At 45.4% G+C, this 144,179-nt stretch overlaps 1 protein-coding gene across 1 annotated transcript; it reads left to right on the plus strand.

The window, feature by feature from the left end:
* The first annotated feature begins 35,844 nt into the window (after nt 1–35,844).
* On the plus strand, nt 35,845–96,731 carry GKAP1 (G kinase anchoring protein 1). The gene is made up of 13 exons (XM_069762734.1): nt 35,845–35,988; nt 37,663–37,731; nt 43,523–43,743; nt 51,825–51,965; nt 68,509–68,586; nt 68,735–68,858; nt 82,406–82,428; nt 90,019–90,171; nt 90,653–90,754; nt 90,843–90,906; nt 91,682–91,752; nt 94,356–94,433; nt 96,559–96,731. Exons 3-13 carry the CDS (start codon nt 43,525–43,527, stop codon nt 96,604–96,606), a joined length of 1,101 nt encoding a protein of 366 aa, XP_069618835.1. The 5' UTR covers nt 35,845–35,988; nt 37,663–37,731; nt 43,523–43,524; the 3' UTR covers nt 96,607–96,731.
* Nucleotides 96,732–144,179: the final 47,448 nt, after the last annotated feature.

Here is a 144,179-nt window from a genome sequence, read left to right on the forward strand (position 1 = left end):
CAAGACTAAGGAAATCCTGAAAACATGACATGTTGGTGGGCCTTGAGGACTGGAGTTGGGGACCCCTGAGTTAAACTACTACAATACCAAACTTAATTTTTTTTATTTAAGGGGAAACCATCATGTGATTTATGCTGCCCAAACTGCAGGTGGCATGAATTGGTGCACCAGCGGCATGAATTCGTGCCCGGCTGCAACCACGTATGTTAATTTCTGAAATGCTCTGTATTTCAGAGGAGATAAAGTTAGAATATCTGGGCGGGGATCATAGCTAGAGGTGAGATTAGTGTGACAATGGTCACCATCTGAGTATTTTACCTTTCTTTCCTAGGAAACTCCCTAGCAATTCAGAGAATAACATACCGGGCTGCAATAGAGTAGCCAGGCTCTAAAAGCTGCTGCCTGTGGTTTGGACAGCATGAATAGCGTAACCTTTTATGTGGTGAAAACAAATCAGAAAGAAAAGAAAATAGTTTGTGCAGCAGTTCTCTAAGACCCGTAATGTTTTTTCGGTCGAACGAGTTGGCTGAGGGCTTATTTTTCGCGTACTGAGCTGACATTTTTTACTGATCATATTTTAGTGTATATTGGACATTCTGATAACTTATTATTGCACGCCTCCTGAAGAAGATCGGCGAAACGCGCGTTGAGGCGGCAGGCAGGGGTTCGGTTACCACACTTCTGAATAGGTAATCTATGCAAGCATACTATTTTCATTGAATAGCCTATTGGTATTATAGCGTTATCCCTAGACACAGCACTTGCTGTAACCTATTACATTTTGCACTATGTCACTTTATGTCTATGGATTTACGCTGATCTTACTAGGCTAATTTAGATATCTTTACATCTGTGCTGCTTAATATATGCCTGTTACTACATTACGGTATCTATTGGTAATTTTTTCTGGTACTTATTACCTGGATTCGGCTACTTATTGATCGTATCTATACCATTGTGATATGTGGAAAGCTACTCCCCCTACCCTGCATGATTAGCTTTACCTTGTTATAATTATGTATATTTTATGTTGAAATAAATTTATATCTTTTGTATAAACACTCTTTTTGGGTTTTTTTCATCAATTGAAATTCCCTTGTGTAGTAACTTATTATTGCAGACTGAAAAAACATACATCAGGCATCTTATTTTTTTTTCCATTATGGAGTTTACTAATCAGGTTAGTTAAATGTATGCTTTGAAAGACTGAACTTTATGAAGACCATTATATTAGATATGTTTTTTTTTTTCATTAATAGCCTGTATCAAAGTCAGTGACCCGACATATCAAGCACTATCGCCTTATATATCAGAAAGGGGTTGACATTACATAATTCCACTTTAATAGCCTTGTAATTTGTTCAATATTTTGAATGTAAAGAATCTAATCTCTTCCTTTCTCCTAGGAGATGAGGATATCCAGCTATTTTTGGCAAAGGACATCTGTTTGAGGATTTCGGACAAGGTACCTTTATAATGACAAAATAAAAAATTGGCCCGTCAATGTCTTTAGCAGAATTTATACTTTACATCACATACCTGGTAGAGAGGTATCACAATTACAATCAGTGATTAGCATTATAACAGCTAAAATACAGCCAAATACAGATACTTGTATGTACAAATAATCGAAATAGGTAGATTCATCACAGCTGGGCTATACGGTACAGGAATAGGAATGCATGGAAGCTTGAAGTTCACGGCCCATGGAGGAGCCCAGTGTCCTGTGCCTGTTGTATAAACATATAGTTTAGCATCCACACCGGATTAACAGAGCAGAAGACCCCGGGACATCATTTGAAGTCCTTGACTGATAAGACTATGATGGATGGCCAACAAAAAGAGTGGGTAATGTATAATGCACATATGCATGCACAAAAATGACTCTACACCCCCCTATTAACATAATCTACATACATAAGAACAACCACTGAAAAATATACTGCTCAAAAAAATAAAGGGGACACTTAAACAACAGAATAAAACTCTAAGCAAATCAAAGACAATCAATTTTACATGTTGTTGTGCAAATGGAATAGACAACAGATGGAAATTATTGGCAATTATCAAGACACCCTCAATAAAGGAGTGGTTCTGCAGGTGGGGACCACAGACCACATCTCAGTACCAATGCTTTCTGGCTGATGTTTTGGTCACTTTTGAATGTTGGTTGTGCTTTCACACTCGTGTTAGCATGAGACGGACTCTACAACCCACACAAGTGGCTCAGGTAATGCAGCTCATCCAGGATGGCACATCAATGCGAGCTGAGGCAAGAAGGTTTGCTGTGTCTGTCAGCGTAGTGTCCAGAGGCTGGAGGCGCTACCAGGAGACGGGCCAGTACACCAGGAGACTTGGAGGGGTCCGTAGGAGGGCAACAACCCAGCAGCAGGACCGTTACCTCAGCCTTTGTGCAAGGAGGAACAGGAGGAGCACTGCCAGAGCCCTGCAAAATGACCTCCAGCAGGCCACAAATGTGCATGTGTCTGCACAAATGGTTAGAAACTGACTCCATGTGGATGGTCTGAGTGCCCAACGTCCACAGATGAGGGATGTCCTCATAGCCCAACACCGTGCAAGACGATTGGCATTTGCCACAAAACACCAGGACTGGCAAATTCGCCAGTGGCGCCCTGTGCTCTTCACAGATGAAAGCAGGTTCACACTGAGCACATGTGACAGACGTGACAGAGTCTGGAGATGCTGTGGAGAGCGATCTGCTGCCTGCATCATCTTTCAGCTTGACCGGTTTGGCAGTGGGTCAGTAATGGTGTGGGGTGGCATTTCTTTGCAGGGTCGCACAGTCCTCCATGTGCTCGCCAGAGGAAGCCTGACTGCCATTAGATACCGAGATGAGATCCTCAGACCCCTTGTGAGACAATACAAGATGTGCCTTTTCTAGGGTGGCTGGGGGCAGATGTTTTTAGCCGGGGGGGGGGCAATAACCATGGACCCTCTCCAGGCTATTAATATCTGCCCTCAGTCACTGGCTTTACTACTCTGGCGGAGAAAATTGCGCGGGAGCCCACGCCAATTTTTTCCGCGATTTAACCCTTAAATTGCCTGTAGCTATTAAATTTAAGGGTTAAAGGCAATTTAAGGGTTAAATCACGGAAAAAATTGGCATGGGCTCCCGCGCAATTTTCTCCGCCAGAGTGGTAAAGCCAGTGACTAAGGGCAGATATTAATAGCCTGGAGAGGGTCCACGGTTTTTGCCCCCCCCCCCGGCTAAAAACATCTGCCCCCAGCCTCCCCAGAAAAGGCACATCTGGAAGATGCGCCTATTCTGGCACTTGGCCACTCTCTTCCCACTCCCCTGTAGCTGTGGGATATGGGGTAATGAAGGGTTAATGTCACCTTGCTATTGTAAGGTGACATTAAGCCAGACTAATAATGGAGAGGCGTCAATTCTGACACCTATCCATTATTAATCCAATTGTATGAAAGGGTTAAAAAAACACACACACATTATTAAAAAGTATTTTAATGAAATAAACACACATGTTGTTGTAATATTTTATTTTACTCTCATTTCACCTGAAGACCCTCGCTCTGTAACAAAGGAAAAATAAAAAAACAACAATATACATACCTTCTGATGATCTGCCACGCCCCACGATGTAAATCCATCTGAAGGGGTTAAAATATTTTACAGGCAAGAGCTCTGCTATAATGCAGCTGTGCTCGTGCCTGTAAAACACCAGGGAATGAAGCTAATGTAGGTCAATGACCTATAGTTACCTTCAGTCCCGGTGATGCGCCCTCTGCTGGATGTCCTCAAATTAACTCGAGTGTGGGAACTTTCCTAGAAAGCTCCCAGGCTCGAGTTCATATGAGGACATCCAGCAGAGGGCGCATCACCGCGAATGAAGGTAACTATAGGTCATTGACTTACATTACCTTCATTCCCCGGGGTTTTACAGCCACGAGCATAGCTGCATTAGCAGAGCTCCTGCCTGTAAAATATTTTAACCCCTTCAGATGGATTTACAGCGTGGGACGTTACAGATCAACGGAAGGTATGTATATTGTTGGTTTATTATTTTTAATTTGTAACAGAACGAGGGTTTTCAGGTGGATTGAGAGCAATAAAATATTAAAACAACCTGTGTGTTTAATTCATTAAAATACTTTTTAATAATGTGTGTGTCTTTTTTTTAACCCTTTCATAGAATTGGATTAATAATAGATAGGTGTCAGAATTGGCGCCTCTCCACTATTAATCTGGCTTAATGTCACCTTACAATAGCAAGGTGGCATTAACCCTTCATTACCCCATATCTGTTATGGACCTGGTGGTTAGGAGCACCCGGAACGACCTGATGGTTAAACTCACACAGGACAAGCTCTGGGAAGTGGGAGCTCTGCTGACCGCAACCCCTAATCCTATCACACAACTAGAAATAGCCGTGGAGCGTACCTAACACGACCTAGACGCCTCTTCACAGCCTAAGAGCTAACTAGCCCTAAAGATAGAAAATAAAGCCTACCTTGCCTCAGAGAAATTCCCCAAAGGAAAAGGCAGCCCCCCACATATATTGACTGTGAGTTAAGATGAAAGTCACAAACACAGAAATGAAACAGGTTTCAGCAAAGGGAGGCCAGACTTACTAAACAGACTGAGGATAGGAAAGGTATCTTTGTGGTCAGCACAAAAAACTACAAAAGACCACGCAGAGTGTGCAAAAAGACCTCCGCACCGACTCACGGTGCGGAGGTGCCACTCTGCATCCCAGAGCTTCCAGCTAGCAAGGCAAAATCATGATAGCCAACTGGACAAGGGAACAATGAACAAATAATTAACTAGCAGGGACTTAGCTTCTGCTGGAGTAGACAGGTCACCAGAAAGATCCAAGAGCGAACTGAACCAGTACAAGAACATTGACAGCTGGCATGGAGTAACGATCTGAGTGGAGTTAAATAGAACAGCCAGCCAAAGAATAAACTACGTCACCTGTGGAAGGAACCTCAGAAGCAGCAGCTCCACTCACAGCCACCAGAGGGAGTCCATGGACAGAACTCGCCGAAGTACCATTCATGACCACAGGAGGGAGTTCGAAAACAGAATTCACAACAGTACCCCCCCCCCTTGAGGAGGGGTCACCGAACCCTCACCAGAGCCCCCAGGCCGATCAGGATGAGCCAAATGAAAGGCACGAACTAGATCGGCAGCATGAACATCAGAGGCAAAAACCCAGGAATTATCTTCCTGACCATAACCCTTCCACTTGACCAGGTACTGGAGTTTCCGTCTCGAAATACGAGAATCCAAAATCTTCTCCACCACATACTCCAACTCCCCCTCGACCAACACTGGGGCAGAAGGATCAACGGAGGGAACCATAGGCGCCACATATCTCCGCAATAACGACCTATGGAACACATTATGGATGGCAAAAGAAGCTGGAAGGGCCAAATGAAATGACACAGGATTGAGAACCTCAGAAATCTTATACGGACCAATGAAGCGAGGCTTAAACTTAGGAGAGGAAACCTTCATAGGAACATGACGAGATGACAACCAAACCAAATCCCCAACACGAAGTCGGGGACCAACACAGCGCTGGCGGTTAGCAAAACGTTGAGCCTTCTCCTGGGACAATGTCAAATTGTCCACCACATGAGTCCAAATCTGCTGCAACCTGTCCACCACCGTATCGACACCAGGACAGTCCGAAGGCTCAACCTGCCCTGAAGAGAAACGAGGATGGAAACCAGAATTACAGAAAAAAGGCAAAACCAAAGTAGCCGAGCTGGCCCGATTATTAAGGGTGAACTCAGCCAAAGGCAAGAAGGACACCCAATCATCCTGATCAGCAGAAACAAAGCATCTCAGATATGTCTCCAAAGTCTGATTAGTTCGTTCGGTTTGGCCATTTGTCTGAGGATGGAAAGCCGAAGAAAAAGACAAATCAATGCCCATCTTAGCACAAAAGGACCGCCAAAACCTCGAAACAAACTGGGAACCTCTGTCCGAGACGATGTTCTCCGGAATGCCATGCAAACGAACCACATGCTGGAAAAACAATGGCACCAAATCAGAGGAGGAAGGCAATTTAGACAATGGTACCAAATGAACCATCTTAGAGAAGCGATCACAAACCACCCAAATGACCGACATCCTTTGAGAGACAGGGAGATCTGAAATAAAATCCATGGAAATATGCGTCCAGGGCCTCTTCGGGACCCGCAAGGGTAAAAGCAACCCACTGGCATGAGAACAGCAGGGCTTAGCCCGAGCACAAGTCCCACAGGACTGCACAAAAGAACGCACATCCCGTGACAAAGAAGGCCACCAAAAGGATCTAGCCACCAAATCTCTGGTACCAAAGATTCCAGGATGATCCGCCAACACCGAACAATGAACCTCAGAGATAACTCTACTAGTCCATCTATCAGGGACAAACAGTTTCTCCGCTGGACAACAGTCAGGTCTATCAGCCTGAAACTTCTGCAGCACACGCCGCAAATCAGGGGAGATGGCAGACAAAATTACCCCCTCTTTGAGAATACCCGCCGGCTCAGGAACACCCGGAGAGTCAGGCACAAAACTCCTTGACAGGGCATCAGCCTTCACATTCTTAGAGCCCGGAAGGTACGAAACCACAAAATAAAAACGGGAGAAAAACAGCGACTATCGAGCCTGTCTAGGATTCAACCGTTTGGCAGACTCGAGATAAGTCAAATTCTTGTGATCCGTCAAGACCACCACGCGATGCTTGGCTCCTTCAAGCCAATGTCGCCACTCCTCGAATGCCCACTTCATGGCCAACAACTCTCGATTGCCAACATCATAATTGCGCTCAGCAGGCGAGAATTTTCTAGAAAAGAAGGCACATGGTTTCATCACCGAGCCATCAGAACTTCTTTGCGACAAAACAGCCCCTGCTCCAATCTCAGAAGCATCAACCTCAACCTGAAACGGGAGCGAAACATCTGGCTGGCACAACACAGGGGCAGAAGAAAAACGACGCTTCAACTCCTGAAAAGCCTCTACAGCCGCCGAGGACCAATTGGCCACATCAGCACCTTTCTTGGTCAAATCAGTCAACGGTTTAGCAACACTAGAAAAATTAGCGATGAAGCGACGGTAAAAATTAGCAAAGCCCAGGAACTTCTGCAGGCTCTTCACAGATGTCGGCTGAGTCCAATCATAAATGCCCTGAACTTTAACAGGGTCCATCTCGATAGTAGAAGGGGAAAAAATGAAACCCAAAAATGAAACCTTCTGAACCCCAAAGAGACATTTCGACCCCTTCACAAACAAGGAATTCGCACGAAGGACCTGGAACAGCATTCTGACCTGCTTCACATGAGACTCCCAATCATCCGAAAAGACCAAAATATCATCCAAATATACAATCATGAATCTATCCAGGTACTCTCGGAAGATGTCATGCATAAAGGACTGAAACACAGATGGAGCATTAGAAAGCCCGAATGGCATAACCAGGTACTCAAAATGGCCCTCGGGCGTATTAAATGCTGTTTTCCATTCATCGCCCTGTTTAATTCGCACAAGATTATAAGCCCCTCGAAGATCTATCTTGGTGAACCAACTAGCCCCCTTAATCCGAGCAAACAAATCAGACAGCAGCGGCAAAGGGTACTGAAATTTGACTGTGATCTTATTAAGAAGGCGGTAGTCAATACAAGGTCTCAAAGAGCCATCCTTCTTGGCCACAAAAAAGAACCCTGCTCCCAACGGTGATGACGACGGGCGAATATGACCTTTCTCCAAGGATTCCTTTATATAACTCCGCATAGCGGCGTGCTCTGGCACAGATAAATTAAACAGTCGGCCCTTAGGAAACTTACTACCAGGAATCAAATCAATAGCACAATCGCAATCCCTATTAGGAGGTAAGGCACCGGATTTGGACTCTTCAAATACATCCCGGTAATCTGACAAAAACTCAGGGACTTCAGAAGGAGTGGAAGGCGAAATTGACAGCAATGGAACATCACCATGTACCCCCTGACAACCCCAGCCGGACACAGACATAGATTTCCAATCCAATACTGGATTATGGACCTGTAGCCATGGCAACCCCAAAACGACCACATCATGCAGATTATGCAACACCAAAAAGCGAATATCCTCCTGATGTGCAGGAGCCATGCACATGGTCAATTGAGTCCAGTACTGAGGCTTATTCTTGGCCAAAGGTGTAGCATCAATTCCTCTCAATGGAATAGGATACTGCAAGGGCTCCAAGAAAAAACCACAGCGCCTGGCAAACTCCAAGTCCATCAAATTCAGGGCAGTGCCTGAATCAACAAATGCCATAACAGAATAGGACGACAGAGAGCAAATCAGAGTAACGGACAAAAGAAATTTAGACTGTACCGTACCAATGGTGGCAGACCTAGCGAACCGCTTAGTGCGCTTAGGACAATCGGAGATAACATGAGTGGAATCACCACAGTAAAAACACAGCCCATTCCGACGTCTGTGTTCTTGCCGTTCAGCTCTGGTCAAAGTCCTATCACATTGCATAGGCTCAGGCCTATGCTCAGAGAATACCGCCAAATGGTCCACAGCTTTGCGCTCACGCAAGCGCCGATCGATCTGAATGACCAAGGACATAGACTCATTCAGACCAGCAGGCGTGGGAAATCCCACCATGACATCCTTAAGGGCTTCAGAAAGACCCTTTCTGAAAATTGCCGCCAGGGCACACTCATTCCACTGAGTAAGCACAGACCACGTTCTAAACTTCTGACAGTACACCTCCACTTCATCCTGACCCTGACATAAAGCCAGCAAGATTTTCTCTGCCTGATCCACTGAATTTGGTTCATCATAAAGCAATCCAAGCGCCAGAAAAAACGCATCTACATCAGGCAATGCAGGATCTCCTGGCGCAAGGGAAAATGCCCAGTCTTGAGGGTCACCACGCAACAAAGAAATAATGATTTTTACTTGTTGAACGGGGTCACCAGAGGAGCTGGGTTTCAAAGCTAGAAACAGTTTACAATTATTTTTGAAATTCAGGAATTTAGATCTATCCCCAGAAAACAAATCAGGAATTGGAATTCTAGGCTCTAACATCAGATTCTGAACCACAAAATCTTGAATGTTTTGTACCCTTGCAGTGAGATGATCCACACAAGAGGACAGACCTTGAATGTCCATATCTACACCTGTGTCCTGAACCACCCAGAGGTTAAGGGGAAAAGAAAGACAAAAAACACTGCAGAGAAAAAAAAATGGTCTCAGAACTTCTCTTATCTCTCTATTGAGATGCATTAATACTTTGGGCCTGCTGTACTGTTATGGACCTGGTGGTTAAACTCACACAGGACAAGCTCTGGAAAGTGGGAGCTCTGCTGACCGCAACCCCTAATCCTATCACACAACTAGAAATAGCCGTGGAGCGTACCTAACACGAACTAAACGCCTCTTCACAGCCTAAGAGTTAACTAGCCCTAAAGATAGAAAATAAAGCCTACCTTGCCTCAGAGAAATTCCCCAAAGGAAAAGGCAGCCCCCCACATATATTGACTGTGAGTAAAGATGAAAGTCACAAACGCAGAAATGAAACAGGTTTCAGCAAAGGGAGGCCAGACTTACTAAACAGACTGAGGATAGGAAAGGTATCTTTGCGGTCAGCACAAAAAACTACAAAAGACCACGCAGAGTGTGCAAAAAGACCTCCGCACCGACTCACGGTGCGGAGGTGCCACTCTGCATCCCAGAGCTTCCAGCTAGCAAGGCAAAATCATGATAGCCAACTGGACAAGGGAACAATGAACAAATAATTAACTAGCAGGGACTTAGCTTCTGCTGGAGTAGACAGGTCACCATTAAGATCCAAGAGCGAACTGAACCAGTACAAGAACATTGACAGCTGGCATGGAGTAACGATCTGAGGAGTTAAATAGAACAGCCAGCCAAAGAATAAACTACGTCACCTGTGGAAGGAACCTCAGAAGCAGCAGCTCCACTCACAGCCACCAGAGGGAGTCCATGGACAGAACTCGCCGAAGTACCATTCATGACCACAGGAGGGAGTTTGAAAACAGAATTCACAACAATATCCCACCACTACACGGGAATGGGAAGAGAGTGGCCAAGTGCCAGAATAGGCGCATCTTACAGATGTGCCTTTTCTGGGGTGGCTGGGGGCAGATGTTTTTAGCCAGGGGGGGGGGGCAATAACCATGGACCCTCTCCAGGCTATTAATATCTGCCCTCAGTCACTGGCTTTACTACTCTGGCGGAGAAAATTGCGCGGGAGCCCACGCCAATTTTTTCCGCGATTTAACCCTTAAATTTAATAGCTAGAGCGCCGAAATTTTGCACATACACACTACTAACATTAGTAGTGTGTAATATGCAAAAAAAAGGGGGATATGACATGGTTTACTGTATGTAAACCATGTCTCATATCATGTCGGGTTTAGGCAGGAGAAATGAAAAGCCGGCAATTGAATTACCGGCTTTTCAACATTATCGCGCTGAAGTAAATATATATATATATATATATATATATATGTCTCTATGACATATATATATATACACACATATATATATATATGCCAAACAAGCAAGATTCCGAACTGAGCGGTACCAAGTAACTAGTAATCTTCACAGGCTATAGAACATATGGGACCAGCTTTCCATCAGACTTAAAAACACAACAATTGATGCATCCATGGGCGGTGCTCTACGTATAGCAGAACAATAGAGTTACACACTATCTAAGCATAAAAGATGTGGCACTCACCCCAAGATTGCTGAAAAACAATGTCCTTTAATTCGCTTTATGCGGCATTAGACATCTGTGGAGAGGCGGCAGGTAAAAGTGAGGGGTGCTGGGACAGGAGAACAGACGGCGGCCGTTTCGCACAAATGTGCTTCCACGGGACATTGTTTTTCAGCAATCTTTGGGTGAGTGCCACATCTTTCATGCTTAGATTATATATATATATATATATAAAAATCAGCAAATGAAGGCAGCACTCCAAATCCTTTCAAAGGTGAAAAATGTGACTCTATTGAACCCACATCTCTGTGCGACGTTTCGGCTCACACTGAGCCTTTTTCAAGCAGTGAGTGTCATTAACCATGGTGCTTTTATAGGCATAATCTACATACATTTGCATATTTCATTGATCATTAGGCATAAATATCTGTATACATACATATATCAACAATTGTGTAAAAACATCTCATATGTGCAATCCATATCTCATAAAGTGCATAGTGCCAAAGTGCTAATAAGTTCCAAGATCTTCACTATTATTTTGGTCATTTTATACATATTTCTTTTCAATAGACATCTCTCTCCATCATACATCTTTTATTTGTTTATGTTCCTTACCCTGCCATACATAGGTCGAACCACATGGAGGACGCTAAATCTACCATTCTCGGCGTTCTCTATCCTCTACTGCGCATGTCATGACGTCATTCCTCTGTGTCATAGGCTGCCGGCCAATCCCAGCCCTCCCCTAGTCAGTTTCTCTTGGCGCATGCGCACTCGCCGCTCGTCAGTGCCGGGACGCCATCTTGAATATGGCAAGATGCGTCTCCAAACGCCAGGCGCCCAGTCACTATCAATTTTTCAATCTCTATGCTGCGGTACATCTATTTCAGTTATAAGGTATATCTCCAACTATATATTCTAATGATAGGTAATCTCTAATTGTTACAATATAGCTTTACACTCTGACATAATGGATGACACCCTATTCAGGTTATCTCCATTTGTCAATGTCCCTCCCATTTGACACATAGCCCTTCAAGGCCATATTGTCACCCTATGGGGGTCCATATAAGTGATTCATTTGTAGACTATATTTTAATGGTGAATGATCTCTGGTTGTACGGCATTCCTTTTCACTCTGACATAACGGATAACACCTTCTTCAGGCCCCTCTGTTTGTCAATGTCCCTCCTATTTGACACACAGCCCTTGGAGGCCATATTGTCATCCTAGGGGGGGTCCATATAAGTGATTTTTATTGCCAACCATCCTATTCCCAAAATAAACTTCCATGTACCACAGTCTTATATTATGCATGCTTTATTTATACTACTGAGACAATGCGATCAGCCGACAACCATGACCAATTATGGACAAAAATGAGACAAAAATTGTTTCGACTACTTAATAAAAATAAAAAATTATATTTTTGTTTATTATTCTTTCATCCTCCATGTGGTTATGTTCCACCTGTTGGCAGGCCAAGGACTACTTGCAAGTTGCTGGACGTGAAGATGTCACTAAAATAATATAAAATAGTGTTAAAATTGGAGCTCCATATCAAACTCATATAATTCATTTGTATACAATACTCCAACACTAGGGGTCCCCATACATCCGATTCTTAGGGGTATACTTATAGGGCTAATACATATTTGGGTGAATTTTAAATTCTACATTCAACCCCTTTGGCTTTAGGGTGTCAAGTACATAAATCCATTTTAATTCTTGTTTTTTTAGAAGGCTCACTCTATCTCCCCCTCTCCTTTGTATGGGGACCTTGTCTATGATCCTGAATTTGAGATCTTTCTCGGTATGTCCCAACTCTGTAAAGTGTTTCGACACTGGGAGATCTACTCGTTTCTTCCTAATTGAGTGTCTATGGTTATTGATGCGTACCTTCAATTCACAAGACGTTTCTCCTATGTACCATAATTTGCACGGACACTCCAACAAATAAATCACATGGTCTGAGTTACATGTTAGGAATTGTTTGATAGTATATTCTTTGTTTGTACCTGGATGTTTGAATGTAGATCCCTTTAGCATATATTTACAGTTAACACACGATAAACAAGGGAAGCAGCCCTTCTGACTCCCCCCAGTTAGAGTAGTCTGACTTTTGGTTTTTAGGGGGCCAATATCCGATTTTACCACATAGTCCTTAATGTTTCTACTCCTACGGTACGAGAACAATGGAGGCTCTTTAAATTCTTTTATTCCTGGTAAACAACTTGCTAACATACCCCAGTGTTTTCTGATTATCCCCGCTATATTTCCACTTTCCTCCGTATATGTCATTACACATGGTATTCTAGTCAGTGGTCTCTTTTTATATTGACTGTCTTTTTCCAACAGCTCTTTCCGATCTTTTTTTGAGGCTGCTTCTTTAGCAATATTGATCACTCCTTGTGGATACCCCCTCTTCAAAAATTTTTTTGCTAAAGTATCCATAACACCATCTATTTCCCCTTCCTCTTTCACAATTCTACGTACCCTTAACAGTTGGCTAAGAGGGATTGACCTCACCATATTACGGGGGTGTTGACTGTCATAGACAAGAAGATTACTTCTGTCGGTTTCTTTAACAAATAAAGTAGTTGTCAGTTCTCCATTGCTCAATTTGACCGATACATCCAGAAATTGTATATTTGTCCTAGAAGAGATTACTGTAAATTTAATGGTCTCATCTATTCCATTCAAATATTGATGGAAATCTTCCAATTCTTTTTCCGTGCCCTTCCATAGGAGGAAGACATCGTCTATGTATCTCCACCACACCAGCACATGCCGGAAGTGGTGGGACACATAGACGAGGTCCTCCTCCAGGACACTCATGACCAGGTTTGCGTATGCGGGGCCATATTGGCCCCCATCGCTGTACCGCGTTTTTGTGAGTAAAATGTGTCACCAAACAGGAAGTAGCTCCGCCTTAAAATTGTCTCCAACAGCCTTATCAAAAATGCTTTTCCTACCACTGATATCCCAAGTGAATTTAATTTCTTCTCAATTGCCTTAATTCCAGAGTTATGCTCAATTGATGTATAGAGTGAGATGACATCAAATGATACCAAGATCACCTCACTCTCTAATTTTATAGCCTCCAATTTATTCAGGAAATCAGTGGTATCTTGGATATATGATTTTGACTTCTTTGCTATGGGGTTAAGAATTTTGTCCAAGAAAGTGCCTATCCTGCTAAAAACAGAATCCACCCCCGACACTATTGGTCGCCCAGGAGGGTCGACCAATGATTTATGAATCTTCGGGGTTATATACAGTACCGGAGTTCTAGGGAATTCTATGGTCAAATAATTTTGTAGTTCTTGATCAATGATTTCATTTTCTAGTGCTTCTTTTAGGCAGTCATTAATTTCCCCCATTATACCAAATTTAGGGTCACCGTCCAATCTCTGATATACCATCTCATCTCTTAATTGCCTGTTAATTTCTGCAATATATTTTACCTTGTCCATGATGACGACAGCACCACCCTTATCCGCGGGCTTTATTATGATGTCGTCATCATGGACAAGTTCTTGTAATGCCCTATATTCCTCCCCTGAGATATTAGGGTGTTTAAATTTCTCAGAAACCCCATCTCTAACTTCTTCTATATCTCTCTTCACTGCTGTCTCAAAGGCATTAATGATGGCTGAATTTGTAGGCGGTACAAAATCACTACTTTGTCTCAACCCCAAATTTTTTTAGTCAAATTCACTACCCCCTGTTTTGTTCACTATGTTCTTATCTGTTATGGCTGGCAATCAGGCAACACAGCGTGCAGTAATCAGCGCACATACAGAGATCTGGCAATAACCAAAAACAATAGGACGAGCTCTGAGACGTGGAATCTCTGTAGACTGCAGTACCTGATCTATCCTCACACAACTATAAGCAGCAGTGGATTGCGCCTATCACTACCTATGCAACTCGGCACTGCCTGAGGAGCTGACTAGCCTGAAGATAGAAATACAAGCCTGACTTACCTCAGAGAAATACCCCAAAGGAATAGGCAGCCCCCCACATATAATGACTGTTAGCAAGATGAAAAGACAAACGTAGGAATGAAATAGATTCAGCAAAGTGAGGCCCGATATTCTAGACAGAGCGAGGATAGCAAAGAGAACTATGCAGTCTACAAAAAACCCTAAAACGAAAACCACGCAAAGGGGCAAAAAGACCCACCGTGCCGAACTAACAGCACGGCGGTGCACCCCTTTGCTTCTCAGAGCTTCCAGCAAAAGTTAATAGCAAGCTGGACAGAAAAAACAGAAAACAAACTAGAAGCACTTATCTAGCAGAGCAGCAGGCCCAAGGAAAGATGCAGTAGCTCAGATCCAACACTGGAACATTGACAAGGAGCAAGGAAGACAGACTCAGGTGGAGCTAAATAGCAAGGCAGCCAACGAGCTCACCAAAACACCTGAGGGAGGAAGCCCAGAGACTGCAATACCACTTGTGACCACAGAAGTGAACTCAGCCACAGAATTCACAACAGTACCCCCCCTTGAGGAGGGGTCACCGAACCCTCACCAGAACCCCCAGGCCGACCAGGATGAGCCACATGAAAGGCACGAACAAGATCTGGGGCATGGACATCAGAGGCAAAAACCCAGGAATTATCTTCCTGAGTATAACCCTTCCATTTGACCAGATACTGGAGTTTCCGTCTAGAGATACGAGAATCCAAAATCTTCTCCACAATATACTCCAATTCCCCCTCCACCAAAACAGGGGCAGGAGGCTCCACAGATGGAACCATAGGTGCCACGTATCTCCTCAACAACGACCTATGGAATACATTATGTATGGAAAAGGAGTCTGGGAGGGTCAGACGAAAAGAAACCGGATTGAGAATCTCAGAAATCCTATACGGACCAATAAAACGAGGTTTAAATTTAGGAGAGGAAACCTTCATAGGAATATGACGAGAAGATAACCAAACCAGATCCCCAACACGAAGTCGGGGTCCCACACGGCGTCTGCGATTAGCGAAAAGCTGAGCCTTCTCCTGGGACAAGGTCAAATTGTCCACTACCTGAGTCCAGATCTGCTGCAACCTGTCCACCACAGAATCCACACCAGGACAGTCCGAAGACTCAACCTGTCCTGAAGAGAAACGAGGATGGAACCCAGAATTGCAGAAAAATGGAGAGACCAAGGTGGCCGAGCTGGCCCGATTATTAAGGGCGAACTCAGCCAACGGCAAAAATGACACCCAATCATCCTGGTCAGCGGAAACAAAACATCTCAGATATGTTTCCAAGGTCTGATTGGTTCGTTCGGTCTGGCCATTAGTCTGAGGATGGAAGGCCGAGGAGAAAGATAGGTCAATGCCCATCCTACCACAAAAGGCTCGCCAGAACCTCGAGACAAACTGGGAACCTCTGTCAGAAACAATATTCTCAGGAATGCCATGTAAACGAACCACATGCTGGAAGAACAAAGGCACCAAATCAGAGGAGGAAGGCAATTTAACCAAGGGCACCAGATGGACCATTTTAGAAAAGCGATCACAGACCACCCAAATGACCGACATTTTTTGAGAAACGGGAAGGTCAGAAATTAAATCCATCGAAATATGTGTCCAAGGCCTCTTCGGGACCGGCAAGGGCAAAAGCAACCCACTGGCACGTGAACAGCAGGGCTTAGCCCTAGCACAAATTCCACAGGACTGCACAAAAGCACGCACATCCCGTGACAGAGATGGCCACCAGAAGGATCTAGCAACCAACTCCCTGGTACCAAAGATTCCTGGATGACCGGCCAGCACCGAACAATGAAGTTCAGAGATAACTTTACTAGTCCACCTATCAGGGACGAACAGTTTCTCGGCCGGACAACGATCAGGTTTATTAGCCTGAAATTTCTGCAACACTCTCCGCAAATCAGGGGAGATGGCAGACACAATGACTCCTTCCTTGAGGATACTCGCCGGCTCAGATAACCCCGGAGAGTCGGGCACAAAACTCCTAGACAGAGCATCCGCCTTCACATTTTTAGAGCCCGGAAGGTATGAAATCACAAAATCAAAACGAGCAAAAAATAACGACCAACGGGCCTGTCTAGGATTCAAGCGCTTGGCAGACTCAAGATAAGTAAGGTTCTTATGATCAGTCAAAACCACCACGCGATGCTTAGCACCCTCAAGCCAATGACGCCACTCCTCGAATGCCCACTTCATGGCCAGCAACTCTCGGTTGCCCACATCATAATTACGCTCAGCAGCAGAAAATTTCCTGGAAAAGAAAGCACATGGTTTGAACACTGAGCAACCAGAACCTCTCTGTGACAAAACCGCCCCTGCACCAATCTCAGAAGCATCAACCTCGACCTGGAACGGAAGAGAAACATCAGGTTGACACAACACAGGGGCACAGCAAAAACGACGCTTCAACTCCTGAAAAGCTTCCACGGCAGCAGAAGACCAATTAACCAAATCAGCACCCTTCTTGGTCAAATCTGTCAATGGTCTGGCAATGCTAGAAAAATTACAGATGAAGCGACGATAAAAATTAGCAAAGCCCAGGAATTTCTGCAGACTTTTTAGAGATGTCGGCTGAGTCCAATCCTGGATGGCCTGAACCTTAACCGGATCCATCTCGATAGTAGAAGGGGAAAAGATGAACCCCAAAAATGAAACTTTCTGCACACCGAAGAGACACTTTGATCCCTTCACGAACAAGGAATTAGCACGCAGTACCTGGAAAACCATTCTGACTTGCTTCACATGAGACTCCCAATCATCTGAGAAGATCAAAATGTCATCCAAGTAAACAATCAAGAATTTATCCAGATACTCACGGAAAATGTCATGCATAAAAGACTGAAAAACAGATGGAGCATTGGCAAGTCCGAACGGCATCACCAGATACTCAAAATGACCCTCGGGCGTATTAAATGCCGTTTTCCATTCATCTCCCTGCCTGATTCTCACCAGATTATACGCACCACGAAGATCAATCTTAGTAAACCAACTAGCCCCCTTAATCCGAGCAAACAAGTCAGAAATCAATGGCAAGGGATACTGAAACTTAACAGTGATCTTATTAAGAAGGCGGTAATCAATACACGGTCTTAGCGAACCATCCTTCTTGGCTACAAAAAAGAACCCTGCTCCCAATGGTGACGACGATGGGCGAATATGTCCCTTCTCCAGGGACTCCTTCACATAACTGCGCATAGCGGTGTGTTCAGGTACGGACAAATTAAATAAACGACCCTTAGGGAATTTACTACCAGGAATCAAATCGATAGCACAATCACAATTCCTATGCGGAGGTAGGGCATCAGACTTGGACTCTTCAAATACATCCTGAAAGTCCGACAAGAACTCTGGGATGTCAGAAGGAATGGATGACGAAATAGACAAAAATGGAACATCACCATGTACTCCCTGACAACCCCAGCTGGTTACCGACATAGAGTTCCAATCCAATACTGGATTATGGGTTTGTAGCCATGGCAACCCCAACACGACCACATCATGCAAATTATGCAATACCAGAAAGCGAATAACTTCCTGATGTGCAGGAGCCATGCACATGGTCAGCTGGGCCCAGTACTGAGGCTTATTCTTGGCCAGAGGTGTAGCATCAATTCCTCTCAACGGAATAGGACACCGCAAAGGCTCCAAGAAAAATCCACAACGTTTAGCATAATCCAAATCCATCAGATTCAGGGCAGCGCCTGAATCCACAAACGCCATGACAGAATACGATGACAAAGAGCACATTAAGGTAATGGACAAAAGGAATTTGGACTGTACAGTACCAATAACGGCAGAGCTATCGAACCGCCTAGTGCGTTTAGGACAATTAGAAATAGCATGAGTAGAATCACCACAATAGAAACACAGTCTGTTCAGACGTCTGTGTTCTTGCCGTTCTACTTTAGTCATAGTCCTGTCGCACTGCATAGGCTCAGATTTACTCTCAGACAATACCGCCAGATGGTGCACAGATTTACGCTCGCGCAAGCGACGACCGATCTGAATGGCCAAGGACATAGACTCATTCAAACCAGCAGGCATAGGAAATCCCACCATTACATCCTTAAGAGCTTCAGAGAGACCCTTTCTGAACAAAGCCGCTAGTGCAGATTCATTCCACAGAGTGAGTACTGACCACTTCCTAAATTTCTGACAATATACTTCTACATCATCCTGACCCTGGCATAAAGCCAGCAGATTTTTCTCAGCCTGATCCACTGAATTAGGCTCATCGTAAAGCAATCCCAGCGCCTGGAAAAATGCATCAACATTACTCAATGCAGAATCTCCTGGTGCAAGAGAAAACGCCCAGTCCTGTGGGTCGCCGCGCAAAAAAGAAATAATAATCAAAACCTGTTGAATAGGATTACCAGAAGAATGAGGTTTCAAGGCCAAAAATAGCTTACAATTATTTCTGAAGCTCAGGAACTTAGTTCTGTCACCAAAAAACAAATCAGGAATCGGAATTCTTGGTTCTAGCATCGATTTCTGATCAATAGTATCTTGAATCTTTTGTACATTTACAATGAGATTATCCATTGAGGAGCACAGAGCCTGAATATCCATGTCCACAGCTGTGTCCTGAAGCACTCTAATGTCTAGGGGAAAAAAAAGACTGAAGACAGAGCTAAGAAAAAAAAATGATGTCAGGATTTCTTTTTTCCCTCTATTGGGAATCATTGGTGTGGCTCCTTGTACTGTTATGGCTGGCAATCAGGCAACACAGCGTGCAGTAATCAGCGCACATACAGAGATCTGGCAATAACCAAAAACAATAGGACGAGCTCTGAGACGTGGAATCTCTGTAGACTGCAGTACCTGATCTATCCTCACACAACTATAAGCAGCAGTGGATTGCGCCTATCACTACCTATGCAACTCGGCACTGCCTGAGGAGCTGACTAGCCTGAAGATAGAAATACAAGCCTGACTTACCTCAGAGAAATACCCCAAAGGAATAGGCAGCCCCCCACATATAATGACTGTTAGCAAGATGAAAAGACAAACGTAGGAATGAAATAGATTCAGCAAAGTGAGGCCCGATATTCTAGACAGAGCGAGGATAGCAAAGAGAACTATGCAGTCTACAAAAAACCCTAAAACGAAAACCACGCAAAGGGGCAAAAAGACCCACCGTGCCGAACTAACAGCACGGCGGTGCACCCCTTTGCTTCTCAGAGCTTCCAGCAAAAGTTAATAGCAAGCTGGACAGAAAAAACAGAAAACAAACTAGAAGCACTTATCTAGCAGAGCAGCAGGCCCAAGGAAAGATGCAGTAGCTCAGATCCAACACTGGAACATTGACAAGGAGCAAGGAAGACAGACTCAGGTGGAGCTAAATAGCAAGGCAGCCAACGAGCTCACCAAAACACCTGAGGGAGGAAGCCCAGAGACTGCAATACCACTTGTGACCACAGAAGTGAACTCAGCCACAGAATTCACAACACTTATCATGAAACCATTCTTTAAGTTTTATCGATCTAAAGAACCTCTCCATGTCTACTTGTAGGTCAAACCACTCTGTGTGTGTGCATGGGGCAAATGACAGTCCTCTACTCAAGATTGAAATTTGTGTAGGGGTTAGTACCTTATTAGAGATATTAATTACAAGTTCTGATCCTTTTTCTTGGAGGTTGCTTGTCTTTGTGGCTGTGATCTGTTCTTTTCTGGTTTTCTTTTGGTACCGGTGGTGACGTTTACCTCCTCTCCTCTTGCGCTTGATAGTAGGAAAAGCATTTTTGATAAGGCTGTTGGAGACAATTTTAAGGCGGAGCTACTTCCTGTTTGGTGACACATTTTACTCACAAAAACGCGGTACAGCGATGGGGGCCAATATGGCCCCGGCATACGCAAACCTGGTCATAAGTGTCCTGGAGGAGGACCTCGTCTATGTGTCCCACCACTTCCGGCATGTGCTGGTGTGGTGGAGATACATAGACGATGTCTTGCTCCTATGGAAGGGCACGGAAAAAGAATTGGAAGATTTCCATCAATATTTGAATGGAATAGATGAGACCATTAAATTTACAGTAATCTCTTCTAGGACAAATATACAATTTCTGGATGTATCGGTCAAATTGAGAAATGGAGAACTGACAACTACTTTATTTGTTAAAGAAACCGACAGAAATAATCTTCTTGTCTATGACAGTCAACACCCCCGTAATATGGTGAGGTCAATCCCTCTTAGCCAACTGTTAAGGGTACGTAGAATTGTGAAAGAGGAAGGGGAAATAGATGGTGTTATGGATACTTTAGCAAAAAAATTTTTGAAGAGGGGGTATCCACAAGGAGTGATCAATATTGCTAAAGAAGCAGCCTCAAAAAAAGATCGGAAAGAGCTGTTGAAAAAAGACAGTCAATATAAAAAGAGACCACTGACTAGAATACCATGTGTAATGACATATACGGAGGAAAGTGGAAATATAGCGGGGATAATCAGAAAACACTGGGGTATGTTAGCAAGTTGTTTACCAGGAATAAAAGAATTTAAAGAGCCTCCATTGTTCTCGTACCGTAGGAGTAGAAACATTAAGGACTATGTGGTAAAATCGGATATTGGGCCCCTAAAAACCAAAAGTCAGATTACTCTAACTGGGGGGAGTCAGAAGGGCTGCTTCCCTTGTTTATCGTGTGTTAACTGTAAATACATGCTAAAGGGATCTACATTCAAACATCCAGGTACAAACAAAGAATATACTATCAAACAATTCCTAACATATAACTCAGACCATGTGATTTATTTGTTGGAGTGTCCGTGCAAATTATGGTACATAGGAGAAACGACTTGTGAATTGAAGGTACGCATCAATAACCATAGACACTCAATTAGGAAGAAACGAGTAGATCTCCCAGTCTCGAAACACTTTACAGAGTTGGGACATACCGAGAAAGATCTCAAATTCAGGATCATAGACAAGGTCCCCATACAAAGGAGAGGGGGAGATAGAGTGAGCCTTCTAAAAAAAAACAAGAATTAAAATGGATTTATGTACTTGACACCCTAAAGCCAAAGGGGTTGAATGTAGAATTTAAAATTCACCCAAATATGTATTAGCCCTATAAGTATACCCCTAAGAATCGGATGTATTGGACCTTATAACTGAAATAGATGTACCGCAGCATAGAGATTGAAAAATTGATAGTGACTGGGCGCCTGGCGTTTGGAGACGCACTGCCTCCAGACACGGTGGACTAGCGGTGGATACCGTGTCTGGAGGCAGTGCCCCTCACCCCGAACACCAGCGCTTTCAGCTTGTGGGTGCTACATCCTGATGTGCGGCCATTGCCCCAACATTACAGCACTCTAACTAAGCTCTATTTTACCTCCATTCTCTATAACGCAAGCTGTGGCAGCGCTTTTTGCACATTCTGTGCATCCCTGCTCTTTCTGAACCCAGCCCTACGGGCTTCTAACGGCACGTGACTGATGAAAGTCCTTATGGACTGAAACGTTTCGAGTGCTACAAATAAATCAAATCTTTCGCCGCTTAAGTTGAGTGCTAGACTTCTTTCTATTTGTTGCACCCATCTGTCTGCCTGTGTCCCAGCCGTGTCTGCCAGAGTGCCAGCCGTGCCCGCTTGCCTGCCAGTGTCTGTTGCACCCGTCTGTCTGCCTGTGTCCCAGCCGTGTCTGCCAGAGTGCCAGCCGTGCCCGCTTGCCTGTCTATGTTCCGTTCCCCAGTGGGATCAGCAGCCACAGCCAGACACCACCCTGGAGTGGTACCTGGTAGCTTCCTATTGCACAAGTCTGACCTCCCCATCAGAGGCTCCAGCGAACACCTAGGAAGCTACTTAGTTATGCCCCTTCCAGGGAAGTTTGGTATCTGGTCCAGTGGGGCCACACCCCCGTATGCCCGTGCCAACCAGTCTGGGCGCGAGCGTGACACTTTACTTCCTGGGCCTCACCGAAACATGGCTGACACCCTCTGACACAGGCTTCCCCTACTGTGCTCTGTTAAGGCAGCCTCCACTTCACCCACACTCCTCGCCCTGGCAACAGACATGGTGGAGGAGTGGGCCTTCTCCTTTCTTTCAACTGTACCTTTAACCCAATCCCACCTCTACCCTCCCCTCTTTTGAAGTTTGTCCACATCTACCCTCCCTCCAGCCTCCAAATGGCCATCATATACCGACCTCCTGGCCCGACCACTACCTTTATTGACCAATTCTCCTCCTGGCTTCTTCACTTTCTCTCTGCTGACATTCCCACCATCATCATGGATTACTTCAACAGCCCCATTGACACCCACCAGTCTGCAGCCTCCAAACTCCTGTCCCTTACTTCATCTTTTGGACTTACTCAGTGGTCCTCCTCAGCCACACAGACTGACATACATTAGACCTGGTCTTCACCCGTCTCTGCTTCCTATCTAAATTCACAACCTCCCCTCTCCCTCTATCCGACCACCATCTAATCAATTTCTCATCCCTGTCCTCCTCACCTGTCACCCATGTCCGGCAACATGTGCACCCCCGCAGAAACTTCGCACACCTAGACCCTCACACACTCTGACTCTATTCAGCCACTGTCCTCCATAGCTTTACTCCACGACACAGACACTGCCACTAGTTTATACAATGCCACTCTTGCATCAGCCATCGACTCGGTCACCCCTGTCATGCATAGCAGAGTGCGATGAATCAATAGACAACCCTGGCACAATAACATCACTAAAAAGCTTCGGCAAGTATCCAGAATTGCACAACAGCGTTGGAAGAAAGCGCCTACTTTATATCCCTTGTATCTTCCCTATCCTACAACCCCAAACAGTTATTCAACACCTTTAATTCCCTAATCTGCACACCATGGCCCCCTCCGACTCCCCTGATCTCTGCCGAGGACTTTGCCATACACTTCAAAAATAAGATAGACCAAACAAGGCAAGTCTTTGTTGTCCAACCACCACAACCCCATAACTTCCCTCTCCAAAATCACTGAAGAACAGCTTGCTCATCTTCTCTCCAAATCACACCTCACCACTTGTGCACTTGACCCCATCCCATCCCACCTCCTCCCCAACCTCACCACTACATGCCATCCCTAACCCATTTCTTCAATCTATCACTAACTTCTGTTACCTTCCCCTCTGCTTTCAAACATGCCATAACCACACCTATCCTCAAAGAGCCATCCCTTGACCCAAGCGGTATGTCCAGATACCGCCCCATATCTTTGCTCCCATTTGCTTCCAAACTACTTGAGCAGCACGTCCACACTGAACTTTCCTCTCACCTTGCATCTCTCTCTTCGACAACCTACAATCTGCCTTCCGTCCCCACCATTCCACTGAGATTGCCCTGACCAAACTTACGAACGACTTACTTACAGCCAAAGCTAACAGACAATTGTCTATACTCCTCCTTCTAGACCTGTCCTCTGCCTTCAACACAGTTGACCACTGCCTCCTACTACAGATGCTCTCTTCCTTTGGTGTCAAAGACCTCGCCCTATCCTGGATCACTTCATACCTTACCTACGGCACACTTAGCGTTTCCTACTCCCATTCTCTACCTCTTCATCTCGCCCCCTCTCCGTTGGTGTGCCTCAAGGCTCTGTCCTAGGACCCCTTCTCTTCTCAAGCTATACCCTTGGCCTGGGACAACTCAAAGTCCTATGGCTTCCAGTACTATCTATATGCCGATGACACTCAGACCTACCTCTCTGGCCCAGATGTCACCTCTCTGCTCTCCAGAATCCCAGAGTGTCTATCAGCCATATCCTTCTTCTCCTCTCGCTTCCTCAAACTCAATGTGAACAAATCTGAACTAATTATCTTTCCTCCATCTCGCATATCTTCCCTACCTGATCTATCTATCAAAATAAATGAAATCACACTTTCCCCTGTCCCGGTAATCTGCTGCCTCGGAGTAACCCTTGACTCTGCCCTGTCCTTTAAACCTCACATCCAAGCTCTCACCACCTCCTGTCGCCTTAAGCTCAAAAATATTTCCAGAATCCGTCCTTTCCTCAAACCTCATTCTATCAAAATGCTTCTGCATGCCCTAATCATCTCCCGCCTCGACTACTGCAACATGCTCCTTTGTGTCATTTTATGACAACGCATGCGTCACAAAACGCTGCGTTGTGTATATGCTTTGTGGGTTGCGTCGACGACGCTGCGCCCAACAACGCAAATGTGAACGTAGCATAATACAGGCTTTTTGACGAACCCTCAATCCTGAGACTTTCAAAAATCTTTTCCAGATTCTAACCTAAATATTTGTTGTAGAAGCCTTCCTGCTTTTTAGCAAGGTATTAACAAGTTCCTGAGAAAACCCCCTCACTCTCAGTAACGCCCTTTCAAATTCCACGCCACCAGATGTAAATTGGACACTCGTTGATGGAGAATAGGATCTTAGGAAAGGAGGTCTGGAAGAATCCAGGGTTGAGAAACCGACATCTTTCTCAGCCAGGGGAACCATGGTCTCTTGGGCCAGAATGGTGCTATTAAGATTACTCGAGATTTGTCTTCCCGTATCTTCCTCAGAACTATCGGGACACATGACGTGAGCCCTATGTTTAGCTTTAACGGACCGTTTTTTCCCCGTAGTCTTTGGGGGATCCTTCTCAGCCGGTGATTCATCCCTACGGCTTGAGGACTTGCCAGGCTTAGACTTTTGACTAGTTCTATCTCCTCAAGGACTACTACTGTCACTAGACCACCGCAGGGTAACCGCTGCTTCTCTTGACACTGCTGCTCTGGAGAGTGCTGCAGCGCTTCTTGCTCATGAGACTCCATATTACAAGATGGCCGAGAAGCACATGGCAGCCCAAACAGATTCCTTATGTAGCTGGCTTCCCCACAAGAAGGTACCTCCCCTGGACGGGGTCAGCAGGGCCAATCAGGGTGATCTGCCCAGTACATACTCCACACGCCCCTAGGAGGCCCCTCCCCCATAGGCTCATACACACGGCGATGGATCACCTAAAGCAAGCGCTTCCCCTGAAGGCTGCTTTCTCCTGCTGCTGTCTACCCCCACAGCCCTCTGTGGTGTGGCACCTGCAGCACACGGGGCAGACCGAGGAAGGGTACCTCCGCCTCCTGAACCGGCCTGCCGGGCCTGGGTCAATCTTCAGTCTTCACCTTTCTTCATAAGGTATGTCTGAAGGGATCCCCTGTCCCCAAGGGCGGATCCCCTCTCTCGTTGGTAATGTCATGGTGACTGAATATATATTCAGTTTTATAAATTGCGCGCCACACCTGTATTGAGTCCGGGGGGTACGTTTTTTCCCCCCGGTCTCAAGCGCCTCCCAGCCGTCAATCGCCTCCTCAGTGCACAGGGCACCGCCTCCTCTGTGTTGTATTCACGTCGCCAGCGCCGTGTTCTCATTTTTCAGGCATGTGCCAGATTTCCAGCCCCGCAGTGTGTTCTGATTTATTCACACTCCGGGGCTGGGAATCTGGCACATGCGCAGTTAGTCTCTGTGGCTGTCCCCATCTCATAGTAACATAGTAACATAGTTAGTAAGGCCGAAAAAAGACATTTGTCCATCCAGTTCAGCCTATATTCCATCATAATAAATACCCAGATCTACGTCCTTCTACAGAACCTAATAATTGTATGATACAATATTGTTCTGCTCCAGGAAGACATCCAGGCCTCTCTTGAACCCCTCGACTGAGTTCGCCATCACCACCTCCTCAGGCAAGCAATTCCAGATTCTCACTGCCCTAACAGTAAAGAATCCTCTTCTATGTTGGTGGAAAAACCTTCTCTCCTCCAGACGCAAAGAATGCCCCCTTGTGCCCGTCACCTTCCTTGGTATAAACAGATCCCCAGCGAGATATTTGTATTGTCCCCTTATATACTTATACATGGTTATTAGATCGCCCCTCAGTCGTCTTTTTTCTAGACTAAATAATCCTAATTTCGCTAATCTATCTGGGTATTGTAGTTCTCCCATCCCCTTTATTAATTTTGTTGCCCTCCTTTGTACTCTCTCTAGTTCCATTATATCCTTCCTGAGCACCGGTGCCCAAAACTGGACACAGTACTCCATGTGCGGTCTAACTAGGGATTTGTACAGAGGCAGTATAATGCTCTCATCATGTGTATCCAGACCTCTTTTAATGCACCCCATGATCCTGTTTGCCTAGGCAGCTGCTGCCTGGCACTGGCTGCTCCAGGTAAGTTTATCATTAACTAGGATCCCCAAGTCCTTCTCCCTGTCAGATTTACCCAGTGGTTTCCCGTTCAGTGTGTAATGGTGATATTGATTCCCTCTTCCCATGTGTATAACCTTACATTTATCATTGTTAAACCTCATCTGCCACCTTTCAGCCCAAGTTTCCAACTTATCCAGATCCATCTGTAGCAGAATACTATCTTCTCTTGTATTAACTGCTTTACATAGTTTTGTATCATCTGCAAATATCGATATTTTACTGTGTAAACCTTCTACCAGATCATTAATGAATATGTTGAAGAGAACAGGTCCCAATACTGACCCCTGCGGTACCCCACTGGTCACAGCGACCCAGTTAGAGACTATACCATTTATAACCACCCTCTGCTTTCTATCACTAAGCCAGTTACTAACCCATTTACACACATTTTCCCCCAGACCAAGCATTCTCATTTTGTGTACCAACCTCTTGTGCGGCACGGTATCAAACGCTTTGGAAAAATCGAGATATACCACGTCCAATGACTCACCGTGGTCCAGCCTATAGCTTACCTCTTCATAAAAACTGATTAGATTGGTTTGACAGGAGCGATTTCTCATAAACCCATGCTGATATGGAGTTAAACAGTTATTCTCATTGAGATAATCCAGAATAACATCCCTCAGAAACCCTTCAAATATTTTACCAACAATAGAGGTTAGACTTACTGGCCTATAATTTCCAGGTTCACTTTTAGAGCCCTTTTTGAATATTGGCACCACATTTGCTATGCGCCAGTCCTGCGGAACAGACCCTGTCGCTATAGAGTCACTAAAAATAAGAAATAATGGTTTATCTATTACATTACTTAGTTCTCTTAGTACTCGTGGGTGTATGCCATCCGGACCCGGAGATTTATCTATTTTAATCTTATTTAGCCGGTTTCGCACCTCTTCTTGGGTTAGATTGGTGACCCTTAATATAGGGTTTTCATTGTTTCTTGGGATTTCACCTAGCATTTCATTTTCCACCGTGAATACCGTGGAGAAGAAGGTGTTTAATATGTTAGCTTTTTCCTCGTCATCTACAACCATTCTTTCCTCACTATTTTTTAAGGGGCCTACATTTTCAGTTTTTATTCTTTTACTATTGATATAGTTGAAGAACAGTTTGGGATTAGTTTTACTCTCCTTAGCAATGTGCTTCTCTGTTTCCTTTTTGGCAGCTTTAATTAGTTTTTTAGATAAAGTATTTTTCTCCCTATAGTTTTTTAGAGCTTCAATGGTGCCATCCTGCTTTAGTAGTGCAAATGCTTTCTTTTTACTGTTAATTGCCTGTCTTACTTCTTTGTTTAGCCACATTGGGTTTTTCCTATTTCTAGTCCTTTTATTCCCACAAGGTATAAACCGCTTACACTGCCTATTTAGGATGTTCTTAAACATTTCCCATTTATTATCTGTATTCTTATTTCTGAGGATATTGTCCCAGTCTACCAGATTAAGGGCATCTCTAAGCTGGTCAAACTTTGCCTTCCTAAAGTTCAGTGTTTTTGTGACTCCCTGACAAGTCCCCCTAGTGAAAGACAGGTGAAACTGCACAATATTGTGGTCGCTATTTCCTAAATGCCCGACCACCTGCAGATTTGTTATTCTGTCAGGTCTATTAGATAGTATTAGGTCTAAAAGTGCTGCTCCTCTGGTTGGATTCTGCACCAATTGTGAAAGATAATTTTTCTTGGTTATTAGCAGAAACCTGTTGCCTTTATGGGTTTCACAGGTTTCTGTTTCCCAGTTAATATCCGGGTAGTTAAAGTCCCCCATAACCAGGACCTCATTATGGGTTGCAGCTTCATCTATCTGCTTTAGAAGTAGACTTTCCATGCTTTCTGTTATATTTGGGGGTTTGTAACAGACCCCAATGAGAATTTTGTTACCATTTTTCCCTCCATGAATTTCAACCCATATGGACTCGACATCCTCATTCCCTTCGCTAATATCCTCCCTTAAAGTGGACTTTAGACAAGACTTTACATAGAGACAAACCCCTCCTCCTCTCCGATTTTTACGATCCTTTCTAAACAGACTGTAACCCTGTAAGTTAACTGCCCAGTCATAGCTTTCATCTAACCATGTCTCGGTTATTCCCACTATGTCAAAGTTACCTGTAGATATTTCTGCTTCTAGTTCTTCCATCTTGTTTGTCAGGCTTCTGGCGTTTGCGAGCATGCAGTTTAGAGGATTTTGTTTTGTTCCAATCTCCTCACTGTGGATTGTTTTAGAAATGTTCTTACCTCCCTTCAGAGTATGTTTTCCTGGGTCGTCTTTGTTCGAGTCTAATGTTTTTTTTCCCGTCCCCTCTTCTTCTAGTTTAACGCCCTCCTGATGAGTGTAGCGAGTCTTCTGGCGAATGTGTGTTTCCCAGGTTTGTTGAGGTGTAGTCCGTCTCTGGCGAGGAGTCCATCATACCAGTAATTCACACCGTGGTCCAGGAATCCAAATCCTTGTTGTCTGCACCATCGTCTTAGCCAGTTGTTTGCATCAAGGATCCTGTTCCATCTCCTGGTGCCATGCCCGTCTACTGGAAGGATAGAAGAAAAAACTACCTGTGCATCCAGTTCCTTTACTTTCTTCCCCAACTCTTCAAAGTCCTTGCAGATTGTCGGTAGGTCCTTCCTTGCCGTGTCATTGGTGCCAACATGTATCAGAAGAAATGGGTGGACGTCCTTGGAGCTGAAGAGCTTTGGTATCCTATCGGTCACATCCTTGATCATCGCACCTGGAAGGCAGCATACTTCTCTTGCAGTTATGTCCGGTCTGCAGATGGCTGCTTCTGTGCCTCTCAGTAGTGAGTCTCCCACCACCACCACTCTTCGTTGCTTCTTGGCTGTACTTTTTGCTGTCACTTGTTGCTGTGTGCCCTTTTCTTTTTTGCTTGCTGGTATTGCTTCATTCTTAGGTGTGCCATCTTCATCCTCTACAAAGATTTGATATCGGTTCTTCAGTTGTGTGGTTGGTGATTTCTCCATGGTCTTCTTGCTTCTTTTGGTCACATGCTTCCACTCATCTGCTTTTGGAGGTTCTCTGACACTTTTTTCACCTTCTGTGACCAGTAGAGATGCTTCTGTTCTGTCTAGAAAGTCTTCATTCTCTTTGATGAGTTTCAAAGTTGCTATTCTTTCTTCCAGACCCCGCACCTTTTCTTCTAAAAGGGCCACTAGTCTACACTTCTGACAGGTGAAATTGGATTCTTCTTCTGGTCGATCTGTGAACATGTAGCACATGCTGCAGCTCACCATGTAGGTTGTCACATCTGCCATGTTGCTCCTAGATCCTGCTGACTTGCTGTGTGTTTTCCTTCTTGTGTAATCTACTCAGCCAAGCTCTCTTGCAATAATGTCCTACAGGCAAAAATTCTTACGGCGCGCGGTTTGGTGATGCTTTCGAAGCAGCTGGTCCCGGCTGTACCCAACGATCTTCTAGCTTAGGGAGACTTCGCTTCTCCCAGAAGGCACCTGGAATATGCAAATTAGCCTCCTGAAGCTTGAATCCCTGGTTTGGTGATGCTTTCGAAGCAGCTGGTCCCGGCTGTACCCAACGATCTTCTAGCTTAGGGAGACTTCGCTTCTCCCAGAAGGCACCTGGAATATGCAAATTAGCCTCCTGAAGCTTGAATCCCTGGTTTGGTGATGCTTTCGAAGCAGCTGGTCCCGGCTGTACCCAACGATCTTCTAGCTTAGGGAGACTTCGCTTCTCCCAGAAGGCACCTGGAATATGCAAATTAGCCTCCTGAAGCTTGAATCCCTGAAGCTTGAATCTCCCTCCGCCTCTTTTCTCCAGCGTTATACAACTTGTCTGCACTGCAGCATCAGAGTGATAACAAGCTGAATGCTGGTGTGTGGATCAGCTGATGTGAGTTCCAGGGCAGCGTGCACAGCGCATGCCTGAAAAATGAGAGCATGGCGAAGGTGATGTGAATACAGATGAAGCGGCGCCCGATGCACTGAGGGGATGATTGACGGCTGGGAGGTGGTTGAGTCCAGATAAAAAAAAGGGGACCCCCGGACTCAATACAGGTATGGCGCGCAATTTATAGCGTTAGGCTAGGTTCACATTATGTTATGTGAACCCGTTTAACGCACTACGTTACACCGCGGCATAACGCATTGTAACGTAGTCAGTTAACGCCGCCATTGCTTGTAATGGCGAACGCATCGCTAGCGCACGCCCACATTGGGTGTGCGCTAGCGATGTGCCATCATTTGAGTGACAGACCGCGAACGCTGCTTGCAGCGTTCGCGGTCCGTTCCTCGCTAGCGCAGATCGGGGATCTGAGCTAGCGGGATCGGCAAATGCGATCCCTTTTGGACATTGCGTTAGCGCAATGTGCTAAACGGACTGCCCTAACGCAATGTGAACTTAGCCTTATTAGGGAGCAAAAACATAAAAGCCACCTTCACAGAATGCAGCCTTAGGCTGCCGTCACACTAGCAGTATTTGGTCAGTATTGTACATCAGTATCTGTAAGCCAAAACCAGGAGTGGGTGATTAATACAGAAGTGGTGCATATGTTTCTATTATACTTTTCCTCTATTTGTTCCCCTCCTGGTTTTGGCTTACACATACTGAGGTAAAATACTCACCAAATACTGCTAGTGTGACGGCAGCCTTAGGCATGCAAAACACATGCAAACGTCTGATAACGCAGCGTTTTTATCCGCATCAGCTTACATATGATGGTAAAAAACCTGCAGCGTTTGCATGCGTTTTTACATATGTTTGCGCTTTTTATGCGCATGCGTTTGATATTTCCAGGAGGGTGTGTCTTTAATGGGCATGTCTAATCAGTTCGTGGACATGCGCAGTCCGAAGTATGCAAGCGCTTACTTGTAATTGTTAGCGCTAGGAATGCTGCAAAAAACAAACAAACGCATTACAGTCTATGGGAACGCATGCGTACACGTCTTTGCGTATGCATGCGTTTGATACGCATGCATACGCAAAGACATGTGTACGCATGCGTTCCCATAGACTGTAATGCGTTTGTTTGTTTTTTGCAGCATTCCTAGCGCTAACAATCGCATAAGTTTCTAGGGGGCAAATTGACGCCTCTAAAATTACTACATGTAGCGTTTACCGCGCCAAGCCGCAGACGACAAAATACTGCATGCGTCGTCAAACGCGGCAAAACGCAACCAATCGCAGACACCTGCGTCCCTAATGTTGAAGATGGGAATACACAACGCATGCAGAAAATTGCGGCACAACCGCAAATGTGAAACCAGCCTTAGTGCTACAGAAGGTGGCTCTTTAACTTAAAAATGCCCGGTTTGGGGGCAAGGGGGGTGACAGGTTCCCTTTAACTCTGCTGCCCGACTAATTAATCTCTCTCCTCGCTACACTCCTGCTTCCCCTCTTTGAAAATCCCTTCACTGATTCCCAATTTCCCAGCGTATCCAGTTTAAACTACTAACACTGACCTACAAAGCCATCCATAACCTGTCTCCTCCGTATATTTCCAAACAAATCCCTCAATATTTTCCCTCACATAATCTCCGGTCCTCCCAAGACCTCCTTCTCTCCTCCACGCTTATTCGCTCCTCACCCAACTGCCTCCAAGACTTCTCCCGAATATCCCCCATCCTCTGGAATTCTGTGCCCCAACACGTCCGGTTATCCACCACATTTGGATCCTTCAAAAGAAACCTGAAAACCCATCTCTTCAAAGAAGATTCCAACCTGTAATGACCACATGGCCACCTCAACACCATCAGAGCTACTGCAACCCCCGACCTACTGTCTCCTTCCCCACCATCCTGTACAATGTAAGTCCACAAGGGCAGGGTCCTCTTCCCTCTGTACCAGTCTGTCATTGTTAGTTTGCTTACTGTAAGTGATATCTGTATTTTGATGTAATCCCTTCTGTACAGCACCATGGAATTAATGGTGCTATATAAATACTGTATATACTCAAGTATAAGCCGAGAATTTCAGCCCATTTTTCTAGGCTGAAATTGCCACTCTCAGCTTATACTCAAGTCATTCCCAGGGGTCGGCAGAGGAGGGGGAGCGGCAGCTGTGTAATAATACTCACCTGCTGCTGGCGCGGTCCCTGGTTCTCCGGGCACTGACAGCTTCTTCCTGCATTGAGCGGTCACATGGTTCCCCTCATTACAGTAGTGAATATGGACTCCCATAGGGGTGGAGCCGCATATTCATTACTGTAATGAACGGTACCATGTGACCTGCTCAATACATGAAGAAGCTGTCAGCGCTCGGAGAACCAGGGACCTGTAGGGACAGCGCCAGGAGCAGGTGAGTATAACCGGGGCATATTCACCTGTCCCACATTCCACCGTCGGTGCCACTCCGTTCTCTGCAGTGACGTTCAGGTCGCGATGATGCGATTAGTGCGCGTGCTGCCCTCTGCCTGAACAGTCAGTGCAGAGGACGTGGAAAACACAGCGGCGCTCGGCGGTGGAACGGGAAAGGCGAGTATAGCAAGTGCCGGGGGCCTGAGCGACGAGAGGTGAGAATGTGATTTTAGTTTTTTTGTATGAAAATACGGTCCGTTATTTACGGCCGTAATACGCAGAAAAGTCCCCAAAATAGTAATCCGTATGTCATCCGTAGGCAGGGTGTGTCAGTGCATTTTGCGCATGGCATCCTCCGTATGTAATTCGTATGGCATCCGAAAGCTGGGTCTCCATCAGAGGTCATGGGTCTTCCAGCAGGACAATGACCCAAAACACACTTCAAAAAGCACTAGAAAATGGTTTGAGAGAAAGCACTGGAGACTTCTAAGGTGGCCAGCAATGAGTCCAGACCTGAATCCCATAGAACACCTGTGGAGATATCTAAAAATGGCAGTTTGGAGAAGGCACCCTTCAAATATCAGGGACTTGGACCAGTTTGCCAAAGAAGAATGGTCTAAAATTCCAGCAGAGCATTGTAAGAAACTCATTGATGGTTACCGGAAGTGGGTGGTCGCAGTTATTTTGGCTAAAGGTTGTGCAACTAAGTATTAGGCTGAGGGTGCCAATACTTTTGTCTGGCCCATTTTTGGAGTTTTGTGTGAAATGATCAATGTTTTGCTTTTTGCTTCATTCTCTTTTGTGTTTTTTCATTTAAGACAAATTAAATGAAGATAATAATACCAAAGAATGTGTTTGCAATCATTTTCAGGAAGAAACTGAGTATTATCTGACAGAAGGAATAGAAGAAAGGCGTTCCAGCTCCTTTAAAAATGTCAAAAACTTTATTTATCCATTAAAATGCGAAACAGCAATCCTTGCCTTAGTGCGAAAATGTGAGTGCAGAGTACATGCGACGCGTTTCGATCTAAATGATCTTACTCAATGCATCATCTGACAGAATTGCAGGGGTGTCAATACTTTTGGCCATGACTGTGTGTGTGTGTATATATATATTATCATACGGCATACAGCGCTAGATAGCTTAAGAGCCGGTAATTCAATTGCCGGCTTTTCATTTCTCTCTCACAAACCCGACATGATATGAGACATGGTTTACATACAGTAAACCATCTCATATCCCTTTTTTTTTGCATATTCCACACTACTGTTAGTAGTGTGTATGTGCAAAATTTGGGCGCTCTATTAAATTAACGGGTTAAATCGTGGAAAAAATTGGCGTGAGCTCCCGCGCAATTTTCTCCACCAGAATGGTAAAGCCAGTGATTGAGGGCAGATATTAATAGCCGGCTAAAAACATCTGTCCCCAGCCACCCCAGAAAAGGCACATCTGGAAGATGCGCCTATTCTGGCACTTGGCCACTCTCTTCCCATTCCCGTGTAGCTGCGGGATATGGGGTAATGAAGGGTTAATGTCACCTTGCTATTGTAAGGTGACATTAAGCCAGATTAATAATGGAGAGGGGTCAATTATGACACCTATCCATTATTAATCCAATAGTATGAAATGGTTAATAAAACACACACATTATTACAAAGTATTTTAATGAAATAAATACACAGGTTGTTATAATATTTTATTATACTGGTAATCCACCTGAAGACCTTTGTCACCTGAAGCAAATGTAAAGAAAACAAACAACAATATTCTATACCTTCCGATGATCAGTCTCGTCCCACGCTGTAAATCCATCTGAAGGGGTTAACTAATTTTACAAGCAGAAGCTCTGCTAATGCAGCCGCCCCTGCCTGTAAAAACCAGCCAATGAATGGAATGTAGATGAATGACCTGTAGTTACCTCGAGTCGTGGTGATGCGCCCTCTGCTGGATGTCCTCATATGAACTCGAGCCTGGGAACTTTTCAGAATATTTTCTGAAGGAGATAGGAAAAGCCGGCAATTGAATTACTGCCTTTTAAGCTATCTAGCACTGTATGAAATATTAATATATATATATATATATATATATATATATATATATATAGTGTGTGTCTCACTGCTGACATATATATATATATACCCCTGTACTATGTGTAGACATTTATTTTCTCTATTCTATTGTAACCTGTCAGTGTGATTTTACTGTACACCGCACTGAATTGCCGGCTTTTCTATAGAACACCGCTGTGTATTTCTCACAAGTCACACTGCTGGTCCGTGTGTAATCCGTATTTTTCTCGCCCCCATAGACTTTCATTGGCGTATTTTTTGCGCAATACGGTGACAAACGCAGCATGCTGTGATTTTCTACGGCCGTAGAAGACTGTATATTACGGATCAGTAAAATACGGCAGATAGGAGCTGGGCCATAGAGAATCATTGTACTGTGTGCAATCCGTATTTTCTGCACCTCTCTTATGTCCGTAAAACACGCTAGTGGGACGCCGGCCTAATATCTCCATATAGTATACGAATGATACCTCCTCCACATAGTACATATTACACCTCCACATTGTATACGTATTGTTGTACATGCTAGCATACGTTAGCACACGGAGTCCGTATGTCCAGGCAGTGTCAGCCCGCAGACTCCCCCGTCACCGCACAGCGGGCTCCGCCTCACTCCAGCTCGCAGCGTCTCTGTATAGAGTAGGCGGAGCTCTTCGCACTCCTGCTTTCAGTGCTTTGTGTCCCCTGCAGGCTTCCGTAGTGCGTGTCGCCGCTGAGAGCAGCTGTGGACGGTGGCTTAGTTACCTTGCGGGGAGTTTCTTGATCGCTGAGTGGAGAACCGTCGCCGAGGTGAGAGCGGGCCGTCGGTGCACGGCTGAGGGCTCGGTGTGTACTCGGGCCTGTGCCGCACTACGTGACACTTGCTAATTCCGGAGCCTGGAGAGGCAGCGTCACCAGAATATATGGGCACGGGCTCGGAAAGGGTGACACTTCGTGCTCGGGCCCCTGTGCAGGGCTTGGCTTTCAGCCTGCCTCATCCCTGGCGTGTAACGTGGTGGCCACTGCCCTGCAGACGCCGGGGCATCTTCCCTTGGGCTCAGCACACGTGCACACTGTACCGCAAGATCTGCATATGTCAGCCCATACATCATGGCAGAGGGGCAAATCTGAATCTTCTGCGTAAACTGACCTGACATTCCCCAGCGCCTGTGCGTGTCCCCTGCGGACCCCGCTGTAGTGTGGGGATGAGATCTAGGCCGGGGTCACAGTGTCATCATAGTGTGACAGAATCTCAGCACAGGTGCGGAGAACATGGAGAGTAACATTTCTCCATGGACCCTGTGCGGGTGCCTCAGACTGCACTCCGATGGCATCCAAGTGCAGTCTGATGTTTCACACGCACCTATAGACTTGAATGTGTTCGCTCACGCTGTGAATAACAGTCCGTCCCATTGTCATCCAGGTGAGTGATTCTCCTGTCATCCGTGTGCTGTCCGTACACAACAGCTATTAACCATTTACAGTTCCAGATGCTATAGAATTGTAATGTATCCGTGTGGCATGTAGGATGCTACGATTCCTTTTTTTTTTTTTTTGTCATGCCGAATATAGCTGAGAAAAAATACCCCGATCTGCACGGCCCCACTGAATAACACTGGCCCGAGTGCAATCTGATTTTTTTTTTTTAATTTATCAGATTGCACTCATCTGATTTCTGCGCAAATGTGAATGAGCCCTTAGTAAATTCTCCAGCGCCTGTCTGGTTCCCCTGCAGACTCCTCTGTACTGAGGGATGACATTTAGTACATTTTCCGCTGTAAATTTAGTATGCTGCCCACAAATGCTGGCAGTGCACCTGCCCTGTGTAGTCAAACCCTATGAGTTTTTGGCACCGCTGCAAGAAAAAAAAATCCACGGAATTAAAGGGACACTGTCAGCACAAAATGACTGTTCAAACCAAGTACAGGTGCTCGGTGCTTCACGGCGGTGCCGGTCATTTATATACAGCTTCCCACCTGCTAGTTTTCCATCTATGTCTTCCTTTCTACGACCCTATGAAGCCAGCGCTGTCAGTCATAGAAGAGGGGGGTGGAGACAGAGGGAAAACAAGCCGGTGGGAGGTGTATATAAATGATTGGCCCCGCCGTGAAGCACCGAACGGCAGGACTTGGTTTGAACAGTGATTCTGTGCTGACAGTCCTTTTACTGACCGCAGGGTGCTGAATTTAAAAAAAAGAAATCCCCACTTACCTCCTGGACTGACGCCGTACTTCCACTCTGGGCCCTTCATGCTCCCCTGTTCTGCTGATGTGCAGAATGTCACGTGACCACTGCAGTCAATCAAAAGAAGCCAAATATTCCTTGTTTTCATATAGACTGAGGGCTGGAGGAGCGTGGGGCCATCTATAAAGGGCTGTTTAGTTGCGGACAGCCCCTTTAAGTCACATGCTACTCCTTTTATTAGGAATTCTGCACAGATAAGCTTGGTGCTATATCTCACATAGGTTGTGCTTCTTTCTCTAGATTGGAAACTTGGCTCTGAGCCCTTCAGTCACCACCAGAGCACAGACAAACTACTGTTCACTTCTCTAGGTAAGCAATTGGTTAACTAGCGAGAATACAAAGTTTTTTCTTTTACAGCTCTAGGTGGTTATACAGGTATGAGTTATGTATTAAGTGTGTGTGTATATAATATACATATTGTATGCATGTGCTTCTCACACAATTAGAATATCATCGAAACGTTAATTTATTTCAGTTCAATATAAAAAGTGAAACTGCTATATTATATAGAGTCATTACAAACAGAGTGATCTGTTTCAAGTGTTTATTTCTGTTAATGTTGATTATGGCTTACAGCCAATGAAAACCCAAAAGTCATTATCTCAGTAAATTAGGGTATGTTCCCACGGTCGGTAAATGTTGCGGGTTGGACGCTGTGTACATCCACAGCGTCCATCCCACAGCGGACAGATGTTACAGCATAGTGGATGGGACGTCAAGAAATCCTTGCGGAGACGGACATGCGGCACGTCTTTCCAGACCGCAGCATGTCTCTTTATCTTGCAGAGATGCTCAGTCTCCGCAAGATAAATGTCAACCCGTACAATGCATTGGGCGTGGTGATTCCGCATTGTTCATTGAACACATGCGGAATCGCCTGCGTTCGAAAGCCGGCAGTGCTTTGGACGGAGCGGACATGTGCTGCGTCCAAAGCGCTGCTGACTACTAACCGTGGTGACATACCCTTATAAAGTATTCTAACACCAGCTGGAAAAATTATTTTTAAATCTGAAATGTTGGCCTACTGAAATGTATGTTCAGTAAATGCACTCAATACTTGGTCGGGGCTCCTTTTGCATCAATTACTGCATCAATGCGGCGTGGCATGGAGGCGATCAGCCTCTGGCACTGCTGAGGTGTTATGGAAGCCCAGGTTGCTTTGATAGCAGCCTTCAGCTCATCTGCATTATTGGGTCTGGTGTCTCTCATCTTCTTGACAATACCCCACAGATTCTAAATGGGGTTAAGGTCAGGTGAGTTTGCTGGCCAATCAAGCACAGTGATAATGTTGTTTTTAAACCAGGTATTGGTACTTTTGGCAGTGTGGACAGGTGCCAAATCCTGCTGGAGAATGAAACTTCCATCTCCAAAAAGCTTGTCGGTAGAGGGAAGCATGAAGTGCTTCAAAATGTCCTGGTAGACGGCTGCGCTGACTTTGGTCTTGATAAAACACAGTGGACCTACACCAGCAGATGACATGGCCCCCAAACCATCACTGATTGTGGAAACTTCACACTACTGTAGACCTTGTAAATCAAGGTTCCAGAGTCTGGAGGAAGAGTGGAGGGGCACGCAATCCAAGCTGCTTAAGGTCTAGTGGGATAACTTGCTGATCAGGCCTGTCTTGAAGAAAGTGGTGTTGTATATGCTCAGCCTCCCCACCATTTAGTTGTCATGCTGGATGAAGGATAAGTAAGTGCACAACAACAGGGAGAGGAAAGGGGGTACCCAAACAATAGGGAAGTAGAGACTGCCTAGGCAGATTTATAATTGCCCTCTCTTCCCTAACCGTCCCTATATAGGTTCTGCGCCCATCGCCAAGCAGTAACCTAATCCCTGCCTGACCCTAGCGATAGGCCCTGGTTAGGGAGGGGATGAGGTGGGCACTATTGAGTCCGCACTACAGCTAAAACAGAGAGGGTAGACGAATGAGGGGAAGACAACGGAGATGTGACGCTAGCAATCCTCCAAGAGTCTTCTGAGAAGGAACTAACCGCCTGTTACTTCCAACTGGACAGAGACAAGTAAGAGCTAACACCAGCACCATGCTGCAGCGATTTAATGTATTTAAACCTACCGCACACTCTGCTACCTACAGAGGTGATGATCTCTCTATACGGCGACCTGTGACCACTGCAGTCAATCTTCCTGTAGTGGATCACTGAGAGGGACAGGATCAGGTGTTGTGGGAGTGGCAGGGAATTGGTAAGGGATATATGACTTTCAGTTTGTTTCTGGGGGGTAGGGGGGTTGATCAGTCTGACCATTTGGTTAAAAAAAAAAAAAGAATAATATTCCGTAGACAGCCTCTTTATTGTATCTGGGTTAGGGCCTGTGCACAATATGTGGATTTGTCACAGAGCCTGATGGGTTTTCTTGATGCCAGCCAAGAGAATGAGAATTCTGAAGTCACACTGATTATTTGTGCTTTGCAGATTTGAATCTGCAGCATGTCAGTTCTTTAACATTGTTACTGCAGATTTCGCACATAGGGCTAGCTCCCACTTGTATTAAATTGGACAAATGCAACCTGATTAACCCCTTCATGATCCAGCCTATTTTGACCTTAATGACCTGGCCATTTTTTGCAATTCTGACCAGTATTTTATTATTATTATTCATTTTTATAGCCCCATTTATTCCATGGTGCTTTCCATGTGAACGGGGCAAATATAGACAAGTACAATAAACAGGAGTAAAACAAGGCATACACAAGTACAGGAGGAGAGAGGACCCTGCCCGCGAGGGCTCACAGTCTGCAGGGGATGGGTGAGGATACACTAGGTGAGGGTAGAGCTGGTCATGTGGCGGTTGAGTAGACTGGGGATCACTGCAGGTTGTAGGCTTCAGTATCCATTTATGAGGTAATAACTCAGGAACGCTTCAATGGATCCTAGCGGTTCTGAGATTGTTTTTTCGTGACATATTGGGTTTCATGTTAGTAGTAAATTTAGGTTAATATTTTTTGCGTATATTTGTGAAAAAATCAGAAATTTGGCAAAAATTTCGCAACTTTCAAATTTTGAATTTTTATTCTGTTAAACCAGAGAGTTATGTGACACAAAATAGTTAATAAATAACATTACCCACATGTCTACTTTACATCAGCACAATTTTGAAAACTATTTTTTTTTTATTTGCTAAGAAGTTATAAGGGTTAAAATTTGACCAGCGATTTCTCATTTTTACAACAAAATTTACAAAACCATTTTTTTTAGGGGCCATCTCACATTTGAAGTCAGTTTGAGGGGTCTATATGGCTGAAAATACCCAAAAGTGACACCATTCTAAAAACTGCACCCCTCAACCACATTCAAGAAGTTTATTAACCCTTCAGGTGCTTCACAGCAGCAGAAGCAACATGGAAGGAAAAAATGAACATTTCACTTTTTAGTCACAAAAATGCTTTTAGCAACAATTTTTTTTATTTTCCCAAGCGTACAAGGAGAAACTGGACCCCGAAAGTTATTGTACAATTTGCTCTGAGTACGCCGATACCCCATATGTGTGTGGGGGGGGGGTAGGGAACCACTGTTTGGGCGCACGACATGGCTCGGAAGGGAAGGAGCGCCATTTGACTTTTTTTGGAGAGCCCCTGTGTGCCTAAACACACGGATTTACCGTGGATTTCCAGTGTTTTTTGTGCGGATTCCTATTGAGGAACAGGTGTAAAACGCTGCGGAATCCGCGCAAAGAATTGACATTCTGCGGAAAATACAACGCAGCGTTTCCGCACAGTATTTTCCGCACCATGGGCACAGCGGATTTGGTTTTCCATAGGTTTACATGGTACTGTAAACATGATGGAAAACTGCTACAAATCCGCAGCGGCTAATCTGCTGCGGATCCGCAGCTAAATCCGCACCGTGTGCACGTACACTAATTCAAACCCTAATTCTAACCCTAACCCTAGTTCTAACCCTAACCCTAGTGGAAAAATAAAAGTAAATATATTTTCTTTGTTATTATTGTCCCTACCTATAGGGGTGATAAAGGGGGGGTTATTTATTTATTTTTTTATTTTGATCACTGTGATAGAACCCATCACAGCGATCAAAATGTACCTGGAATGAATCTGCCGGCCAGCAAATTCGGCGGATGCACTGTGCATGCGGGGGTGGGATCGGACCACGGGGGGGAGCGAGATCGGACTGCGGGGGGAGTGGACAGGAGGATGGAGGGGAGCGGAGGACAGCAGAAAACAGGACGGGGGCGGTGGATCGGTGGCCAGGGCAGATCGCGGTCTCCAGCCATAGCCGATGATATTGCAGCATCGGCCATGGCTGGATTGTAATATTTCACCAATTTTCATTGGTGAAATATTACGATTGCTCTGATTTGAAAGTGAAACGTCACATTCAACAGCCAATCAGAGCGCCCGTAGCCACGGGGGGAGGGGGGGCGAAGCCTCCCCCCCTTGGGCTGAAGTACCACTCACCCTGTCCCTGCAGGTCGGGTGAAATTTCAGTTAACCCTTTCACCCGACCTGCAGGGACGTGATCATTCTGTGACACAGCATATGCATCACAGGTCAGATTGACACCGACTTTCATGACGCCTACGCTGTCACAGGTTGGAAAGGGGTTAAAAATCGCATGGCATTCGTATCACTTTAATCCTATGCTTTTGTTCTCAATGGCATTTTTGTTTTTTGCTCCTATCGGATCTCGATATTTAGATTGCACGCACCCATATAAGTCTATGGGTGCATGTGAAACATTGCACCCCTCTCAGATATCACCCGAGTGCAGTGTAGTTCCCACCGGCAGCAGAGGAGAAGTTAATTTCTCCATTTCCTCCAAACCTGTGCTCTGAACCTGACTTTTGAGATAACAGAGCATGCTCGCAGCAAAGCCAAAGCCGAGGGTCATTAGGATATCACATCCGATGTGATACACTAGTGTGACTCTGGCCATACTAATGAGTTGGGAAAATCTGCAACAAAAACACAAGTAAAAGTTGCATCAAAAATGTGCTTATTTTACGCTGCGCTTTTCCTGCCAAGAGATGCAGAAATTTCTGCACAAAATACTTAGCGTGCTAATTCCCTTATTCTGTGTGTGAAGAAGATAATGACAGTGCTGCAGGCTGTGTGCACTGGTATCCAATGCAGGAGCAATGAACAGTCACACAGAGGAAGAATGGATGACTTCTTTTAATACTAGGGAACCTGTCATGGTGTAAATGGTATCTGATCTGCAGGCAAGATGACATAGAGCAGGAGGAGCTGGTAATACTGATGTACATTTTTGTAGGAAGAGTTTCAGTAAAACTTGAATTTTATTAATTGATCTCCATGTTGTTAGTGTGCATATGAGTCCAGTGGGCGTTCCTATTCAGTGATTGACAGTCTTCTCTATATGACTGTACATGCAGAGATAGCTGTCAATCATTAGTAGGACCACCCACTGGACTCATATCCATACACCAGGGATATCAATGAGTAAATTATAAGTTCTAGTGAATTTTAAACCTACATATCGTTCTGCTCAGCTTCTTCTCTATACCATACTGTCCACAGATTGGGCTGAATGTACAATGTGACAGGTTCCTTTAGGCCACATTCACACCATCAATATTTGGTCAGTATTTTACCTCCAGTATGTGTAAACCAAAACCATGAGTAGGACAATCAGAGGAAAAGTATAATAGGGACACGTCACCACTTCTGTTTTATCACCCACTCATAGTTTTAGCTTACAAACACGGAGGTGAAAAACTCATTTATATGTACATGTGTTAAAAATTAAAAAAAATGTTCCTGTGCTGAGATAATCTTATAAATGTGCCCCTGCTGTGTAATGGCTGTGTCTGACCATGCATGAACATGGTCTGATCATACCACAGCTCCTGGGCATGGGGGAAGCCACAGAGAGTATACAGATAATACAGCAGGGAATCACAGCTGATTCTTTCTGTGAGGTAAAACATTTCCCTGCATGTTTTAATGTTTTATCTCACAAAAAGATTCAGCTGTGATCCCCTGCTGTCCTGTCTGTATACTCTTGGGCTTCCTCAACATGTCTTGTATTTTCAGCATTATGCCACAGTAAAGTATAATGATTGCTGTTTTATTTCTTTTTGGTGCTATTCTCTCTAGTAATGGCTTCCGCTGTAGTGAGCTTCGTCCCCACCACTGCCTCCCGCTTTGCCCTGCTGAAGGTAGACAGCAGCAGTGATTCTGACTCTGAGAAGACAAAGAACAGCCGCGGTGCAGGAAAACTGCGAGGACCTGCTGCAGGAGGAAAGAACAATGCAAATGAGAAAAAGAGGGAGAAAAGGAGGAAAAAGAAGGAACAGCAACAGAGTGAGGCTAATGAGGTATGTATGTATGATGGGTGTCAGTAGTGTATGAGAAAGTGGTCCACCTTCTGGATGATGTTAAAACATATGAAATTTATTCAAACATTTTAAAAGGCCCATGACATTCAGTACTAAAGGTGGGGAGCAGGAAACAACAACGTATTTCGAACTCTTAACAGCGTTCTTCCTCAAGGCCTGATGGGAAGTTTCTCATTTACCCAAAATCCACAATGAATGAATCCGATAGGATAAGTAGTCACATGACATTAAAACTAATCAAAAATAAAATCAAATACATTCTAAAACAAGACAAGAAATAGAAAACAATCGATAAGCCAAAAGAATTACCTAGTAACTGCACATAATATCGCGGCGCAGGTACAAACCATCGGGGAATATTGATCTTAGATTAAATATGCAAAAGACTTCTCTAGTGAGGAGAAGCCTTCTCATGTCTCCGCCCTGTCGGAGATCCCTAACCCTTTCTATGCCAAATACCTGGACAGAAGTAAGTTATCTCTCTGACACAATATAAAGTGCTTGGAAACAGATTAGGGTGTAAATATTTCTATTAGAGAAATTGTTAGTGTTGAAAATATCAATTATATATATCATTTGCTGACACATGATCAGCCTTTGTCATCAGGTATGCTGATGGGTAAGCTCCCCAAAATAATACTATAACTTTATTGCGCTACAATTATGTAGTAATCCCTGACGCTAGTGGATATATGTTTCTGGGGAAGGCTTCCCATTAAAACTTTGGGCACTATGCACTTTACGTTCTGACATGTATTTTTTGCCGGTGAACCTGTGACTACCCTAACCCTCTATGTGTTTAATGTTGTTAGATATGTACCTTTTTATCATTAATTAAATAAAGTATTATATACTCCGCACCGTCCCTTTCCCCCCCCACCCCCCCATGGCGGTCACCGGGCTCTAATCCAGTCCGGCGCAGTGCCTCTGCCCCCCGCTCTCCTTCGGGTGGGCTAGCCTTGCAGGGCCTCCACGCCGCGGCTTCCCTTCCCACCGGCCACCGGGGTCTAATTTAGGGCCCGGCTTCTGTCGGGGCCTAGTGTGGCGTTATGGCTCCGTCCCCCATCCTCTTTCCGGCGGGCTTTTCTTCTGCCCGTCTTCCCCTGTTCTCTCTGGTGCTTAGCCCCGCCCACTCCTCCCAGCCTCAGCACAGACTGCAGCCGGCGCCATCTTTGTACCCTCATTCGTGCAGCTTCAGCGCCTCTTGGCTCGTGCTGCGGACTTCAGAGAGCAGGTCTTTCCACCTTTGCGCGCGTTTTTTGCACTGCTTCATCTACAGTCACCATTCCCGGTGTGTGGACCCAGCGGTGATTCCTCCTACAGGACCTGCTTTCCCTGACGACCTCCTCCATCCTCTACAGCCGAAGCTATCCACAGGACATCTGCCATGAGTAGCTCTGCACTGCAGACTGATACTTTTCCTCTGCTTTTGTCAGACACCTTACCCACCGCTCTGCCCCGAGTGAGAGTGAGGCCCCTATCCCAGGGTGGGCTTCCTCTGTCTTAATCTGTGGCGGATCTCACCTGGGTATCCCAGAACCGGTGTCCGTTCTTGATAAGTTGACCTTGCAGACTTCCGCGGTAGCCAGCGGGTCTCAGGAAGCCCCGTCTGAGCCTGCCAAGATAGGCCGTAAAGGGTCCAGACAGGAGCGCCGGTCCGAATCCTCTTCCCGTTCCATCTCGCCTCACGGTCCATCTCAGTGGTCAGTTTCTTCCCAGGCCTCTTCCCCGAGTCAGGCGAGGCGTTCTCGGACGCACCTTCAGAGGGACGTTTTGGAGCTGCATTCTGACCAAATCGCTAACATGAGGGATATGGTTCAGAGCCTCATTGGAGCAATCAACCAGACCTGTGGCATCAAAGATTCCTCGATGGAACGCGCGGGTCAGACGGTTTTGTTTAGATGGTCGAAGCCACCTTCCAAGGTCTTTGCTCCTCACCCTGAATTCGAGGAGATCCTGACCAGAGAAAAAGAGAATCTGACCAGACGCCTTCAGAGAGGAAAGTACCTTCGCGTTTTATATCCTTTTTCTCCGGAGCTCACCGCTAATTGGACTGCTCCTCCCTCGGTGACCAACACAGTCCTTCCGCTTTCTGGCGGAGCATCTCTGAAAGATTCTAACGATAGTCATAGAATCCTTTGTGAAGTCAGCCTTCGAAACAGCTGCGTCTACTTTTGCCCGGCCATTGCTTCCACTTGGGTTTTAAAATCCATTTCCAAATGAGTCAAACAACTCCGTTGGGGCATTCTAGATGGGACCCCACCTGGACAGCTGGCGGAGCTTGCCAACCAGATTTCTCATGCGGGTGAATACTTGGTCTCCGCTTCCCTGGATGCCACGTCTTTTGCAGCTCAGGTGTCCAGCAATGCTGTTGCCATCTGTCGGACCGTTTGGCTCAAGGCCTGGCAGGCGGATTTGTCTTCTAAGAAGTCCCTTACCAGCATGCCTTTTCAGGGTTCACGTCTCTTTGGTTCTAAGCTGGACCAAATCATTAAGGACGCCACCGGGGGCACAAGTCTAAACCTCGTCGCCCTCCTAGACGGCAATGTCGGTCCTTTCGGTCTTTTCGACGCTTCGCGACGTCAAACTCCTTTTCCCAGCAGCAACAGAGCCACAGGCACGTCAAGAGAAGACGTTTTCCTTTACATCCACTCCTTCCTGGCGCTCTCGCTACCCCCAGGGTAGATCTCCAGGTCTAGGACTCGAAGATCCACCTCAGCATGACTCACGGCAAGACCCCAGCCCACTTCCCAGGCTGGGTGGCCGTCTCCTCTTCTTTATGGACGTCTGGATCTCCTCAGTAGAGGAAGCATGGGTCAGGGAAGTTGTATCCTCGGGATACAAAATAGAGTTCGTTTCAAGACCCCGGGATCGTTTCTTCGAATCCCGACCTCCAAGAGATCCCGCTCTAGTTCCGGGTTTCTTTGCAGCCATCGCTTCTCTCCTCAAAGCCTGGAGTAATCGTTCCCGTCCCAGAAAAAGAATGGTTCACAGGTTTCTATTCCACTCTTTTTGTGGTACCGAAAAAAGACGGCAAGGTTCGTCCCATTCTGGATCTCAAATTGCTGAACAGGAGAGTTCGTCTCAGACACTTCAGGATGGAATCCCTTCGTTCAGTAATTGCTTCCATGGAGGCTCAAGAATTTCTGTGTTCCATAGATATTCAGGTCGCCTACCTCCATGTCCTGATTTTCCCGGGACATCACTGATTCCTGCGTTTTCACGAAGACCATGGCGGCGCTGATAGCCATCTTGAGGGTCAGGGGACTGGTACTTTTTCCTCACCTCGCCTTCCAGACAGGCCCGATCTGCTGTCTCAGGGTCCGATCTGCCACCCGAATTCTCGGTCGCTCTGTTTAACGGCGTGGCTGTTGAGACCGCAGTTCTAAGAGCGTCTGACCTTTCGGACCGAGTGATTCACACCATGATCCAGGGAAGGAATCCTTCGTCTTCCAGGATATACTATCGCACCTGGAAGGCTTACTTCCGTTGGTGCAAGTCCAACCGAGTTTCACCTCTGTCCTTTTCCCTGCCTTCCATTTTGGCCTTCCTTCAGGCGGGACTGGATTCAGGCCTTGCTCTTAGTTCACTAAAGGGCCAGGTTTCTGTGCTCTTTATGCTTTTTCAGAAGATGTTATCTTCTCGGCCACAGGTTAAGACCTTCCTTCAAGTAGTAGCGCATGCTGTCACTCGGTAAAGGGCCCCTGTGGATTCATGGGATTTAAATCTTGTGCTGGACGTTCTGAGGGGTTCCCCTTTGAGCCTCCCATGGAGGTTTCCTTGTCAGTTCTATCTTGGAAGGTGGCCTTTCTTGTGGCCATCACTGCTACCTGCCGCATTTCCGAGTTGGCGGCACTTTCTTGCCAACCTCCTTTCTTGGTTATCCACCAGGACAAGGTGGTCCTCAGGCCTCCGTCTTCCTTCCTTCCTAAGGTAGTTTCCACCTTCCACCTCAACGAGGACATTTTTCTGCTTCCTTTTGTCCAGCTCCGACTCATCCCCTGGAGCGATCGTTGAACAAGCTGGACCTTGTAAGAGCAGTGAGGATCTACCTGGCTAGAACGGCTGCTTTCCGGAAGACGGATTCTCTTTTCGTAATTCCTGATGGCACGCGTAGAGACCTGCTGGCTTCCAAGGCGACTATTGCTCGTTGGATCAGAACGGCAATTTTGGAGGCTTACCGGGTCAAGAACAGAGTGCCCCCTCCTGGGATAAAGGCTCACTCTACCCGGGCAGTTGGCGCCTCCTGGGCGGTGCACCACAGGGCTTCCGCCCTACAGATTTGCAAAGCTGCAACCTGGTCTTCCATCCCCCCGTTTGCCAAATTTTAGAAGGTCCATACCTACGCTTCTGCGGACGCCAGCCTAGGCAGACGGATCTTGCAGGTGGCAGTGGTGAGTCCTCTGACCTGATGGAAGTCTGTTTTCCCACCCCAAGGACTGCTTTGGGACGTACCATGGTCCTGTGTCCCCCAATGACAGGCGATAGAGAAAACAGGATTTTTGGTTGCTTACCGTAAAATCTGTTTCTCGGAGCCTTCATTGGGGACACAGCACCCTCCCATGTTATTCAGTTTTGGTTGTTCTGTGTCCTATGACTGTTCTCACATTTAGGCTGTGTGCACACGTTGCAGTTTTTTTGCGTTTTTTTCGCAGTTTTTCCCGATAAAAGCGCAAAAAACTGCATACAATAAGAATCCCATCATTTAGAATGAATTCCGCATGTTTTGTGCACATGTTGCGTTTTTTTCCGCAAAAAAAACGCATCGCGGTAAAAACCGCAGCATGTTCATTAATTTTGCGTTTTTTTTTGCGGATTTCCCACTACTAAATGCATTGGGAAGTGTCCGGAAATAAACGCGGCAAAATCGCTGCAAAAACGCATGCGGATTTCTTGCAGAAAATGTCCGGTTTTCTCAGGAATTTTCTGCGAGAAATCCTGAACGTGTGCACTTAGCCTTACAGTTCTCATGTTTGTGGATATGTTTCAACCTTATTATTTTTCTCCTACTGCTTTCTTACTAACTGAAGTGCATAATGCCAGTCGGTGGGGTGTACACTGCAGAGGAGGAGCTAACTTTTTTTTGTGCATAGTGTCAGCCTCCTAGTGGCAGCAGCATACACCCATGGTTCCTGTGTCCCCCAATGAAGGCTCCGAGAAACAGATTTTACGGTAAGCAACCAAAAATCCTGTTTTTGGTGGTATGTCAAAAGTAAAAAAAGTCAAAGATGCTGTAGGATTTTTACAGGAGGAAAAGGGTGAAGTTGTCAAAAATGATGTGGAGAAGGACAAACTTTTAAATTCCTGTTTTGCATCTGTGTATCTAAGAAAGCAATTGTCATCAACTGATCTTCACTAGTGATGAGTGAGTGTACTCGTTGCTCGGGTGACCTCCGAGTATTTGACTGCTCGGAGATTTAGTTTTCATTGCTGCAGCTGATTGATTTACAGCTACTAGCCTGCTTGATTACATGTGGGGATTCCCTGAAATTTAGCAGAGGAAATTGCAGAACCACTAGCAAGAATCTTTGAAAAATCCTGGAAAACAGGAGATGTCCCCGAAGATTGGAGAAGGGCAAATGTCGTCCCTATCTTCAAAAAAGGAAAGCAGTTGGAGCCAGGAAATTACAGGCCAGTGAGCCTTAAGGTACCGTCACACTGGACGATATCGCTAGCGTTTCGTGACGTTGCAGCGTCCTGGCTAGCGATATCGTCCAGTGTGACAGGCAGCAGCGATCAGGCCTCTGCTGTGATATCGCTGGTCGGGGAAGAAAGGCCAGAACTTTATTTCGTCGCTGGATCTCCCGCAGACATCGCTGAATCGGCGTGTGTGACGCCGATTCAACGATGTCTTCGCTGGTAACCAGGGTAAACATCGGGTTACTAAGCGCAGGGCCGCGCTTAGTAACCCGATGTTTACCCTGGTTACCATCGTTAAAGTAAAATAAACAACCACTACATACTTACCTACCGCTGTCTGTCCCCGGCGCTCTGCTTCTCTGCTCTGGCTGTGAGCGCCGGGCAGCCGGAAAGCACAGCGGTGACGTCACCACTCTGCTTTCCGGCCGCTGTGCTCACAGCCAGAGCAGAGAAGCCCAGCGCCGAGGACAGACAGCGGTAGGTAAGTATGTAGTGGTTGTTTTTTTACTTTAACGATGGTAACCAGGGTAAACATTGGGTTACTAAGCGCGGCCCTGCGCTTAGTAACCCGATGTTTACCCTGGTTACCGGCATCGTTGGTCGCTGGAGAGCGGTCTGTGTGACAGCTCTCCAGCGACCAAACAACGACGCTGCAGCGATCCGGATCGTTGTCGGTATCGCTGCAGCGTCGCTAAGTGTGACGGTACCTTTACTTCTATACCAAGAAAGATCTTTGAACAATATAGTAATTAACCAGAGCCAGCATGGGTTTGCAGCAAACCAGTCATGCCAGACTAATCTAATTTCCTTCTGTGATGGAGTCACTGACTGGTTAGATCAGGCGGTAGATATACTATATCTTGACTTCTGAAAAGCATTTGATAAAGAATCTCATACTATCCTTTTTGAAAAAATGACCAAATATGTGATTTGACGTGGCTATGGTTAGGTGGATTCAGAACTAGCTCAGTGATCATACTCAAAGTGGTAATAAATGGTTGCACGTCCAATTGGAAGAGTGTTTCAAGTGGGGTACCACAGAGCTCTGTCTTGGTACCAGTAGTGTTCAAAATATTTTATAAATGATCTAGATCAGTGTTCCCTCAACTCCAGTCCTCAAGAGCCACCAACATTTCATGTTTTCAGGATTTCCTTAGTATTTCACAGGTGATGGAATTATTGCCTGTGAAGGTAATGCAACTATCACCTGGACAATACTAAGGAAATCTTGAAAACATGACCTGTTGGTGGCTCTTGAGGACCGGAGTTGGGGAACACTGATCTAGATAAAGGAACTGAAGGTAAACTGATCAAATTTGCAGACAGTGCAAAGCTAGGAGGAATAGCTAACGCTAGAGAAGCCAGAGAGGATTCCAAAGGGTCTAGATAAGCTTGAACAATGGGCAGTGACTAATAGAATGGTATTTAACAGGTAGAAATGCAAGATTCTACATCTGGGCAAGAAATTGAAAATTACATCGACAGAATGCGAGGAATAGAACTAAGCACTAAGCACAGAATGCGAGGAATAGAACTAAGCAACGGCACATGTGAAAAAGACTTGGGTATACTAATAGATCATAGACCGCACATGAGTCAACAGTGTGATGCAGCAGCAAAAAGGCAAACACAGTTCTAGGATTTATAGAGAAGCATAGAGACTGTGAAGTAATTATCCCCTTCTACTCCTCCTTGGTCAGGCCGCATCTGGAATATTGTGTCCAGTTCTGGGCACCACATTTTAAAAACATGGAAAAACTGGAGCAAGTTCAGAGAAGAGTTCCTAGGATGGTGAGCGGACTGCAAAGTATGTCCTACCAGGAACGGTTAAAGGATCTGGGAATGTTTAGCTTGCAAAATAGAAGGCTAAGAAGAGACTTAATAGTGGTCTACAAATATTTGAAGGGATGTCACAGTTTAGAGGGATCATCCTTCTTCTCATTTGCACATGGAAACATGTGGAGCAATGAAACTGAAAGGGAGAAGATACAGATTAGATATTTGAAAAAACTTTGACAGTGAGGGTGATCAGTGAGTGGAACAGGCTGCCTCGAGAGGTGGTGAGTTCTCCTTCAATGGAAGTCTTTAAACAGAGGCTGGACAGACATTTGTCTTAGGCTAAGCTCACATTAGTGTTCGGGGGCTTTGTGGAGGGCTGCGTACGTCCTCCACTATGCCACGCCTACTTCCGCATACTTCTGCATGCGTCCTGCGTACCTATCTTTAACATTGGGTACGCAGGACATGCGGATGTGTGCGGATACGTTGTTTTGACACTCCTGCCAACCGCACAGGAACACAGTAATTTTCTCAATAAAGATGTGATTTCCCCCACATATCCTATGGATATGCCATAAATGTGAGAGTTGGTAGTGCCCCTGTAAGACAAGTTTTATGTTCTGCTTTTTAATATTTTACAGCTCCGGAACCTTGCCTTTAAAAAAATTCCACAAAAGTCTTCACACACCAGTGGTGGGTCTCAGCCGAATTCCGCAGTACACAGCCTGCCTAAGGAGTCTCAAGAAGAAGATTGGCAGCAGTGGCGACAGAAGGATGAACAGGTACCTGAATAAAAGCCCATGCTGACATAAGTATTCTTGTGCATTTACAATATAGAAAATATCCTGAACCCGAAAGGTCATATAGTAAAAGTGACAAAAGCAAGTGTACATATACAGCTTAACCGATATAACTAAGTATATGGTATAGGGGTTACCAAATGGACAAAAGTTCATCATTGCAGAAAGACAAACAGATGATGTCCCGCCAGCCCTGACTAATCAAAGCTGTGCCGAGGATCCTGGAAGCTAAGCGATCCTGAGAGCTCACGCCCAGCGACTAGAGACTAATGACCTGGCTGATGGACGGAGTCCTTCTAATCGTTCCACTGATGTCTACTGAGGACTTTTTGAGCTCGCCTCAGTAAATCACCAGTGCAATACGAGAGATCAGAGGCCAAACATGTAACAGAAAAATCGGCTTATATGTCTGGAGCCTTAGCACTCGTACTTTTACTGGTGAATTATTGATTTGAGTCCAAAGATCCTCATCCGTAGCAGGTGCCATCGCTTGCTACAGAGATGAAAGTAACAAGCAGGGAAGAGTAGCATCTACTGTATAATTGTCTAAGGGTCACTTCTGTCTCTGTCTGTCCTTCTGTCTGTCACGGATATTCATTGGTCGTGGCCTCTGTCTGTCATGGAATCCAAGTCGCTGATTGATCGTGGCAAAACGCCCACTACCATTGCCACAGTCCGGTGGCAATATGGCCGCTCTTTCCTCCCCCGAAGCAGGGAGTCAGTGCCCGCTCCATACTCCCATCCAGTCATCCCTCACACAGGGTTAATGCCAGCGTTACCGTAGCGCGGTGTAACGCACTCCGGTTACGCAGCTATTAACCCTGTGTGATCAACTTTTTACTATTGATGCTGCTTAATGTTACAAATAAAAATAATAAAAAAAAGGTTATTCTCACCCTCCGTCCTCGGCAGTGCAAGCGGCAGGTTCCGGTGCTAAGGATGCTATGCGAGAAGAACCTGCCATGACGTCACGGTCATGTGACCGTGACTGGGCAATATACTACGTGACTGGGCAGTATACTACATGGCTCTGTGCTGTATACTAGGTGACTGGGCAATATACTAGGTGACTGGGCAATATACTAGGTGACTGGGCAATATACTAGGTGACTGGGCAATATACTAGGTGGCTGGGCAATATACTAGGTGGCTGGGCAATATACTACGTGGACATGCAGATTCTAGAATACCCGATACGTTAGAATCGGGCCACCATCTAGTTGCATTATAGACACAAACTTGTCCCTGCCAGCGGTATCAGTAGAGAATATTCACTTTGCCCTCCTTCTGTCTAGTTAGTTCAAACACAGGTGCCCTCCATGGTCAGAACCAGGGCAGCCATATCAGTTCATCTCCGCACAGCAACATTTTTAATTATATCCAATTGTGAAAATTTTTAATTTTCAATTTTCTGTCACTTCACCAGAACTCTTGTTTGTGGGACAACTCATTTAGCATATATTTGTCTCTTCACCCATGACAGCACCGCCTGAGAGAGGACCCACCCATCTAGGACAGGAAACCCACTGAAATAAAAGGATGGCACCTCTCCTCCCCATCTGTGGGTTTCCTGTCTTTGATGACAGTCCTCAAGAAGAAAAGGTGCGGCTGGAACAGTCCAAGGCCTGACCCAGTAGCTGGAAAGGCGGCTTACCTGGCCGACCTGCTATTGCAGGGATTTGTGCTGCAAGGTCTATGATAGTCTGGCTACAACAGTTGGAGGAGCAGTTTAAAGACAATGTCCCTAGGGAAAGGATCCTGTCTAATCTACCATTAGTACAGGGGGCAATAGCCTTTCTGTCGGATGCCTCGGCGGACTCCATGAGGTTGGCGGTGGCGGCAAGATCTGCAGCTCTCTTTAAGTCAGCTAGAAGAGCATTATCGTTAAAATGCTGGTCATGGGATGCACAGTCAAAATCCAAGATATGCTCCGTTCCCTGTGAAGGAGAGTTTCTTTTTGGGCAAACATTAGATGACATCCTAGAGAAGGTGGAGGATAAAAAGAAAGGGTTCCCCAGTTTGCCTGTAGCCACCTTCAGGTGTAGGTCCTTTCTGAGTTAGAAATACTGGACACACCTTCTCATTTAAAGATTTTTCTGTATTTTTATGACTATTAAAATTGTACGTTCACACTGAAGGCATCAAATCTATGAATTAACACATGTTGAATTATATTCTTAACAAAAAGTCTGAAACAGCTGAAATTGTCTTATATTCTAGGTTCTTCAAAGTAGCCACCTTTTGCTTTGATGACTGCTTTGCACACTCTTGGCATTCTCTTGATGAGCTTCAAGATGTAGTCACCGGGAATGGTCTTCCAACCATCTCGAAGGAGTTCCCAGAGATGCTTAGCACTTGTTGGCCCTTGTGCCTTCACTCTGCGGTCCAGCTCACCCCAAACCATCTCGATTGTGTTCAGGTCTGTGACTGTGGAGGCCAGGTCATCTGGCGTAGCACCCCATCACTCTCCTTCTTGGTCAAATAGCCCTTACACAGCCTGGAGGTGTGTTTGGGGTCATTGTCCTGTTGAAAAATGATGGTCCAACTAAACGCAAACTGGATGGAATAGCATGTCGCTGCAAGATACTGTGGTAGCCATGCTGGTTCAGTATACCTTCAATTTTGAATAAATCCCCAACAGTGTAACCAGCAAAGCACCCCCACACCATCACACCACCTCATCCATGCTTCACGGTGGGAACCAGGCATGTTCACCTTTTCTGCGTCGCACAAAGACACCGTGGTTGGAACCAAAGATCTCAAATTTGGACTCATCAGACCAAAGCACAGATTTCCACTGGTCTAATGTCCATTCCTTGTGTTCTTTAGCCTAACAATTCTCTTCTGCTTGTTGCCTGTCCTTAGCAGTGGTTTCCTAGCAGCTATTTTACCATGAAGTCCTGCTGCACAAAGTCTCCTCTTAACAGTTGTTGTAGAGATGTGTCTGCTGCTAGAACTCTGTGTGGGATTGACCTGGTCTCTAATCTGACCTGCTGTTAACCTGTGATTTCTGAGGCTGGTGACTCGGATAAACTTATCCTCAGAAGCAGAGGTGACTCTTGGTCTTCCTTTCCTGCTCAATTTTTCGGACTGACTGACCTTCATTTCTTATGATGGCCACTCTTTTTTTTTTTTTTCTTGGCTGCTTTTTTCTTGCCATAATACAAATTCTAACAGTCTATTCAGTAGGACTATCATCTGTGTAGCCACCAGACTTCTGCACAACACAACTGATGGTCCCAACCCCATTTAATAGGCAAGTAATCCCACTTATTAAACCTGACAGGGCACACCTGTGAAGTGAAAATCATTCATGGTGACTACCTCTTGAAGCTCATCAAGAGTGTGCAAAGCAGTCATCAAAGCAAAAGGTGGCTACTTTGAAGAACCTAGAATATAAGACATAATTTCAGCTGTTTCACACTTTTTTGTTAAGTATATAATACCACATGTGTTAATTCATAGTTTTGATGCCTTCAGTGTGAATGTACAATTTTCATAGTAATGAAAATACAGAAAAATCTTTAAATGAGAAGGTGTGTCCAAACTTTGGTCTGTACTGTATGTCAAAGGAAGGCCTCCCAGTCGGGACAATTGGGATAAGAAAAGAAGGAATCCCAGATTTATGTTTAGGGGTCTCTCCTCGGAGAGGAAAACGACCTCCCTAAGGACACCACCATCCAGATGGGAGGAAGATTCTCCTCCTTTCTTCAGTCCTGGAAGAAAATTTTAACAAGCAGCTGGATATTAAAAGCAATAAAAGATGGCTTGAAGCTGGAGTTTCGCTTCACCCCTCAGGGCTCCCTGATAACATCTGACCGGAGGACATGCAATGAACTGTTGGCCTTGGAAAAAGAAGTTCTGAGTCTGTTTCAGAAGGAAGTTTTTGTAGAGATCCCCAAAAGAATGCAGCGGCAGGGGATTCAATTCCCCCCTCTTTCTGATTTAAAAAAAACAAAAAAAAAAAACAGACGGAACCTTCAGAACGATTATCAATTTGAATTAAAACAAAAGTTTAGTCTTTTTAATGTCCCTTCAGGATGGAATCAATTAGGACTGTCATAAGACTCCCGTTCCCACATTGCTACATGGTGACATTGGATCTGAAAGATGCATATTGCCATGTTCCGATTCATGTAGTCCATCAGAACTATCTAAGAGTGGCTCTATCCATGGGAGGGGACAAAATAAATTTTCAATTCAGAGCCCTACCCTTTGGCCTCTCTATGGTGCCAAAGGTGTTTACAAAATTTGTGGCAGAGATGATGGCTCATATTCGGGAATAAGACACACTGATCCTCCCATTTGTAGCGCCAGTGTCACATCCTCCTGTCCTCCTTCCCTGTCAGAGACACCGGTTTACTCACCACCGTGGCCTCTGTCTCGAGCACTGTGGTTGGGGGGGGGCGCATGCACGCTTCTCTAAAATGTCCCCAGTCAATAGCTGGAGGACTCCTACTATTTTAGGCACCTCCTCCAGCATGGAGGTGCCTGAGCAACGTTGTTTGCAAGTCTAACGCGATTGCTAGTTCTCCTGTCCCAGTACTGGTATCCGTATACCTGTACTGCTCATCAACTGTGCCAGCCTGCCTGCCTCTCCATCAGCTGTGCCCACCGGCACCTGTCTATGAACCGGTCTACCTGTTGTGTCCACTAGTACCTGTCCATGTGTCAGTTGTGCCAGCTATTCTTTCAGCTGAGCCTGTCTGTATTTGGCCAGTCTGCCATCCCTGCCTTGAGTCCCTTGGGGGTCAGCTGCCATCCACCCGAGGTCTATCCCTGTGTAGCACCTGATCCACCTCCTTCGTCTCTCCTCAAATCACTGTGGTCTGCCGCAGTATGTCCTAGGTTGAACTTGGTGAGGCACCTAGTGATGCCCCTCCAGGCTTTCCTTGGGCCACGGCACATTGGTTCCACGATCTAGCCTGTAACACCATACCTGGACAATTTTTTTTGATTATAGGGAGGTCAGTGAAGCCATGCAACACCTAACTTCTAAGAGTCAGTGTTACAGCGGCTGCTCACCGCTCTGTTCCTGGTCCTCAGCGTGCCGCCTCCGCTCCCCTCGCTCGCTCTTCTTTCAGCGCTCGGCGCGTTGTCCTCTCCTCCTCTCGGGCGGCGCCATCTTCTTCCGGCATCGCTCGTTCCTGCGCTCCTACTTCCGGCGCTCCTGCGCAGGCTTCAGCATTAGATACAGCCTCACAGCTCCGGATCACCTAGCACCGGGTGTGGTGCATCTGCAGCCAATCACCATGGAGAGCACGGTATTTCAGGCCACCTCCTCTGCTAGGAGGTGCCTGAGTAGTGTTTGCTTAGTCTCTGGCCGTTCGCTGTGTACTTGCTCTGCGCTCCGGCGCTAGTATTTACTGTGTTTGTTTTCCGTTACTTTGTTCCAGTTCCCTCTCCGTCCTTGGTTCTCCTCTGCCGATTCCTGCCTTCCGTTCCCGTGTCTTCTGCCTCTCTAACTGTATACTCAGGCCATGGACCCCGCGGGTGCCGCGTTTTCTGCTCAGAAGGAATTGGCACACATACGCGACAATCAGCAGCGCATCATGTCCTTCTTAAAAAATTTGGAGTCTCGCCTAACCTCTTTGCTAACCGCCGACCCTGCTAATACTAATCAAATTGCAGCCATGCAGCAGGAACTCTCCCAACAACACGATACGCAGGCGCGTATGCTTTCCTATTTGGCTTCCATAGACGACCGTTTATTTAATTTGCAGTCTCTCTCTACGGCTTCCGTCCAGGCTTCGCAAGATTCGACTCCCTCGCCCCATCCGCTTCCTCGCCTCGGCAAACCTCCCAGGTTTAGCGGGGATCCCAAGCTCTGTAGGGGGTTCCTGAACCAGTGTCGCCTCCACTTTGAGCTCCTTCCCCAACAGTATCCCTCCGACCGGGCCAAAGTGGCTTTTATAGTATCTCATTTAGAGGGGGAGGCTTTGGCCTGGATCAATCCTCTGTGGGAGCGGGATGATCCTGTAGTTACCCAACTAGCTTTTTTCTTAGAGACTTTCCACAGGGTTTTTGATGAGCCCGGGCGCCTAGCTTCCACAACTGAGTCGCTTTTCAACCTCCAGCAAGGTTCTCTATCTGTTGGCCAATACGCCATACGTTTTCGTACTTTAGCCTCTGAATTAGGGTGGAACAACGAGGCCCTGGTAGGAGCCTTTTGGCGAGGCCTGTCCAGTCGAATAAAGGATGAGCTGGCTGGACGGGATACCCCAACATCTTTAGATGACCTCGTTTCCCTGTCCACGCGCATAGACCTACGCTTTCAGGAGCGAACGCGTGAGACTACTAGAGAAAAGAGGTCTGTTCGTTCTCTACCTCCCATCCGCAGGTCAGGAAGTCCGCGTCCCTTGTCATCTACCACAACTTCCTTGCCAGAGCCCATGCAAATAGATCGGGTCAAGCTAGCAGAGCAACGCCGTCGAGAGAGACGATCCCAAGGACTCTGCTTTTACTGCGGTAGCGCCTCACATTTACTACGAGCATGTCCTGAGAGGCCGGAAAACTCCTCCGCCTAGGACAGGTAAGGGAGGCCTCCCTAGGTGTTTCTGATTCCTCTCAACCCTTGTTTCTGTCCGTTTTGTTAGTGCTAAATCAAAAGCGTTTTTCTGAGGCCGCGTATGTGGATTCGGGCGCGGCGGGCAACTTTATCAGTCTTGAGGCGGTTCGGAGGCTTCGCGTTCCAGTTCTCTCGTTGGATTCCCCTCGTCAGATTGCTTCCGTGGATGGGAGACCCTTGCAAGATGCCGTCACTTTGATAACGGAAGAGATAGACCTATGTATCGGGGCTCTTATCGTGAGAAGATAACTTTCTATGTTTTGCCTAATATAACCCATACTCTGCTTCTAGGTTTACCTTGGCTCCGTTTGCACGAACCCACCCTGGACTGGCGTTCAGGTGATGTACTCCGTTGGGGATCTACGTGTCAAACACAATGCCTTCTGCCTGTTCACCCTGTAGTTTCGCTTCCGACTGATTCCGTTCTTCCCGGACTACCTACTCCATATCTATCCTACATCGATGTTTTTGACAAAAAAGAAGCAGAGAGTCTTCCTCCGCATCGACTCTACGATTGCCCGATCGAACTTCTTCCCGGTTCCACTCCACCTAGAGGGAGGATTTACCCTCTGTCTCCTGCTGAGACTAAAGCTATGTCTGAGTACGTCCAAGAGAATCTATCTAGGGGATTCATCCGAAAGTCTTCTTCCCCTGCCGGTGCGGGGTTCTTCTTTGTCAAGAAAAAAGACGGATCTCTTCGACCCTGCATTGATTACAGAGGTTTGAACAACATTACTATCAAGAACAAGTACCCTCTGCCCCTTATTCCTGAACTCTTCGACCGATTAAGAGGGGCACGAATCTTTACGAAGCTGGATCTTCGAGGTGCTTATAATCTTGTTCGAATCCGGGCCGGCGACGAATGGAAGACTGCCTTTAACACTCGGGACGGGCATTATGAATACCTAGTCATGCCGTTCGGTCTCTGCAATGCTCCCGCAGTCTTCCAAGAATTCGTCAATGACATTTTCCGATACCTTCTTTACTCTTGTGTTGTAGTATATCTAGACGACATCCTAATTTTTTCGGCTGACCTACCATCTCACAGAAGAAGCGTCCGTTTGGTTTTGCAACGCCTTAGAGAGAATCGTCTTTATGCTAAGTTTGAGAAGTGTCTCTTCGAACAGACTTCACTGCCTTTTCTCGGATACGTCATCTCGGATTCTGGTCTCAAGATGGACCCTGAGAAGCTGAGAACCATTCTCAGTTGGCCACGTCCCTATGGAACAAAAGCCATCCAGCGCTTTCTAGGGTTCGCCAACTACTACAGGCAGTTTATTTCACATTTCTCCTCGGTAGTTCGGCCTCTTGCTGCTCTCACTCGTAAAGGTGCCAATCCGAAGACTTGGACCCCAGAGGCCGAAAAAGCTTTTGAGCTTCTGAAGCAATCCTTTTCCTCCGCTCCCGTTTTACACCATCCAGAGATCAATAGACCATTCATTCTCGAGGTGGATGCCTCTTCTACCGGTGCCGGGGCAGTGCTCTCTCAAAGATCTTCTACTGGTCGCCTGGTTCCCTGTGGCTTCTTTTCCAAGACCTTCTCAGCATCGGAACGTAATTATACAATTGGGGACCGAGAACTCTTGGCCATAAAGCTGGCTCTTGGGGAGTGGAGGCATCTTCTGGAAGGAGCCGTTCATCCGTTTGTGATTTTTTTTTTCTGACCACAAGAATTTGGCCTATCTTCAGACCGCACACAGACTTAATCCACGGCAAGCTCGATGGTCCCTGTTTTTTGCCCGCTTCGACTTTGAGCTTCGTTTTCGTCCTGGCGACAAGAACGTCAAAGCAGATGCCCTGTCCAGACTATCGCAGCTTGAGGACATCGACGAGGAACCAGCGCATATTGTGGATCCCGGTAAAATCGTTACTGTGGCCCCTTTAAGTATAAGCTGTCCACCTCCGGGTAAAACATTTGTCACTGAGAAGGACAGAGAGACAGTGCTGCGTTGGGGACATTCCTCCAAATTGGCAGGCCACGCCGGGATTAGAAAAACCTCCCTTCTCATCTCTCGCTACTATTGGTGGCCCTCGTTACGTCATGATGTCGAGGAGTTTGTCGTCTCCTGCCCTTCCTGTGCCAAGTGCAAGGTGCCTAGACAATTACCTCGTGGAGGGTTACTTCCTCTTCCTGTGCCTTCGAGTCCTTGGCAACACATCGCCATGGACTTCATTACCGATTTACCGAGATCCTCTGGTTGTACAGCCATCCTTACGGTGGTAGATCGGTTCTCTAAGATGGCCCATTTCGTTCCCTTGTCTGGACTTCCCTCAGCTCCAGAATTGGCGAGGATCTTTATTTCTAATATCTTCAAACTCCATGGGTTCCCTTTAAACATCGTGTCTGACCGAGGAGTCCAGTTTACATCACGATTCTGGAGAGCGTTATGCAAGCTTTTGAAGGTATCACTAGATTTTTCATCAGCCTATCACCCTCAGACTAATGGTCAAGCTGAACGAACAAATCAGATTGTGACTGCCTATCTTCGTCATTTCATCAATTCCCACCAAGATGATTGGGTAAACCTTCTGCCTTGGGCCGAATTCGCCTATAACAATCATTCTAGTGAATCCTCAGCCAAGTATCCTTTTTTTGTCGTATTCGGACAACATCCGAATATGCCTCTTCCAATTTCTTCCACTACTGGAGTTCCGGCAGCAGACTCTTTGACTTTAAATTTTTCTGCAATTTGGGGTGAGGTTAAAGAGGCTCTCAAAGACTTCTGTTAAAATGAAGAGACATGCCGACAAGAAGCGCTTAGATTCTTTCTCATTTTTACCAGGCGATAAAGTTTGGCTCGCCTCTCGTTACATTAGGCTCAAGATACCATCCTATAAACTTGGTCCTCGTTTCATCGGTCCCTTCGAGATTCTGAGTCGAGTCAACGAAGTTGCCTACAAGCTGAAGTTGCCCGCTTCGCTCCGGATTCCCAACACTTTTCATGTGTCTCTGCTCAAGCCTGTTGTTCTTAATCGCTTCCATCCTTCTTCCTGTACCTCTCCTCAGCCTGTCCATGCTGATAACATCTTTGAGGTGAGTGATATTCTAGCCAAGAAGAGTTTTCGCGGGAGAGAGTTTTTCCTAGTGGATTGGAAGGGGTTTGGGCCTGAGGAAAGATCCTGGGAACCTCGAGAGAATATCGATGCACCTCGTCTACTTAACAAATTCCTCTCTAGTTTTAGGAAGGGAGATTTTAAAGAGGGGGGTACTGTTACAGTGGCTGCTCACCGCTCTGTTCCTGGTCCTCAGCGTGCCGCCTCCGCTCCCCTCGCTCGCTCTTCTTTCAGCGCTCGGCGCGTTGTCCTCTTCTCCTCTCGGGCGGCGCCATCTTCTTCCGGCATCGCTCGTTCCTGCGCTCCTACTTCCGGCGCTCCTGCGCAGGCTTCAGCATTAGATACAGCCTCACAGCTCCGGATCACCTAGCACCGGTTGTGGTGCAGCTGCAGCCAATCACCATGGAGAGCACGGTATTTCAGGCCACCTCCTCTGCTAGGAGGTGCCTGAGTATCTTTAGTGTTTGCTTAGTCTCTGGCCGTTCGCTGTGTCTCTGTACTTGCTCTGCGCTCCGGCGCTAGTATTTACTGTGTTTGTTTTCCGTTACTTTTTCAATTCCCTCTCCGTCCTTGGTTCTCCTCTGCCGATTCCTGCCTTCCGTTCCCGTGTCTTCTGCCTCTGGATTTTCCGCTTCTGATTCCGGTCCTCAGTTTTGTCTACTCTTCAGCCTTCCCTTTACTTGAGCCGTCCCTTCTGGTATCCGCTACCGTGGTAAGGTAACCTCTGGGCCTGCTTCTAAACAGCCCCTGTATAGGGGTTGGTTAACACCGGGTCTGCTCGCCCACGAGGGGGACTTCCACGGTCCAGAGGGTCCACTCTCGTACCCATCTCTGTAGTCCTAACAGTCAGGACTATCTTGGCAGAGATGGGTTGGCTGTTAAAGGGAACCTGTCACCTCAAATTGGCGGGATATTAAAATAATTTGTTACCCGTCCGATGGGCGGCGTATCCTCTTCATTTCTCCACCCCGTCCATCCCTGTTTTCTGCAATATTTTAGGGAATAAGAGTATGCGCGCGCCATAGTTGGCGCATGCGCCATGCATTCTTTGGTGGCGCACGCGCAGTATGCTTTGCCCTACTGCGGGCAAAGCCAAAAAGCATTACTGCGCATTCGCCCGCGCACTATGTCCCGGAAGTATTTCGCTGTGTTCCGGGACATAGTACGCGGGCGAATGCGCAGTAATGCTTTTTGGCTTTGCCCGCAGTAGAGCAAAGCATATTGCGCGTGTGCCACAGATGACTGCATGGTGCATGCGCCAACTATGGCGCACGCATACTCTTATTCCCTAAAATATTGCGGAAAACAGGGACGGACGGGGTGGAGAAATGAAGAGGATACGCCGCCCATCGGACTGGTGACAAATCATTTTAATATCCCGCCAATTTGAGGTGACCGGTTCCCTTTAAATCTGGAAAAATCAAGGTTAAAGGTGCAAACCTTTCTAGATCTCATTCTGGACTCGACAACCCAGATGTGTTTTCTTCCAGAAGAGAAGAAACACAGGATAATGTCCTTGGTTTACCTCGCAGTAAACAGGCCAAACATGTCTCTCAGGAGGGTTATGTCCTTAGTGGGGCCTTGGCATCATGTATCCCTGCAGTATTATGTGCTCCGTTCCATTCACGGCAACTACAGTAAGAAGTGTTGAGAGGCAAAAGCGATTAGTAGGGCATTTGGTAAGAAAGATAAATCTCTACTTAACCACAACTCCCTGCTGTGGTGATTAGAGAGAAAAAAAATCTGTCAGCAGGGGTCCCCTGGGTATCTCCGATAAGCGATTCTATAGCATATGCAAGTATGACTGGATGGGGGGCACATCTAAGAGAGTAGTCCAGGGTGTGTGGATGCACCAGGTAGGAAAGAATTCTTCCAATATGAAAGACCTGTTACGTGAGGATGGCATTAGAAAAGTTTCTTCCTATCCTTCAGGGCCATCCTGTTCGTGTATTGTCAGACAACCAAGTGATGGCGGCATATTTAAACAATGGGAGGGGAGGCGAGATCTTGTTCCATGATGAAGACAACAAGGGGCTTTTCTGTATGGCAGAGTAATACCTCTCTTCCCTGACAGCACTTCATATAAAAGGAAAAGAAAACGTCAAGACAGATTTCCTGATTCAGAGCCAGATAAGGCATGGGGAACCTTCCCTCAATTCTACAGTGTTCAACCAGGTTGTAGATCAGTGGGGTTTCCAGAAATAGACCTGTACGCCAACAGGGGGAACAGAAAAGGGGACAGATTCTGCCCTTAAGACCCAAGAGATGAGCCTTATGCAGTGGACGCTTTCCAGATACTGTGGGGTCTGGCCTAGCCTATTCCTTTCCTAACATAGTGATGATACCATCAGATCTGAGGAAAATCCAGGAAGATCGGGCAAAGGTGATATTATTAACTCCATTTTGACCCAAGAGACCATGGTCTTATTGGATGAGGCAGATGTCGATCCTTGGATCCTGCCGGCAATCCCAGATCTGCTCTCCCAGGACCCAGAATGGAATGATTACATTTAGTGAGTGGTGATAATTTGGTGTAGGTATGTACTAATGATTATTTGGAGGTTTTCTCATGCTCTGTAAACCAAGTGATTCAGAGGAGAGGCACGGCCCTTCTATTTCAGTGGGTTTCCTGTCCTGGATGGGCAGATGCTCTGTTGGTGCTGTCATGGGCTCTGCAAAATCCCATTAATGGTAAGTGACTTAAGATTTTTTTTTTTTCCACACAAAAATCTTTGTACAGTAAGTTTTCCATACAAGACAGCTTGATAAAGAATTACACTTTGAATTCTGAAAGTTTTTAAAGGATTTTAATTGAGTTTTTTTTAATTACCGTATACTAGTGCAGATGTCTCCAATCGTCACTTGTGGCTAGCGAAATCCTGTAGTGTCTCATGAATATTTTCTAGCCCAGCAAGTGCCAGGCAGTGGCATCGCTAATGGCAGACATATGGGGCTCGGGTCCCCGACTTCTGGCTTGGAGCCCTTAATTTACGACAGCGTCAACTGTATTGGCGTCAACATGACACCTATACAGTTTGATCTGGAGGAGAGGGCTGAAAACTCTTGTCCCTAAAACGCACTATTTTTTTTAGACCGCAAGCTTCTGTAGACCTACAGTATTCAAAATGCCAGCGTCCCAGTACCGGCAGCACATTGGCGGCACTGTGTTGCGCCACCTGTGCTGGCCTGCTCTTGCCCTTAAACGCAATATGTTTACCATATATACTCGAGTATAAGCCGACCCCCCCCACCCCCCCCCCCTTTAATTTTGCCACAAAAAACTGGGAAAACTTAATGACTCGAGTATAAGCCTAGGGTGGGAAATGCAGCAGCTACCGGTAAATGCCAAATGTAAAAATAGATACCAATAAAAGTAAAATTGAGACATCAGTAGGTTAAGTGTTTTTGAATATCCATATTGAATCAGGAGCCCCATATAATGCTCCATACAGTTTATGATGGGCACCATAAGAGGCTCCATATTAAAATATGCCCCATATAATCCTGCATAAAGGTTAATAATGGCCCCATAAGATGCTCCATAGACACATTTGCCCAATATAATGCTGCACAAATGCTGATTATGGCCCCATAAGATGCTCCATACAGACACTTGCCCCATATACCCTAATGCTCCACAAACGTTAATTTTGGCTCCATACAGACTCTTGCCCCATATAGTGCTGCACAAATGTTATGGCCCCATATAGTGCTGCAAAAATGTTTTGGCCCCATATAGTGCTGCACAAACGTTATGGCCCCATATAGTGCTGCACAAACGTTATGGCCCCATATAGTGCTACACAAACGTTATGGCCCCATATAGTGCTGCACAAACGTTATGGCCCCATATAGTGCTGCACAAACGTTATAGCCCCATATAGTGCTGCACAAACGTTATGGCCCCATAGATGCTCCATACAGACACTTGCCCCATTTGCTGTTGCTGCGATAAAAGAAAAAAAAAATCACATACTCACCTCTCCGTCGCTCAGGCCCCCGGGACTTTCAGTAGTTACCTGCTCCTTGTTCCGGTGCTGCTCCATCTTCCGCACGGACGTTCAGCAGAGGGCGCGCACTAACTACGTCACCGCGCCCTCTGACCTAAGCATCACTGCTGAAGACAGAGCGACGCCCGGAACGAGGAAAGGTGACTATCGCGCAGCCTCCCCCTCCCCAGTATACTCACCTGGTCCTGGCGCTGTGCAGTCCCTGCTTTCCCGACGCCGCAGCTTCATCCTGTACTGAGCGGTCACCGTTACCGCTCATTACAGTAATGAATATGCGGCTCCACCTTTATGGGAGGTGGAGCCGCATATTCATTACTGTAATGTGCGGTACCATGTGACCGCTCAGTACAGGAAGAAGCTGCTGCTGCCGGCGCCGGGGAAGCCAGGGACCTGCAGGGACAGCGCCAGGAGTAGGTGAGTATTATTAGACAGCCCCCGCTCCCCTTCACCTGCCGACCCCTGGGTATGACTCGAGTATAAGCCGAGAGGGGGACTTTCAGCCCAAAAAACTGGGCTGAAAATCTCGGCTTATACTCGAGTATATACGGTAATTTAAAAAAAAAAATTGAAAAAAAAAATGGCGTGGGCTCTCGTGCAATTTTCTGCGCCAGAGAGGGAAGGCCAGTGACTGGGGGAATGATGTTTGCAGCCTGGGAAGGGGTTAATACCCATAGAGCTTCCCAGGCTATGAATATCAGCCCGCAGTTGTCTGCGTAGCCTTTACTGGCTATAAAAATAGGGGGACCCCAAAAAAATGGCGTGGGGGTACCCCTATATTTTATAGCCAGAAAGGCTACGCAGACCGCTGCGGGCTGATATTCATAGCCTAGAGAGGGGCCATGGATATTGGCCCCCCTGGCTACAAATACCAGCCCCCAGCTGCCCCAGAAATGGCACATCTGTAAGATGCGCCAATTCCGGCACTTAGCCCCTCTCTTCCCACTCCCATGTAGCCGTGGGACATGGGGTAATAAGGGGTTAATATCACCTTGCTAATATAAGGTGACATTAAGCCCGGTTAATAATGGAGAGGCGTCACTAAGACGCCTATCCATTTCTAATCCTATTGTAGTGAAAGTGTAAAAAAAAAACACAGCCAGAAAAAAGTATTTTTTTTATTCTTAATTTAACCATACTTACATACTTGAGTGCCTGCAAAAAAAAGTTAACATAATAAACCAACCGTATACTTACTATCTGCCGTAGTCCAATTAATAACAAATGTCCCACGACGATCACTGCTCTAAAGGACCTCCAGTGACACACTGACAGGAGACAGTGGCTCCTGCAGTGTATCACTGAGGTTACCTTAGTTCAGAATCTCACTTTATGGCAAAGCTGTGTGGGAATTTTCAAACACAAAGCCGTGCCACAAGTGAGACTAGGCACTATTTTCTCACAGGGGCATTGTGGGGAATACATTGTGGAAGGATATCTTCCATCATTGTATTCCTGGAGCGCCTAGTATATAAGACATAATTTCAGTTGTTTCACACTTTTGTTAAGTATAGAATTCCACATGAAAATAAAGAAAAATCTTTAACCCCTTCACGACATGCGCCGTACTAGTACAGCGCATGTCGTGTCTCCCCTTTGTTGTGGGCTCCGGCGGTGAGCCCACATCAGTCGTGACATGTCAGCTGTTTTGTACAGCTGACATGTGCGCCCAATAGCGGCGGGTGTTATCGTGATTCACCCGCCGCTATTAACCTGTTAAATGCCGCTGTCAAACGCTGACAGCGGCATTTAACTACCGCTTCTGGCCGAGCTTGAGACCTCTATGGTTACTGATGCCGGCCTGCTGTGAGCGCCACCTTGTGGTCGGCGTTCATAGCAAGCCTGCATTTCACCTACATAGCAGCGATCTGATGATCGCTGCTATGTAGCTGAGCCGATTGAGTGGTGCCAGCTTCTAGCCTCCCGTGGAGGCTTTTGAAGCATGGCAAAAGTAAAAAAAAAAAAAAAAAAAAAGTTTTTAAAAATGGTAAAAATAAAAAAATATAAAAGTTTAAATCTCCCCCCTTTCGCCCCATCCAAAATAAAACAACAACAAATCAAACCTACACATATTTGGTATCGTCGTGTTCAGAATCGCCCGATCTATAAATTAAAAAAAAAAAAAAAGCATTAACCTGATCGCTAAACAACGTAGCGAGAAAAAAATTTGAAACGTCAGAATTACGTTTTTTTGGTCGCCGCGACATTGCATTAAAATACAATAACGGGCGATCAAAAGAACGTATCTGCACAAAAGTGGTATCCTTAAAAACATCAGCTCGGTACACAAAAAATAAGCTCTCACCCGACCCCAGATCACGAAATGGAGACGCTACTGGTATCGGAAAATGGAGCTTTTTTTTTTTTTTAAGTAAAGTTCTGAATTTTTTTCACCACTTAGATAAAAATAACCTAGACATGTTAGGTGTCTATGAACTCGTACTGAACTGGAAAATCATAATTTCAGGTCAGTTTCAACATTTAGTGAACCTAGCCAAAAAGCCAAACAAAAAACAAGTGTGGCATTGATCTTTTTTTGCAATTTCACCACACTTGGAATTTTTTCCCGTTTTCTAGTACAAGACATGGTAAAAACAATGGTGTCGTTCAAAAGTACAACTCGTCCTATAAAAAATAAGCCGTCACATGACCATATTGACGGAAAAATAAAAAAGTTATGGCTCTTGGAAGGAGGGGAGCGAAAAATGAAAACGCAAAAACGAAAAGGGGCCGCGGCGTGAAGGGGTTCAATGAGGTGTGTCCAAACTTTTGGTCTGTACTCTGTCTGGAAGGAGGAGTGCAAATATACAATGCTACAGAAGTGTAATTGTGAAATGTATATCATCATGGGACTACAGATTTAAATAAAAATGTCTTTCATTTTTTTTTTCTGTAGATTACATCTGATATGTATGAAGCAGACCTTGAAAAAGCCTTAATGCTAAGCAAGCTGGAATACGAAGAGCTGAAAAAGGTACGTTATATTTATGTATGTGGGATATTGTAGAACAGCAAGAAACGCACAATGGCAGAGCTCTGACTTTAGGATCTCAAGGGGTGGGGGGCAAGTTATTTAGGAAATGGTTCAACCACAAAATATTATGCCCCGTTTTTGATTTTAGGATAATGACGGTAGAGAAAATGTATCACCTCAGTCAAAAAGAACAAATAAAAAGGATAAACGGAAGAACCAACAAGGAAAGGAGAAGCCTCTTACAGTGTCTCTCAAAGACTTCCAGGCAGAAGGTGAGCTTCTTGCTCTAATGTACATCTACTATAGTGTTGTTACTGGAAATGTAATGTGACTGAGTGCAGGTATGAAGTAAGAGAAAACAATACACACAATGGGGGCGATTCCTTAAGGGTATGTTCACACGTTCAGGATTTCCATCCTTTTTTTTTCCTGACTGTTTTTTAAAAAACTGCAGCTCTTGGCAGAAAACGCAGGTCCTTTTTTTGGTCCTTTTTTGGTCCGTTTTTGATGCGTTTTTTGATGCGTTTTTTGATGCGTTTTTTTGATGCAGTTTTCTAGCCAGAGTCTGTGTGTTTTCTAGGAATTTTTTTAGGGTTAAAATGGCTGAAAATACCCTAACCCTACCCCTAACCCTACCCCTACCCCTACCCCTAACCCTACCCCTACCCCTAACCCTACCCCTAACCCTACCCCTACCCCTAACCCTACCCCTACCCCTAACCCTAACCCTAACCCTACCCCTAACCCTACCCCTACCCCTATTCTAACCTTAGTGAAAAAAAAAAAAAAAAATTCTTTATTTTTTTTATTGTCCCTACCTATGGGGGTGACAAAGGGGGGGGGGTGTCATTTACTATTTTTTTATTTTGATCACTGAGATAGGTTATATCTCAGTGATCAAAATGCACTTTGGAACGAATCTACCGGCCGGCAGATTCGGCGGGCGCACTGCGCATGCGCCCGCCATTTTGCAAGATGGCGGCGCCCAGGGAGAAGACGGCCGGACGGACACCGGGACGCCGGGTGAGTATAAGGGGGGGAGATTAGGGCACGGGGGGGGCATCAGAGCACTGGGGGGGGGCATCGGAGCACGGGGGGGCGGGATCGGAACACGGGGGGGGCAGCCACACTCCGCCCACGCACTTCCGCCCGCTCCCCGCACTTCCTGCTGCAGCGGTTCTGCACATCAAACCGCAGTAAAACCCGCAGATATATTTTTGATCTGCGGGTTTTACTGCGGTTTGGACCTCACAATGGAGGTCTATGGGTGCAGAACCGCTGCGGCTCCGGAAAAAGAATTGACATGCTCCTTCTTTTTTCCGGGAGCTATTCAGCGCGTCTTTTTTTTTACAATTTCCGGACCATGTGCACAGTGTGTCCTGTTTTCCATAGGGTACAGTGTACTGTACCCTGCATGGAAAACAGCTGCGGAACCGCAGCGGCAAAACCGCCGCGGTTCCGCGGTAAAAAACGCACTGTGTGAACATGGCCTAAGAAAGATGTAGGGCATCTGTGTTAATGAAGTACTCACTGTAGTGCACTGACACGATTCATTAAAAAGAATCTGTCAGTAGGATCAGCCCTCCTAAGACGTCTATATGGGCATGTAGGCTATAGGAAGCTGAATAAAATGATATCTCGATATCTGCGATCCGATGAATGGTTTCTGGGAATTCCACGTTTATCTTAGATATGTAAATGAGCTGTTAACCCCTCTGTGACCTTAGACGTACTATCCCGTCGAGGTGCCCTGGGCTTATCTGACCCTGGACGGGATAGTACGTCATAGCCGATCGGCCGCGCTCACGGGGGGAGCGCAGCCGATCGCGGCCGGGTGTCAGCTGCTTATTGCAGCTGACATCCGGCACTATGTGCCAGGAGCGGTCACGGACCGCCCCCGGCACATTAACCCCTGGCACACCGCGATCAAACATGATCGCGATGTGCCGGCGGTGCAGGGAAGCACCGCGCAGGGAGGGGGCTCCCTGCGGGCTTCCCTGAGCCCCCCGCAGCAACGCGATGTGATCGCGTTGCTGCGAGGGTCTCACCTCCCTCTTCTCCCTCCAGCCCCGGATCCAAGATGGCCGCGGATCCGGGTCCTGCAGGGAGCGAGGTGGCTTCACAGAGCCTGCTCAGAGCAGGCACTGTGAAGGCTGCAGCGCTGCATGTCAGATCAGTGATCTGACAGAGTGCTGTGCAAACTGTCAGATCACTGATCTGTGATGTCCCCCCCTGGGACAAAGTAAAAAAGTAAAAAAAAAAATTTCCAAATGTGTAAAAAAAAAAAAAATAAAAAAAAATATTCCAAAATAATGAAAAAAAAAAAAAATATTATTCCCATAAATACATTTCTTCATCTAAATAAAAAAAACAACCCAATAAAAGTACACATATTTAGTATCGCCGCGTCCGTAACGACCCGACCTATAAAACTGTCCCACTAGTTAACCCCTTCAGTAAACACCGTAAGAAAAAAAAAAAAGAGGCAAAAAACAACGCTTTATTATCATACCGCCGAACAAAAAGTGGAATATCACGCGATCAAAAGGACAGATATAAATAACCATGGTACCGCTGAAAGCGTCATATTGTCCCGCAAAAAACGAGCCGCCATACAGCATCATCAGCAAAAAAATAAAAAAGTTATAGTCCTGAGAATAAAGCGATGCAAAAATAATTATTATATAAACTGATTTATCAATTTTACCAAACGCGGAACGGTATAAACGCCTCCCCCAATAGAAATTCATGAATAGCTGGTTTTTGGTCATTCTTCCTCACAAAAATCGGAATAAAAAGCGATCAAAAAATGTCACGTGCCCGAAAATGTTTTCAGTAAAAACGTCAACTCGTCCCGCAAAAAACAAGACCTCACATGACTCTGTGGACTAAAATATGGAAAAATTATAGCTCTCAAAATGTGGTATTGCAAAAAATATTTTTTGCAATAAAAAGCGTCTTTCAGTGTGTGACGGCTGCCAATCATAAAAATCCGCTAAAAAACTCGCTATAAAAGTAAATCAAACCCCCCTTCATCACCCCCTTAGTTAGGGAAAAATAAAAAAAAATGTATTTATTTCCATTTTCCCATTAGGGCTAGGGTTAGGGCTAGGGTTAGGGCTAGGGTTAGGGCTAGGGTTAGGGCTAGGGCTAGGGTTAGGGCTAGGGTTAGGGCTAGGGTTAGGGCTAGGGTTAGGGCTAGGATTAGGGCTAGGGCTAGGGTTGGGGCTACAGTTAATGTTGGGGCTAAAGTTAGGGCTAGGGTTTAGATTACATTTACAGTTGGGAATAGGGTTGGGATTAGGGTTAGGGGTGTGTCAGGGTTAGAGGTGTGGTTAGGGTTACCGTTGGAATTAGGGTTAGGGGTGTGTTTAGATTAGGGTTTCAGTTATAATTGGGGGGTTTCCACTGTTTCGGCACATCAGGGGCTCTCCAAACACGACATGGCGTCCGATCTCAATTCCAGCCAATTCTGCGTTGAAAAAGTAAAACAGTGCTCCTTCCCTTCCGAGCTCTCCCGTGTTCCCAAACAGGGGTTTACCCTCACATATGGGGTATCAGCGTACTCAGGACAAATTGGACAACAACTTTTGTGGACCAATTTCTCCTGTTACCCTTGGGAAAATACAAAACTGGGGGCTAAAAATAATTTTTGTGGGAAAACAAAAACATTTTTTATTTTCACGGCTCTGCGTTATAAACTGTAGTGAAACACTTGGGGGTTCAAAGTTCTCACAACACATCTAGATAAGTTCATTGAGGGGTCTAGTTTCCAATATGGGGTCACTTGTGGGGGGTTTCTACTGTTTAGGTACATTAGGGGCTCTGCAAACGCAATGTGACGCCTGCAGACCAATCCATCTAAGTCTGCATTCCAAATGATGCTCCTTCCCTTCCGAGCCCTCCCATGCGCCCAAACGGTGGTTCCCCCCCACATATCAGGTATCAGCGTACTCAGGACAAATTGGACAACAACATTTAGGGTCCAATTTCTCCTGCTAACCTTGGAAAAATACAAAACTGGGGGCTAAAATATAATTTTTGTGGAAAAAAAATATTTTTTTATTTGCACGGCTCTGCGTTATAAACTGTAGTGAAATACTTGGGGGTTCAAAGCTCTCACAACACATCAAGATGAGATCCTTAGGGGGTCTACTTTCCAAAATGGTGTCACTTGTGGGGGGTTTCTACTGTTTAGGTACATTAGGGGCTCTGCAAACGCAATGTGACGCCTGCAGACCATTCCATATAAGTCTGCATTCCAAATGGCGCTCCTTCCCTTCCGAGCCCTCCCATGTGTCCAAACGGTGGTTCCCCCTCACATATGGGGTATCAGCGTACTCAGGACAAATTGGACAACAACTGTTGGGGTCCAATTTCTCCTGTTACCCTACGGAAAATACAAAACTGGGGGCTAAAAAATAATTTTTGTGGGAAAAAAATTTTGTTTTATTTTTATGGCTCTGCATTATAAACTTCTGTGAAGCCCTTGGTGGGTCAAAGTGCTCACCACACATCCAGATAAGTTCCTTAGGGGGTCTACTTTCCAAAATGGTGTCACTTGTGTGGGGTTTCAATGTTTAGGCACATCAGTGGCTCTCCAAACGCAACATGGCGTCCCATCTCAATTCCTGTCAATTTTGCATTGAAAAGTCAAACGGCGCTCCTTCCCTTCCGAGCTCTCCCATGCGCCCAAACAGTGGTTTACTGCCACATATGGGGTATCAGCGTACTCAGGACAAATTGGACAACAACTTTTGAGGTCCAATTTCTTCTCTTACCCTTGGAAAAATAAAAAATTGGGGGCAAAAATATAATTTTTGTGAAAAAATATGATTTTTTTATTTTTACGGTTCTGCATTATAAACTTCTGTGAAGCACTTGGTGGGTCAAAGTGCTCACCACACATCCAGATAAGTTCCTTAGGGGGTCTACTTTCCAAAATGGTGTCACTTGTGGGGGGTTTCAATGTTTAGGCACATCAGTGGCTCTCCAAACGCAACATGGCGTCCCATCTCAATTCCTGTCAATTTTGCATTGAAAAGTCAAACGGCGCTCCTTCCCTTCCGAGCTCTCCCATGCGCCCAAACAGTGGTTTACTGCCACATATGGGGTATCAGCGTACTCAGGACATATTGGACAACAACTTTTGGGGTCCATTTTCTCCTGTTACCCTTGGTAAAATAAAACAAATTGGAGCTGAAGTAAATTTTTTGTGTAAAAAAGTTAAATGTTCATTTTTATTTAAACATTCCAAAAATTCCTATTAAACACCTGAAGGGTTAATAAACTTCTTGAATGTGGTTTTGAGCACCTTGAGGGGTGCAGTTTTTAGAATGGTGTCACACTTGGGCATTTTCTATCATATAGACCCCTCAAAATGACTTCAAATGAGACGTGGTCCCTAAAAAAAAAATGGTGTTGTAAAAATGAGAAATTGCTGGTCAACTTTTAACCCTTATAACTCCCTAACAAAAAAAAAATTTGGTTCCAAAATTATGCTGATGTAAAGGAGACATGTGGGAAATGTTACTTATTAAGTATTTTGTGTGACATATCTCTGTGATTTAATTGCATAAAAATTCAAAGTTTGAAAATTGCGAAATTTTCAAAATTTTCGCCAAATTTCCGTTTTTTTCACAAATAATCGCAGGTACTATCAAAGAAATTTTACCACTATCATGAAGTACAATATGTCACGAGAAAACAATGTCAGAATCACCAGGATCCGTTGAAGCGTTTCGGAGTTATAACCTCATAAAGGGACAGTGGTCAGAATTGTAAAAATTGGCCTGGTCATTGACGTGCAAATCACCCTTGGGGGTAAAGGGGTTAAGATCTATGTCTCAAATATAGATCCCCCTGAGAATCATATATAATGTATTATTGGTTTGTTTCTGTAAGTTTAACCGTTGTCGTTTTTTTGTGTGTTCATTTTTATTGATACCTCTTTAGGGAACATACAAGGTTTGATAGTTGTTTTTTTTTTTTTTTTCTTTTACTTAGCTTACCATATGGGTTAATTAATTTTATTTTTTCTTAGCGATAATTTTAGAGGCGATAATAGCAAATGTTTGTTTTGTTTTTTTCTTCATTTCTGAATTGAGAGAAGGTGATGCCAGGTTTAGTTTTTTCTAATAATTTTATAATTTACGGTATTTATTTATTTTTAAGTTTTCCAAAGAAATTGTGAATTTTTTGGTTTGCTTGTACTGTGTACTGTATTTCAAAACCACGATATTGCAGTATTTTAGAGGAGCTAATAATTTCCTTTAAAGCCCCGACTGAGATTTGTGGGAACAACGATGGGGGTCCTTGCAAGGAAACCCACTATCGCATTGTAAGCATGATAGAACTTTATAAATGCCACTTTCCGTGACGGACAATAGCTTCTAAATGTATATACCGCAGTGACTGTAGCTATCCCCAGTATTTCCAGTCAGAGGCACGTGTCATGTATGGCGGCTGCGCACCTCCTAAGCCCACGCTATACACCTGTACCCAGTGGAGGGTGTACATATACCGTTTATACTCATGTATAAGCCGACGCACCTAATTTTGCCTCGAAAAACAAGGAAAACTAATTGACTCGAGTATAAGCCGGATATGTCCCCTAATCCCTATTCTGGTATGCATGGTTGTTCATCCCCATCCTGGTATACATGGTTCCTCTTCCCCATCCTGGTATGCATAGTTCCTCATCCCATTGTGTGCATCTCTCCTTATTCCCATCCTTGTCTGCATGGCATCTTATTCCAATCCTTGTCTGCATGGCTCCTTATCCCCATCCTTGTATGTATGGCCCCCATGAGAAAAGCATGAAAAAAAATCCTACTTACCTTCCCTGTGCGCCCTCGCAGCATCTCTCCTGTGTCAGCAGCTCCTGCTGCCGAGCGATCACGTGTCCCCGCTCATTTAGGTGCAATGAATATTTATCTCTCTCCACGTCTATGGGAGTGGAGAGAGGCGATTATTCATTACCTTAATGAGCGGGCACCGTGATAGCCCGGCAGCTGCTTTGAAGCCGGCGACTGCTGCTGACACTGTGCGTGGCGCTATAAGAGAAATTAAATGAATATTAATTTCTTTTTAGCAGTGGGCACAGGCTTTAGCCACAGCAGCTGGCTTCTGCCTCCTATCTCCCTGCTCCGCTGTCCCCCCCATCTCCTGGGACAATGACTCGTGTATAAGCCGAAGGGGTCATTTTCAGCACAAAAAAATGTGCTTAAAACTCTGCTTATACACGAGTATATATGGTAAGTTCTCCATGATGATGGGTTTGATGATCTATGATAAAATAGCGGTCTGCCATTTATTCTGTTACTGATTTGTTATTACTTACTGATAGCGAGGGAAAGGTCCAATTAATAAAGATGTGTAAGGCTGGTTTCACATTTGCGGTTGTGTCTGCATCATTTCTGACACCTATATATCCGCATGCGTCTTGAGTACCTATCTTTAACATGTAGATGCAGGTTCATGCGTTTGCATGCGTTCGGCCGCGTTTGCTTACGTATGCGGTTTTTTTTTTCACAGTGTGTGGCGGGGCGCAGCTAATCCACCATGTTGGAATTTTTGAGGCATGCCCATGCGGATAAGTGCATTAAAAAAAGCATTACTGTCTATGGGAACGCATGCGTACGCATGTATTTGCGTCCGATGCACTTGAGTACTTCGGGCTGCGCATGTCCATGAACTGATTGACACACACCCATTGAGACATGCCCTCTTGAAAATATCAAATGCATGCGCATAAAAAGTGTAAAAGCATGTAAAAATGCTCTTCTTCTTGGAGCCTTCATTGGGGGACACAGGTAACCATGGGTGTATGCTGCTGTCGCTAGGAGGCTGACACTATGCAAATAAAGAAGTAGCTCCTCCCCGGCAGTATACACCCTCCGACAGGCAACTCAGTTTTTGCTTAGTGTCTGTAAGAGGCGGACCTGGATCTAACACCAGATCCGCATTTGTTTTTTCTTTCAGATTTGTGTGTTTATTAACCCTTTCTCTTTTTGTTTCAGATACTTCTTTTTGGGCTACAGGGTGCAGTTCTCTCACACTGATTCCCCACAGTAAGCGACCGAGAGAGCAGTGTGGTATCACCCACATCGCACCCTCTCGGATCCGCTGGGCAGGACTTCGATTCATGTCACCCTGGGGTGTTCATGTTCGCGATCGGTGGCCAGTCCTTGCCCTGTTCCCCCCCTCATCCCTCTCCTCGAAGTGGGCTGAGAGGAAGACGGTGGTCACTTCCAGTGTCCCCATCCCCCTGTTTAGGGGTTTACACCGTCTTCTGCGCTGGCTGAAATAGCGCGAGAAGGAGGACTTCATTCCAGGACCCTTTCCACGGTACGAGGACTCCTGGCGCATTCCTCATCCTCGGGTAAGGGGATCTTCAATCAACGATGCCCCTTCCCCCATCCTCACCTCTCCACTGGCGATGCCTCTTAGCAGGGACCACAGGACAGCGGCCCCTTTTTCCTGCACCGCACAAGTTAGCGCCACTAGCGCGGCAGGTCTCATACTGGAGTAAGCCCCCCCTTCATCTTTTCAAATTTTTCGGGCGCGCGTGTTTTTTTTTCTTCGGCAGGGTTTTTTTTTTCTGGCCCGGCCCGTCACGTGTCTGCCCCTCAGGAAGGTCCTTTGTCTCGGGATGAGTGCACCCCCCCTCCCCCGGAGTGGGCTGTTGCAATGTCTGTCAGTGTCTGACTTGACTAAAGTGTCCCAGTCCCTAGTCCAGGCACTTGAACGTATCCCACTTCTATCTAATGCCACCAGTGCCACGAACGCCTCACACGGCGATTCGTTCGCACCTGTGCAAGACCCTCACAGAGGCAGACTTGAGAAAAGATACAGAAAGAGGACCCTATCTAGATCCTCTTCCAGTTCACCGGACCACATCGGGATACCCCTCTCTGCCCGTTCCCCCTCCTCGCAGGCGGACGTCGGGTCTGACGTAACCTCTGTCGGAGTCTGACTCGGATGCAGATCAGACTTCCGGAACACAGGATATGGTGGATAGCCTTATTTCGGCTATAATTCAGACGCTTGAACTTAAGGAGGATGAGACAAACTCTCAGGACGTTTCCGTTGCATTTAAACGGATTAAACATCTCTCTAGAGTTTTTCCCAATCACAAGGAGTTCGACAACACTACGTCTACACACTGGGAAAACCCTGGTAAACGTTTCCCTGGCAGGAAACAGCTGGACGTTTTATACCCTTTTCACTCAGACCTTGTTAGCAAATGGTCCGAGTCTCCTAAGGTAGACCCGCCTGTGTCTAGATTATCCTCACAGACGGTTTTGTCTATTCCGGACTCAGCATCTCTTAAGGATCCCACGGACAGACAAATCGAGGCATTATCCAAATCGGCGTTTTAGGCTTCTGGAGCCTCCCTCTGTCCTAGTTTCGCCTCTTCATGAGTATCGAAAGCTGTGTCAGCCTGGGCCAAGACCCTGCGCAGAGGCATTTTGGCCTCTGCTCCTGCTGAGGAACTGTCTGATTTAGGCTACTTTCACACTAGCGTCGTGCACTGCACGTCGCTATGCGTCATTTTGTAGAAAAAACGCATCCTGCAAAAGTGCTTGCAGGATGCGTTTTTTCTCCATTGACTTGCATTAGCGTCGCATTGCGATGCTTTGCCACACGTCGCAACTGTCGTGCGACGGTTGTGCCGTGTTGTGGCGGACCGTCGGCTGCAAAAAACGTTACATGTAACGTTTTTTGCTGCCGACGGTCTGACATTTCCGACCGCACATGCGTGGCCGGAACTCCGCCCCCACCTCCCCGCACCTCACAATGGGGCAGCGGATGCGCTGGAAAAATGCACAACGGGGGCAGCGGATGCGGCGCATTCACTGCTAGCGTCGGTACGTCGGCCCGACGCACTGCGACGGGCCGAGTACGACGCTAATGTGAAAGTAGCCTTAGCGGATCAGATTTCTCTTGCGGGTAAATACCTCATGAATGCCTCCCTGGATGCGGCGGCCTGCTTGGCGAGGGCTAACAGTAACATTGTTGGCCATTCACCGGGTTCTTTGGCTTAAAGCGTGGAACGCAGATCCTGCTTCTAAAAAATCCTTCACTGGTCTGCCCTTCCAGGGCTCCAGACTCTTCGGCACACAGCTGGAGCAAATGATCTCGGACGCTACGGGTGGTAAGTGTACCTCCTTACTCCAGTCCAAGCCTAAATGTCCCTTCAACAAGAGGGGCCCGCAGTCCTTTTGTCCCTTTCGGTCCTTTACCTTCTCAGGAAACCCCACTCAGGACCGGTCTTCCTCACAAGGAGACCGGAGGAAGCCTTCCTTCAGGCCTCCCCCGGACTGGAGAGCTAAGAGCCACTCCTCAAAACCACCTGGACCTCGTGGCCACAGATTTTCTAATAAATGACGGGCCGCCCCCACCTGGAGATCCTTCCAGGGTGGGAGGCCGGCTTCTGTTCTCAGAAGTTTGGCTATCGGTAGTTGACGACGCCTGGGTCAGGGAGATCGTCACCTAAGGCTACAAGATAGAATTTTCTTCGCCCCCAGGAAGACGTTTCTTTCTCTCTCGCCCTCCCAAACAGTCCTCCCTTCTCCCAGGGCTTCTCCAGGCCATTGATTCGCTCCTCGCCTTAGGAGCCATAGTTCCGGTTCCTTATCGCGAGCGGTTTTCGGGTTTTTACTCAAACCTGTTCGTGGTACCAAAAAAGGACGGCGCTCTCTGTCCAATTTTGGATCTCAAGCGGTTAAACCGTCATCTCCGGATTCGACACTTCAGAATGGAATCACTACGCTCGGTGGTCGCGTCTATGGAACCGAAAGAATTTCTGTGTTCGTGGACATTCGGGATGCGTACAGCATTAGAGGTTCCTCCGGTTCGCGATCCAAGAACTTCATTACCAGTTCACGGCTCTCCTTTTCGGTCTGGCGTCTGCTCCCAGGGTCTTTACGAAGGTCATGGCAGCGGTCATGGCCATTCTGCGTTCAAAGGGGATTCTTGTAATCCCATACCTCGACGACCTCTTGATCAAGGGTTCGTCTCGTCGGGATTGCAGACACGCTTATTCGCCTCGGCTGGATAATCAACTATCAGAAGTCCTCCTTGATTCCAACCCAACGGCTGGAGTTCCTGGGCATGGAATTCGACACCTCTCAGGCTCAGGTCTTCCTCCCCAAGGAGAAGTTCCTTTCTCTTCGTCGGGGTGTCAGAGCATTAAAGGGCCCGAACCCTCTGCCCCTCCGCCTCGCCATGAGGGTTCTGGGGAAAATGGTCGCTTCCATGGAAGTGGTTCCCTATGCTCAGTTCCACTCGTGTCCCCTCCAGCTGGCCCTTCTGACTACCTGCGACAGGAACCCACTTTCCCTGGACCGCCCGCTTCGCCTCTCTTCCAAGGTGAAGCAGTCTCTCTCTTGGTGGACGCTATCCACCTCCATTCTGCGCGGGAGGTCATTTCTCCCCCCGCTGGCAGGTCGTCACCACCGACGCCAGCCTCCAGGGTTGGGGAGCGGTCTTTCTCCACCTCACGGCCCAGGGCCGCTGGACTGCTCAAGAGGCGCGTCTTCCTATCAACCTCTTGGAAATCAGAGCCATCTTCCTAGCCCTCAGACGCATTCAGTCGGACAACACCACAGCCGTGGCTTACATAAACCATCAGGGAGGGACTCGCAGCAGACAAGTCATGACGGAAGTGGCAAAAATTCTGCGTTGGGCGGAGAGCCACGTTCCCTCTATATCAGCCGTCCACATCCCAGGGGTGGACAATTGGGAAGCCGACTTTCTAAGTCGCCAAGGCTTCATGGCGGGCGAGTGGTCTCTCCTCCCCTGAATCTTCAGCCAGATTTGTCAGCGGTGGGGCGTTCCAGACGTCGAATTAATGGCCTCCCGGGCAAACCACAAGGTTCCCCAGTACGTTTCCAGATCTCGGGATCCGATGGCTGTCGGATGCGACGCTCTCGTGATCTCATGGGCCCAGTTCCAGATGCCTTATCTGTTCCCACCCCTCCCCTTGATCCTAAGGGTCGTAAAAAAGATCAAGACAGAAGGGGTCCTGGTACTCTTGGTAGCTCCAGATTGGCCTCGCAGGGCCTGGTATGCGGAGCTAGTGAACAAGCTATCGGACGATCCTTGGAGACTTCGGATCGTCCGGATCTTCTTTCACAGGGGCCCCTCTTCCACCCGAATTCTCGATCTCTAGATTTAATGGTATGGCCGTTGAGGCCGCGGTCCTGAAGTACGCAGGTTTTTCTCACAGCATCATCCAGACTATGATAAAAGCGAGAAAACCGGCTTCCTTGCACATCTACCATAGATGTTGGAAGGCCTTTTTCCGATGGTGTGAGGACAACAGTCTTTTTCCTATGTTTTTTTCCCTTCCATCCCTTCTCGGTTTTCTTCAAGCGGGTCTTGATTCGGGACTTTCCCTGAGCACCTTGAAGGGTCAGATTTCCGCTCTGTCCATCCTTTTTCAAAGAGACCTGGCCTCCCTTCCACAGGTGAGGACCTTTATTCAAGGGGTTGCTCATATAGCTCCCCCTTATCATCCTCCTATCGAGCCTTGGGATCTCAACCTCGTGTTAGACGCCCTCCAGCGTGCGCCTTTTGAACCGATTCGGGACATCTTTCTCTCTTCTATCTTGGAAGGTGGCCTTCTTGGTCGCCATCACCTCGATTTAGGGGAGTGTCGGAGCTGGCAGCATTGTCCTGTCGTTCTCCCTTTCTTATCCTGCACCAGGACAAAGTGGTTCTTCGACCAGTTCCTTCCTTTCTACCAAAGGTAGTTTCGGCCTTTCACATCAATAAGGACATCGTCCTCCCTTCCTTGTGCCCTTCACCGCTTCATCCTTTGGAGAAATCTCTTCACAAGTTGGATGTGGTCAGGGCTATCTGGATTTATCTTTCCAGAACCTCTTCCTTTCGTCAGGCCGATCCTCTGTTCATCGTCTCGGAAGGGCGTCGAAAGGGGCTCCCCGCCTCCAAGTCCACAATTGCTCGTTTGATCCGTTCGGCGGTTCTGGAGGCATACCGTGTCCAAAACAAACGGCCTCCTTCGGGGGTGAAGGCTCACTCTACCCGGGCTGTGGGAGATTCCTGGGCAGTTCGTCACCAAGCGTCGGCCTCGCAGGTTTGCACGGCCGCAACGTGGTCATCCATTCACACCTTTGTAAAATTCTACAAGGTGCATACTCAGGCTTCTGCAGATGCGAGCCTGGGTAGGAGGATACTGCAGGCGGCGGTTTCTCATCGGCCGACCTAGTTCTCTATTCTTATTATCCCGCCCTAGGGACTGCTTTTGGACGTCCCATGGTTACCTGTGTCCCCCAATGAAGCGAGAAAGAAAGAGGGATTTTTGGTTCTTACCGTAAAATCTTTCTTGGAGCCTTCATTGGGGGACACAGCACCCTCCCTTTAATCTGTACCGTGTTGGCCAACGTGTCGTTGTTGTGGGTTGGTACATAGGTTGAGTTTAATTTTACTTGTTCCTACTACTGCTTTTACACCAACTGAGTTGCCTGGTGCCTGTCTGAGGGTGTATACTGCTGGGGAGGAGCTATTTCTTCTTTATTTGCATAGTGTCAGCCTCCTAGCGACAGCAGCATACACCCATGGTTACCTGTGTCCCCCAATGAAGGCTCCAAGAAAGAGATTTTACGGTAAGTTGCCGCCATGTGTAAGCTGATGCGGATAAAAAGCGCTGCATTATGCGTTTTTGCATGTGGTTGCGGATGATATGCTGCGGACTCAACCGCAAATGTGAACCTAGCCTTAGATACTAATACATCAGATGAACTTTCCTTGGTAGTTTGACATTCATCCTGTTTTGTTTGTTTGCTTCCAGAACAGTCTGTGAAAAAGCTTGAGGTAAGTGTATAATCTTTCCTTACTATCTCCCTACTCGGAGCAGAGCATTCTGTACCAGATTTTGCTGCATAATTTGTATTCATTTTTTTCACAATTGTTAATTCTTCTGCATCGTTTCCCCCTTTGAGTATCATAGGTTTTTATTGTACGTTTTCTATTAACATCAATAGACAGAGGCTGAGCCCACTCAAACAGCAGGTGCTGGCTGTGTTGTACAGAGGGCAACCTAACCTCTTGATGTCATTGTCAATCCTCATACCAGCATTTAGGAGGAAAGGAAAAGGGGAGTAGGAGCATAGGAACTTAGAAATTAGCTTTTTAGTAGATTAGAAACCATGCAATAGACTATTGTGTAGGTGTCAAGTGATCGCAGGTTCATGTCACTTAATGGTACTACTAAGAAAGGTAAATATATATAAAAATATTTTTTTGTTTTAAATATGAAAGAAAAAAATCAAGATTTAAATCGCTATTTTTTTTCTCCCAATTCTAATAATAACGTTTTTATTTTTATTGAGTATAGATATTTCACAACCTTTAACAGATCAAAGGGGAGTCGAAATCTAAAAATACTTTTTTTTTTTTTTTTTTTTTTTAATTTAAATTTGAATAACAAATATTTTCCCTATAACAGGAATGCTGAAAAGGACAAAAAAATAAAATGGTATTTTTTTTCCCCTGTAATGTCACAAAAACTGAAGTTGTCATATGAAACCCATAATTGTACCAATAAAAACTACAGCTCTACTAGAACTCTATAAACCAAAGAATTAAAATCTTCTGGTTCTCAGGAAATGGCGATTTGAAGCCAATGTTTTTGTTTTTCTTTGAGTAGTAAAACAAAAAAGATATATATTTATTTGTGATAACCATTACCTTACCCATGCATAAAACCAAGTTACTAGGTCATTTTTACCACAATGTAAACGTAAAAATAACAAAATATACCTATTTTTTTTTTCAATTCCACCCCACTTGGATCTTTTCTTTTTCATTGCATTATATTGTGAAATGAATATACAGTAATTCATCAAACCCCTCACTATCCAAACAAAACCGTCATACATAATTATGGTGATGAAAACATAACGTATATACTTGAGTATAAACCGAGACCCCTAATTTTGCCACAAAAAAACTGGGAAAACTTAATGACTCGAGTATAAGCCTAGGGTGGTAAATGCAGCAGCTACTGGTAAATTTAAAAAATAAAAATAGATACCAGTAAAACTGATTGAGACATCAGTAGGTTAAGTGTTTTTAAATATCAATATTGAATCAGGAGCCCCATATAATGCTCCATGCAAAATACACCCCATATAATGCTCCATAAAGTTTATGATGGGCCACATACGATGTTTCATACAAAAATATGCCCCATATAATGCTGCACAAAGGTTGATTATGGCCCCATAAGATGCTCCATAGACATATTTGCCCCATATAATGCTGCACAAAGGTTGATTATGGCCCCATAAGATGCTTCATAGAATAATATGCCCCATATGCTGCTGCATTTAAAAAAAAAAAAAAAAAAAAAGACATACTCTCCTCTTGTCCTGAGCAGATGGGGACACCGGCACTTGCAATATTCCCCTGTCCCCGACCACCGCCGGGTGCCGCTGTGTCTTCCGGCTCTCTGCAGTGACTGTTCAGGCAGAGGGCACGCACTAACCACGTCATCGCGACCTCTGACCTGAACATCACAGCCAGAGGACGTGGAAGACGGAGCCCGGCAGTGGAGTGGGGACAGGTGAATATCTCTATGCTCACCCTCCTGGCGCGGTCCCTGGCAGCTTCTCCAATGCGATGGTCTTTTCGGCGCCGGCAGCTTGTTCCGGTGTTCAGCGGTCACTGGTACCGCTCATTAAAGTAATGAATATGCGCTCCACCGCTATGGGAGTGGTGTCGCGTCCATATTCATTACTTTAATAAGGGGTACCACGTGACCGCTGAACAGTCTCTGGTGCCAGCAGCTTGTTGCTATCTCATCGGAGAAGCTGCCGGGGACCGCGCCAGGAGGGTGAGTATAATGTGACGGCTGCCTCTCCCTCTCCCCCGCCGACCCCTGGGACAATGACTCGAGTATAAGTTGAGAGGGGCACTTTCAGCCTAAAAATATGGGCTGAAAATCTCGGCTTATACTCGAGTATATACGGTAAATACATTTTAGGCTATGTGCGCACATTGAGTATTTGATTGCAGATATTTCTGCAGCTCTAGGAATTTGTTTGCGGAAAAAACGTGCATTTTTGGTGTGTTGTTGCATGTGTTTGAGTTTTTGTACAGCAATAATTACTTTTTGGATCTAAATATATTTGGAAAAAAAAAATTTTGGGGTGTAATTTCGTTGTTCAACACTTCTTTTTCATGCTCATTTGCTCCATCTCAGGCTAAAAATGCCAGCCCTCAGCTGCCCCAGAAATGGCATTTCGTGTTGAAAGCGCCAATTCTGGCACTTAGCCCAGGCTCTTCTTGGTTAGCTGGTGCAGACGCATCTGGGTAATGGGTTTAGGGGTTGGTGTCAACAGCTGTCACTGACACCAAGCCCTAGGTTTAGTAATGAAGAGGTGTCGCCCACAGTTAAGCAAAAACACACACTATAGAATCGTAGCATGCTGTTATTGCCCTCGTGTATTGGATGAGACTTGCCAATGCAAGTCAATGGGTGCAAGAAAAAAATCACCCATCACTTGGACCATGCGAGTGTCAGCGTTTTTTTTATTTTTTATTTAACACATCCTATGTATCTGCTGTGTATGGTAAAATCACAGCTTGACCTGAGAAAAGATATATCCACATAGAATAGATATAAAGATGTCAGTGACATATATAATTAGTACAGTGCGTGTTCAACTTGCTGTACATGTATTTAATTAATAAATGACGAGTGATTGCGCACTCTTTGGGCGCGCGCAGTGATTACTAACCACGCAATGGGGTGTAACCGCCCAGTAGACTGACCTCGCAATGAGGTGTACCCACGCACCAGATTGACGTAGGTGCAGACTAATGGCAAACATACCTGGTGTACCTCTCCTGCCACTCCTACCTTGTGTATGAAAAGATCTATAGTTAATACTGTTTGGGTAGAGCTAACCGATAGCGCTATCCATGAAGAAAGTGAACGGGTAGAGCTATCCCATAGCCCTATTCCTAAAGGAAATGAACGGGTGGAGCTATCCAATAGCGCTATGCCTCAATGTTCCTGAGCGTAAGCTATTTCACATGGTTGAACGCACTTGGGATCTGCCCTCAAGGGAATTCTTCACTGTCCAAGACATAAATCTGGGCAAACTTTGACAGGACAGGCTAAATTTTTGCCATTCTCTTTGGTAGCTGAGACACGTGATCACCCGACGGCTGCAGGAAGCCGGTGGCTGCGGCTGACACTGTTCTCACTACAAAAGAGTAATGAATACTCACTGCCATCCACGCATATAGTCCTGGTGTGCAGAGCAGGGAGTATTCCGGCTGCTGTCCTCGGCTTGTAAGCAGCGCATGACGTCACTGTCATGCGCTGCTTACAAACATAAAGTAGCTGCTGGCATCGGAACAGGAAGCTACGAGGGAGCGCAGGAAGGTAAGTGTAATGTTTTTTTTTTTTTTATGTTTTTCTTATGAGGCCAATCATGCCAGGATAAGGATGGGGTCCTTGCATACCAGGATGGGAACCAGTCATACCAGGATAGGGATGAAGGGAACCAGTCATACCAGAATAGGGATGAAGTGGTCCATTCCTACCAGGATAGGGATGAGGGGGACCATTCCTACCAGGATAGGGATGAGGGGGACCATTCCTACCAGGATAGGGATGAGGGGGACCATTCCTACCAGGGTAGGGATGAGGGGGACCATTCCTACCAGGGTAGGGATGAGGGGGACCATTCCTACCAGGATAGAGATGAGGGGGCCATTCCTACCAGGATAGGGATGAGGAGAGGCGCTAATGTACACCAGGATGGGGATGAGAGGTGCCATATATATATCAGGATAGGGGATATTAACCCCTTCACCCCCGGAGCTTTTTTCCGCTTTTTCATTTTCGTTTTTTGCTCCCCTCCTTCCCAGAGCCATAACTTTTTTATTTTTCCGTCAATATGGCCATGTGAGGGCTTATTTTTTGCGGGACGAGATGTACTTTTGAACGATACCATTGATTTTACCATGCCATGTAACAGAAAACGGGAAAAAAATTCCAAGTGTGATGAAATTGCAAAAAAAGTGCAATCTCACACTTGTTTTTTGTTTGGCTTTTTTGCTAGGTTCACTAAATGCTAAAACTAACCTGCCATTATGATTCTCCAGGTCATTACGAGTTCATAGACACCAAACATGTCTAGGTTATTTTTTATCTAAGTGGTGAAAAAAATTTCCAAATTTTGCTAAAAAAAAAAAAATTGCGCGATTTTCCGATACCCATAGCGTCTCCAATTTTCGTGATCTGGGGTCAGGTGAGGGCTTATTTTTTGCGTGCCGAGCTGGAGTTTTTAATGATACCATTTTGGTGTAGATACGTTCTTTTGATCGCCCGTTATTGCATTTTAATGCAATGTCGCGGCGACCAAAAAAACGTAATTTTGGCGTTTTGATTTTTTTTCTCGCTACGTCATTTAGCGGTCAGGTTAATCCTTTGTTTTTATTGATCGGGCGATTCTGAACGCGGCGATACCAAATATGTGTATGTTTGATTTTTTTTTTAATTGTTTTATTTTGGTTGGGGCGAAAGGGGGGTGATTTGAACTTTTATATATTTTTTATTTTTTTTGTATTTTTAATCACTTTTTTTTTTTAATTTTAGCATGCTTCAATAGCCTCCATGGGAGGCTAGAAGCATGCATAACTCGATCGGCTCTGCTACATAGAGGTGAAGCACAGATCACCTCTATGTAGCAGAAATGCAGGGTTGCTTTGAACGCCGACCACAGGGTGGCGCTCAAAGCAATCGGCCATCAACAACCATAGAGGTCTCAAGGAGACCTCTGGTTGTTATGGCGATGCACTGCTGACCCCCGATCATGTGACGGGGGTCCGCAGTGCGAGCACTTCCGGCCGCGCGGCCGGGTGCGCTAGGTAAATGCCGCTGTCAGCGCTTGACGGCGGCATTTAACTAGTTAATGAGCGCGGGCGGATCGCGATTCCGCTCGCGCTCATTGCGCGCACATGTCAGCTGTACAAAACAGCTGACATGTCGCGGCTTTGAGGTGGGCTCACCGCCGGAGCCCACCTCAAAGCAGGGGATCTGCCAGCTGACGTACTATTCCGTCAGCTGGCAGAAAGGGGTTAAGTACAGAATTGACCACATTTTTTGCTTCAATTTTGTTTTCTAATTTCCTCCTCCAAAACCTAGGTGCGTCTTATGGTCCAAAAAAAGGGGTGTAGGATGAGTATGTACTGTGTATTTCTTTATCGCTTCATTGGGGGACACAGATAACCATGGGTGTATGCTGCTGTCGCTAAAAGACTGACACTATGCTCCCAAAAAAAGAAATAAAGGAATATGGCTCCTCCTCAGCAGTATACACCCACCGAGTGGCACAAAGGAGTAGTGGTTTCCTTTTTTTTTTTTTTTTTGCTTAGTGTCCGCCTCCTAGCGCGACCGCAGCATACACCCATGGTTACCCAATGTCCCCAATGAAGGTTGCAAGAAAGGTTTTACAGTGAGTACCAAAAGTCCCTCTTTTTTTTAATTTTTATGTCTTTATTAACTTTTTTATTTTGCACATAAGCGCCGGCTAATGACTACACCTATCAGCAGCCGCCTGCTCCCACTGTAATCGGTGACAGTAGGTGTTGGCTGATGGGAGTGGTAGTCTCTCATCTGCTGGTGACCTGCGGTATGCTTTTTACCGTGAGTCACACTGACAGCATTACCCCGCAGCGCTCTGACCGACAGTAACAATCTACCAATGGTAACATTGCCGCCGATCAGAAGCGCCGCGCTGGTGTTTCTTGCGCTGTCAGACAGATGACAGCGTGAGAAACACCATAGGAAGTACATAAAAATGCAAGCAAAAACTCAGCAAATCCGCAAACCTATTTATACCTGCGTTTTTGCTACGTATTTGACTGACTCAATTGAAATCAATGGGTGAAAAATGCTGCACAAAGAATTGACATGCTACGAATTTAAAGCAGCACAAATTCGGAAAGGAAAATTACTGATCATGTGCACAGCACTATAGGATTCTCATTGACTTTGCTGGCGTAAGGATTCCTTAGCGTATTTGGGCCAATGCCATATGGAAAAAAACGCTGCAAAAATGCAGTGTGCTCTCAGCCTTATGGTTCTTGGAAGACAGAAAAAAAAACTCGAAATGAAAGGAGCTGTAGTGCAAGTGACCCCTGTTTTTTGTGATAAGTGGGGTTGCTACACCACCGATCATAGATTGATCATCGATCCTGGGAATAGGTGATAAATGTTGTTCTTGACCAACTCATTAGAGATCAGCATAACATTCCCATTTTCAAGTTTACCCATTTCTATTTTCTTTTGGTTAGTTCTAATCCTGTCCTATGGCTCAGTGAATAAAAATATGTTTTACTCTGTGTTCCCGGCTTATTTTTATTAGTAACGTTCACTGTGAGCTTTGTATTGAAAAACATGTAATGACAATTTCTAGGAAACTATTTCTGTATCTTTTCCAGGAAATTATTACCTTGGTAAACATGCAAATACTGAGTTTTAAAACAATTTTATCTCTTTGTACATACAGTATTGTCAAAAAATGTAGGCAGGTGTGGAAAAAATGCTGCAGAGTAAGATTGCTTCCACAAATAGAAGTGTTATTAGTTTGCATTTTGTTAGTTAAGAAACAAAGTGAATGAACAAATGAAAAATCTAAATAAAATCAATATTTTGGTGTGACCACACTTTGCCATCAACACATCAATTCTATGGACAATTGTACACAGCTTTTGGAGAAATTTGGCAGGAAGGTTTTTCCTAACATCATGGAGAACTAACCACAGATCTTCTGTGGATGTAGGCTTGGCAAATCCTTCTGTCTTTTCATGTAATCCCAGACAGACTCGATGATAATGAGATACCATCAAGGACATATCCGGCCCCAACTCTATTTTGCAGCAGGACAATGACCCGAAACATACAGCCAATGTTATCACAAGGAGTCCTAAAAGTAATGATATGACCCCACCCCACCACCCCCCAGAGCCCTGATCCCATCATAATCAAATCTATCTGGGATTATATGAAGAGAAATAAAGATTTGTGCAAATCTAAATCCACAGATCTGTGGTTAGTTTTCCAGGATGTTTGGAACAACTTCCCTGCTGACTTCTTCAAAAACTGTGCACATAAAAGAAATGATGCTGTCTTGAAGGCAAAGGGTGGTCACACCAAATAATGATGTGATTTAGATTTCTCTTTTGGTCACTGACTTTGCATTTTGTTAATGCATAATAAACTACTTACACTTCTATTTCTGAAAGCATTCTTACTCTGCAGTATTTTTCTCACAGCTGCCTAAATTTTTTGCACAGTAATGTGTGTGAATAAATATGCGGTTATATGTTTTATAACATTCTATTCACTTTTTTTTTTATTTTCATTCTACCGTAATTGTCCAGGAGATAAAATCCTCCCTGATGTTACCCCATGACCGTGGCTTTTTCAATAAACTGGAAGATGACATGACCAAAATACTACTTAAAGAAAAAAGAAAAGAACAAAACTCTGTTCCTGAAGTATTGGAAAGTTCTGTATCCTCTGATTCCTGTACGGTAAGCGAGAAGATCATCCAGACCCAAACAAATGTCATTAAACAGTGATAGACTTCTTTTTTTTTTTTTTTTTTTTAGAATGTTCTCATTGTGTTTTGGCTATGTCAGAAGTATTGCCCGATGTGTAACACTGACTTATGTCACTGTAAAGCCATATGTTGACATATGATGGCTATTGGCTACAATGTTTTAAAAAAAACCACAAAAGATATAAATTTATCAAAAATTTCAAGTCATCGAATAGACTGATTCGTAAGAGGAAAATTGGGCTATGAGAGCATTGATTGACAATGAGAACACAAAAAAAGTGCCTCATTTTGTTTAGGGCCTTTTATTTAGATAGACGTATTTTTGTATGTAAATTTGAAAAACATGTTTATCAAATCAGAAGAAAACTTTCAAACAATAGTCAAAGGAGGGCAAAGAAAAAAGTCCAAAGTGAAACTCTAAAATGTAATGTATGTAATAATACTATATGCAGGACCCTGTCCTAAAAGATGGAAGAACAGAGCTACTGAAGCTGGAACTGGAAAAGAAAGATGCCCAGATAAAGCATCTGAAAAGCAGCATTTCACAGTGGGAGGTATGTAAAATGATGGCACAAGAGCTTTCACCCCTAGAAGGTTTCCTCTTTGCCGTAACATGTTGCCTTTCCCTGGTATTTGTTACAGGCAAAATACAAAGAAGTTAAAGCCAGAAATGCACAAGTTCTTAGGATGTTGCAAGAAGGTGAAAGTAAGTGTATTTTTTTGGGGGGGGTTTTCAAGTTCAGTTTTATCTTAAAACGCCACAAAAAGTGCACATCCCTTTTGTTTTTTAACTTAAACGCATGCATTTGGGGTTAAAAATCATTTTTGTTGTCGTGTTTTATTACAAATTTTTGACTGTTTGGCCTTTTTACGGGCACTTTGTTTCACTGCACATTGAATAGTCCGTAGTCACAACATGTGGGTGTTGTTTCTTAGCATAACTGAGCATTGTCTTTAGTAATGCAGCGGTGTCCATGTCGTGAACGGCTTTTTAGTGGTTCTATGTTATCCAAATGTTTATGTTCACTGACCTGCTGGCTGAAATCTTAGAAATTGCATGTTAATCGCAAAAGCACAAAGAAAATAAAGATTGTATTTAATAAAAGTAAAATTAAAAGTGTCTAGCATCACCCTACTTTTTCCAAGAAAAAGAGAACATGTAATTTATAGTGGTTGGTGAACGACTCGCTATGACAGAATTGATATTTTTTTTTTATTTTCTTACATTGTGTTGGAGAAAAAGTAACTTAAATCCCATGTTATATGTACAGCTCCATCATACAAAATATACGTGATGAATATGGATTTTCGTACTGGGCGTACTACTACATGGGTTCAAACAATAGATTCAGTGGTCAATGCATCATTTACTGTTTGGCGAGACTATCCGTGATTGAGCAGGGAAGAGGAATCCAATTGTAATTATAGTTTGTGCCTTTCTTCCATTATTCCTGTTTTTTTGTTTGTTTTTTTTCATTTAGTGAAAGACAAGGCTGAAATTCTTCTACAGGTGGAAGAACTGGTATCCATTAAGAATGAATTAACATTACAGGTAAGAAAACAATTATTTTACAGTTATTTTGGCTATGTGCTGACTGCTAAAATATATCATCTGTATAACATCTGATTTTTATGCCTTGCAATTACCATTGAAAACTATTTAGTTTTGTAAATTTTATGAACTGCTGATATAACAACAGATGCCTTCCCTGTGACAATATGGTTGGAAAATCATCCGTTTTGTTCTGGATGAAAATCAGACTTTTATTTTTTTTTTTAGCGACTTGTGTGAATGTAGCCTTAAAGGGGTATTCCCATCTCCATGATCCTATACCACTGATCGTGAACCTTTTATATATAGAGTGCCCAAACTGCAATCCAAAACCCACTTATTTATCGCAAAGTGCCAGCACGGCAATTTTAACCTGAATACTGAGGTTTTAGATTAGAAAAAAAAACTTGTTCATTAGCGCACTATACAGTCTATAGCAAAGAGCTTGTAAGCGTTGCACTCCAAGCTTAAAGGGAACCTGTCACCCCCTCTCTGACCTTTCCCGGCGCCTGCGCACACTGCAGTACTTTGCTCTGCCCTCAACAGGGCAGACAAAGTACGCCTGCGCTGGAGCTGCAGCGTGAAGACCAGAAGAGGACGTCATCGTAAGGAGATGGGAGGCGCCGGACCCGGACCAACAGCGGGACCGCCCCTGGGTGAGTATAATCTAAAGTCTTTTTCTCATCTTTTAGGATACATCGGGGGCTTATCTACAGCATTCCAGAATGCTGTAGATAAGCCCCTGATGCCGGTGGGCTTACCTCACCCGCGATTTTGGGGGTGACAGGTTCCCTTTAAGATACTAGCCACCGATTTTAGTGGAGGTCTGTTCTTGAGAATGAAGAGGATTTTTATTCAAAAGTAAAATTGCAAAGTTGTTTGTTTTTACAACCTCTTTGCAATTGTAGCCCTTCATCATGATGAAAATAACCCTTTAAGCCAGGGATGTCAAACTCAAATACACTGAGGGCCAAAGTTAAAAGCTTGCACAAAATCACTGGCCAACCTTGATATTTGTTTTAAAAAAAAGTCTACAATTGAGGAAGTTTTAAAACTATTAACTTCTGGAATTATAGTGGAATAATATAATATGTTATGTACGAGCAGTAAAAAGCATATAGCCCAATGTTATAATTTAAAGGATATTGTATAATGGCCCCACATGATGCCCCATATTGTGTAAAGGTGCCACATAGTTCTCCATACTGTATAATGGCGCCACATAGTTCTCCATACTGTATAATGTACCCACATGGTGCTTCATGCTGTATAGTGGCCCAGCATGATGCCCCATACTGTATAATGGCCCTACATAGTGCTCCATACTGTATAATGGCGCCACATAGTTCTCCATACGGTATAATGTGCTCAAATAGTGCTCCATGCTGTATAGCGGCCCTACATGATGCTCCACATTGTATATTTGCCCCACACAGTGCTTCATTCAGTATAATGGCCCAACATAGTGCTCCATACTGTATAATGATCTTACATGATGCTCCATACTGTATAATGGCCCCACATGATGCTCCATATTGTATAATGGCCTCACATAGAAAAAACAATTACTACTCCCTATTCCTTCGCTGATTTGGTCTCTTCATATATCACTATCCTACCTGTGGGCATGCGCGCCATCTCCTCTGCAATAGCGCCGCCACTCTCCTCAGCCCACGCGCCATTCCCTGATGGGACGGCGCGCGTGCAGAGGAGAATGGCCGTGGCGCTAGTGATGAGGGAGATAGCGAGTGGGCTGAGGAGAGTGATGGCGACGCTAGTTTTGAGGAGATGGCATTTGTGCCCACCGGGAGAGCACTGTGTGCCCCCTCTGGCACGCGTACCATAGGTTCGCCACCACTGTCCTATACCGATGTGTAGTAGTAATAATATTAGCATATGCCTCCAAGAAGAAATGTAGTATGGTTCTTCTGATTCGCTATGTCGCTTACCCTATTTGCAGGGAATTGCAGTAGCTTTAGGTATCCATGGTTTCAACCACTAACCGCTAACTGTCACTATACGAGTGGTCGTAGCCATGGATACCTAAGATACTTCAATTGCCTATATGAGGTAAGCAACATAGCAAATCAGAAGAACCACACTACATTTCTAATGGGAGGTATTTGCTAATATTCTTACACCTACTACATATTGAACTAGGCTCTTGGAGATGGGAATACACCTTTTAAGCCTCCTTGAGATATCGGCTTTTCTTACACAATTTGTCCGTTTTTTTCACAGCTAGAAATTGTACCCATATACCCTTATTGTTTATGGAGCTGTTCATATGTCCGTGTATTTTCGCAGACCGAATGGTCTGCAGAGAATCACAGTGATTTGCCCGATTTTTAACAGTCTTGGGTCAAACCTGCCAATTCAAGTCTATGGGTCCATGAAAAAATCGGGACAGCTATCCATATGCTTTCTATTTTAACAGACTCCTTGATAGGAGAAGCTTTATATCTGAGAAAAACAGATGGAATGCTTACCAAACCGTTATGGTAAAACTCATAATATTGCCACTGGATGTTCTACTTTTTTGCTCCCTAATAAAATTTAGTATTCATGTTAAACCTAATTGTTTTTCCCTGCTCATCCACCAGGTCACCGGTCTGCACGCTGCTTTGGAACAAGAGCGATCTAAAGTGAAAGCTTTACAAGCAGAGCTGACAAAATACCAGGTAGGTTTACAGTCATGAAATCGACAGTCAGTCTTCACCAGTCACTAGAATTCCTTTAATCCTGTACTAAGGGTGCCTGACTTGGGCATAAAGAAATATCAAAAACCTTTTAAGAGCTCATACAATTAAACATGTAAAGAGCTATAATAATAATAAATTATTCTAATGTAGCTGCAAAAATCAAAATTGAGGCAGCACTTCCAAGGTTAGGGATAAAGAAATGGTGGAACTTCATTCAACCATCTGTGAAGTGCTTAGCCGAAATGTCTCAAGATGAGTGAATAAAGATCCACTTTCCTTTTTTATTTGTAAACTTGAAAGTGGTGACTCAATTTTGATTTATTACATAGGACTTTTAGCTAGTGGCTCTTAAGGGCTTTACACCAATACCCACAGTGCTGCCATCTTCATTTTTTTTGTTAATTTAGATGAGTAGGTAGCACACAAAAAACAGAAATAGATCCCATCCTGTGCCTTTTTTGAACTCGCTGGACAGGATTATACCAGGATACCTAAGTTACTGCAATACCCTGCACATGGGGTAAGCGATATAGCGAATCAGAAGAACTACCATATATACTCGAGTATAAGCCGAGATTTTCAGCCCATTTTTGGGGGGGGCTGAAAGTCCCCCTCTCGAGTCATACCCAGGGGTCGGCGGGGGCAGTCTAATTATACTCACCTGCTCCTGGCGCGGTCCCTGAACGTCTTTCCCCCGGCGCCGGCAGCTTCTTCCTGTACTGAGCGGTCACATGGTACAGCTCATTACAGTAATGAATATGCTGCTCCACCTCCCATAGGGGTAGAGCTGCATATTCATTACTGTAATGAGCGGTAACGGTGACCGCTCAGTACAGGAAGCAGCAGAGGCGCCGGGGAAGCAGGGACTGCACAGCGCTAGGAGCAGGTGAGTATAACGGGGAGGGGAGCACTGCGCGATATTCACCTGCTCCTCGTTCCAGCGCTGCTCCATCTTCAGCGTCTTCTGCAGTGACGCTCAGGTCAGAGGGCGCGGTGACATGGTTAGTGCACGCCCTCTGCCTGAACGTCAGTGCAGAAGATGCTGAAGATGAAGCGGCGCCGGAACAAGGAGCAGGTGAATATTGCAAGTGCCGGGGGCCCGAGAGACGGAGAGGTGAGTATGTGATTTTTTTAATTTCTTATCGCAACAGTAAATGGGGCAAGTGTCTGTATGGAGCATCTTATGGGGCCATAACGTTTGTGCAGCATTATATGGGGCAAAAATCAGTATGGGGCCATAACGTTTGTGCAGCATTATATGGGGCAAGTGTCTGTATGGGGCCATAACGTTTGTGCAGCACTATATGGGGCAAATATCTTTATGGAGCATCTTATGGGGCCATAATTAACATTTGTGGAGCATTATATGGGGCTAGTGTCTATATGGAGCATCTTATGGGGCCATAATCAAGGTTTGTGCAGCACTATATGGGGCAAATATCTTTCTGGAGCATCTTATGGGGCCATAATTAACATTTGTGGGGCATTATATGGGGCAAGTGTCTATATGGAGCATCTTATGGGGCCATAACAAAGGTTTGTGCTGCACTATATGGGGCAAATACCTTTAGGGAGTATCTTATGGGGCCATTATTAACCTTTATGCAGGATTATATGGGGCATATTTTAATATGAAGCATCTTATGGGGCCATCATAAACTTTATAGAGCATTGTATGGGGCTCCTGATTCAATATGGATATTCAGAAACACTTAACCTATTGATGTCTCAATTAATTTTACTTTTATTGGTATCTATTTTTACTTTTGACATTTACCGGTAGCTGCTGCATTTCCCACCCTAGGCTTATACTCGAGTCATTAAGTTTTCCCTGTTTTTTGTGGCAAAATTAGGGGGGTGGCCTTATACTCGGGTCGGCCTATACTCGCGTATATACGGTATACTACATTTATAATTGGAGAAATTTACTAATATTATTACACCTACTACATATTGGGATAGGATCTTGGAGATGGGAATACCCCTTTAAGATTATATTTTAAATGCATTTGTACAATATTGTCTAGTATGCCTCCTTTTTACCACTGTCATATTCTAGAAAGAGGATTGATTCACCCTTTTGCTTTATTTTTTTCTTCCACAGGGTGGTAAGAAGGGGAAGAGGAACTCTGAATCTGACCATGGCCGATGATCGGTGGAGTAAATGGAGCATTTTTTAAAAAGCACTAATTTTTTCTGCAGAGTTTAATTACTGCTGTTTAATGCCATATCTTGTTAGTTTTTCATGACTGAATAAAACTTATTCTTCCATTTGCACACTTGGTCTGTATGCATTAGAAAATTTACAACCATGACACATGTATAGTCACTTTTCAGTGCCAGGGTGAAGGCAGGCTTTAATAGAATGTTTAGTTAGATAAGGGCCAAACACTGATTAAAAGGAATAGCTAAATACTGAGCAAAATGGCAATGCCCAAACAGTGAATTACAATTTTTAAGGCAGCCAAAGGCTAACAGACTATGGTGCCATGTGTGCCCTTATTCTGATACCCAAGACAAGTGCACATTTTTTTCATCTGTAAAAAATAGGACTAGAGGCTTGCTCATCGAAGTAGTCATACATTTTAAGGGTTCCTGCTCTAATGGCAACTGTCATCCGTTATCAGGTTTAAACTCTGAAAGTACCCTTGTATCTAGCAAAAAAATTGATCAATCTTGCAATAGGGGTATCGTGCGGACAAATATCCACAGTAAACCTATCCTTACAGAAAAATCAGAACTACAAGGAAAGGGTATCAAAACTACAAACTTAATTGAAAATTATAGCACAGATAATATATATACTACCATTCCAAAGTTTAGGGTCACTTAGAAATTTCCTTATTTTTGAAAGAGAAGCACAGTTTTTTCCAATGAAGCTAACATTAAATGATTCAGAAATACTCTATACATTGTTATTGTGGTAAATGACTATTCTAGCTGCAAACGTGTTGTGAATTCTGTGGCTGAATTCACTCCTGTGGTCACAAGTGGTACTGCAGCTTCTGAGCTTCCTCCCTCAGGTGTTCTGGTGAGCTCGTTAACTGCTCCATTACTTAACTCCGCCTGATGCTGCTATCCTTGCTCCTTGTCAATGTTTCAGTGTTGGATCTGAGCTTCTCCTGATTGTTCCTGTGACTGTCCAGCTTGTCTTTTGTTTTGCTGGAAGCTCTGAGACGCAAAGGGTGTACCGCCGTGCCGTTAGTTCGGCACGGTGGTTTTTTTTTTGCCCCCTTTGCGTGGTTTTGCTTTAGGGTTTTTTGTAGACTGCAAAGTTCGCTTTACTGTCCTCGCTCTGTCCTAGAATATCGGGCCCCACTTTGCTGAATCTATTTCATCCCTACGTTTTGTCTTTTCATCTTACTCACAGTCATTATATGTGGGGGGCTGCCTTTTCCTTTGGGGAATTTCTCTGGGGCAAGTCAGGCCTATTTTTCTATCTTCAGGCTAGCTAGTTTCTTAGGCTGTGCCGAGTTGCCTAGGTAGTTGTTAGGCGCAATCCACAGCCGCTTTTAGTTGTGTTTAGGATAGGATCAGGTGTGTAGTCTACAGAGTTTCCACGTCTCAGAGCTCGTTCTTGTATTTTTGGGTATTTGTCAGATCACTGTGTGCGCTCTGATCGCTAAGCACACTGTGTTTCTGGATTGCCTTCATAACACCTGTCATTAGCAAACATAACAGTACAAGGAGCCAACTAATGATTCTCAATAGAGGGAAAGAAAAAGTTCTGACATCATTTTTTTTTTTTTTTTCTGCTCTGTGTTCATTTTTTTTTTTCCCCTAGACATTTGGGTGATTCTGGACACAGGTGTGGACATGGATATTCAGGGTCTGTGCTCTTCAATGGATAATCTCGTTATAAATGTACAAAAAATTCAAGATACTATTGATCAGAAATCTATGTTAGAACCAAGAATTCCTATTCCTGATTTGTTTTTTGGAGATAGAACTAAGTTTCTAAGTTTCAAAAATAATTGTAAGCTATTTCTGGCCTTGAAACCTCATTCTTCTGGTAATCCTATTCAACAGGTTTTGATTATTATTTCTTTTTTGCGCGGCGACCCTCAAGACTGGGCATTTTCTCTTGTGCCAGGAGACCCTGCATTGAGTAGTGTCGATGCGTTTTTCCTGGCGCTCGGATTGCTGTACGATGAGCCTAATTCAGTGGATCAGGCTGAGAAAAATTTGCTGGCTTTGTGCCAGGGTCAGGATGATATAGAAGTATATTGTCAGAAATTTAGGAAATGGTCAGTACTCACTCAGTGGAATGAATCTGCGCTGGCAGCTTTGTTCAGAAAGGGTCTCTCTGAGGCTCTTAAGGATGTCATGGTGGGATTTCCTATGCCTGCTGGTTTGAATGAATCTTTGTCTTTGGCCATTCAGATCGGTCGACGCTTGCGCGAGCGTAAATCTGTGCACCATTTGGCGGTACTGCCTGAGGTTAAACCTGAGCCTATGCAGTGCGATAGGACTATGACTAGAGTTGAACGGCAGGAATACAGACGTCTGAATGGTCTGTGTTTCTACTGTGGTGATTCCACTCATGCTATTTCTGATTGTCCTAAGCGCACTAAGCGGTCCGCTAGGTCTGCCGTCATTGGTACTGTACAGTCCAAATTCCTTCTGTCCATTACCTTGATATGCTCTTTGTCGTCGTTTTCTGTCATGGCGTTTGTGGATTCGGGCGCTGCCCTGAATCTGATGGATTTGGATTATGCTAAACGTTGTGGGTTTTTCTTGGAGCCTTTGCGGTGTCCTATTCCATTGAGAGGAATTGATGCTACACCTTTGGCCAAGAATAAACCTCAATACTGGGCCCAGCTGACCATGTGCATGGCTCCTGCACATCAGGAAGTTATTCGCTTTCTGGTGTTGCATAATCTGCATGATGTGGTCGTGTTGGGGTTGCCATGGCTACAAACCCATAATCCAGTATTGGATTGGAATTCCATGTCGGTATCCAGCTGGGGTTGTCAGGGGGTACATGGTGATGTTCCATTTTTGTCGATTTCGTCATCCACCCCTTCTGAGGTCCCAGAGTTCTTGTCTGATTATCAGGATGTATTTGAAGAGCCCAAGTCCGATGCTCTACCTCCGCATAGGGATTGTGATTGTGCTATCAATTTGATTCCTGGTAGTAAATTCCCTAAAGGTCGATTATTTAATTTATCCGTGCCCGAACACGCCGCTATGCGCAGTTATGTGAAGGAATCCCTGGAGAAGGGACATATTCGCCCATCGTCATCACCACTGGGAGCAGGGTTCTTCTTTGTAGCCAAGAAGGATGGTTCGCTGAGACCGTGTATTGATTACCGCCTTCTTAATAAGATCACTGTTAAATTTCAGTATCCCTTGCCATTGTTATCTGACTTGTTTGCTCGGATTAAGGGGGCTAGTTGGTTCACTAAGATAGATCTTCGTGGTGCGTATAATTTGGTGAGAATCCGGCAAGGAGATGAATGGAAAACTGCATTCAATACGCCCGAGGGTCATTTTGAGTATCTAGTGATGCCGTTCGGACTTGCCAATGCTCCATCTGTGTTTCAGTCTTTTATGCATGACATCTTCCGTGAGTATCTGGATAAATTCCTGATTGTTTACTTGGATGACATTTTGATCTTCTCAGATGATTGGGAGTCTCATGTGAAGCAGGTCAGAATGGTTTTTCAGGTCCTGCGTGCTAACTCTTTGTTTGTGAAGGGATCAAAGTGTCTCTTCGGTGTGCAGAAAGTTTCATTTTTGGGGTTCATCTTTACCCCTTCTACTATCGAGATGGATCCAGTTAAGGTCCAAGCCATCCAGGATTGGATTCAGCCGACATCTCTGAAAAGTCTGCAAAAGTTCCTGGGCTTTGCTAATTTTTATCGTCGCTTCATCTGTAATTTTTCTAGCATTGCCAAACCATTGACCGATTTGACCAAGAAGGGTGCTGATTTGGTTAATTGGTCTTCTGCTGCTGTGGAAGCTTTTCAGGAGTTGAAGCGTCGTTTTTGTTCTGCCCCTGTGTTGTGTCAGCCAGATGTTTCTCTTCCGTTCCAGGTCGAGGTTGATGCTTCTGAGATTGGAGCAGGGGCGGTTTTGTCACAGAGAGGTTCTGATTGCTCAGTGATGAAACCATGTGCTTTCTTTTCCAGGAAGTTTTCGCCCGCTGAGCGTAATTATGATGTGGGCAATCGAGAGTTGCTGGCCATGAAGTGGGCATTCGAGGAGTGGCGTCATTGGCTTGAAGGAGCTAAGCATCGCGTGGTGGTATTGACTGATCATAAGAACTTGACTTATCTCGAGTCTGCCAAGCGCTTGAATCCTAGACAGGCCCGTTGGTCGTTATTTTTTGCCCGCTTCGACTTTGTGATTTCGTACCTTCCGGGCTCTAAAAATGTGAAGGCGGATGCTCTGTCTAGGAGTTTTGTGCCCGACTCTCCGGGTTTATCTGAGCCAGCGGGTATCCTCAAGGAAGGAGTCATTGTGTCTGCCATCTCCCCTGATTTGCGGCGGGTGCTGCAAAAATTTCAGGCGAATAAACCTGATCGTTGTCCAGCAGAGAAACTGTTCGTCCCTGATAGGTGGACTAATAAACTTATCTCTGAACTTCATTGTTCGGTGTTGGCTGGTCATCCTGGAATCTTTGGTACCAGAGAGTTAGTGGCTAGATCCTTCTGGTGGCCATCTCTGTCACGGGATGTACGTACTTTTGTGCAGTCCTGTGGGATTTGTGCTAGGGCTAAGCCCTGCTGTTCTCGTGCCAGTGGGTTGCTTTTGCCCTTGCCGGTCCCAAAGAGGCCTTGGACACATATTTCGATGGATTTCATTTCTGACCTTCCCGTTTCTCAAAAGATGTCAGTCATTTGGGTGGTCTGTGATCGCTTTTCTAAAATGGTCCATCTGGTGCCCTTGGCTAAATTGCCTTCCTCCTCTGATTTGGTACCTTTGTTCTTTCAGCATGTGGTTCGGTTGCATGGCATTCCTGAGAATATTGTTTCTGACAGAGGTTCCCAGTTTGTTTCAAGGTTTTGGCGAGCCTTTTGTGGTAGGATGGGCATTGACCTATCCTTTTCCTCGGCTTTCCATCCTCAGACTAATGGCCAGACCGAACGAACCAATCAGACCTTGGAAACATATCTGAGATGTTTTGTTTCTGCAGACCAGGATGATTGGGTGTCCTTTTTGCCGTTGGCTGAGTTCGCCCTTAATAATCGGGCCAGCTCGGCTACCTTGGTTTCTCCATTTTTTTGCAATTCTGGGTTCCATCCTCGTTTCTCTTCAGGACAGGTTGAGTCTTCGGACTGTCCTGGTGTGGATTCTGTGGTGGATAGGTTGCAGCAGATCTGGACTCAGGTAGTGGACAATTTGATCTTGTCCCAGGAGAAAGCTCAACTTTTCGCTAATCGCAGACGCCGTGTGGGTCCCCGACTTCGTGTTGGGGATCTGGTTTGGTTATCTTCTCGTCATATTCCTATGAAGGTTTCCTCTCCGAAATTTAAACCTCGTTTTATTGGTCCGTATAGGATTTCTGAGGTTCTCAATCCTGTGTCTTTTCGTTTGACCCTCCCAGACTCCTTTTCCATACATAATGTATTCCATAGGTCGTTGTTGCGGAGATACGTGGCACCTATGGTTCCATCTGTTGAGCCTCCTGCCCCGGTTTTGGTGGAGGGGGAATTGGAGTATATTGTGGAGAAGATTTTGGATTCTCGTGTTTCTAGATGGAAACTCCAGTATCTTGTTAAATGGAAGGGTTATGCTCAGGAAGATAATTCCTGGGTTTTTGCCTCTGATGTTCATGCTTCCGATCTTGTTCGTGCCTTTCATGCGGCTCATCCTGGTCGGCCTAGGGGCTCTGGTGAGGGTTCGGTGACCCCTCCTCAAGGGGGGGGTACTGTTGTGAATTCTGTGGCTGAATTCACTCCTGTGGTCACAAGTGGTACTGCAGCTTCTGAGCTTCCTCCCTCAGGTGTTCTGGTGAGCTCGTTAACTGCTTCATTACTTAACTCCGCCTGATGCTGCTATCCTTGCTCCTTGTCAATGTTTCAGTGTTGGATCTGAGCTTCTCCTGATTGTTCCTGTGACCTGCTGCTCTGTATAGCTAAGTGCTTTTTGCTTTTTTGTTGCTTTTTTTCTGTCCAGCTTGTCTTTTGTTTTGCTGGAAGCTCTGAGACGCAAAGGGTGTACCGCCGTGCCGTTAGTTCGGCACGGTGAGTTTTTTTTTGCCCCCTTTGCGTGGTTTTGCTTTAGGGTTTTTTGTAGACTGCAAAGTTCGCTTTACTGTCCTCGCTCTGTCCTAGAATATCGGGCCCCACTTTGCTGAATCTATTTCATCCCTACGTTTTGTCTTTTCATCTTACTCAGTCATTATATGTGGGGGCCTGCCTTTTCCTTTGGGGAATTTCTCTGGGGCAAGTCAGGCCTATTTTTCTATCTTCAGGCTAGCTAGTTTCTTAGGCTGTGCCGAGTTGCCTAGGTAGTTGTTAGGCGCAATCCACAGCCGCTTTTAGTTGTGTTTAGGATAGGATCAGGTGTGTAGTCTACAGAGTTTCCACGTCTCAGAGCTCGTTCTTGTATTTTTGGGTATTTGTCAGATCACTGTGTGCGCTCTGATCGCTAAGCACACTGTGTTTCTGGATTGCCTTCATAACACCTGTCATTAGCAAACATAACACAAACGTCTGGTTTGTAATGGAATATCTTCATAGGTGTATAGAGGCCCATTTCCAACAACCAGTGTTCTTATGGTACTTTGTGTTTGCTAACTGTGTAAGAAGGCTAATAAATGGTTAGAATACCCTTGAAAACCCTTGTGCAAGTATGTTAGCACAGCTGAAAACAGTTTGGCTGATTTAGAGAACCTATAAATCTGACCTTCCTTTGAGCTAGTTAAAATTCTGGAGCATTACATCTGTTGGTTCCATTAAACTCTCAAAATGGCAAGAAAAAAAGAACTTTCATGTGAAAATCGACAGTCTATTCTTGTTCTTAGAAATTAATTGCCAGTTTCTTGACAATTTCTCGCATGGAATACCTTGCGAGAAATTGCCAAGAAACTGAAGATTTCCTACAACAGTGTGTATTACTCCCTTCAGAGGAGAGCACAAACAGGCTCTAAGCAGAGTAGAAAGAGAAGTGGGAGGCCTCGCTGCACAACTGAGCAACAAGACAAGTACATTAGAGTCTGTAGTTTGAGAAATCGATGCCTCACAGGTCCTCAACTGGCGGCTTCATTAAATGGTACACGCAAAACGCCAGTGTCAACGTCTACAGTGAAGAGGCGACTCCGGGATGCTGGCCTTCAGGGCAGAGTGGCAAAGAAAAAGCCATATCTGAAACTGGCTAATAAAAGGAAAAGATTAATATGGGCAAAAGAATATAGACATTGGATAGAAGAAGATTGGAAAAATGTGTTCTGGATAGACGAATCGAAGTTTGAGGTGTTTGGATCACACAGAAGAACATTTGTGAGACGCAGAACAACTGAAAAGATGCTGGAAGAGTGCCTGACGCCATCTGTCAAGCAGGGTGGAGGTAATGTGATGGTCTGGGTTTGCTTTGGTGCTGGTAAAGTGGGAGATCTGTACAAGGAAAAAGGGATATTGAATAAGAAGGCTATCACTCCATTTTGCAATGTCATGCCATACCCTGTGGACAGCGCTTGATTGGAGCCAATTTCATCCTACAACAGGACAATGACCCAAAGCACACCTTCAAATTGTGCAAGAACTATTTTCTTCCCTAAATAGTTCTTGCACAATTTGAAGGTGTGCTTTGGGTCATTGGGAAGAAGCAGGCTGCTGGTAGTCTAGCTGTAACTAGCTGTTTCCAGCCAGCTAACGCTCGGCACGCTCATTGCTATTAACGCTGCTGGTGATTAAACTAAAGTAATAACAACATTCAATAGCGCTTACGCAGGTGGTAAATTAACATAAAATAAAAAATTTTGCCTCTTTCGTATTTTCAGTTAACCATGCTTGAAACTGCTGGGGATATTCATTTACTTCACATACATAGAAAGAAAGTGCTGCGTGTGGTAATGTGGGGGGCGGAGCCTCGTGTGGTAATGTGTGGGGACGGAGCCTCGTGTGTGGTGGGGGTCGGGATTATGTGTGATGGGGGGTGGGATTATGTGTGGTGATGTGGGGGGTCGGGATTATGTGTGGTTGGGGGCGGGATTGTGGTGATGTGGGGGTGGGATTATGTGAGGTGACGTGGCGGGGCGGAATTGTGTGGTGATGTGGGGGGGCGGGATTGTGTGTGGTGATGGGGGGCGGGATTGTGTGTGGTGATGTGGGGGGGTGGGATTGTGTGTGGTTCTTTGGTCAGGCTGGTGTGCCAGGGCTGTCTGTTGATTTCTCTGATCGCCCATGACGGCACCACGGAGAGAGGGGATCCGCCCACCAAGGACAGGAAACCTACGGATAAAAAGGCGGTACCACTCTCCTGCATCAGTTGGTTTCCTGTCCTTAATGGGAGACCTACGGACTTACCAGTTCGACGTTGGAATTCCGGGGCCAACCAGTCCGACTCAGGCAGCTGGGGTCCCTCTGCCTCGGCTAGGGTGGTGACCCGAAGCGCCACCGCTGGGAGCCAGTGGGCCGACAGGGTGTGCGGGGGAGGTGACAAGGAGTTCGCGGTCACCTCCCCAGGTAAGATGCAGCAGCGGCAACATCCAGGGGGGTCCCTCTGTGGTTGCGGGAGGTGCAGCGCGACCCTCCCTGAAACAAGCATCAGTCTGCACGCTGCACTGCCATCGGGCGTGCAGAGTAACGCGCTATAGGGACTGCATAGGACAGGGGGTGCCGATCAGCAGCGCCATATCTGCTTCCCGGGCGCCATCTTGAAAGTTCGACGCATGCCCGGGATCTAAGCTGGTCTCGCGAGGTTGTAGGACGCTTCCGCGCAGGCGCTGGCGGATCGCCGCGCGGTCTGCGCCGGCGGGGTTGCCGCTCGGTGCGGTCTGCGCGGGCGCCGGCGGGGCTTCCACCCGGGCGCTTAGCGCGGTCTGCGCAGGCGCCGGCGGGGCTTCCGCTCGGGCGCTTGGCGCGGTCTGCGCAGGCGCCGGCGGGGTGCTGCTCGGGCGGTCTGCGCAGGCGCCGGCGGGGTTGCCGCTCGGGCGCTTGGCGTGGTCTGTGCACTCATGCGCAGGTGCCGGGCTTGATGCGCAGGCGCCGGCGTTCGGCGCTCCTCGCCGTGGAGCCGGCGCTACTGCGCAAGAAGAAGAAAAAAAAAAGCGGCGGGAAGGGTTTAAATAGGAGAATCCACATCCTCCCAGTGGCTCTGCAATAATAGGCAGGAGCCTCAAGAGCTGATAGTTGCCGCAGCGCCAGCTCAGCTCGAGTATCAAGGCAGCATCCGCAGACCATCAGCAGTATGAGCGACCCGGCATCACCTTTGCCCGAATCACCTCCACCTGTAGCGTCGCCGCAGCAGCAAAAAAAGCAACACAGGACACCAGCAAAGAACGCCAAAGGTCCCAACACAGTAAGGAGTCCAGTACGGCGTCGGGGAAAAAGCCAGAGGCAGAGAATCCCCAACCGGTATTTATGGGTCCTGGAGGTGGTAAGTGGATCTTCGTGAAAGTCAGAGACAGTAAGATTGTTATTTGTCTCTTTTAGGGGAGGAAAAGCGTAGGTAAAACTAAGCACAAAATCTGCGCCATCTGTAGAGAGGATCTTCCACCTACCTGGGAGAAGAGTCTATGCAATACTTGCATTCAGCAGACTGTATCTGAAAACCTTCCTGGGTTTGCAACAGATCTAAAAAGCCTAATTAAGGAGCAAGTGGAGGACACCTTTAGATCACTAAAAAGTGGGAAAAAAAGGAGAAAGACCAGACGCAGGTCTCCATCTCCAGTCTCAAAATCCGACAGCGATAGTGAGAGTTCAGTGTCCTCCGACAAATCCTCCTCATCCTCATCGTCTACTTCTTCCTCGGGGGGACATAACTGTTTCCCTCTAGAGGATACCGATGGCCTCATAAAAGCTGTGAGAAGTACCATGGGTTTGGTAGACTCCCACCCTAAAAAATCGGTACAAGACATCATGTTTGGGCGCCTGGAACAGAAAAAGAGAAGAGCTTTTCCGCTTAACGAAGCAATAGCAGCCTTAATTAAGAAAGAATGGAAGAAACCCATGAGAAAGACTCTTTTAACTCCGAAAAGGAAATACCCCTTCGAGGAGGAATCCTGCTCCTTTTGGGAGAAGGCCCCCAAATTAGACGTAGCAATTGCTAAAGCCTCAAAAAAATTCGCTCTCCCGTTTGAGGACATGGGGGTCCTAAAAGACCCTATGGACAAGAAGGCAGATGCCTTTCTCAAAGGCTCCTGGGAGGCAGCGGGAGGAGGCCTGAAGCCGGCAGTAGCAGCAGCATGTACTTCACGCTCCCTGATGATTTGGCTGAACCAACTAGAGGGTCAATTAAAGGGGAAAACTTCCTGGGACTCAATGCTCAATACATTACCAGTAATGAGGGGGGCCGCGGCTTTCCTAGCTGACGCCTCGGCCGACTCCATCAGGCTATCCGCCAGAGCAGCAGTGTTTGCTAATGCGGCCAGGCGCGCCCTCTGGCTTAAGAATTGGCCAGGCGACCTGCAAACGAAAACAAAACTGTGTACCATCCCCTGCGAAGGAGAATTCCTGTTCGGTTCCACCTTAGATGACATCTTGGAAAAAGCAGGGGACAAGAAAAAGTCCTTCCCCTCTCTGGGTCTCCCCTCTTATAGGAAGCCCTTTCGGAACAAGAGGTTTTTCCGTAAGAACCCAGGGAGAGGCCAGGGGAAATGGGAAGATAAGAAGAACAAAAATAAGGGGTTTATCTTTAACAAAAACCTCAATGACAACAAAAAACCTTCACAATGAAGGTTCGCCCCAGGTGGGAGGGAGATTATCTCTCTTTCTCCCGCCCTGGGAAAAGATTACCTCCAGTCAATGGATACTAAACATCATAGAATCAGGACTGAGGTTAACATTCAAGAGGTGCCCTCGTCCCTCTTTCAAGATAACATCCACAAGATCCTCGGCAGAAGAGCAGTTGACGCTAGAAAACGATGTTGTCGGGTTAGTAAAAAAAGGAGTACTCCTGGAAGTTCCCCCTCAAGAAAGAGGGCAAGGGTACTATTCCCCTCTATTCCTGAGAAAGAAGCCAGACGGTTCCTTCAGGACCATTATCAATTTGAAAAACCTAAACAACTACCTAGAGGTTCAAGCATTTAAGATGGAAACGATAAAATCATCTATCAAAATGCTGTTTCATCAATGCTTCATGGTGGTCCTGGACCTGAAGGACGCATATTATCACGTCCCAATACACAAGGATCACCAAAGATTCCTCAGAATGGCGGTCCACATCAAGGGAGTCCTAAACCACTTCCAGTTCTCAGCTCTACCATTTGGCCTAGCAATAGCCCCAAGGGTTTTTACAAAGCTGGTCGCGGAGGTAATGGCTCACCTCAGGGAAGAAAACACCCTGATCGTACCATATCTGGACGATTTCCTGGTCATAGGCTCCTCCCCGCAACATTGCAAGAATCAACTAGATTTAGTGATTCATTCTCTAAAGGATCTGGGTTGGCTAATAAACCTAGAAAAATCCAGACTGGTGCCTTCTCAGATTCAGGAGTACCTAGGTCTCACTCTAGACTCCAAAAAAATGGAATGTCGGCTCCCAGAGAGCAAAATACAAAAGATAAAAAGTTTAGTGTTAAGAGTACAATCTCTCCCCTCCATAACACTTCGTCAGGGCATGTCCCTATTAGGCTCTATGACATCTTGCATCCCTGCGGTCCAGTGGGCCCAACTACATTCAAGAGATCTCCAATGGCAGCTACTGTCAGAGCAAATCCTTCTAGGAGGGCATTTAGACGGGCAGTTAACATTGTCTCCTCGCACCAATCACTCTCTGACTTGGTGGACGTTGCAGGAAAATCTTTCCCAGGGAGTCCCATGGGTAATCCCGATCTCGAAGGTCCTAACTACGGACGCAAGCCCCTCAGGGTGGGGGGCTCATCTGGGCGACCTAGTAGCCCAGGGCATTTGGTCTCCGTCCCTTGCAAACAATTCCTCCAATATGAAGGAACTCCTGGCAGTAAAATTTGCCCTTCAGGAATTCTTGGGAGTCCTTCAATCTCACCATGTAAGGGTGATGTCGGACAATCGGGTGGTAGTATCTTACCTAAATCACCAGGGGGGTACCCGTTCCAAAAATCTAATGGAAGTGACCAACTCGATCCTTCAAATAGCCGAGAGCAACCTTCTATCCCTGACAAGCCTGCACATAAAGGGAGTAGACAATTACAAGGCAGACTTCCTCAGTCGGTCCAGCCTAAAACAGGGGGAATGGGAACTAAATCCAGTGATATTTACCCAGATCACACAAAAATGGGGTGTTCCCAAAATAGATCTCTTTGCGAGCCATTTAAACAAAAAAGTAGCCTCCCTTTGCTCCCTATCTTCCCTGGGGAACCCAGTAGCTGTGGACGCTTTCCTGATTTCTTGGGGTCACCATCTGGTCTATGCCTTCCCTCCTCTCATTCTGATTCCAGCAGTGCTGAGGAAGATTCAGGAGGACGGGGCGTTGGTCATCTTAATTGCCCCGTTCTGGCCGAAGAGACCTTGGTTCTTATGGATGAGGAAGATGTCAATATCCGACCCTTGGGTATTACCAGACCTCCAGGATCTGTTGTCACAGGGCCCAGTCTGTCATCCACGAGTCAAGAACTTGCACTTGACAGCCTGGCTCTTGAGAGGAAAATATTAGAAAGCAGAGGGTTCTCTTCAGGGTTAATCTCAACTCTGTTAAAAAGTAGGAAGCCGGTTACAACAAAACAGTATGGCAAAATATGGAAAAAGTTTCTGTCTTCTTCAGGTGCAAAAATAGGGAAAGAGATTCCCCTTAATTCCATATTAGAGTTCCTACAAAACGGGTTGGAGATGGGGTTAGCCACTAGTACTCTAAAAGTTCACGTGGCGGCATTGGGAGCCCTTTTCAATTTTGACTTAGCTTCAAATAGGTGGGTCTCTAGATTCATCAGGGCGGCAGGAAGATCGAGGCCTCTACCAGTCAAAGTGGTTCCTCAATGGGACCTAAACTTGGTCCTTAAAGCCCTGACTAGTCCTCCATTCGAACCATTACACGAATCTACAATAAAAACGCTATCTCTCAAAACAGCTCTATTAGTCGCCCTCACTTCTGCCCGTAGGGTTAACGACTTACAGGCCCTCTCAGCCAACCCCCCTCACACACTATTTCTAGAGGATAGGGTCGTTTTAAAAACAGACCCAGCATATCTCCCGAAAGTGGCTTCAAAATTTCACAGGTCTCAAGAGATATATCTCCCCTCCTTCTGTCCCAACCCTAAAAACAAGGAGGAACAAACATTACATACAGGTCCTTCTCAAAAAATTAGCATATAGTGTTAAATTTCATTATTTACCATAATGTAATGATTACAATTAAACTTTCATATATTATAGATTCATTATCCACCAACTGAAATTTGTCAGGTCTTTTATTGTTTTAATACTGATGATTTTGGCATACAACTCCTGATAACCCAAAAAACCTGTCTCAATAAATTAGCATATTTCACCCATCCAATCAAATAAAAGTGTTTTTAAATAACAAACAAAAAAACCATCAAATAATAATGTTCAGTTATGCACTCAATACTTGGTCGGGAATCCTTTGGCAGAAATGACTGCTTCAATGCGGCGTGGCATGGAGGCAATCAGCCTGTGACACTGCTGAGATGTTATGGAGGCCCAGGATGCTTCAATAGCGGCCTTAAGCTCATCCAGAGTGTTGGGTCTTGCGTCTCTCAACTTTCTCTTCACAATATCCCACAGATTCTCTATGGGGTTCAGGTCAGGAGAGTTGGCAGGCCAATTGAGCACAGTAATACCATGGTCAGTAAACCATTTACCAGTGGTTTTGGCACTGTGAGCAGGTGCCAGGTCGTGCTGAAAAATGAAATCTTCATCTCCATAAAGCATTTCAGCCGATGGAAGCATGAAGTGCTCCAAAATCTCCTGATAGCTAGCTGCATTGACCCTGCCCTTGATGAAACACAGTGGACCAACACCAGCAGCTGACATGGCACCCCACACCATCACTGACTGTGGGTACTTGACACTGGACTTCAGGCATTTTGGCATTTCCTTCTCCCCAGTCTTCCTCCAGACTCTGGCACCTTGATTTCCGAATGACATGCAAAATTTGCTTTCATCAGAAAAAAGTACTTGGGACCACTTAGCAACAGTCCAGTGCTGCTTCTCTGTAGCCCAGGTCAGGCGCCTCTGCCGCTGTTTATGGTTCAAAAGTGGCTTTACCTGGGGAATGCGGCACCTGTAGCCCATTTCCTGCACACGCCTGTGCACGGTGGCTCTGGATGTTTCCACACCAGACTCAGTCCACTACTTCCTCAGGTTCCCCAAGGTCTGGAATCGGTCCTTCTCCACAATCTTCCTCAGGGTCCGGTCTCCTCTTCTCGTTGTACAGCGTTTTCTGCCACATTGTTTCCTTCCAACAGACTTACCATTGAGGTGCCTTGATACAGCACTCTGGGAACAGCCTATTTGTTGAGAAATTTCTTTCTGGGTCTTACCCTCTTGCTTGAGGGTGTCAATGATGGCCTTCTTGACATCTGTCAGGTCGCTAGTCTTACCCATGATGGGGGTTTTGAGTAATGAACCAGGCAGGGAGTTTATAAAAGCCTCAGGTATCTTTTGCATGTGTTTAGAGTTAATTAGTTGATTCAGAAGATTAGGGTAATAGGTCGTTTAGAGAACCTTTTTCTTGATATGCTAATTTATTGAGACAGGTTTTTTGGGTTATCAGGAGTTGTATGCCAAAATCATCAGTATTAAAACAATAAAAGACCTGACAAATTTCAGTTGGTGGATAATGAATCTATAATATATGAAAGTTTAATTGTAATCATTACATTATGGTAAATAATGAAATTTAACACTATATGCTAATTTTTTGAGAAGGACCTGTACACTAGATGTAAGAAGATGTCTCTTACAATACCTAGAAGTCACTAGAGAGTGTAGGGAGGATTCCTCTCTGTTTGTGTGTTTCCAGGGTCCCCGGAAGGGGAAAAAAGCATCTAAAGCCACCATAGCAAGATGGATCACAAACGCCATCAGTCTCTCATACTCGGCAAGTGGGATGTCCGTTCCCGGGGAGGTTAAGGCTCACTCAACAAGGGCAGTAGCAATTTCCTGGGCGGAGAAGGCCGGAGCTTCCATTGACCAGATATGTAGAGCTGCTACCTGGTCCTCACCATCCACATTCTATAGGCACTATAGATTGGATCTAATCTCCTCTTCAGACCTTACTTTCGGTAAAAGGGTTCTAGAGGCGGTGGTCCCTCCCTGAATGTACTATCTATGCAATTCTCTCCGTGGTGCCGTCATGGGCGATCAGAGAAAAATATAGTTCTTACCGATAACGGTATTTCTCTGAGCCCATGACTGCACCCGTACATTCCCTCCCTTCACTTGTGGGTGCACACATTAAAAGAGTGCCATAGCCTATTTATAATCTATTTATAGTTTAAAGTCACGCGGTATCTTATTATGCTAAACAGTTAAAATTTACAAATGCCTTAGTAGTCTCCCATCGTTTTCTATGTAAACAACTGATGCAGGAGAGTGGTGCCGCCTTTTTATCCGTAGGTTTCCTGTCCTTGGTGGGCGGATCCCCTCTCTCCGTGGTGCCGTCATGGGCTCAGAGAAATACCGTTATCGGTAAGAACTATATTTTTTGCGAGCTTTGGTATGTGTAAGTGGGGCAGCAGATTCCAAAGCTACAGCTTTTGTGTTATATAGAGCGGCAGCGTCATCCATATTGTGTAAGGAACTTATCTGTGAGAGGGAGGAGAGATTCAGAGAATGAATGTAGGTCAAGATGTTTAAGATTTCTGCGAGGGTGTGAAAGTTTGTGGGGTAGGGATTGTAGACATGGAGTGGAGAGGGAAGAGAATGTGAGAAGGTTGTGGTCAGAGAGAGGAAGAGGTGAGTTAGATAGGGAGCAGAGGTGGGTGAAGATGAGGTCCAGTGTGTGACCATCTTTGTGGGTGGCTGTAGAAGACCATTGAGTGAGGCCGAAGGAGGAAGTGAGAGATAGAAGTTTAGTGGCAGCTGAGAGGGAAATGTCAATGGGGATGTTGAAGTCACCCATGATGATAGTGGGGATGTCCGCGGAAATGAAATAAAGTAGCTAGGTGGTGAAGTGGTCAAAGAAGGTGGTGGCTGGCCCAGGGGGGCGGTAAATGACAGCCAGTTGGAGGGAGAGTAGATGCGCACAGAGTGGACCTCAAAGGAAGGGAGGGTAACAGAGGGTGGTAGTGGGATTGGGGTCAAGGAGCAGGAGAAAACCAACTCCTCCGCCATGTTTGCTGCTGGGGTGGGGTGTGTGAGAAAAGTTGAAGCCACCATAAGAGAGTGCAGCAGGGGAGGCTGTGTCAGAAGGGGTGAGCCAGGTTTCAGTGATGGCGAGGAAGGAAAGTTTGTTAGTAACAAAAAGATCATGGATGTAGGAAAGCTAGTTGCAGACAGAGCGAGCGTTCCACGGAGCTCCTGTTAGTGGGACTGGGGAAGCGGGGGCTGGGTGAATGGGTATAAGGTTAGAGATAGAGAGGAAACGGAAGTTTGTGATAGAGGTGGATGGGAGGTAGAAATGACTGTGGGAATGTGGTGAGGAGGACCAGGATTTGGAGAGATATCGCCAGCAGTGAGAAGGAGCAGAGAAAGTGTTAGCAGGTGAGAGCAGGAGAGGGCATGAGGGGGCTGTCTGTGTTTGGAGGCAGAGGATTGTAGGTTAAGGAACAATTCTGAGGAGGAAGTGAGATGGATGGGGAGGATTGAAGCAGAGATAAAACAGTTCCTTAGGGTGCCGTCACACTATACCATTTCGATCGCTACGACGGTACGATTCGTGACGTTCCAGCGATATCGTTACGATATCGCTGTGTCTGACACGCAGCAGCGATCAGGGATCCTGCTGAGAATCGTACGTCGTAGCAGATCGTTTAGAACTTACTTTCATCGCTGGATCTCCCGCTGTCATCGCTAGATCGGTGTGTTTGACACCGATCTAGCGATGCGTTCGCTTGTAACCAGGGTAAACATCGGGTAACTAAGCGCAGGACCGCGCTTAGTAACCCGATGTTTACCCTGGTTACAAGCGTAAAACTAAAAAAAAACAAACAGCACATACTTACATTCTGGTGTCCGTCAGGTCCCTTGCCGTCTGCTTCCCGTACTGTGACTGCCGGCCGTAAAGTGAAAGCAGAGCACAGCGGCTCTGACAACAAAAGACAACAAAAAAGTAAAAAGCTTTTGTTCTTTGAATCTCAGGGAAAATCCGCTGGCAGTGGATGCATTCCTCATAAAATGGGATTTTCCTCTGGCTTACGCCTTCCCACCACGGAGTTTTTCCGCTAAATGAGAAAATTTAGGAACTAATGAGGAAATAGGGAGTGGAAAAAACCTGAGAGAAAAGGTTCCTTACCACCAGCACAAAAACGCAGGTATCCTTTTGATGACCCAGCAGTTAATTGGGAAAAAGCCCCTAAATTAGATGCGGCAATAGCCAAAGTGGCGAAACGGGCCTCTCTTCTCTTTGAGGATATGGGAACTCTTAAGGACCCCCTTGACAGGAAGGCGGACACTTTTCTAAAAGGTTCCTGGGAAATGGCGGCCGGTTCCTTAAGACCTGCGGTGGCTTCAACCTGTACAGCCAGATCAATGATGGTTTGGCTGGACCAGTTAGAGACCCAGTTGAAAGAGGGAGCTTCTAGGGACTCTATTCTGCTTTATCGGTGATTCAGGAAGCGGCTGCCTTCTTGTCGGACGCTTCCATTGACTCTGTTAAAATGGCGGCTAGAGCAGCAGGACTCTCTAATGCGGCTAGGAGAGCCCTGTGGTTAAAATGCTAGCCGGAGATATACAAACAAGATTAAAGCTTTGTGCCATTCCGTGTAAAGGAGAATATTTATTTGGTCCCAACTTGGACGAACTCCTAGAGAAAGCAGGAGACAAGAAGTTCCCTAATCTATTTGGGTCCTATCGTCGTCCCTTCAATAAGAAAAGATTTGGTGGGGGAAGGAAGTGTGCCTTTTCGCCCGTTAGAGATCGGTCTAGATAGGATGATAGACGTAGAAGAGGTACAGGATATATGTTCCGTCGTTCCTCAAAGGAGAGGAAGAAGGAAGACAAATGACTAGGAATCCCGGAGGGGGTAGACTATTGCATTTCTATTCAGAATGGTCAGAGATCACAAATAGTGTTTGGGTATAAAACACTATTTCTAGAAGTCTCACACTTGAGTTTATCCGTACCCCACGGGATAATTTTAAATTGACTCCTTTATGCTCTTCTCCCCTGGAACAATCAGCTTTAGAAGAAGAGGTGTGGTCTCTTTGTTCTAAAAAAGTCCTTATAGAGGTTCCAAAGTCTGATAGAGGAAAGGGATTCTATTCTCCCCTGTTTCTTATTCAGAAGCCTGATAAGACTTATAGGACCATTATAAATCTTAGACATCTTAATAGTTACCTGGTTAAACATACCTTTAAGATGGAATCTATCAACTCAACAATAAAGATGCTGTTCAAAAATTGTTTTATGGTAGTAGTGGATTTAAAAGATGCCTATTATCATGTGCCCATTTATGAATATTTCCAACAATTCCTAAGGGTAGCAGTATTAATGCCCTAGAGTATTTACAAAAATAATTGCGGAGGTTATGGCACATTTACGGGAATCTAATATTCTTATTGTCCCCTACCTTGATGATTTCCTCATAGCAGGGAACTCAATAGAACACTGTCACAATTAGAGGTAACTAGAGTTAAATTGGAACACCTGGGCTGGATAATTAATTGAGAAATCCCGGTTGCAGCCCCTAAAAATTCAAAAGTTTTTAGGGTTATTATTAGATTCTACTACACAAGTGTCTTCTCCCAATAAATAAATTAGATCAAATTCAGCATCAGGTATTAAAGGCAATCAATACACCCTCTATGACCCTTCGACAAGCTATGTCCCTGCTAGGGTCCCTCACATCATGCATCCCAGCTGTCAAATGGGCCCAACTTCATACTAGAGCCCTTCAGAAAGATGTTTAGATTAATGACAAAATCTTGAGGGGTGCATTAGGGGAAAAAATAACCTTGAAACCGGTAACTCTTGAATCCCTAAAGTGGTGGCTGGATAGGGATAATTTATCGGCAGGGGTTCCCTGGATAATAGATATATCCCGGGTGATAACTACAGATGCTAGCCCCTCAGTGTGGGGGGTTCACATGGATGACATTGTGGTTCAGGGACAATGGGAACCATACACAACGTCTTCATCCAATCAGAGGGAATTATTGGCGATTGAGTTGGCAGTTAAAAAAAACTCCTCATGTATCTGCAGGGCCACCACATCAGGATCCTCTCGGACAACTAGGTGGCAGTCGCCTATATAAATCATCAAGGTGGAACACGTTCCGAGACTCTGATACAGGTTACAGATCACCTGTTCCAGATGGCAGAACCGAATTTTCAATCTTTGACTGCTCTCCACATCAAAAGGAAGGAAAATATAAAAGCTGACTTTCTCAGCCGCAACATACTAAGACAAGGGGAATGGTCTCTAAATGGAGACGTCTTCAATCAGATTGTCCGCCGATGGGGTCGGCCAGTGGTGGACCTATTTGCTACAAAAGACAACAAAAAAGTAAAAAGCTTTTGTTCTTTGAATCTCAGGGAAAATCCGCTGGCAGTGGATGCATTCCTCATAAAATGGGATTTTCCTCTGGCTTACGCCTTCCCACCACTGAACCTGTTACCTCTAGTGGTGAGGAAAATCAGGGAAGATCGTGCGAAGGTCATTCTGATTGCTCCTTTCTGGCCCAGGAGAACCTGGTTCACATGGCTCAGGACAATGTCGATAGGCGATCCCTGGGTGCTACCAGACATTCCGAATTTACTTTTCCAGGGGCCGGTATTCCATCCACAAGTGAAGGGACTCCATTTAACGGCTTGGAGTTTGAGCGATCATTATTAAAAGATAAAGGCTTCTCCCCAAATTTGGTTGATACCCTTTTAAAAAGTAGAAAGCAGATAACAAAAATCTACTCTAGAACCTGGAGAAAGCTCCTGACTTTCTCAGAGTTTAGCATCAAAGAAGGGGTATCGATACGCCAAATATTAGAATTTCTGCAGAGGGGGTTAGAGTTAAATCTCTCTACAAGCACACAGAGTACAGGTGTCAGCACTTGGTGCCCTGTTCTCATGTAATATTGCCAATAATTATTGGATGTCGAGATTCATTAAGGCAGTCGGTAGAGCTAGACCGTTACATAAAAATAAAATGGTACCATGGGACTTAAATCTAGTCCTTTCTTCTCTAACAAAAGCCTTTTTCAAGCCCTTACATGAAGCCTCAATCAAAATGTTATCTCTCAAAACAGCTTTTCTGATAGCTATAACATATCCTCAGGCCAGAACCAGCTTACTTACCAAAGGTAGCATCGCAATTTCACAGGTCACAGGAGATAGTTATACCTTCTTTTATCCCTAATCCTTCTAACCCTAAAGAGAATAAACTCCATACATTAGATGTCAGGAGATGCCTTCTACAATATATTTCAGTCACTAATGACTGGAAGAAAGATAATGCACTATTCTTAAGGTACCTTCACACTGAACAACATTACAACGATAGCGATCCGTGACGTTGCAGCATCCTGGATAGCGATATTGTTGTGTTTGACACGCAGCAGCGATCTGGATCCTGCTGTGACATCGCTGGTCGGAGCTAGAAGGCCAGCACCTTATTTAGTCGCTGGATCACCCGCTGACATCGCTGAATCGGCGTGTGTGACGCCGATCCAGCAATGTCTTCACTTGTAACCAGGGTAAACATCGGGTTACTAAGCGCAGGGCCGCGCTTAGTAACCCGATATTTACCCTGGTTACCATTGTAAAAGCGTCCGCTTCCCTGCACTCCTCCTGCATCCTGTGTCAACGCCGGCCGGCCGTAAAGCAGAGCACAGCGGTGACGTCACCGCTCTGCTTTACTGCCGGCGCTTACACAGGATGCAGGAGGAGTGCAGGGAAGCGGATGACAGGGAAGTGACAGGCACCGGAATGTGAGTATGTGTTTTGTTTTTTTTACATTTACAATGGTAACCAGGGTAAACATCGGGTTACTAAGCGTGGCCCTGCGCTTAGTAACCTGATGTTTACCCTGGTTACCCGGGGACTTCGGCATCGTTGGTCGCTGGAGAGCTGTCTGTGTGACAGCTCTCCAGCGACCACACAAGGACTTTCCAACGATCACGGCCAGGTCGTATCGCTGGTCGTGATCGTTGGAAACTTGCTGAGTGTGACAGTACCCTCATCCTTCCAAGGTCCTAGGAAGGGGGTTAGAGCGTCAAAATACACACTAGCTAAATGGATTAGGGAGGCTATCTCTCTGGCTTACACAGCAGGTGGGGGTCCGGCTCAGCAGAATCTGAGGGCGCATTCCACCTGAGCCATGGCATCATTCTGGGTGGAAAGGTCTGGAGTGTCAATCGACCAGATATGTAAGGCGGCCACATGGTCATCCCCTTCCACCTTTTTCAAACACTATCGGTTGGACTCGGGGTTCTCCTCAGATCTCACCTTCGGGTTAAGGGTGCTGCAGGCTATAGTCCCTCCCTAAAGTGGCTTACATCTTTGTAAATCTCTCGTGGTGCTGTCATGGGAGTCCGAATAAAGCATTAAGCTACTTACCGGTAGCGGCATTTTTTGGAGGCCCATGATAGCACTCTTAGTTCCCTCCCTATTTCACGTGGGGGTTGCACTTCCTTAGAATGTAAAAAAAAAAAAAAAATTTCTCACGTGTGATATCTGGATTGTTACTTTATTAAAGATATTGTATTTAATTGTATATATTTATGTGTGCTTGTCATTAACTGCGGTAGTCCTCTCAGGCTCTGTAATACAACTGATACGTGGGAGAATTGCCGCCCTTTTTGTATCTGTAGGTTTCCTGTTCCTAATGGGTGGATCCCCTCTCTCCCGTGGTGCTGTCATGGGCCTCCGAAAAATGCCGCTACCGGTAAGTAGCTTAATGCTTTCACTTCATGCAACTCCTGCTAGTCTGCATTTCCAAAAACTGAGTTTGCCGCTCTGCAAAGCCTGTGACTCCAAAAGCGCTCAGGAGCCCCCTGATGACACTGAGCCCAGTGTCCTTAGTCCTCCTGAGTGGGTCTCATCTCTGTCACAATCTATGACTTCTCTGGCCAAAGTGCTTGAATCCTTCAGTGTTCCTTATGGGGATCGTGGTGTTCGCACATCTGATGCAGAGGGACCGTCCTCTACACGGGAACAGTCAACTAGCAGGGGCCACACACAATCTAGAAACGTACAAGCGTCCTGGAAACGGATACGTTGTACGTCTCCCGTACAATCACGTACCATGGTGTCTGTGAGCTCAGTTTCTCCCTCTCCAGACGTTGGTAGCGAACTCAATACTGAGTATGAATCAGACGTCTCCTTAGATCCGGATTTGCCAGACTTTCAGCGGATGGTTGATTCTCTGATTGAGGCCGTCAATCAAACTCTGAAGGTTGATGAAGACTCCAGCTCTGTGCCGGATCGTACCGTGTGCTTCAAAAAGCTAAGCGTCCTCATTGAACATTCACCCGGAGTTTTGGGATATGGTTAATCGGCAAAAAAACGCTTGAGGTGAAGTACCCTTTCTCAGCTGAACTGAGGAAAGATTGAGCCAAGTCCCCTGTAGTAGACCCGCCAGTCTCTCGCCTGGCATCCAAAACCCTTCTATACCTGGCGGACGGATCATCTATTACAAATCCCACAGACAGCCAGATAGAAAATTTATCTCGATCTGTCTTTGAGGCCTCAGGTGCAGCTTTATATCCTTCCTTTGCTGCAGCGTGGGTAGCTAAAGCAATGGTTTCCTGGTCGGAGACCTTAGCTAATTCCATTCAGAGCAGCAATTTTCCTCAAGAGGCAGCGCAGCTGGCTAGCCAAATTTCTCAGGCAGGAGATTACCTGGTACATGCTTCTTTGGATGCAGCCAACTGTGCAGCTCTATCAGCGGCAAATACCATCACGATCAGAAGATCTTTATGGCTCAGAGAATGGAAGGCTTATTCTGCATCAAAAAAAGTCTCTTGACATCTCTTCCTTACTAGAGTGGGCTTTTGTTTGGAGAGAAGCTGGATCAGGCTCACTCTCATAAAAATGAACAAAGCCTGGATTAGCCCACACTTTTCCACACCACCAGATGACAGCAACACATAGTGTTTGACTCAGCAAAATATTATGACTTTTGTTGTTAGTGTTATTTATCACAAAAATGTACCCAGAACACAAAATTGTGTAAGGGGAAGAAATGTGGACAAACAAGCAACATTTTTTTAAATGCTTTTTCTTACTGTTATATCACCAAAATGTGACAGAAAGCATGTAATACTCTATGGATGGGTAATCTAATCCTGAAATACTTTTCTAAGCTTTTTATAAGTTTTAGATACCACTGTAATGTGAAACAAGCCAATACGTCTTTTAACTGACCTGAGATATAAGAGAATAGCCTCCCCATACAGGTGACAATCCAGCAGCTGTCAGCTGGACACTATAGCTGACAACTTGATGCATCAGCCACGATCAGTGTTTGCACTGTCCATATCTGTTTAACCCCTTAGATGCTGCTGTCAATAGTGACTACATCATTATAAATGGTTAACAGAGTGTGGTAGCTTCCTCTTTATCCAAATTGGTGCCCTCAGATCATGATTTTGTGGTCCTGATATTTGCCATGGCAGTTCATGACCAGCCGGGGGGTGGGGGCAATAACCATGGACCCTCTCCAAGCTATTAATATCTGCCCTCAGTCACTGGCTTTACCACTCTGGCAGAGAAAATTGCGCGGGAGCCCACGCCAATTTTTTCCACGATTTAACCCTTTAATAGCTAGAGTGCCCACATTTTGCACATACACACTACTCCCAGGTAGGAGTGTATGAAAAATGTCCTAGTATGTGTAGATCTCTCCTCTGGTTGGCCGGAAGCCCAACCAGTAAAATGTGCTAATTAATGGTATAATGACACTTAAACTTAAAAATTCAGGAGGCCATGACAGACACATGTAAGAATTGGGTAGAGTGCCTGTCTTTTGCACTCTCTTCAGTCAGACCCACTCCAAATAGAAAGACAGGTTTATCTCCTTCTGAAGTCCTGTTTGGTAGTGCGCCAAAGAATGGTCTATACTTCCCATAAGTACTACAGCCTATGTCTAGGCCTTGCAGAAAAAGACAATGTGGTGCATAAACATGTATTCTCATCCATTCCAGATCCTTATGAAAGTGCATACGTGCATCAGCTGAATCCAGATGGATGGTGGTCATATGGAGACACATGAAAAGAAGCCTAGATCCACATTTTGAGGGGCCATACCAAGTTCTCCTGACAACGCCTACGTCAGTGAAACTCTAAGGGAGACCACCATGGATTCATGCCTAACATTGAAAAGAGTGGACTAACCACCCGAGTAATACATATCCTTGCCATCATCTACCTAATGCTGTTATGTATAGGAAATGGGTAACAGGTAGCTGTAACTAAAGAAAAGAGAATTATTACTTTCTGGAACAATTCCTCGAGTACAGTGGTGGCTACATATGGGTTTGATGCCTGTGACATAATACAGGGAAGTGAGCGTGGGGAGCCAGAAGCGTCACGACTCTCGGGAAAGACAACAGTTTGTATTCTTTATTTGTGGTAATTGGGAAAGATGAAATAATAACTGTGGTTCTTGGACATCTGTAGGATGGGATACAAGTGATAAAGAGTGGGGATATAAACCGACCCCTGCCTTCAAACAAAAGAGTAATAAAGGGAAGTCCTTGCTTACGCGGATGACCCTACTCAAGTCCGACTAGTGACCAATGCAGGACAAAATGTCATCCTATGATACTCAGTATTGAGGATCCACCACCCAATGATGTAGGAGAGTATACTTTGGGGACATATTATAGTCAAGGGGGAAAGACCCCAACAGGCAATTTCCAATTTAAAGATATTGTATGTTGGAGTCTCATGAATGGGCAAATGTGCAGATTGAAAGTGACAAATCTGGAATACCATGGATTCCACTTCAACATGTTTGTGTTTTTAGGGGCATGACTGCAATTCAGAACCCCACTTATGAGGATACACTTGCTATAGAGACTGGGTATACAGATGTTAACGCCTGGGTTGAGTGGATGAGGTACACTGCACAACAACAAAATAGGACCAACTGTTATGTGTGTGCAGCAGCCAGGCCCCATTTGGGATCTGTTCCCCTATTAATCCCTGAATTGGAGGAGTGTGTCCTTGTCCTCTTTACCAACACCTCCACTAATTATACAATGTGGGAGATGGAGGGATAAATATCCTGTATTGGATATAACTTCATCCTTCGGTCGAAGTATTACTATCCATCCTAGGAATTACACCTGTATGCAAGTACAAGGAGATTGCCATTTCAGTTTTTGGGGAATTTTAGTAAGGGTTTTTGTCATAACTACTCCTCAGCAACCCCCGAGAAGTTAATACAGCAGGTCTCCCCAGTAGCGGACATATTCTGGATATGTGGGGATATGAAGATAAGGTCTAAGAGGGTAATTGGAAGGGTCAGTGTACTGTGGCCAAGGCCATCATGCCTTTTTCATCTAAGGCTGGCTTCACACTCAGCGTATGAAAATACGGTCCGTATATTACGGCCGTAATACGCTGAAATGTCCCGAAAATAGTGGTCCGTAGCTCCTCCGTAGGCAGGGTGTGTCAGCGTTTTTTGCGCATGGCATCCTCCGTATGTAATCCGTATGGCATCCGTACTGCGTGGTTTTCTCGCAGGCTTGCAAAACCAACATACCGCTATAGAAATGATCCATGTGTCCCAAAAAGAAAAAAAAAATATATATATACTGTCTATATATATATATATATATATATATATATATATATATATATATGTCATTAGACACATATATGTATATATATTAATATTTTTTCCAGCGCTATACAGCTTGAAAGCCGGTAATTCAATTACCGGCTTTTTCTTTCTCCTTCCTAAAACCCGACATGATTTGAGACATGGTTTACATACAGTAAACCATGTTTTCTTTCCATTTTTTTTGCAGATTCCACACTACTAATGTCAGTAGAGTGTATCTGCAAAATTTGGCCGTTCTAGTTCTTAAAATAAAGGGTTAAATGGCGGAAAAAATTGGCGTGGGCTCCCGCGCAATTTTCTCCGCCAGAGTAGTAAAGCCAGTGACTGAGGGCAGATATTAATAGCCTGGAGAGGGTCCATGGTTATTGGCCCCCCCCTGGCTAAAAATATCTGCCCCCAGCCACCCCAGAAAAGGCACATCTGGAAGATGCGCCTATTCTGGCACTTGGCCACTCTCTTCCCATTCCCGTGTAGCGGTGGGATATGGGGTAATGAAGGGTTAATGCCACCTTGCTATTGTAAGGTGACATTAAGCCTAATTAATAATGGAGAGGCGTCAATTATGACACCTATCCATTATTAATCCAATTGAATGAAAGGGTTAAATAAAACACAAACACATTATTTAAAATTATTTTAATGAAATAAAAACAATGGTTGTTGGAGTATTTTATTCTACGCCCAATCCAGTCACTGAAGACCCTCGTTCTGTGAAAGAAAAAACATAATAAACCAACAATATACTTACCCTCCGCAGATCTGTAACGTCCAACGATGTAAATCCTTCTGAAGGGGTTAAAACATTTTGCAGCAAGGAGCTTTGCTAATGCAGGCTGCTCCTCGCTGCAAAACCCCAGGGAATGAGGCTAAATATAGAACAATGAGCTAGATTTAGCTTCATTTGCGGTGAGGCGTCCTCTGCTGGCTGTTTATAGATCGTGGGAACTTGCCTAGAAAGCCTGGGAGCTTTCTCGGAAATTTCCCACGATCTATGAACATCCAGCAGAGGGCGCCTCACCGCAAATGAAGCTAAATAATTTTAAATAATGTGTTTGTGTTTTATTTAACCCTTTCATTCAATTGGATTAATAATGGATAGGTGTCATAATTGACGCCTCTCCATTATTAATTAGGCTTAATGTCACCTTACAATAGCAAGGTGGCATTAACCCTTCATTACCCCATATCCCACCGCTACACGGGAATGGGAAGAGAGTGGCCAAGTGCCAGAATAGGCGCATCTTCCAGATGTGCCTTTTCTGGGGTGGCTGGGGGCAGATATTTTTAGCCAGGGGGGGGCCAATAACCATGGACCCTCTCCAGGCTATTAATATCTGCCCTCAGTCACTGGCTTTACTACTCTGGCGGAGAAAATTGCGCGGGAGCCCACGCCAATTTTTTCCGCCATTTAACCCTTTATTTTAAGAACTAGAACGGCCAAAATTTGCAGATACACTCTACTGACATTAGTAGTGTGGAATCTGCAAAAAAAATGGAAAGAAAACATGGTTTACTGTATGTAAACCATGTCTCAAATCATGTCGGGTTTTAGGAAGGAGAAAGAAAAAGCCGGTAATTGAATTACCGGCTTTCAAGCTGTATAGCGCTGGAAAAAATATTAATATATATACATATATGTGTCTCACTGACATATATATATATATATATATATATATATATATATATATACCTATTCTATGTGTACACATTTATTCTACCTATTCTTCTGTAAGCTGTCAGTGTGATTTTACTGTACACCGCACTGAATTACCGGCTTTTCTCTCTAACAGCGCTGTGTATTTCTCGCAAGTCACACTGCTTGTCCGTGTGAAATCCGTATTTTTCACGCTTCCATAGACTTTCATTGGCGTATTTCTTGCGCAGTACGGTGACAAACGCAGCATGCTGCGATTTTGTACGGCCGTAGAAAGCCGTATAATACTGATCAGTAAAATACGGCAGATAGGAGCAGAAGCATAGAGAATAATTGTGCCGTATTTTTTGCGAGTTTTACGGACGTAGTTTCTGCGCTCTTACGTCCGTAAAACTCGCAAGTGTGAAGCCGGCCTTATCCTTGAAGGTTCGCCTTTGACTAATCAGAAACAGCCCCAACTTATGAAAAGGGGGGTTGCCCCCAATGAAAGCTTTGACCCTCATGAGTATATTGATGCTATAAGAATACCAAGGAGGGTCCCTGATGAGCTTAAAGCAAGGGACCAGGTTATAGCAGGATTTGAGTCTATAATCCCTATTGTAACTGTCTGTAAAAACGTAGATTGGATTAACTACATATATTATAACCAACAAAGATTCATAAATTATACTAAGGACGCATTAAAGGGGATAGCTGAACAGTTGGAGGCTACATCTACTATGGCTTTCCAAAACCGGATGGCTTTGGATATGTTACTAGCAGAGAAAGAAGGGGTACCTAAAATGATTGGAGAAACTTGTTGTACCTTTATCCCCGATAACACAGGTCCGAATGGAAAGGTCACCTTAGCCATAAAAAGCTTGAATCCTTATCTGAGGAACTTAAGAAAAATTAAGTTCATGATCCTTGGGATACTTGGTTTGGGTGGATGACGGGATGGCAGAAATGGTTGGCACAGATTGGAACAATTATTATGGTAATCCTTTTTGTGTTTTGTGGTTTCTTATTGTATATTTCCTTGTGTTAAACAGATGGTCAATAAGAGCGTGGACAGCCTGACCCCTACGCTGGCTTTCCAAGAAGATGATGATGGCCATGATTCTACTATAAAACCCCTAAAGACCAATTCGATTTATTAGTTAGGAATAAATACATTTGACTTCTACATGAATAAAGAAATAAAGATTGCACCGGGGGGGTGGGGGAGGGTAAAAGCTCAATATTGCCTGTTTAATGGACAGCTCAGATGTCACAATCCATGTACTATGTTTTTCCTTTGTCTTTTTGTGTTTGTCACTGTCCCATGTGTGTATTACCTGCAGTGGTGAGGCTAGCGTCCCTTGCCGGCCAGTGCACTAGTCATGGCAATGTTAGGTGACAGTGTAATATCAGGTTAATAATTGATTTAGGGGGGACTGTGAAGGAGAAAAATGTCTAATGAAATCAATTATTAAACCTTATATAAGTCAGTTCAGATATGGTGTAGCAAGATGGAGTCTATTTCCTGATCAGCAGCACACTGGAAGGAACTTATGGAATGTGAAGAAGTCACTGGACATTAAACACTGGACATTGGACTGAACACCATATATGGAAATGAAGTTGGAATGAACCAATCAGAGTGACACTAACTATTCAGAAGTTGTGCAACCCCCCATTTCATGCTTCTAGTATCTTCCTTTGTTCAGAGAATAAATCAGTTGTTTGTAAGCCTTTGCTGAGAGAGGAGTGTGTATCTGTCTCTGTGTATCTGATACTTTAGCCTCTAAGCGTGCACTCAGCTCATATTTGGTCATGTACAAGCAATCATATCGATCTCACTTTAAGAGATCACCCTCACAGAGCTAAACTACCAAAGTCCTGACTGTACAATCTTTCTGATTCTGAGAGACAAGCCATGAAGAATTTCCTTGCGGAATGTCTGAAGAAAGGACACATCAGACCCTCATCTTCGCCCATGGCGGCAGGGTTTGTGTTCGTAAAGAAAAAGATGGCGGTCTAAGTCCCTGTTTAGATTTCTGGGAATTAAATCAAAGCCATACTGTGTGCTCAGATCTAGCCAAATGCAGCCAAACTGATTAGTCGGTTCATACTACAGATGGACAATGACCCAAAACATAAAGCCAAAGCAACCCAGGAGTTTATTAAAGCAAAGAAGTGGAATATTCTTGAATGGCCAAGTCAGTCACCTGATCTCAACCCAATTGAGCATGCATTTCACTTGTTAGACTAAACTTCAGCCAGAAAGGCCCACAAACAGCAACTGAAAACCACCGCAGTGAAGGCCTGGCAGAGCATCAAAATAGAGGAAACACAGCGTCTGGTGATCTGGTGATGTCCTTGAGTTCAAGACTTTATGCAGTCATTGCCAACAAAGGGTTTTCAACCAAGTACTAGAAATTAACATTTTATTTAAAATTATTTATTCTGTCCAATTACTTTTGGTCCCTTTAAAAACAGGGTGGCACATGTTAAGGAGCTGAAACTCCTAAACCCGTCATCCAATTTTAATGTGGATACCCTCAAATGAAAACTGAAAGTCTGAACTTCAACTGCATCTGATTTGTTTTGTTTAAAATTCATTGTGGTAATGGTAATGTCTATAACCAAAATTAGAAAAATGTCTCTGTCCAAATATATATGGACTTAACTGTATATTCTTTAGCTTGTCTGTAAAATAGCACGGTGCTCCAATCAGTTACAGACTCAATATATTTCACACAAGTAAATGCAAACAATAAACAAAGAATAATGCTACTCTACGTATAACCTCCCTGGCCTTTACTAAGCAGGCCTCACGGCTGCCGTGTTCTGACTATTGAAGCCTACACTGGGCCCTGACAGTTGCACAAAAGAGGAACAAACTCACGGTGATGTTGGGGACTCAGATCCAGTCCCGGGGGCCCCCAACAGTCTAGTATGGTGGTGCGCACAGCTTCCTGCCAGCTCCGTGAAACGTGGTCTTCTCCTTGCTTCTGGGCCCTGGAGGTGCTCCTGGAAACTGTAAATCCCTTTCTCGGTATCTTCGTGGCTTCTCAAACTCACACAGGACAGCCACTCTTGCTGCACCCGGAAAAGTCTGTCAAATTTCACAAGTCCACTCTGTTACAGGCTGTGGGTCCTTTCTTGCAGCAAACAGTACAAAGTCCTCTCTGCAGCAGCTTCAGCTCACACACTGTCCAGACTCCACCCCCACCCTCTGCATAGTCCAGTTCATTCACAAAGGGGGTGCAGTCTCTTAAAGTGACAGCGTGTTCCTTACTGTCCATAACAGCACCACCCTCTTACACCAGCATAATAAGACCAGCTCAATGTTGTCTGCTTTCCCTTGGCTGGTTATTAAAAATAGACGGGACCCTACACCTTTTTTTTATTTATTAGCTAAATACATGTGCAGTAATCTACACACGCATGGCAATAATTATGTATCTCACGGACATCTTTCTATCAATTGCACTTATCTATACTATCTATATATAAGATTGCTTTATTATTTTGTAAATTAGCTTTGAAAGAGAATTACAGTATGCAAAAGAAGATATTAAAAACGCATTGCATACGGATTGCATATGCAAGTCATACGGATGTCAGACAGATGCTAGTTGAAAAAAATCACATTATAATCACGACACTTGTCCTACTTTTCTGGATCAGTCTCTGACCGATTTTTTTATATGCTAATGTGACTCCAGTCTAAAACATACCTGGCTATAATTACGTAGCTAAGCTCTGATCCATGCTGCTTAAATCTAATGACATTTTCCCTATAAAAAAAATTCTGAACATTTGAAAGAAAAAATGATTGTGTCGCCATTTCTTAGGCCCATAACTTTCTTAAGGGTACATGTCCACGTTCAGGATGGCCGGCGGTTTGGACGGAGCGGCAAAATCGCTCTGCCTAAAGCTCCGCCCCCTTCTGGGGACGCGATGATGTCGGATGTGTTCATTGCACACATCGGGTATCATCGCACCCCACACATAGGGCCCTGTGTTATACCTTGCGGAGGCGCAGCGTCACCGCAAGGTAAACGGACATGCTGCAATCTAAAAAGACGCGCCGCATGTCCGGAATCGCAGGGCCGCCAAGCATTAGTGAAGACGGGATTTCATTAAATCCCCTTCACTATGCTGTAACATCTGGACGCTGCGAGTTTGATGCTGCGTCTCTATGCAGCGTCAAACACGCAGCGTTTCCTGAATGTGGAAACATACCCTTATTTTTCCATCCTCAGAACTGGGTGTGGCCCTGTTCTTTTGCACTCTGAGTTCTAGGTTTTATTGATACCATTTTGGAGGACAAATGTCAAATGTCACTTTGATTGCTTTTTTTTAGGGAACTGCAACAACAAAAAATGGCAATTTTGAAGTTGTTTTCTTTTTCCGGAGCTTAACCCCTTCCTGACATGTGCAGTACTTATACTGCTCTGTGGGAGGTGCGTTCCCGCAAAAGAAGTATATGTAAGGAACCTTTAGCGCGCAGACTCACGCTGAGTATTGTGGCGATCAGGTGTAGGTGTCAGCTCAATGTGAGAGCTGACACTGCAGCAACGCCCACGATTGGTGCTAGCACCGATCGGGACGTTTAACTCCTCTGAGGCTGCTGTCGATAGTGACAGCGACATTGAGGAGCATGACACAGGGAGTGGGCTCCCTATCTGCTACCATCAGCACAACATGATGAGATCGCTTTGTGCTAATGGTCTCCATGGTTATCTCCTGCCCCAAGATGGCCATGGGGTCCTTCAGGGAAAGTGGCTTGTGAGTGCCTGCTAAGAGCAGGAGCTGACACGCCTCCTCCCTGCCTGTCAGATGCTGCTCTGATGCCCTGCAGTTCAGAAGCATTGCAGAGTATCAGATCAGTGATCTGTTACTATACAGTGATGTCTCATCCTGGGACAATGTAAAAAAGTTTTTAAAAAAATTACAAAGTGTAAAAATATATTTTTTTAAAATAACCCCTTCAGTGAACACTATAAAAAGATAAATAACAAATGAGACAAAAAACTATGCTTTATCATCATACCACCGAACAAAAAGTGCAATAAAACACGATCAAAAAGAAGAATATAAATAAAAATGGTATCTCTGAAAACGTCTCTTTGCACCGCAAAAAACAAGCCACCATAAAGCTCCGTCAGAAAAATAAAAAAGTTATAGCTCTCAGAATAAAGTGATAAAAAATAATTATTTTTTTTATAAAAGTTTTTATTGTGTAAAAACGCCAAAACATTAAAAAATTATATAAATGAGCTATCGCTGTAATCGTAGTGACCCAGAGAATAAAGGTACCGTCACACTTAGCGACGCTGCAGCGATACTGACAACGATCCGGATCGCTGCAGCGTCACTGTTTGGTCGCTGGAGAGCTGTCACACAGACAGCTCTCCAGCGACCAACGATGCCGGTAACCAGGGTAAACATCGGGTAACTAAGCGCAGGGCCGCGCTTAGTAACCCGATGTTTACCCTGGTTACCGTCCTAAAAGTAAAAAAAAACAAACAGTACATACTTACCTACCGCTGTCTGTCCTCCAGCGCTGTGCTCTGCACTCCTCCTGTACTGTCTGTGAGCACAGCGGCCGGAAAGCAGAGCGGTGACGTCACCGCTCTGCTTTCCGGCTGACTGACGCTCACAGCCAGTACAGGAGGAGTGCAGAGCACAGCGCTGGAGGACAGACAGCGGTAGGTAAGTATGTAGTGGTTGTTTTTTTTTACTTTTAGGATGGTAACCAGGGTAAACATCGGGTTACTAAGCGCGGCCCTGCGCTTAGTTACCCGATGTTTAATAATAATAATAATCTTTATTTATATAGCGCCAACATATTCCGCAGCGCTTTACAGTTTAACAGTTTCAAACACAAAAGTCATAAGTAACAACGTTAACAATACAATAATTAAAGCAAAATAAGACGACCCTGCTCGTGAGAGCTTACAATCTACAATGAGGTGGGGGAGATACAAAGTACAGGTGTGTATTTACAATGATGTATTTACAATCATGGTCCAGCCATCTTCAGGGGTTGGGGAATAGATGGGGATAGTGAATGGGCCAGTTGGGCCAGTTACCATGGGCCAGTTACCAGTGAAGACATCGCTGAATCGGTGTCACACACGCCGATTCAGCGATGTCTGCGGGGAGTCCAGCGACCAAATAAAGTTCTGGACTTTCTTCCCCGACCAGCGACAGCACAGCAGGGGCCTGATCGCTGCTGCCTGTCACACTGGACGATATCGCTAGCGAGGACGCTGCAACGTCACGGATCGCTAGCGATATCGTCTAGTGTGACGGTACCTTTAGGCTAAGTTCACACTAGGTATTTTTGCTGCTTTTTTTTTTTGCTGCATTTTTTATGCTAATTTTCGGCTGTGTTTCTTTACAGTACTAGCAAAGACTATGAGATTTCAGAAATTTCATGCACACACATTTTTTTTTTTTCATCATTATTTTGTGTTTTGCATGTTTTTTGGGACATAGAGCATGTCACTGCTTTCAGCGTTTTTCACCCATTGAAAGCAATGGGTGATGAAAAAAATGCTGACAAAATGAAAAAGCAAGTACAGCAGTATTAAATTAGTGATGTGTACAAAGGTGAACAATGGCCAACAAAGCTGTGAGATTGAACAATGCCTGTGAGCAACTCAATGGCTGAGCAAAGTGTGAAAGTTAAACAATGTCCTACAAATGAAGGAAATGGGAGCCAGGGTGGTAGTCATCATGGCTGATAGCAATCCTTGGATTATTTGGTCCCTTCCCAGTAAAATTTCATATTTCTCTGCTGCATTACCTATGTGCTGACTCTCTGCGCCATCTGGACTTGCCCGGTACGGGGATGTATTCCTCACAGACGGATCCACAATAAAGGAGACACACTCCGGCTTAACGTCAATAACAACTTGTTTACTCAGCACTAGTGTTGAGCGATACCTTCCAATATTTGCAAGTATCGGTATCGGATGGTATCGGCCGATACCGGCAAAATATCGGATCTCGCCGATACCGAGTTCCGATACCAATACAAGTCAATGGGACACAAATATCGGAATGTATTCTGCATGGTTCCCAGGGTCTGAAGGAGAGGAAACTCCGAAGAACCCTGGCTGTCACCGCTGCAAGCGTCCGCCTCCGTCCTTAAGAATGCTGTGAGTGAAGGACCTTCGCTGACGTCGCGGTCAGGTGACCGGTCACCTGACCGCTCACGTGACTGCTCACCTGACCGCGACGTCATCGAAGGTCCTTCACTCACAGCATTCTTAAGGACGGAGGCGGACGCTTGCAGCGGTGACAGCCAGGATTCTTCGGAGGGGTGAGTATAGGCATATTTTTTATTTTTATTCTTTACATTAATATGGATCCCAGGGCCTGAAGGAGAGTTTCCTCTCCTCCAGACCCTTGGAACCATACGCACTGCACACTCCGATACCGATTTCCGATATCATAAAAATATCGGATCTCGGTATCGGAATTCCGATATAGCAAATATCGGCCGATACCCAATACTTGCAGTATCGGAATGCTCAACACTACTCAGCACAGTCCATTCAAATACAGGCTCTTCAAGTATCACAGGTTATTTGTTCCTTTCTGTCCCTTCTCTGTCCTTTTCTTCTCTATGTTCATCCCCGGGTCGGTCCGAATCTTCCAGTCCTGTAGAATCTATTCCATCCAGAATTCTTGCCTCACATGGGGGAGTCCTACACCGCTTCACCTCGGTTCTAAGTACAGCTGCCCAGGCAAAGACCTGCCACATCTTGCTTGTGCTGCCCGGCTGAATAAACTTCTCTCTCTGGGGACAGACTCCTTTAGCTGCGTCTGCAGCATTCCCATACTCCTTTCCTCCTAGAGGAATTCTTTAATGTCCTATTGTATGCTGGGCCCTTTTTATTATAACGTCATGGGCACAGCAACTCCTGGCCAGGCAGCCCTGTGAGCTGCATGGGCACCCAGGCCCTGACTGCCTAAAACCAGGAAGCTACACTACTCTTATTCACTGTGCCCCTCCTACTCTAACTATTGTCCTATAACGCCCCCCTCTAGTAGCCAACTATGGACACTACGACCCTATCACTAATCTTGGCCCCGGGACAAACTTTCCCTAACAACTGTAGGTGAAATACATGTGAACATATGAACATTAAATATATGTATATAAAGCAATATATGGACAGTATAGCAATGCTCTTGTACACGATGGTACCACCGTGTACGAACACATTAATAACATACATTATGCATTCTTAAAGGGGTTGGGGAGAAAAGGGAACATCATGCATTTCACATCCCTTACACAAACTCAAGGCACTGCCAGTGTCTTAGGTAAGATATTCCAGACCAATTCACCTCCCCCACTATTACATTTGTATGTGTATTTTTCATGAACATATGTCTTGTATTGGTGACCTCTGTTCATGCTTCTGTGATGGAAGCAAAGCTGAACTTTGGGATCCTGAAAAATGCACCAAAAACACACCAAAACATGCGTTTTTGACGCTTATTCTTTTTTTGCCAAGAGTGCAGGTTTTGCTGCAGAAAAAAAATGCAACAAAATCGCCTAGTGTGAACTTAGCCTAAAGCTGCCTTATCAATTTTACCACACACAAAAGGGTATAAAAAACCCCAAAACAAATTCCTGAATTGCTGTTTTTTGTTCACTGTACCTCCCAAAGATCGGAATAGAAAGCAATCAAAATATGTCATGTGTCCAAAAATGGTACCAATTAAAACGTCTACATGTCCTGCAAAGAAAGAAGCTGTTACAAGACTCTGGTGACCGAAATATGGAAAAATTATAGCTGTCTAAATATGGTAATGCACAACAAAAAGCGTCTTTTAGTGTGTGACAGCAGCTAAACATAAAAACACGTTATAAATCTGGTATCACTGTAATCGCACCGACTTGAAAAATAAAGTCACCTCATCACTTAGGCCGAGTTCACATTGCGTTAATGGCGTCCGTTAGACGGACTACGTTACCCCGCGGCATAATGAGGTGTAACGCAGTCCATTAACGCCGCCATTAATTCCTATATTGGATGTGCCGTCATTGAGTGACGGACCCTGAGATGCGGGCTGCAGCGTTTCCGGGTCCGTCACTGCTAGCGCAGATAGAGCTAGCAGATGCTCTATCTGCGCTAGCGCGATTGAATGTCGGCACTTGCGTTAACAGCAGCCCGTTAACGTATGTGTTGAATGGGCTGCTGTTAACGCAATGTGAACCCGGCCTTACAGTTGTGCTCAAACGTTTACATACCCCGGCAGAATTTTTGCTTTCTTGGCGTTTTTCAGAGAATATAAATGATAACACCAAAACTTTTTTTCTACTCATGGTTAGTGGTTGGGTGAAGCCTTTTATTGTCAATCTATTGTTTAAATCATAATGACAACCCAAAACATCCAAATGACCCTGATCAAAAGTTCACATACCCCATTTCTTAATACCGTGTATTGCCCCCGCTAACATCAATGACAGCTTGAAGTCTTTTGTGGTGGTTGTGGGTGAGGTTCTTTATTTTCTCAGATGGTAAAGCTGCCCACTCTTCTTGGCAAAAAGCCTCCAGTTCCTGTAAATTCCTGGGCTGTCTAGCATGAACTGCGCACTTGAGATCTCCCCAGAGTAGCTCAATGATATTGAAGTCAGGAGACTGAGATGGCCACCCAAAACCTTTATTTTGTCTGCTGTAGCCAATGACAGGTCAACTTGGCTTTGTGTTTTGGATCGTTGTCATGTTGTAACGTCCATGAACGTCCCATGCACAGCTTCCGGGCTGATGAGCGCAAATTTGCCTCCAGTATTTGGGGGTTCAAGGTGCTCACCACACATCTAGATAAATTCCCTGAGGAGTCTAGTCTCCAAAATGGTGTAATTTGTAGAGGATTCTACTGTATAGGCACGTCAGGGGCTCTCCAAATGCTATATGGTGTCCTCTAATTATTCCAGCAAATTTTACATAAAAAAATCAAATGACACTCCTTTCATTCCAAGCCCTACCGTGCGCCCAAACAGTAGTTTTCCTCCACATATTAGGTAGCAACTCTTTCCTTCAGCCATTTAAGCCCAGACCATGTGACTCCTTAACCACGTGACTGATCACATGACTGTGACATCACCAAGGTCCTGTCAGCACACAGTGGTGCTAGTTCTCTAGGGGTAAATATGAGGGGATGCTCTCCCAACTGTTCAATGAATGTCCCCCTAAAAACCAACCCATAACATATGTTAACTTAACCCTTGCAACACTTACTCTGGATTTTATATCACTGACGCCATTAGGCGTAGTGCAACATATCTCCCCTCTATTACATTACCAGTTACTCTGTCACATTATATACAGTTTTTTTTTGTTTCTGCCCTACTTGTTTGCCCAGCGTCCTCTACGGTATTACTGCTTTCTACGTTATGTGCTTTTTTATACTTTGTGTTTTCATAATTATTTGGAATAAAATTTAAATATTTTAACTCTATTGGTGGATCTCTTCTCTTTCCCATATTGATATTTATGGGTTTGTTGTTATACATTGCTTGAAGTGCCTCCCCCTATTTAGGACCTTGTTGAATCCGGTTAGGAAAACAGGCTTCGGGGTGAAGGGGTTAATGTACTGTTTAAATAATTTTATATTTTGACTAGGTGAAGAGCCCTGCATTGCCTGGGCATAGTAACTAACTGTGGTTAGTGATAACAAATTATAATGACTATTCTCCATCCCATAGTCCCGTCCCCATATACCCGTCATACATATCCTCCATCTCATAGTCCCGTGCCCATATACCCATCATACACAACCTCCATCCCATAGTCCCGTGCCCATATGCCCGTAATACAAATCAGAGGTGTATCTAGGGTTTCTGGCACCCGGGGCAAGAATTCAGTTTGGCGCCTTCCCCCCAGAACGTATGCGATTTGCGCACTTAGTCATGTACCCACGAGCTCTTCTCCCTAATGCTCTCAATGTTCAGTGAAAAACTGAGAGAAGCGGGAAGAGAAGCTCGTTATCACAGGACCATACGTATGAAAATCGCATATGAGTGAAGTGTCCATGTGACTACTGGAACCTGCAGAGCTGAATCCTGATATCGCAGGCTTCTGAATTCTCACAACTAATGCACTGCACACTTTTAGGGTTCTCCCTGGCTGGTGGACAGTCATGTTAGCACAAGCATGTGATTTGTATACCTCTGACCACATTCCAACTAGACGTGCCCAGCCTCGCTGAGTTCATTTTCATAGAGTGAAGCCACACATGTCTAGTCGGCACGTGACCGCATGTACGTAAATCACCAGCACCAGAGAATCCTGACAGTGTGCAGGGCGCACTGTGAGAAGTCAGAAGTTTGCAGTCACAAAGAATGACTGCAGACTCATTACAAACCTGGACATCCCGTTTAATGCTCCTAACATAAATAAAAACATGAGAGTTAGTCACTATAACATTTACATCCAGGTACCTTATAGATGATGTCGTCTCTGGAGTCATTCTCCTTTTCTTCATCTTGTCCAGATCCCATGATGAGTTTTCTCATCAACAGCTGTCTCTGCAGACTTCCATCTTCTCCGCTCTTTTGCAGAATATCTCCACATGATGCCTTTAAAGATACAAGTGTCATTATAATGCTCCTGAATGAAAAATTTCCCCTCACTATATTGCCTGCATAACATATGACCCCCACACTGTCCCTCTTATGGTACATGCTCTTCACACTGACATCTCCTTTCCATACCGAACCCATTTTCACACTGTCCTCTCACACTGTGTCCCCCCTATAGGGCCCAGTATTTATACTGTACTCTCTCATCACACTCCCTGTTATGATCAGGTGGCCTTGGAGCAGCATGAAAACTTTCTCTGGAGTAGGTGGTAACTATACGGAACGCAAACCCTGATCTTAACACCACAACTAGAAGTGTTATGACCTGGTGGTAAGGACAATAATGGACCTGGTGGTTAAGAGCACACGGAATGACCTGATAGTTACTAATAATATAGGACGAGCTCTGAGACGTGGGAACTCTGCTGACCGCAATCCCTAATCCTATCACACACACTAGAAATAGCCGTGGATTGCTCCTAACGCTCCCTATGCAACTCGACACAGCCTAAGAAACTAGCTAGCCCTAGAGATAGAAAAATAAAGCCTACCTTGCCTCAGAGAAATTCCCCAAAGGAAAAGGCAGTCCCCCACATATAATGACTGTGAGTAAAGATGAAAATTACAAACACAGAGATGAAATAGATTTAGCAAAGTGAGGCCCGACTTACTGAACAGACAGAGGATAGGAAAGGTAACTTTGCGGTCAGCACAAAAAACTACAAAAAGACCACGCAGAGGGCGCAAAAAGACCCTCCACACCGACTCACGGTGCGGAGGCGCTCCCTCTGCGTCCCAGAGCTTCCAGCAAGCAAGACAAAAATCAAAATAGCAAGCTGGACAGAAAAATAGCAAACCAGAGAAAAACAAGCAGGAACTTAGCTTCTGCTGGGAAGACAGGTCACAAGAACGATCCAGGAGAGAACTAGACCAATACTGGAACATTGACAGGTGGCATGGAGCAATGATCTAAGTGGAGTTAAATAGAGCAGCCAGCTAACGAATTAACCTCGTCACCTGTGGAAGGAAACTCAGAAGCCGCAGCTCCACTCACAACCACCAGAGGAAGCCCATGGACAGAACCAGCCGAAGTACCATTCATGACCACAGGAGGGAGCTTGACAACAGAATTCACAACAGTACCCCCTCCTTGAGGAGGGGTCACCGAACCCTCACCAGAGCCCCCAGGCCGACCAGGACAGGCCAAATGAAAGGCACGAACCAGATCGGCAGCATGAACATCGGAGGCAAAGACCCAGGAATTATCTTCCTGACCATAACCCTTCCACTTGACCAGGTACTGGAGTTTCCGTCTCGAAATATGAGAATCCAAAATCTTCTCCACCACATACTCCAACTCCCCCTCAACCAACACCGGGGCAGGAGGATCAACGGATGGAACCACAGGCGCCACGTATCTCCGCAACAATGACCTATGGAATACATTATGGATGGCAAAAGAAGCTGGAAGGGTCAAACGAAACGACACAGGATTGAGAACCTCAGAAATCTTATACGGACCAATGAAACGAGGCTTAAACTTAGGAGAGGAAACCTTCATAGGAACATAACGAGACGACAACCAAACCAAATCCCCAACACGAAGTCGGGGACCCACACAGCGCCGGCGGTTAGCGAAACGTTGAGCCTTCTCCTGGGACAATGTCAAATTGTCCACCACATGAGTCCAAATCTGCTGCAACCTATCCACCACAGTATCTACACAAGGACAGTCCGAAGACTCAACCTGCGCTGAAGAGAAACGAGGATGGAAACCAGAATTGCAGAAAAACGGCGAAACCAAAGTAGCCGAGCTGGCCCGATTATTAAGGGCGAACTCAGCCAAAGGCAAAAAGGACACCCAATCATCCTGATCAGCAGAAACAAAGCATCTCAGATATGTTTCCAAAGTCTGATTAGTTCGTTCGGTTTGGCCATTTGTCTGAGGATGGAAAGCCGAGGAAAAAGACAAATCAATGCCCATCCTAGCACAAAAGGCTCGCCAAAACCTCGAAAGAAACTGGGAACCTCTGTCCGAAACGATGTTCTCCGGAATGTCATGTAAACGAACCACATGCTGGAAAAACAATGGCACCAAATCAGAGGAGGAAGGCAATTTAGACAAGGGTACCAAATGGACCATCTTAGAGAAGCGATCACAAACCACCCAAATGACCGACATCTTTTGAGAGACAGGGAGATCCGAAATAAAATCCATAGAGATATGCGTCCAGGGCCTCTTCGGGACCGGCAAGGGCAAAAGCAACCCACTGGCACGAGAACAGCAGGGCTTAGCCCGAGCACAAGTCCCACAGGACTGCACAAAAGAATGCACATCCCGCGACAAAGACGGCCACCAAAAGGATCTAGCCACCAAATCTCTGGTACCAAAGATTCCATGATGACCAGCCAACACCGAACAATGAACCTCAGAGATAACTCTACTAGTCCATTTATCAGGGACAAACAGTTTCTCTGCTGGGCAACGGTCAGGTCTATCAGCCTGAAATTTTTGCAGCACCCGCCGCAAATCAGGGGAGATGGCAGACAAAATTACCCCCTCTTTGAGAATACCCGCCGGCTCAGGAACACCCGGAGAGTCGGGCACAAAACTCCTTGACAGGGCATCAGCCTTCACATTCTTAGAGCCTGGAAGGTACGAAACCACAAAATCAAAACGGGAGAAAAATAGCGACCAACGAGCCTGTCTAGGATTTAACCGTTTGGCAGACCCGAGATAAGTCAAATTCTTGTGATCCGTCAAGACCACCACGCGATGCTTGGCTCCTTCAAGCCAATGACGCCACTCCTCGAATGACCACTTCATGGCCAACAACTCTCGATTGCCAACATCATAATTGCGCTCAGCAGGCGAAAATTTTCTAGGAAAGAAGGCACATGGTTTCATCACCGAGCCATCAGAACTTCTTTGCGACAAAACAGCCCCTGCTCCAATCTCAGAAGCATCAACCTCGACCTGAAACGGAAGCGAAACATCTGGCTGGCACAACACAGGGGCAGAAGAAAAACGATGCTTCAACTCCTGAAAAGCTTCCACAGCCGCAGAAGACCAATTGACCACATCAGCACCCTTCTTGGTCAAATCAGTCAACGGTTTAGCAACACTAGAAAAATTACTGCTGAAGCGACAATAAAAATTAGCAAAGCCCAGGAACTTTTGCAGAATCTTCACAGATGTCGGCTGAGTCCAATCATAAATGGCCTTCAATTTAACAGGGTCCATCTCGATAGTAGAAGGGGAAAAAATGAAACCCAAAAATGAAACCTTCTGAACTCCAAAGAGACACTTTGACCCTTTCACAAACAAAGAATTCGCACGAAGGACCTGGAACACCATTCTGACCTGCTTCACGTGAGGCTCCCAATCATCCGAGAAGACCAAAATATCATCCAAATATACAATCAGGAATTTATCCAGGTACTCTCGGAAGATGTCATGCATAAAGGACTGAAATACTGATGGAGCATTGGAAAGCCCGAATGGCATAACCAGGTACTCAAAATGGCCCTCGGGCGTATTAAATGCTGTTTTCCATTCATCGCCCTGTTTAATACGCACAAGATTATACGCACCACGAAGATCTATCTTGGTGAACCAACTAGCCCCCGTAATCCGAGCAAATAAATCCGACAGCAGCGGCAAAGGGTACTGAAATTTGACTGTGATCTTATTAGGAAGGCGGTAATCAATACAAGGTCTCAAAGAACCATCCCCCTTGGCCACAAAAAAGAACCCTGCTCCCAATGGTGACGACGACGGGCGAATATGACCCTTCTCCAAGGATTCCTTTACATAACTCCGCATAGCGGCGTGCTCTGGCACAGATAAATTGAACAGTCGGCCCTTAGGAAACTTACTACCAGGAATCAAATTGATAGCACAATCGCAATCCCTATGAGGAGGTAGGGCACTGGATTTGGGCTCATCAAATACATCCCGGTAGTCCGACAAAAACTCCGGGACTTCAGAAGGGGTGGATGACGAAATAGACAAAAATGGAACATCACCATGTACCCCCTGACAACCCCAGCTGGACACAGACATAGATTTCAAATCCAATACTGGATTATGGACCTGTAGCCATGGCAACCCCAAAACGACCACATCATGCAGATTATGCAACACCAAAAAGCGAATATCCTCCTGATGTGCAGGAGCCATGCACATGGTCAATTGGGTCCAGTACTGAGGCTTATTCTTGGCCAAAGGCGTAGCATCAATTCCTCTCAATGGAATAGGATACTGCAAGGGCTCCAAGAAAAAACCACAGCGCCTGGCAAACTCCAAGTCCATCAAATTCAGGGCAGCGCCTGAATCCACAAATGCCATAACAGAATAGGACGACAGAGAGCAAATCAGAGTAACGGACAAAAGAAATTTCGACTGCACCGTACCAATGGTAGCAGACCTAGCGAAACGCTTAGTGTGCTTAGAACAATCGGAGATAGCATGAGTGGAATCACCACAGTAAAAACACAGCCCATTCCGACGTCTGTGTTCTTGCCATTCAGCTCTGGTCAAAGTCCTATCCCATTGCAAATGCTCAGGTCTATGCTCAGATAATACCGCCAAATGGTGCACAGCTTTACGCTCATGCAAGCATCGATCGATCTGAATGGCCAAAGACATAGACTCATTCAGACCAGCAGGCATGGGAAATCCCACCATGACATCCTTATGGGCTTCAGAGAGACCCTTTCTGAAAATTGCTGCCAGGGCACATTCATTCCACTGAGTGAGTACAGACCACTTCCTAAACTTCTGACAATATATTTCTACCTCATCCTGACTCTGACACAGAGCCAGCAAGATTTTCTCTGCCTCATCCACTGAATTACGTTCATCATAAAGCAATCCGAGCGCCAGAAAAAACGCATCAACATCACGCAATGCCGGATCTCCTGGCGCAAGGGAAAATGCCCAGTCTTGAGGGTCGCCACGTAACAAAGAAATAATGATTTTCACTTCTTGAACAGGGTCACCTGAGGAGCGAGGTTTCAAAGCAAGAAACAATTTACAATTATTTTTGAAATTCAGAAACTTAGATCTATCCCCAAAAAACAAATCAGGAATTGGAATCCTAGGCTCTAACATCGGATTCAGAACCACAAAATCTTGAATGTTTTGTACCCTTGCAGTGAGATTATCCATCCAAGAGGACAGACCTTGAATGTCCATATCTACACCTGTATCCTGAACCACCCAGAGGTAAAGGGGAAAAGAGAGACAAAACACACTGCAAAGAAAAAAAAATGGTCTCAGAACTTCTCTTATCCCTCTATTGAGATGCATTAATACTTTGGGCCACCTGTACTGTTATGACCTGGTGGTAAGGACAATAATGGACCTGGTGGTTAAGAGCACACGGAATGACCTGATAGTTACTAATAATATAGGATGAGCTCTGAGACGTGGGAACTCTGCTGACCGCAATCCCTAATCCTATCACACACACTAGAAATAGCCGTGGATTGCTCCTAACGCTCCCTATGCAACTCGACACAGCCTAAGAAACTAGCTAGCCCTAGAGATAGAAAAATAAAGCCTACCTTGCCTCAGAGAAATTCCCCAAAGGAAAAGGCAGTCCCCCACATATAATGACTGTGAGTAAAGATGAAAATTACAAACACAGAGATGAAATAGATTTAGCAAAGTGAGGCCCGACTTACTGAACAGGCAGAGGATAGGAAAGGTAACTTTGCGGTCAGCACAAAAAACTACAAAAAGACCACGCAGAGGGTGCAAAAAGACAGTCCGCACCGACTCACGGTGCGGAGGCGCTCCCTCTGCGTCCCAGAGCTTCCAGCAAGCAAGACAAAAATCAAAATAGCAAGCTGGACAGAAAAATAGCAAACCAGAGAAAAACAAGCAGGAACTTAGCTTCTGCTGGGAAGACAGGTCACAAGAACGATCCAGGAGAGAACTAGACCAATACTGGAACATTGACAGGTGGCATGGAGCAATGATCTAAGTGGAGTTAAATAGAGCAGCCAGCTAACGAATTAACCTCGTCACCTGTGGAAGGAAACTTAGAAGCCGCAGCTCCACTCACAACCACCAGAGGAAGCCCATGGACAGAACCAGCCGAAGTACCATTCATGACCACAGGAGGGAGCTTGACAACAGAATTCACAACATAGAAGTAGCCGTGGGGTGTGCCTAACAAAACCTAAACACCTCGACACAGCCGGAGAACTAAATACCCCTAAAGATGGAAATAGGAAAACTTTCTTGCCTCAGAGTAGACCCCCAAAGGATAGGCAGCCCCCCACAAATAATGACTGTGAGTTGGAGAGGAAAAGACACACGCAGGCAGAAAACAGGCTTAGCAAAGGAGGCCACTTCTAGCTAAATAGAAAAGGACAGGACAGGATACTAAGCGGTCAGCATAAAAATACTACAAAAATATCCACAGCAGAAAATACAAAACTCCACCACCTAACTAAAGATGTGGAGAGTATAACTGCAACTCCAGAGAATCCAACCAGACTGAGAAAAGCAACTGACACAGTCAAAGCTGGAGCAAATAGAAACAAAAGATCAGCACTGAAAATAAGCACACAGCAAGTGTGCTTCAGAAAAAGAAATAAACACTTATCTTTGCTGAACTGGCAGCTAGGCAGGTGAGGCCAGGCAGAGATCCAATACTTCCAAAGAAACATTGACAACTGGCCAGGGCTAATGAATCCTGCACACTTAAATATCCCAATCAGGACAGCAATTAGCAGATACACCTGGCCAGGACTGTGACTCGGAGACAACTGCATTCCCAGCTACAACCACTGGAGGAAACCCAAGAGCAGAATTCACAACAGTACCCCCCCTTGAGGAGGGGTCACCGAACCCTCACCAGGACCTCCAGGATGATCAGGATGAGCCAGATGAAAGGCACGGACCAAATCAGCAGCATGGACATCAGAGGCAAAAACCCAAGAATTATCCTCCTGGCCATAACCCTTCCATTTGACAAGGTACTGAAGCCTCCGCCTCGAAAAATGAGAATCCAAAATCTTCTCAACAACATATTCCAACTCCCCATCAACCAACACAGGGGCCGGAGGATCAACAGAGGGAACCACGGGCTCCACATATTTCCGCAACAAAGATCTATGGAAGACATTATGGATAGCAAAAGAGGCCGGAAGCGCCAGTCGAAAAGACACCGGATTAATAATCTCAGAAATCCTATAAGGACCAATAAACCGAGGCTTAAACTTAGGAGAAGAGACCTTCATAGGAACATGACGGGAAGACAACCAAACCAGATCCCCAACCCGAAGCCGGGAACCAACACACCGACGATGGTTAGCAAAACATTGAGCCTCCTCCTGAGACAACACCAAATTGTCCATCACATGAGCCCAAATCTGCTGCAACCTGTCAACTACAGAATCCACACCAGGACAGTCAGAAGGCTCAACCTGCCCAGAAGAAAAACGAGGATGAAAACCAAAATTACAAAAGAAAGGCGAAACCAAAGTAGCCGAACTAGCCCGATTATTAAGGGAAAACTCGGCCAATGGCAAAAAAGCCACCCAATCATCCTGATCAGCAGACACAAAGCATCTCAAATAAGTCTCCAAAGTCTGATTAGTTCGCTCGGTCTGGCCGTTTGTCTGAGGATGAAATGCAGAAGAAAAAGACAAATCAATGCCCAGCTTGGCACAAAAGGCCCGCCAAAACCTAGAAACAAACTGGGAACCTCTGTCGGACACAATATTCTCCGGAATACCATGCAAACGGACCACATGCTGAAAAAACAACGGAACCAAATCAGAAGAAGAGGGCAATTTAGGCAACGGCACCAAATGAACCATCTTAGAGAATCGGTCACAAACAACCCAGATAACCGACATCCTCTGGGAAACAGGAAGATCGGAAATAAAATCCATAGAAATATGCGTCCAGGGCCTCTCAGGGACCGGCAAAGGCAAAAGCAACCCACTAGCACGGGAGCAACAAGGCTTGGCCCGCGCACAAGTCCCACAGGACTGCACAAAAGAACGCACATCACGCGACAAAGAAGGCCACCAAAAGGACCTACCAACCAAGTCTCTGGTACCAAAAATGCCAGGATGACCAGCCAACACGGAACAATGAACTGGCGATCCTCTTTGTCCGCTTAGGGCAGACAGAAATGACATGGGAAGCGTCGCCACAATAATAACACAACCTATTGAGACGTCTGAAACCTTGTCGTTCTGTTTTAGACAGAATCCTATCACACTGCATAGGCTCAGGAATTTGCTCTGAGGAAAACGCCATAGCGCGCACAGTTCTGCGCTCCCGCAAGCGCCGGTCAATCTGAATGGCCAGAGACATAGAATCACTCAGATTGGAGGGTGTGGGAAACCCCACCATAACATCTTTAACGGATTCAGAAAGACCCTTTCTGAAAATTGCCGCCAAAGCATCATTATTCCATTTAGTCAACACCGACCATTTTCTGAATTTCTGACAATACAATTCTGCCGC

This window comes from Ranitomeya imitator, chromosome 1 (genome assembly GCF_032444005.1).
Source record: "Ranitomeya imitator isolate aRanImi1 chromosome 1, aRanImi1.pri, whole genome shotgun sequence".
Taxonomy (NCBI): domain Eukaryota; kingdom Metazoa; phylum Chordata; class Amphibia; order Anura; family Dendrobatidae; genus Ranitomeya; species Ranitomeya imitator.

Bases quoted from the DNA above. Each gene is read 5' to 3' on its own strand.
- GKAP1 (XM_069762734.1), top strand. From the start codon at position 43,525: ATGGCTTCCGCTGTAGTGAGCTTCGTCCCCACCACTGCCTCCCGCTTT. The intron at 90,172-90,652 runs GTAAGCGAGAAG...TACTATATGCAG, and splicing joins TATCCTCTGATTCCTGTACG to GACCCTGTCCTAAAAGATGG. The intron at 90,907-91,681 runs GTAAGTGTATTT...TTTTTCATTTAG, and splicing joins GATGTTGCAAGAAGGTGAAA to TGAAAGACAAGGCTGAAATT.